Consider the following 144,179-nt stretch of genomic DNA (forward strand, 5'->3'; position numbering starts at 1 on the left):
AAATATGGTAGCGACCACATGGGACTGAATATATCCAGGGCATTTTAGGGGAAGATCGTACCAGTGCATGACCTTGACAGAAACCTATAATTTATCAAGTAGAAAGCCAAATTTTGATTTCAGCAATGCTAGAGAAATGGAGGATTGTGCAAACTTGATCTAAGTTAATATGTCCTCATACGTTTATACAAACCTAGACTGTGTTACTTTTGCAGCGCATGTTGTCCTCGTACATTTATGCAAACTTGAGCTGTCTTACAATACAATGTCCTCATAAATGTGCGCAAACTTTATCTGTGTTAATATGTCCTCATAGGTTTATACAAACAAAGACTGTGTTTCATTTGCAACGTATGTTGTCCTCATAGATTTATGCAAACTTGAGCTGTGTTACCTACTTTTTTTACCCACTTTTTTCAGTTAACACGTGCAAGCCTATGGGAGTGTGTAAAAATGGTATTATACACAGCCCCAATTGTGGCAGCCCCCCCCCCCCCTCTTTCAAAACGTTCCGCGGCTCCTGCTTAACTTCTTAGAAAAGTGAATATACGTTGCAAGAAACACAAATCAAGTTTGCAGCAACTCATGGGGACTTTGCAAATCTGCAGCCTGTAACATAGAGAGATACAATTAATTTTGCAATAAATCGTATCTCGATATGGTACATAATTTGCCATAGACTTGCGATTAATATTTATCGTAAGTTTAATTGCATGTTTTATAAACCCCTGGACTGTGCTACTTTTGCATGGCATTTTCTTCGTACATTTACACAAATACCATGTCCTCATAAGTTTGCGCAAACTTGGTCTGTGTGAAATACCTGTGCAATATCGAGTCTTCCTATCAAATTTGTTTCATATATAATAAATGTCAATGTATAATTCATTTGCAACGCATGTTGTCCTTGTACATTTATGCAAATTTGAGCTGTGTTACATATATTCAATACAATGTCCCCATAATATTGCGCAAACTTGGTATGTGTGAAATACCTGTGTTGGTGCAAACTTGATTTGTGTAACGTCCTCATAAGTTTACAGAAACTTTACCTGTGTTTTATTTGCAACGTATATTGTCCTTGTACATTTATGCAAACTTGAGCTGTGTTACATAGTTTGCAGAATCTTGATCTGTGTGAAATACCGGTGCAATATAAACAGATAAAGTCTCGTATGTGCAATATCAAGTCCTCCTTTCAAATTTGTTTCATATATAATTTATTTGCAATGCATGTTGCCCTCGTACATTTATGCAAATTTGAGCTGTGTTACCTATCGAATACAATGTCCTCATAAGTTTGTGCAAATGTGTGAAATACCTTTGCAATATAAACAGATAAAGTCTCGTATGTTGCTGCAAACTTGATTTGTGTTTCCTATATGTGTTGATATGTCCTCATAAGTTTATACAAAAAAGGACTACAGGTGTTTCATTTGCAACAAACGTTGTCCTCGTTCATTTATGCAAACTTGAGCTGTGTTACCTATTCAATACAATGTCCTCATAAGTTTACGCAAACTTGATAAGTGTGAAATAACTGTGCAATAAGTCCTCGTGTGTTGCTGCAAACCTGATATGTGTACATGTAATGTCCTCATAAGTTTACAGAAACTTTACCTGTGTTAATATGTCCTCATAATTAAGTTTAAACAAAGACTGTGTTGCATTTGCAACGTATGTTGTCCTCGTACATTTGGTCATTTTCAAACGTGTGAGACGCGACATTTTGAGAGACAAAAGGGCCTGTATCATTCCACTTGGAAATGAATAGTGGATCATACCTATCATATTTTGTAAATTGTAGGATGGTCTCATTCTACTACCAGTTTGAGTTGAATTCTGTATTTCTTAGAAAAATTACGACTACCGTACAAAAAGGGGCGTGAGAGACACGACAAATTTTGGACATGGTTTTTGGACTGCTATCAGTGATAATTTTATTCGTGCCCAACTAAACCTCCGACACTTCCATGACTGCTGGTACTTGTGTACTAGTAGTGTACCTTTCTAAAATATATAGTCGTAATAAATCATCTCGTCTCAGTGATAAATGATTCTCCCCTAAATACTGTGAGAGACGCGACATCCAAATCGTGAGAGACGCGACATGTCCACTTTAACTTAAATTTTTGATACTTTTTCATCAATAGGCAACAGTGATAGCACCTCAAATTGAAAGATATTAACCATTTCTTACTATCTGGTCCAAATTTGATTGATGAAATAATGCAAGAGAGGAGAAATATAGAATTTTCTAACATTTTGTGAAGCCCAGTCCCACATGTACAATTTTTTGTGCAGTTTTCATTTCTCCTATAAGGAGAAGGCAGACATCCAAAAATTTTGTGAAAAATGAAAATTCATATTGTATTCACATGGTAAGTGAAAGAAAATTGCCCAAAAATATCATAAGTTTTGAAATACGGCCAATTGACAATTTAAAAAAATGTCCACTTACATGTATGTTTGAAAATGACCATTTATGGAATTTTGAGCTGTGTTACCTATTCAATACAATGTCCTCATAACTTTGCGCAATCTTGATCTGTGTGAAATACCTTTGCAATATAAAGTCCTCATGTGTTGCTGCAAACTTGATTTGTGTTTCCTATATATCAATGCTCGTAAGTTTACAGAAACTTGATCAGGAAAAAAGTGTTCTTCTTGAACGACAATGGGGATGAAACTTTCCGAGTGGACCACCTATGCGTGCTCGTATTGGATATGAAATATGGCAACGACCACATTGGACTGAATATATCCAGGGCATTTTAGGGGAAGATTGTACCAGTGAGCTTGTCGGAAACCTGTCATTTATCCAGTAGAAAGCCAAATTTTGTCTTCAGCAATGCTAGAGAAATTGAGGATATCTTTTCGATAAATATGCTTATTTATGCAAATTAGCCCAATCCATTGTTCATAACGGATGCTAGCACTAGACATGTACCTGATAGATTTTACCACTTTTTAATGCACTTACAGATTACAAACATAGGGTAAGACACCAAATCCAAACAAAAAGACGTACAAATCACAAAGTTATAGCTGAAAGTGTGATCTGGGGGCAAAGTGGCGGCCATTTTGGATTTTGGTTGGACCCCAAGCCAAAAATTTTGTTATTCCATGTTGAGATAGAGTATTAAATGGAATACAAAAAAAGTTGCAAAAACAAAATGACCAAAAAAGAATTTTTCACCCCTGGATAGCCCATACTCCTACTAGTAATCACTTTTCCTGTCTGTTGGTTTTGTTCAACTTGCTCTTGTTTTTCTACTTGTTGATCAATTTCGTTCACACTTCGAACAAATGATCCTCAGGTAATACCAGACATGAAGTGATAAAGATGTTGAGGTCAAAGGTCATCTATTGTTTGGTTGCCCTCCACCGACCAATTCTTTGAAATTAGCCCGACCTGATTATTTATATTTTTTTAAACTTTTCATTCACATAGAAATTCATAAATGGCCATGCGTTTTGAACTCGCCTCCTTTTGTGTTACCATCCCCCAAAATTAAAGCTGACAGTCACGCACCTTTCAGCATAAAAATGCCAATAACTTTAAAAATATTAACTCTTTCCCTGCAAAAGTATACATTTTCTGAAAGGAAATACCCTGAGGATTTCAAAAATGCCATTGAAAATGGGATAGGGTGGAGTTGTAAAATGTTATGATTGAAAATATTTGAAGTGTGATGATTCCAAAAATACATTTCAAAATATATCTAGATCTGCAATTCCTTTACCCTGACTGTTAGTTTCTCATCATATTTGAATTGTTCAGGAAATTCCCTTTCAGATGATATCGAATTGTATGGGGTATCTCTATTCTATAATAGAAATATTAATATGCAAATATACGCAAATTCTCAGCACACAAAATTGTCAATTTGGAGGTTAAATTTACAAAAAAGTGATTACTAACAAAATAAAAATAATAAACATAAGCAAATAAAATCACACTTAATTACCTTTAATTCAAGACAAAAACCATAGGTCTAGCCCCATGTATACCGAAATTATGAACGTTTAAAGCGAAAAACCCTTAAAATGCATTGTCTCCATAGAGTTTGTGTGTGTTAGTATGGTGGAATGTGACATTTTTATCACATAATTCAAGAAAAAGAATACTTATCAATAATAAGTGTATATACATAATGTAGCAGGCATCATTACCTTCAATATGAGACCAAAATCAATTGAATAGCCCCATGTTTGCCAAAGTTATTTACGTTAAACTGTTTCGCATGTCGCTCCCATAGATATACTGTGTACCGCTCCCCCCCCCCCCCCTCCAACCGACTTCGCCATGTGTCATTCTATCTTACGTAGCGTCGTTATTTTACGCGCAAACGAGTTTATATTTGCAGATGTGATAGTTCTGTTAATTAGCTTTAGAATGCTACCAAATTCAAGACTATTACCCTATTTTTTAGGAAAGATATTAACATTTATAGACAATGAAATGTGAAAAAGCGTAAAAAAAACCAACATTTTGGGGTGGTGAGTTCAAAACACATGGCCAAAAATACATATGAAATATGTTTTTCAAAGAGTCATTAAAAATAGTCTATTGGAATTTCTTGGCCCCTCAGTAATTATTTTCCAACAGACAGCAATAGCCATCTGTTTCTGGTGAATAATTTAATTTGGGGGGGATTTCTAGGGTCCTGGCGAGTTAGAGGCCAGAGATTTTGGTCCAATTTTTCATATAAGATGTCAAAACTAAAAATAAATACAAAAAAAAATAAAAAAATGTCCGACCGACCGACACTATTTTTCAAAAATGGCATTCTTGGGCGACCAAACAATTTTTTTTTTCTTGGCCTAAGTGAGTTGAGAACTTCCAGTACTGTTTACTATAGATCTTATTCTTGGTTTGTTCACTCTCTCCAGGATTGATGCATCAGATAGCAATTCTTGCCTCGCTAGGTGGGTCAACGATGATCATGTGCATCCAAATAGCATCATGAAAAAGGTTGCATTTGATAATAACTCCCCACATTTGTGCTTGTTTGCTTTGGTGGACCTTAAAGAAGGTGTGGAACTAACATACGACTATGGAGTAAAGAATTTACCTTGGCGGCAGGTAAATGGAACATGTTCTTGTTTGCTTATATTCTAATGTATGCACTTGGTAAAAGGTGAATCTTAATGGGAAGCTTGCTTATGAAGTAACCTAATGCTATTAGACCTTTGACATTCAAGATAATTATAATGTGATAAAAGAAAGAAGTGTACCTCAATTTTTGTAAATGACTAAATGTTGCTATATAATTAGACCTCACATTGAAAGACAGATCCACATTTCAGAATAAACCCTCAGAAAAAACAAAAACCTTCAGGAAAATTTTCTGTTAATGATGATTTATTAATTGTTTTCAAATTAAAAAGTAATTTGAAGTGCCTTGTTATAGCTAAGAAAATAAAAGAAGGACGAAAAATGTTTGCCAAACATGGTTCTGATACCTTTTATCCTCAAATTGCCCCCCCCCCCCTCAAAAAAAAAATGATGGCAATGGTGAGCGTAATAATCATCTTTACTATGGAGTCGTTACTATGTTTATGATACATACATGTATAATACCATACCTGTAGATGCCTTATTTGCACTAGCGTATTTGGCCAGAACAGAAAAGAAAAGGAACAAAAATGGGGACAAGGTGAAATATAAAAAGGGGGGAAAAAAGAAAAAAAAAGTTTTAAAAATGCAAGAAAATAAATGGAAAGAAAAGGGGTAAACAAAAAAGATGGCAATGATGAAATGTTTCATGTTTTTCTCTCATGTATTGTAGCCCAGTCTGGAAAAGGAAAAGAACATACCATCTTCGGTAAGTATAGAGATCCTCAATTAGTGTGTTGAAATTGCTTAGTATTAAAACATGCATGTCCTCTCTTGAATATGTAAACAATTTCTATGTCAAATATGCAGTGTACATGTATTGTTCTCAAACACTTATGGAAACAAGTTCATTGTTTCATTGCAGTGTAATCTAACAGATTTATGCAAACAAGTGTTACTATCGAATTGTTACAATGTTTATGATACATGTAGATGCCTTATTTCCACTTGCGTATTCGGGCAGAATAGAAAAGAAAAGGAACTAAAATGGGGACAAGTTGAAATATAAAAAAGGAAAAGAAAAGAAAAGTAAAGTTTTAAAAATACAAGAAAATAAATGGAAAGAAAAGGGGTAAACAAAAAAAGATTGCAATGATGAAATGTTTCATGTCTTTCTCTCATGTATTGTAGCCCAGTCTGGAAAAGGAAAAGAACATACCATCTTCGGTAAGTATAGAGATCCTCAATTAGTGTGTTGAAATTGCTTAGTATTAAAACATGCACGTCCTCTCTTGAATATGTAAACAATTTCTTTGTCAAATATGCAGTGTACATGTATTGTTCTCAAACATTTATGAAAACAAGTTCATTGTTGCATTGCAGTGTAATACAGATTTAACAGTTAGCACCCATATATCTCAGAGAATTGCTCATTGAATATAAACCGGAGAGATCATTACGTTCTCGTAAAAGATCAATGTTCACTGTACCTAAAACTGCAACAAAATCATATGGTGAGAGATAATTTTCACATGAAGCATCTATTTTATGGAATAGCCTACCAAACTACTTCACAAATATCACACCATATGACAAATTCAGTAGAAACCTAAAAACTTAATCTCTTTGAAACCCAATAACCTTAGTGATAATCCCAGCTCTTCTGATTTCTTTCACACTTCTATTTCTGTTTAAGCGCATAAGGACTTTCTCATGATTGTGTTATGCGCTATATAAAGATATTTCATTATTATTATTTTTTTATTATGCAAACAAGTGTTACTATCGAATTGTAACAATGTTTATGATACATGTAGATGCCTTATTTGCCTTCTCGTATTCGGGCAGAACAGAAAAGAAAAGGAACGAAAATGCGGACAAATTTAGTGAAATATAAAAAGGGAAAAAGCAAGAAAAGGAAAGTTTTAAAAATACAAGGAAATAAAAAATAAATGGAAAGAAAAGGGGTAAAAAAAAAAAGATTGCAATGATGAAATGTTTCATGTCTTTCTCTCATGTATTGTAGCCCAGTCTGGAAAAGGAAAAGAACATACCATCTTCGGTAAGTATAGAGATCCTCAATTAGTGTGTTGAAATTGCTTAGTATTAAAACATGCATGTCCTCTCTTGAATATGTAAACAATTTCTTTGTCAAATATGCAGTGTACATGTATTGTTCTCAAACATTTATGGAAACAAGTTCATTGTTGCATTGCAGTGTAATACAGATTTAACAGTTAGCACCCATATATCTCAGAGAATTGCTCATTGAATATAAACCGGAGAGATCATTACGTTCTCGTAAAAGATCAATGTTCACTGTACCTAAAACTGCAACAAAATCATATGGTGAGAGATCATTTTCACATGAAGCATCTATTTTATGGAATAGCCTACCAAACTACTTCACAAATATCACACCATATGACAAATTCAGGAGTAACCTAAAAACTTATCTCTTTGAAACCCAATAACCTTAGTGATAATCCCAGCTCTTCTGATTTCTTTCACACTTCTATTTCTGTTTAAGCGCATAGGGACTTTCTCATGATTGTGTTATGCGCTATTTAAAGATATTTCATTATTATTATTTTTTTATTATGCAAACAAGTATCGAATTGTTACAATGTTTATGATACCTGTAGATGCCTTATTTGCCTTCTCGTATTCGGGCAGAACAGAAAAGAAAAGGAACGAAAATGCGGACAAATTTAGTGAAATATAAAAAGGGAAAAAGCAAGAAAAGGAAAGTTTTAAAAATACAAGGAAATAAATAATAAATGGAAAGAAAAGGGGTAAAAAAAAAAAGATTGCAATGATGAAATGTTTCATGTCTTTCTCTCATGTATTGTAGCCCAGTCTGGAAAAGGAAAAGAACATACCATCTTCGGTAAGTATAGAGATCCTCAATTAGTGTGTTGAAATTGCTTAGTATTAAAACATGCATGTCCTCTCTTGAATATGTAAACAATTTCTATGTCAAATATGCAGTGTACATGTATTGTTCTCAAACACTTATGGAAACAAGTTCATTGTTGCATTGCAGTGTAATACAGATTTAACAGTTAGCACCCATATATCTCACAGAATTGCTCATTGAATATAAACCGGAGAGATCATTACGTTCTCGTAAAAGATCAATGTTCACTGTACCTAAAACTGCAACAAAATCATATGGTGAGAGATCATTTTCACATGAAGCATCTATTTTATGGAATAGCCTACCAAACTACTTCACAAATATCACACCATATGACAAATTCAGGAGTAACCTAAAAACTTATCTCTTTGAAACCCAATAACCTTAGTGATAATCCCAGCTCTTCTGATTTCTTTCACACTTCTATTTCTGTTTAAGCGCATAGGGACTTTCTCATGATTGTGTTATGCGCTATATAAAGATATTTCATTATTATTATTTTTTTATTATGCAAACAAGTATCGAATTGTTATAATGTTTATGATACCTGTAGATGCCTTATTTGCCTTCTCGTATTCGGGCAGAACAGAAAAGAAAAGAAACGAAAATGCCGACAAAGTGAAATATAAAAGGGAAAAGGAAAGAAAAAGAAAGTTTTAAAAATACAAGAAAATAAATGGAAAGAAAAGGGGTAAAAAAAAAAAATGACAATGATGAAATGTTTCATGTCTTTCTCTCATGTATTGTAGCCCAGTCTGGAAAAGGAAAAGAACATACCATCTTCGGTAAGTATAGAGATCCTCAATTAGTGTGTTGAAATTGCTTAGTATTAAAACATGCATGTCCTCTCTTGAATATGTGAACAATTTCTATGTCAAATAATTGCAGTGTACATGTAATGTTCTCAAACACTTATGGAAACAAGTTCATTGTTGCATTGCAGTGTAATCTAACAGATTTATGCAAGCAAGTGTTACTACCGAATTGTTACAATGTTTATGATACCTGTAGATGCCTTATTTGCACTTGCGTATTCGGGCAGACCAGAAAAGAAAAGGAACAAAAATGGGGACAAGTTGAAATATAAAAAGGGAAAAGGAAAGAAAAGGAAAGTTTAAAAAAATACAAGAAAATCACGAAAATAAATGGAAAGAAAAGGGGTAATTTAAACAACAAAAGATGGCAATGATGAAATGTTTCATTTCTTTCTCTCATGTATTGTAGCCCAGTCTCGAAAAGGAAAAGACTATACCATCTTCTGTAAGTATAGAGATCCTCAATTACTAGTAGTGTGCTGAAATTGCTTAGTATAAAAACATGCACGTCCTCTCTTGAATATGTAGACAATTTCTATGTCAAATTTGCAGTGTACATGTAATGTTCTCAAACACTTATGGAAACAAGTTCATTGTTGCATTGCAGTGTAATGTAACAGATTTATGCAAACAAGTGTTACTATCGAATTGTTACAATGTTTATGATGCCTGTAGATGCCTTATTTACACTGGCGTATTTGGGCAGAACAGAAAAGAAAGGAACAAAAATGGGGACAAGGTGAAATATAAAAAGGGAAAAAATGAAAAGAAAAGTTTTAAAAATACAAGAAAATAAATGGAAAGAAAAGGAGTTAACAAAAAAAGGCGGCAATGATGAAATGTTTCATGTCTTTCTCTCATGTATTGTAGCCCAGTCTGGAAAAGGAAAAGAACATACCATCTTCGGTAAGTACCCTTCTTGCAAAATTCCAAAAACTACAGAATGCGGCCGCTCGGGTAGTATCCTTCTCCCGTAAGCACGATCATATCACTCCTGTCCTCAAATCACTCCATTGGTTACCTGTTGAACAGCGCATTATCTTCAAGATTCTCCTCCTTATATATCATTGCACACATGGATCTGCTCCTCAGTATAACACTTCTCTGATACACCAGTACATCCCTTCTAGAACCTTACATTCCCAAAATTCCGGTCTCTTGATTATCCCTAAGGTCAAAACTAAGTGGGGGAATATGTTCACGCATGCTGGGCCATCCACATGGAATTCTCTCCCACAAGCCATCAAAGACAGTAGTTCTGCCAAAATATTTAAACAGAATCTAAAAACTTACCTGTTCAACATCGTGTATAATTGATTATTTTTTCTCATTATTTCTTTTGCACTTCTCTCTTCTTTTCTCTGTTTGTGTACCCTACTTCTACGCACTAGCTGATAGCTGATTTGGCGCAATACAAATTGTATATATTATTATTATTAAGTATAGAGATCCTCAATTAGTGTGTTGAAATTGCTTAGTATTAAAACATGCATGTCCTCTCTTGAATATGTAAACAATTTCTATGTCAAATTTGCAGTGTACATGTAATGTTCTCAAACACTTATGGAAACAAGTTCATTGTTGCATTGCAGTGTAATCTAACAGATTTATGCAAACAAGTGTTACTATCAAATTATTACAATGTTTATGATACCTGTAGATGCCTTATTTGCACTTGCGTATTCGGGCAGAATAGAAAAGAAAAGGAACTAAAATGGGGACAAGTTGAAATATAAAAAAGGAAAAGAAAAGAAAAGTAAAGTTTTAAAAATACAAGGAAATAAATGGAAAGAAAAGGGGTAAACAAAAAAAGATTGCAATTATGAAATGTTTCATGTCTTTCTCTCATGTATTGTAGCCCAGTCTGGAAAAGGAAAAGAACATACCATCTTCGGTAAGTATAGAGATCCTCAATTAGTGTGTTGAAATTGCTTAGTATTAAAACACGCACGTCCTCTCTTGAATATGTAAAAAATTTCTATGTCAAATTTGCAGTGTACATGTATTGTTCTCAAACACTTATGGAACAAGTTCATTGTTGCATTGCAGTGTAATCTAACAGATTTAACAGTAAGCACCCATATATCTCACAGAATTGCTCATTGAATATAAACCGGAGAGATCATTACGTTCTCGTAAAAGATTAATGTTCACTGTACCTAAAACTGCAATAAAATCATATGGTGAGAGATCATTTTCACATGAAGCATCTATTTTATGGAATAGCCTACCAAACTACTTCACAAATATCACACCATATGACAAATTCAGGAGTAACCTAAAAACTTATCTCTTTGAAACCCAATAACCTTGGTGATAATCCCAGCTCTTCTGATTTCTTTCACACTTCTATTTCTGTTTAAAAGCGCATAGGGACTTTCTCATGATTGTGTTATGCGCTATATAAAGATATTTCATTATTATTTTTTATTTATTATGCAAACAAGTGTTACTATCGAATTGTAACAATGTTTATGATACATGTAGATGCCTTATTTGCCTTCTCGTATTCGGGCAGAACAGAAAAGAAAAGAAACAAAAATGCCGACAAAGTGAAATATAAAAAGGGAAAAGGAAAGAAAAAGAAAGTTTTAAAAATACAAGAAAATAAATGGAAAGAAAAGGGGTAAAAAAAAAAAAAATGACAATGATGAAATGTTTCATGTCTTTCTCTCATGTATTGTAGCCCAGTCTGGAAAAGGAAAAGAACATACCATCTTCGGTAAGTATAGAGATCCTCAATTAGTGTGTTGAAATTGCTTAGTATTAAAACATGCATGTCCTCTCTTGAATATGTGAACAATTTCTATGTCAAATATGCAGTGTACATGTAATGTTCTCAAACACTTATGGAAACAAGTTCATTGTTGCATTAATTGCAGTGTAATCTAACAGATTTATGCAAGCAAGTGTTACTACCGAATTGTTACAATGTTTATGATACCTGTAGATGCCTTATTTGCACTTGCGTACTCGGGCAGAATAAAAAAGAAAAGGAACTAAAATGGGGACAAGTTGAAATATAAAAAAGGAAAAGAAAAGAAAAGTAAAGTTTTAAAAATACAAGAAAATAAATGGAAAGAAAAGGGGTAAACAAAAAAAGATTGCAATGATGAAATGTTTCATGTCTTTCTCTCATGTATTGTAGCCCAGTCTGGAAAAGGAAAAGACCATACCATCTTTGGTAAGTATAGAGATCCTCAATAAGTGTGTTGAAATTGCTTAGTATTAAAACATGCATGTCCTCTCTTGAATATGTAAACAATTTCTATGTCAAATTTGCATTGTACATGTAATGTTCTCAAACACTTATGGAAACAAGTTCATTGTTGCATTGCAGTGTAATCTAACAGATTTATGCAAACAAGTGTTACTATCAAATTATTACAATGTTTATGATACCTGTAGATGCCTTATTTGCACTTGCGTATTCGGGCAGAAAAGAAAAGAAAAGGAACTAAAATGGGGACAAGTTGAAAAATAAAAGGGGAAAAGAAAAGAAAAGTAAAGTTTTAAAAATACAAGAAAATAAATGGAAAGAAAAGGGGTAAACAAAAAAAGATTGCAATGATGAAATGTTTCATGTCTTTCTCTCATGTATTGTAGCCCAGTCTGGAAAAGGAAAAGAACATACCATCTTCGGTAAGTATAGAGATCCTCAATTAGTGTATTGAAATTGCTTAGTATTAAAACACGCACGTCCTCTCTTGAATATGTAAACAATTTCTATGTCAAATTTGCAGTGTACATGTATTGTTCTCAAACACTTATGGAAACAAGTTCATTGTTGCATTGCAGTGTAATACAGATTTAACAGTAAGCACCCATATATCTCACAGAATTGCTCATTGAATATAAACCGGAGAGATCATTACGTTCTCGTAAAAGATCAATGTTCACTGTACCTAAAACTGCAATAAAATCATATGGTGAGAGATCATTTTCACATGAAGCATCTATTTTATGGAATAGCCTACCAAACTACTTCACAAATATCACACCATATGACAAATTCAGGAGTAACCTAAAAACTTATCTCTTTGAAACCCAATAACCTTGGTGATAATCCCAGCTCTTCTGATTTCTTTCACACTTCTATTTCTGTTTAAGCGCATAGGGACTTTCTCATGATTGTGTTATGCGCTATATAAAGATATTTCATTATTATTATTTTTTTATTATGCAAACAAGTGTTACTATCGAATTGATACAATGTTTATGATACCTGTAGATGCCTTATTTGCCTTCTCGTATTCGGGCAGAACAGAAAAGAAAAGAAACGAAAATGCTGACAAAGTGAAATATAAAAAGGGAAAAGGAAAGAAAAAGAAAGTTTTAAAAATACAAGAAAATAAATGGAAAGAAAAGGGGTAAACAAAAAAAAAATGACAATGATAAAATGTTTCATGTCTTTCTCTCATGTATTGTAGCCCAGTCTGGAAAAGGAAAAGAACATACCATCTTCGGTAAGTATAGAGATCCTCAATTAGTGTGTTGAAATTGCTTAGTATTAAAACATGCATGTCCTCTCTTGAATATGTGAACAATAATTGCAGTGTACATATAATGTCCTCAAACACTTATGGAAACAAGTTCATTGTTGCATTGCAGTGTAATCTAACAGATTTATGCAAACAAGTGTTACTATCGAATTGTTACAATGTTTATGTGTAGATGCCTTATTTGCTTTCTCGTATTCGGGCAGAACAGAAAAGAAAAGAAACGAAAATGCCGACAAAGTGAAATATAAAAAGGGAAAAGGAAAGAAAAAGAAAGTTTTAAAAATACAAGAAAATAAATGGAAAGAAAAGGGGTAAACAAAAAAAAAATGACAATGATAAAATGTTTCATGTCTTTCTATCATGTATTGTAGCCCAGTCTGGAAAAGGAAAAGAACATACCATCTTCGGTAAGTATAGAGATCCTCAATTAGTGTGTTAAAATTGCTTAGTATTAAAACATGCATGTCCTCTCTTGAATATGTGAACAATTTCTATGTCAAATATGCAGTGTACATGTAATGTTCTCAAACACTTATGGAAACAAGTCCATTGTTGCATTGCAGTGTAATCTAACAGATTCATGCAAACAAGTGTTACTATCGAATTGTTACAATGTTTATGTGTAGATGCCTTATTTGCTTTCTCGTATTCGGGCAGAACAGAAAAGAAAAGAAACGAAAATGCCGACAAAGTGAAATATAAAAAGGGAAAAGGAAAGAAAAAGAAAGTTTTAAAAATACAAGAAAATAAATGGAAAGAAAAGGGGTAAACAAACAAAAAAAATGACAATGATAAAATGTTTCATGTCTTTCTATCATGTATTGTAGCCCAGTCTGGAAAAGGAAAAGAACATACCATCTTCGGTAAGTATAGAGATCCTCAATTAGTGTGTTGAAATTGCTTAGTATTATAACATGCATGTCCTCTCTTGAATATGTAAACAATTTCTATGTCAAATTTGCAGTGTACATGTAATGTTCTCAAACACTTATGGAAACAAGTTCATTGTTGCATTGCAGTGTAATCTAACAGATTTATGCAAACAAGTGTTACTATCAAATTATTACAATGTTTATGATACCTGTAGATGCCTTATTTGCACTTGCGTATTCGGGCAGAATAGAAAAGAAAAGGAACTAAAATGGGGACAAGTTGAAATATAAAAAAGGAAAAGAAAAGAAAAGTAAAGTTTTAAAAATACAAGGAAATAAATGGAAAGAAAAGGGGTAAACAAAAAAAGATTGCAATTATGAAATGTTTCATGTCTTTCTCTCATGTATTGTAGCCCAGTCTGGAAAAGGAAAAGAACATACCATCTTCGGTAAGTATAGAGATCCTCAATTAGTGTGTTGAAATTGCTTAGTATTAAAACACGCACGTCCTCTCTTGAATATGTAAAAAATTTCTATGTCAAATTTGCAGTGTACATGTATTGTTCTCAAACACTTATGGAACAAGTTCATTGTTGCATTGCAGTGTAATCTAACAGATTTAACAGTAAGCACCCATATATCTCACAGAATTGCTCATTGAATATAAACCGGAGAGATCATTACGTTCTCGTAAAAGATTAATGTTCACTGTACCTAAAACTGCAATAAAATCATATGGTGAGAGATCATTTTCACATGAAGCATCTATTTTATGGAATAGCCTACCAAACTACTTCACAAATATCACACCATATGACAAATTCAGGAGTAACCTAAAAACTTATCTCTTTGAAACCCAATAACCTTGGTGATAATCCCAGCTCTTCTGATTTCTTTCACACTTCTATTTCTGTTTAAAAGCGCATAGGGACTTTCTCATGATTGTGTTATGCGCTATATAAAGATATTTCATTATTATTTTTTATTTATTATGCAAACAAGTGTTACTATCGAATTGTAACAATGTTTATGATACATGTAGATGCCTTATTTGCCTTCTCGTATTCGGGCAGAACAGAAAAGAAAAGAAACAAAAATGCCGACAAAGTGAAATATAAAAAGGGAAAAGGAAAGAAAAAGAAAGTTTTAAAAATACAAGAAAATAAATGGAAAGAAAAGGGGTAAAAAAAAAAAAAATGACAATGATGAAATGTTTCATGTCTTTCTCTCATGTATTGTAGCCCAGTCTGGAAAAGGAAAAGAACATACCATCTTCGGTAAGTATAGAGATCCTCAATTAGTGTGTTGAAATTGCTTAGTATTAAAACATGCATGTCCTCTCTTGAATATGTGAACAATTTCTATGTCAAATATGCAGTGTACATGTAATGTTCTCAAACACTTATGGAAACAAGTTCATTGTTGCATTAATTGCAGTGTAATCTAACAGATTTATGCAAGCAAGTGTTACTACCGAATTGTTACAATGTTTATGATACCTGTAGATGCCTTATTTGCACTTGCGTACTCGGGCAGAATAAAAAAGAAAAGGAACTAAAATGGGGACAAGTTGAAATATAAAAAAGGAAAAGAAAAGAAAAGTAAAGTTTTAAAAATACAAGAAAATAAATGGAAAGAAAAGGGGTAAACAAAAAAAGATTGCAATGATGAAATGTTTCATGTCTTTCTCTCATGTATTGTAGCCCAGTCTGGAAAAGGAAAAGAACATACCATCTTCGGTAAGTATAGAGATCCTCAATTAGTGTATTGAAATTGCTTAGTATTAAAACACGCACGTCCTCTCTTGAATATGTAAACAATTTCTATGTCAAATTTGCAGTGTACATGTATTGTTCTCAAACACTTATGGAAACAAGTTCATTGTTGCATTGCAGTGTAATACAGATTTAACAGTAAGCACCCATATATCTCACAGAATTGCTCATTGAATATAAACCGGAGAGATCATTACGTTCTCGTAAAAGATCAATGTTCACTGTACCTAAAACTGCAATAAAATCATATGGTGAGAGATCATTTTCACATGAAGCATCTATTTTATGGAATAGCCTACCAAACTACTTCACAAATATCACACCATATGACAAATTCAGGAGTAACCTAAAAACTTATCTCTTTGAAACCCAATAACCTTGGTGATAATCCCAGCTCTTCTGATTTCTTTCACACTTCTATTTCTGTTTAAGCGCATAGGGACTTTCTCATGATTGTGTTATGCGCTATATAAAGATATTTCATTATTATTATTTTTTTATTATGCAAACAAGTGTTACTATCGAATTGATACAATGTTTATGATACCTGTAGATGCCTTATTTGCCTTCTCGTATTCGGGCAGAACAGAAAAGAAAAGAAACGAAAATGCTGACAAAGTGAAATATAAAAAGGGAAAAGGAAAGAAAAAGAAAGTTTTAAAAATACAAGAAAATAAATGGAAAGAAAAGGGGTAAACAAAAAAAAAATGACAATGATAAAATGTTTCATGTCTTTCTCTCATGTATTGTAGCCCAGTCTGGAAAAGGAAAAGAACATACCATCTTCGGTAAGTATAGAGATCCTCAATTAGTGTGTTGAAATTGCTTAGTATTAAAACATGCATGTCCTCTCTTGAATATGTGAACAATAATTGCAGTGTACATATAATGTCCTCAAACACTTATGGAAACAAGTTCATTGTTGCATTGCAGTGTAATCTAACAGATTTATGCAAACAAGTGTTACTATCGAATTGTTACAATGTTTATGTGTAGATGCCTTATTTGCTTTCTCGTATTCGGGCAGAACAGAAAAGAAAAGAAACGAAAATGCCGACAAAGTGAAATATAAAAAGGGAAAAGGAAAGAAAAAGAAAGTTTTAAAAATACAAGAAAATAAATGGAAAGAAAAGGGGTAAACAAAAAAAAAATGACAATGATAAAATGTTTCATGTCTTTCTATCATGTATTGTAGCCCAGTCTGGAAAAGGAAAAGAACATACCATCTTCGGTAAGTATAGAGATCCTCAATTAGTGTGTTAAAATTGCTTAGTATTAAAACATGCATGTCCTCTCTTGAATATGTGAACAATTTCTATGTCAAATATGCAGTGTACATGTAATGTTCTCAAACACTTATGGAAACAAGTCCATTGTTGCATTGCAGTGTAATCTAACAGATTCATGCAAACAAGTGTTACTATCGAATTGTTACAATGTTTATGTGTAGATGCCTTATTTGCTTTCTCGTATTCGGGCAGAACAGAAAAGAAAAGAAACGAAAATGCCGACAAAGTGAAATATAAAAAGGGAAAAGGAAAGAAAAAGAAAGTTTTAAAAATACAAGAAAATAAATGGAAAGAAAAGGGGTAAACAAACAAAAAAAATGACAATGATAAAATGTTTCATGTCTTTCTATCATGTATTGTAGCCCAGTCTGGAAAAGGAAAAGAACATACCATCTTCGGTAAGTATAGAGATCCTCAATTAGTGTGTTGAAATTGCTTAGTATTATAACATGCATGTCCTCTCTTGAATATGTAAACAATTTCTATGTCAAATTTGCAGTGTACATGTAATGTTCTCAAACACTTATGGAAACAAGTTCATTGTTGCATTGCAGTGTAATCTAACAGATTTATGCAAACAAGTGTTACTATCAAATTATTACAATGTTTATGATACCTGTAGATGCCTTATTTGCACTTGCGTATTCGGGCAGAATAGAAAAGAAAAGGAACTAAAATGGGGACAAGTTGAAATATAAAAAAGGAAAAGAAAAGAAAAGTAAAGTTTTAAAAATACAAGAAAATAAATGGAAAGAAAAGGGGTAAACAAAAAAAGATTGCAATGATGAAATGTTTCATGTCTTTCTCTCATGTATTGTAGCCCAGTCTGGAAAAGGAAAAGAACATACCATCTTCGGTAAGTATAGAGATCCTCAATTAGTGTGTTGAAATTGCTTAGTATTAAAACATGCATGTCCTCTCTTGAATATGTGAACAATTTCTATGTCAAATATGCAGTGTACATGTATTGTTCTCAAACACTTATGGAAACAAGTTTATTGTTGCATTGCAGTGTAATACAGATTTAACAGTAAGCACCCATATATCTCACAGAATTGCTCATTGAATATAAACCGGAGAGATCATTACGTTCTCGTAAAAGATCAATGTTCACTGTACCTAAAACTGCAACAAAATCATATGGTGAGAGATCATTTTCACATGAAGCATCTATTTTATGGAATAGCCTACCAAACTACTTCACAAATATCACACCATATGACAAATTCAGGAGTAACCTAAAAACTTATCTCTTTGAAACCCAATAACCTTGGTGATAATCCCAGCTCTTCTGATTTCTTTCACACTTCTATTTCTGTTTAAGCGCATAGGGACTTTCTCATGATTGTGTTATGCGCTATATAAAGATATTTCATTATTATTATTTTTTTATTATGCAAACAAGGTTTACTATCGAATTGTTACAATGTTTATGATACCTGTAGATGCCTTATGGCACTGGTTTTTTTTAACTTATACCAAATGTGTCCACAAATGGGTCCAAAATGAAATTATGTTTACTCACTTCAAACTTGTATTTTCATGATCAGGACTAATCATATTTTTGAGAAATGCAAATTCTGGACCTTAATCTATCTCCTTATTTATTCACCAGATATGAATACTTTGAGTTTTTACAATTTTATTGTGAACTATAGCATATCTAATAACTGTGATATAAAACTCATTTGCTATTAACTACACCTTTAAATATGTTGGGTCTTTAAGAATATGTTTCAGAGATTATTCATGCAAATGGTTGAGTTTCTATCTTGAAAAATACAGATTTTGTATCCCTTGAAAGTGAAAAATAGCTCTAAATTAGGGTTTTGACAATAACAAGTTTTTATTTCAATAGGTAAAATGCTTTTTTCTTAGGTCAAACTTATTTTATTATAACAACTGATGATATAAGGTAAATACATGCCAAAAAATTGGGAACCAGTGCATTGCCTAATAATTTTCATATGGCACACCACTGATGTTTTGGACGTTACACACTGTTAACATTATAACTTTATTCAAGTTAATTGCTTTTCTTTAGGTATTATTGACCTCAATTACATTAATTGTTTGCAAAAAAATACTTCTGTAACATTTATGGAAAAAAATTGTGCAGTTTTAATTAGTTTAGCACATACATGTATACCAAGTTTGTCTTCATCGACCACTCAATTTATGTAAGGTATATTATTCATCTCAAGAACGTGTACCGGTAGTTAAAAATGCTTATGTGATCTAACAGAGTGAAATATAAAGCTAATAGCAATTGTAGTCATCAAAACTCCTTAGAAAATTCACATAGAAACATACTCTTTATTGCATGTTATGAACAACAGTGTGAAATGTATACTATGGTTTGTTTCGGATGTTACACGATGTTAACATTTCAATGAGATCATCAATTTCTACAAACTCTACAATATAGATGTTTAATCATCTTGCTAATGTTCTTTGCCTTCAACTATATAGTGTGTCATTCAATAATATCACTAACACATTCATGTATGTAAGAAAAACATTGACAAATCTTTAAAAAAATAAAACTATAAAAAAGTACCCCCAGTCATGTAAGTACGGTAATAAGAAATAAGTGAATCCTAATGTATGTACATCTCGAGAATGAGACATTTTTTATGTATTTTAAAATTGTGTGTGTTTTAGGTTATAATACTACTGTAGTAACAATCATCCTTTCCCACTATTTGTATTAGGAGGCTGTTTTAAACGACAATATGTTTTAATGCTCTTAAATAAGTATTTATTTATTTATTTAATTGATGACCGATTGATGAATGGATGGATAGATTTGTTGGTCGGTTGGTTGGTTGATAGATCTTAACTCTTGCTGTGCCTATATTACAGGTGACAAACAATATACAGTGTAGGCTAAACATGTACCGTATTTGCCGGCGATAAGGCCGCAGCGCCGCACCCCAACTTTGACATTTCGTAGAGGAAAAAAAACAAAAACGGACAGCCCATTTATATTTCACACTAGTGTAGGGTTGCGGTTCTAACAGATAATTCCTACCACTCTTAACACAGAGGCAGCCCAGCAGACATGTTGTAGGATTGATAACTACTAGCTAACTGACCAGGTTTTAATGTGTAAAAGCATTACAGCATTCTATGTAGCATTCCACATACATTCCATGCAAAGTATAATAAATCAATAAATATTCATATAGTCCCATACAAGTATAAATCAACATCACAAAGTATTCTTGAATATTCAAACATAAACAAAGGGTATACATTGAATATTCATAGATATGTAAATTATATTATATAAGCTTGACTGCATCAGGTGAACATTGAAACCAATGAGAGAGAGATATAGACAGATGAAAGGATGGTGGATGAAAAGGGTGAATGTGAATGAGGGATGACCTGTTAATATGAAAGGATGAATCATAGATATGAAGGGGAGTTTCAGAAGTTCAAAATAAATCCCTACACTAGCTTACATATTTTGTATGTATGCATACATTTGAGGAGGATACTACATGTATATGTTTAGGATCATTAAATAAGGTATTACTGGTAATGCCCTTTTCTTTTATACATGTATGAACTTTCTACACAGATTAGTTACGTGTACTGAGTGCCCTTTTTAAAAGGTATTTTCAAATGAAAATTCATATTTCCGATAGATTTTTAGAAAACATGTTAATTTGCTTGATTCTATCAACTTTATATACCTGTATCATACCCATGTCATGTACATGTACACTGGGTATTGCTTAAGTGGGTGATTTTGAGCTTTTGTAACCTACCAAATAGTTTAGATTGACCATACAATCTTTGGTTATATGACATAATTTGGAACAACCTCTGTAAAAATGAAAACGTGATGATTTGCAAACACACAGCAATGTAAATAGCGAGAGGAGAGGTTGAAAAATTGAAATTTGCTATTCTCACATCTATCTTTGCCCCTCATTTGAACTAGTTAAAGTATGAAAATGTCTGTTAACAGTTTAATGTAACATCCGAAACGTGCTAACAGCATAACAGAAAGTGCTGTTAAAATGGTTGAATAATTTTTATGAGTCACTTTTATTGAGATTTTTTCTGATAAATTACAATTAAGGATATACTAAAGCAGCCAGGAATGCCTTGCACCACAAATTGTGGCTTCAATATTTATGTTTAATAAGTCAATTTTGCAGAAAATTTAGATATTTTACGGAAAATTTGATTTTTTGCATCATATTTCTTCATATTTTTATATTTAGATCTAAATGAAATTATCAAAATAGTGTTTTTAACAGGAGTGTGCATTGTGAAATCGTAACTTGCACATATGATCGAAAATTAGTTGAAATTTGCAAACTATGTGTTAACAATCAAATAGTGTAACGTCCGAAACACCCTTCTTGAGTTTACACAAAATTATTGGACTTGAAAGACCTGATTTGTGTTTTGACTTGTGTTAAGACTTATAATAACTTATTTCATAATGATTTATTTACTCCAGATACCCTCAAATATGGATTATCATCATTTATTTGGTATTTTTTGTTTTGGACGTTACATTCGTTACGGACGTTACAACAGTTAACGGAAAATTGGTTTTAACTATAAAATAGTATTGTAATGATGTATTGCAAATTTCTTTTTTTTTGGTGGGTAGCCGCCATGAAATGTTTAAAAAATGTTACGAAAGATAGGTCCTGCAGTTCATATATTTTCTACTACTTCAATTGGAAAGTTGTTTCGGACGTTACAAAATTGTTTACGGAAAATGAGACAACTTTTTCAAATTTTGAATATATTTATAATATAAGCGCTACTACAATTACATTATATTTTCTTTTAATTTAATGACTTGGAGTAACTAATAAGCTTATTCAAACCATAAACAATCTCATTAAATGATTGTTCTAGTGGGTTAAATGAGGGCCTACATTGTTTACGGAAAATGTAACGTCCGAAACACCATTTTCAATTGCACTGTTCTATCAAAATACAGGAGTTAATTCAGATTACTGTTAACTTTCTTTAAGATCCACCCATGCTCATTAATCATCAATAGAAAAAAAACATATTGCTTGTGGGTATATATTTTTTTCGGCTTCAACCAAAAAGGTATGTCAATTTTGTTACAAAATTCCGTAAACAATTGGCTGTTCAGGGATACCTCATGCACATAAAGCAACGCTGACATTTTTTCGCTAAGCTATGGGAGGTAAACCTAGGTCCATGCTACAAGAAAAAGTTGTAACTGATTTCGAATTCTTTATCTTTGTAAAGTTTCAGGCTGTCAAAGGGTCATTAAGCTATTTGGTCATAGTTAAAAAAAACCAGTGCCTTATTTGCCTTCTCGTATTCGGGCAGAACAGAAAAGAAAAGAAACGAAAATGCCGACAAAGTGAAATATAAAAAGGGAAAAGGAAAGAAAAAGAAAGTTTTAAAAATACAAGAAAATAAATGGAAAGAAAAGGGGTAAAAAAAAAAAAAAATGACAATGATGAAATGTTTCATGTCTTTCTCTCATGTATTGTAGCCCAGTCTGGAAAAGGAAAAGAACATACCATCTTCGGTAAGTATAGAGATCCTCAATTAGTGTGTTGAAATTGCTTAGTATTAAAACATGCATGTCCTCTCTTGAATATGTGAACAATTTCTATGTCAAATAATTGCAGTGTACATGTAATGTTCTCAAACACTTATGGAAACAAGTCCATTGTTGCATTGCAGTGTAATCTAACAGATTTATGCAAACAAGTGTTACTATCAAATTGTTACAATGTTTATGATACCTGTAGATGCCTTATTTCCACTTGCGTATTCGGGCAGAATAGAAAAGAAAAGGAACTAAAATGGGGACAAGTTGAAATATAAAAAGGGAAAAGAAAAGAAAAGATAAGTTTTAAAAATACAAGAAAATAAATGGAAAGAAAAGGGGTAAACAAAAAAAGATTGCAATGATGAAATGTTTCATGTCTTTCTCTCATGTATTGTAGCCCAGTCTTGAAAAGGAAAAGAACATACCATCTTCGGTAAGTATAGAGATCCTCAATTAGTGTGTTGAAATTGCTTAGTATTAAAACATGCACGTCCTCTCTTGAATATGTAAACAATTTCTATGTCAAATATGCAGTGTACATGTATTGTTCTCAAACACTTATGGAAACAAGTTCATTGTTGCATTGCAGTGTAATACAGATTTAACAGTTAGCACCCATATATCTCACAGAATTGCTCATTGAATATAAACCGGAGAGATCATTACGTTCTCGTAAAAGATCAATGTTCACTGTACCTAAAACTGCAACAAAATCATATGGTGAGAGATCATTTTCACATGAAGCATCTATTTTATGGAATAGCCTACCAAACTTCTTCACAAATATCACACCATATGACAAATTCAGGAGTAACTTAAAAACTTATCTCTTTGAAACCCAATAACCTTGGTGATAATCCCAGCTCTTTTGATTTCTTTCACACTTCTATTTCTGTTTAAGCGCATAGGGACTTTCTCATGATTGTGTTATGCGCTATATAAAGATATTTCATTATTATTATTTTTTTATTATGCAAACAAGTGTTACTACCAAATTGTTACAATGTTTATGATACCTGTAGATGCCTTATTTGCCTTCTCGTATTCGGGCAGAACAGAAAAGAAAAGAAACGAAAATGCCGACAAAGTGAAATATAAAAAGGGAAAAGGAAAGAAAAAGAAAGTTTTAAAAATACAAGAAAATAAATGGAAAGAAAAGGGGTAAACAAAAAAAAAATGACAATGATGAAATGTTTCATGTCTTTCTCTCATGTATTGTAGCCCAGTCTGGAAAAGGAAAAGAACATACCATCTTCGGTAAGTATAGAGATCCTCAATTAGTGTGTTGAAATTGCTTAGTATTATAACATGCATGTCCTCTCTTGAATATGTAAACAATTTCTATGTCAAATTTGCAGTGTACATGTAATGTCCTCAAACACTTATGGAAACAAGTTCATTGTTGCATTGCAGTGTAATCTAACAGATTCATGCAAACAAGTGTTACTATCGAATTGTTACAATGTTTATAATACCATAGATGCCTTATATGCACTTGCGTATCTATTTTAATAAACATGTGAAAATTTAATTTCCTCATTTTTTATTAAAACTGATTTTTTTCCCTGCTATTGGATTTCATCAATTATCAGCTTGATCGCTGCATTTGTATTTACTTTGTGTTTCATTTGTTTCCATAGGAAGAAAGAGATGATGAAGACGTTGATGATACAGACGCTGACCCAACATGGAAGAAGAGTGAAGACAGTGAAGATAGCAATGATGATTGTGAATCTGATGTCATTCCATATCGCGTACTGCATACATCCAGAGCAGATCGTCTATATGAGTCCAGTATTGGTCAACTTGATTCAGAAAACAACGCTGGAAATCAAGAAAAGGATATAACAGACAAAGCTGAGGATACATGTATAAAGGTTCTAACAGCAAACAACGAACTTCGGAGGAAGTGGGACAAACGGCATTTTTGTGTATTTTGCGAGAAGGACACTCCAAAATTTGCTCGTCACATCCAGTCACATCATTCAAACGAAGTTGATGTTAAAAGAATCATGGCATTTCCAAAGAAGTCTAAGAATCGACGTGACTTACTTGAACTTTTGAGAAATAAAGGCAATCATGCTCATAATCTTCAAGTATTAAGAGAAGGGAAGGGTTTGCTGATTCCATTTAAACGGCCAACGTATGAAACACCAGTGAAGGACTACCTGCCTTGCACTCAGTGTTACGCATGGTATGTAAGGAGTGACTTGTGGAAGCATCGAAAGAAATGTGTCGGAAGTGCTCAGTCTGGATCTGGAAGTTTTCAGTCACAATGTTCGATGTTGCTGCCTATGCCAAAAGAAGTACCTGTAAGACTTCGAGATGAAGTCTTCAGCCGAATGACTCATGATGATGTTAGTTTGGCAGTGAGGCATGATGATTTAATCATAAAGCTCGGTGGACATCTTCTATCCAAGTTCCAGGACTCAAACAACCATTATAACTATGTTGGTCAAAAACTAAGGGAAATGGGCCGTCTGCTCCTTCAAATGAGATCTATCAGACCATCCATCAACTGCCTGTCTGATACCATTGACCCAAAGGTGTTTGATGATGTGGTCCGAGCTGTCAACAAAATAGCAGGCTTGGATGAGAGCTCAGGCAAGTATAAGACACCTTCTCTAGCCTTAAAAGTTGGACACTCACTCAAAAAGTGTTCCAGGTTTCTTATGGCTGAAGCACTGAAGAATGGGGACACAGGGCAGAAAGAAAGGGCTGAACAGTTTGGTGAATTGTGCTCTCTTGAATGGGCAGAAAAAGTTTCAACAGGTGCTCTCAAGACTCTCTACACAGCAAAGAGGAACAGACCAACAATAATTCCTTTGTCTTCTGACATACAAAGCGTGCACAACACCATCCAGCACCAGATGCAGGAGTCAATGACACACATCACAGCAGGTTCTGTAAGCAGTGATGATTTCTCCAGGTTAGGCCAAGCCATGCTTGCTCAGACTGTCCTGTTCAATAGGAAACGCAGTGGAGAGGTTGAAAGGATGACAGTAGAAAACTACAAAAAACGTACTGGAGATCTCAACAAAGACGTTCTACAGGGCCTCAACAAGCTTGAAAAGGAGCTTTGCAAGAAACTGACCAGAGTTGAAATACCTGGAAAGAGAGGGAGAACAGTCCCTGTGCTTCTGACGCAGGAAATGAAAGAAGCACTTGATGTTTTAGCAGAGGAAAGCATTAGGCAAGATGCTGGAGTCCTAGAGTCCAATATGTACCTGTTTGCACGCCCAGGTTGTACCACACCTTATAGGGGTTGTGATGCTGTGAGAAAGTTTGCTCGGATGTCTAAAGCAGAACATCCAGAAAACATCACATCCACTCAGCTAAGGAAACATGTCGCAACCATGTCCCAGATATTATGTCTGAAGGACAATGAACTAGATGTACTTGCCACCTTTATGGGCCACAACATTAAAGTTCACCGAGAGTATTATAGATTACCAGAGAACACACTTCAGGTAGCTAAGATCGCAAAAATACTGCTGCTAATGGAAAAGGGACAGATGAACAAGTGCTCTGGAATGTCCTTGGACAGTATCAATGTCGACCTAAATGGTAAGAACAAGTACATGTACATGTATTATTAAACATCTTTTTTTCCAAAACACTTTTCCATTCTGCTATGAACCCTTTCCCCTCATACAAACTTTGGAAAATTGAGTTTACGGATACATAGCAAATATATCAGAAACATATTTCCATATTGTGTCACATCACAGAAAAAAGTGTTCTTTCTGTTTAAGATGACACCTATTTTTCCATAGCTTATTCCATGGCTTAACCCTTTTCCAACTGGCCCCCCCCCCCTCGACAAATTTCATCGCAACCGCTCTGCCATGCGAATTTTTTTCACCGCGTGACTCGCTGATTTTTTACTATCAAGTCTTGTGCAACTTTTAAGACCATTTTCGCGAAAATCGGGCATATGGTTACGCCGCCGCCCACCTTTAGTGCATGCATGTCAGACCGAAAATGGCTAAAAAACGTGATTTTGTGTACAAAGTCTATGTAAAATGTGTTTTCAGTAAGAAATCATAAATATATGAATACCTTCTCTTTTATGGGCTGAAATGAATTATTTTAGCATAAATATGCTTCCAAAATGTTTTGCAACACATTCCATCTAAAAAACAATAAAAAACAAAAGGTCGAAAAAACAAAGAAATAGGTAAGAAATTCATAAAACAGTATAAAACATAGGAAATTGATTCTCATTGCAATTTTGTTTACAAGTAGAATTGTAAGGAATCATATAAAGAATATTTACACAAAAATCAGCTTTCTAGGAGCTTTATTTAGTGAAATAGAGCAAAAAGTTTGATTTTATGTATAAATTTGCATTTGTCTGCATGTCAGGATGAACTGATTAGATTTGTGGTTCAGTTGGTCAAAGGTCACAGGGCCAAGAAAAACTTTTAAAATATCATCCAAAATAGCTTGTTACCACGATAACTTCAGAACAATTGAACAGCTTTCTACCTGGCTCAAGTATGTATAAGCATAGGAAGATGATTACATTTTGGTTTCAGGATTTCAAAGGTCAATGGTCACAGGGCCCCAAAAACTTATAAAAATCACCCAAATATTTCTGATCGCGTTGTATAAGGGGTAATATCTTTCTGATCACGTGATGGCATAGGCATAAATTTTGACCGTGCGCGGTCGAGTATTCATCTAGTTTCAGATCTGCTTACCTTTCAGAGGGAGTTATTTGTGAAAACACATGTGTCAGGTGTTATATTTAACCCTAAACAGACTTGGGGCACTTTATCCCCCCCCCCCAGTTTTCTTAGAGACCAAAAATAGCCCAGTCTTTTTTTAGGATTAACCCTAATCCCCCCCCCCCCTCGACATTTTTCGTGAGAAGTCTGAAACGCGAAAAGCTCGCGCCATGATTGTTTGTGACTTTTTTGTTTCAAGTCTCGCGCAACTTTTGAAACCAAATTTGCGACAACCAGGTATGCGGTACCGACGCTACGCGCATTTGAAAAAAATTCGTCAAGCCAAATATGATTCAAAAACGTGATTTATGCAAATTGTGTTTTCAGTCAATATTCATAAATCCTGGTCTATTTTTCATATAACTGGATGAAATGGATTAAAAATGTACTTTTTATCATAGTATGACCCTAATAATGTCACCGACAATTTCTATAAAAAAAACAATAGAAATAATAAAGTTGAAAAAACAAAGAAATACATAAGAAATTCAAAAAACAATAAAATACATAATAATTTTGTTAGAAATCTTTTCATGATAATCTGTCTGTAACATTAGTAGGAGTATCTAGACCAAAAATCAGCACATTTGGAGCTTCAGTAGGTGATTTATTTCTGCTTATTAGAATTCACACATAATTAATGCTTAATTAGCATCATGCAATCTAGGAGTTAACATCACAGGCTATGTGCATGCCTAATTTCCGCGCGATCACGCGATCAACGGCCGAGATCAGAAGGGGGGCCAAATAAGCTACACCCCCCCCCTCCCCCCATTGACTGAAGCGATCAAAATATCCCAATGGGATCAGGGTTAAATATGCTGGAATTATTCTTTCTAGGAACCTGCGTGTTCCTAGAATTATGGTCATGAAGCCCTATGTAGTAAGAAAAAAAAAATAAAGTCCTGGCCATTCGATGAGGAAATAGAAAGATGGGGGTATCTAGAAACCCAGATTTTATCCTCCAAGTAGATGGACCTTTTTGAAGTCAACTGTTTATGTTCAAACCGGCCAGGCACCCAAGCCTCTCGCCTCTCTTTTCACTGCAGAAGCTTGTGAAGAAGATAACAACCCTGATGGAGATATTCAAGAAGATGACACCCCTGATGTAGATAGTCAAGAAGTGGACACCCCTGATGGAGATAGTCAAGAAGTGGACACCCCTGAAGAAGGGCACACCCCAGATGGGGATATTCAAGAAGGTGACAAGTCATAAAGACATGAGTTTCTTTCATGTATCTAATTGTATACCATCCTATACATGTATAACCTCTTTCATTGCATCTGGCATCAATTTTTAAACAACTGTAACCTCATAATGTTCCCATTATAAGAAGTTTGGATTTACCTAAAAAATACATCTATTAGTATTTTGTTTTCATTTTTTAGTCATTGCATGTGAATCTATTTCTATACTAACAACCAAAATCTTCATGTTTATTTTCACGTCCCATTTTTATTAGAATAATAAAGTTACATGCATGTGCTTGTGAAGGTGTTGAATAGTTTGGTCTTAACCAAAATTGTAGTTTCTAGCCCTGGATAAAAGTCAGAAAATGCCTGACATCTTATGAGGAAAGCTTGCTTTGTTGGGAGTTATAGAGAAATTAGCTGAATAGTAAGGATGGACAGGTGAAGATATGCTTTAGTGCAACATTGTTATTTTGATCATATGATCTCTGATGACTTTTACTTTATATATGTGTGTGTGCAGGTAAATCCTTAATTTTCTGTTAACATAATTCAAAGAAATAGAAGGATAAACAATTATACAGTTTATACTGAGATATTTCATGGTATGCCGTTATATGAGTTTTTAGTTAAAAGTCTTAATATGCTTCTTTTGCTGCCAAGTTTTTGAAAATCAAAAGGGGATCATGGAGACACAATTCATCGTCCAATTTTTTCAAAGCACTTTTTGGCTGATTAAAAAATTCTGCTAATTATATATCTAAAGCCATTCTCTATATATTTTCTCTTTCTAAATTCATCAACTACATTTACCCCTATGGAGTGATTTAGTTGCCTATTAGATTGTACTTTGTCTCGTAATTATTTTTTTTCAGAGCCCCCAGTTAAGAGAGATCGAACTAAGAGCCATAGAATTGCAAAGAGATCAAGAGGTAACCAGTTCCTGAATCTCCTATTTCAACTTTGAAAAAGTTAAAAGCAGAGAAAATGTATTAGAAACTTGATAATGTGCATAATTTGCAATACTACAATGAAGTGCATGGACAAATAGTCCACTTAGTTTCTGGGAGAGGATACACGATTTCTAATTGGCTATTGAAAGGAGTGCAAAAAAATAAAATAATACAATTGAGACAGAAAAGAAGAATGAAAGAGAAGTTATAAATTGGACAATGGAATGTCCACATTTATATACAAAGTCGTTACATATTTCTGTGCCAGAATTTGTTGCACGATGTCTTTATGCCTTTATGGAAACAAGTTCCGTGTTACATTTCCGTGTGATGTCCTCAGACATTTATGCATATTAGTTTTATGTCTCATGCAATATTAGTCCAAACAAGAACTTTTTTGCACTGCAATTGTCCTCACACATTTATGGAAACAAGTTATGTTACATTCACAGATTAATGTCCTCACAAAGCTGTTCAATCAAGCCCTATACTGCATTAAAAACACAATTTATTTCTCTCTGAATAGCAGAACGAGACATAGTGTGCCATTTTTATGTAAATTCAATGAAAATTATAGGGATATTGAAAGGGATATTTAAAAATGATCTGATATTCCCATGTCACAAAGAATGCTGCAATGCATTGCATGATGCAAGCCAGACTGCTAGGTGCGTTCTGCTTTTGCTAGTTTATATTATGTGATTTTTTTTTTATTTTAACACCACCGCCAAACAAAAGTTGTATAGGTCGGCCACTTGGTCCGTTGGTCCATCTGTTTCAAATTTTGCTGATCAAAGCACTTCTTGTTTTTATGCCTCCGCCACCGAAGGTGGTGCCGGAGGCATCATGTTTTCGGGTTGTCCGTCCGTACGTCCGTACGTCCGTCCGTCCGTCCCGTTTGACCGTTATCACAATATCTCAAGAACCATTTAAGATTTAAACTTAAGACTCGGGAATAGTATTTATCACCATAGGAAGACGATCTGATTAGATTTTGGAGTACGTAGGTCAAAGGTCACAGGTCACAGAGGTCAACTTATGAAATGCCTTGTATTGAGTTTGTTAGCGCGATATCTCAAGAACCATTTGAGATTTAAACTTCAAACTTAAGGATAGTATGTATCACCATAGGAAGACGATCTGATTAGATTTTGGAGCACGTATGTCAAAGGTCAAGGGTCACAGAGGTCAACTTATGAAATTCCATACATTGAGATTGTTATCATGATATCTCAAGAACCACTGGAGATTTAAACTTCAAACTTAGTGATAGTGTGTATCACTATAGGAAAACAATCTGATTACATTTTGCGTCACGAGGTCAAAGGTCAAAGGTCACAGGGCTCATTATGTATGCAAAAACAGCTTGTGATCGCGTTATCTGAAGAACCGATTGATGGATTCCTGCCAAACTTTGGTCATGTATGTATCTTGCAAAGCCAATGAACTGATTAGATTTTGGGGTCACGAGGTCAAAGGTCACAGCGCACATTGTGTATGCAAAAACAGCTCGTGATCGCCTTATCTCAAGAACCGATTGATGGATTCCTGCCAAACTTAGGTCATGTATGTTACTTGCAGAGCTGATGAACTGATTAGATTTTGGGGTCATGAGGTAAAGGTCAAGGTCATGCGGCTCATTATGTTTGCAAAAATAGCTTGTGATCGTATTATCATTAGAACAGATTGATGGATTCCTGCCAAACTTAGATCATTTATGTATCTTGCAGAGCCAATGAATGGTTCATAAGATCAAAGGTCATGGGCTCATTATGTATGCAAAAATAGCTTGTGGACGCATTCTCATTAGAACTGACAGATGGATTACTATTTAACTCAGGAAATCTTGCAGAGCCAATGAACTGAGTAGATTTTAGGGTCATGAGGTCAAAGATCAAAGGGTCATATATGTATATGAGAAATTGCTTGTAATCACGATATTCTGAGAACATGTTAATGGATTACAATTGAACTTGAATTTGAAAAATTTCTTCCGTTTCGGTTTGTAAAATTGCTCTATGACGGAGGCATCATTTTCGACTGCGCGCAGTCGAATTCCATCTAGTTTAGAGATGCTTTTAATATTTCACACACATATAGGTCATGTGAATGTAAAACGCCCTGTTTTCATGTGCCAGAAATTATGATGCCATGGTTACAGCACATGGCAATAAATCAAGTAGAAATATTGCAGATCAAATTACTTCCTCATATTGAGCAATGGTCAGGAGATTCAGTACACACATGGAGGATGGGGTATTATAATCATCTTTACTTTGGTATATTTTTATGCCTCCGCCCACCGAAGGTGGTGCCGGAGGCATTATGTTTTCGGGTTGTCCGTCCCTCCCGTTTTCGTTCTCGCGATAACTTTAGAACCAATAAAGGTATCAACTTGAAACTTTTGTCATGTATGCTTATGGGAGGGACAATGATCTGATTAGATTTTGGAGTCATGAGGTCAAAGGTCACAGAGGTCATTGAATACATGAACATGCACTTGTCTTGTGATAACTCAAGAACGATTCCACATATCAACTGTAAACCTTGGTCATGTATGCAGATGGGAAGCCCAATGATCCATGCAAATTTTTAGGGTCATGAGGTCAAAGGTCAAAGGTCATATAAGTCATGAAATACATAAAAATGGATTTTTCTAGGGATAACTTAAGAGCAGTTTGACATATCAGCTTGAAACCTTGGTCGTGTGTGCAAATGAAAAGCACACTGATCCAAGCAAATTTTGGAGTCATAAGGTCAAAGGTCACAGCGGTCATTTTATACATGAAAATAGTCTGTTCTCGCTAAACTTATAATACGTTTAACGTATGAACTTGAAACATTGGTCATGTATTCATATAGGAGGGATAATGATCTGATAAGATTTATGGATCTATTAGGTAAAAGGTCACAGGGGTCATTGAATACAGGAAAACAGACCATGGTTTAGCTTATCAACTTGAAACCTTGGTCCTTTATGCAGATGGGAAGTACAATTATCCATAGGCCATGAGGTCAAAGGTCACATAGGTCATTTTATACACGGAAATGGCCTTTTCTCGCAATAGCTCATAATTTGTTTGACAAATAACTTTTATCATGCGAGGATATGGGAAGGACAAGGGTCTGATTAGATTTTAGATTTATGAGGCCATCGGTCACATATGTCATTGAAAACATGAATGTTCAATTCATGTTCTCGCTATTATTAGTATGCAGTATAAAGGAAGTCATGTGTTAATCTTATTCAGTTAAATATTTATTTCTGATTGCGTGATATAAATGGGAAAGATAATTCTGATCACGTGATGGCGGAGGCATAAATTCCGACTGCGTGCGGTCGAGGATTCATCTAGTTAATCCAGAAAATAATGTTGTTCTCTCTCTCTCTCTCTCTCTCTCTCTCCAGAGCTCTCAGATGAGAGGGATGGACCTCCTGGGTCTATGGAGCCAAAAAGTAGCCATCCTGTTGCAAAAAGGTCAAAAGGTAATAATAGCATGTAGTTCAAACTTTGCTTGTAGTCCTATTTAAACCCTAATTTAGCCGGGTTTTGGGGTCTTCTTTTGCCAGAGGTTGATTTAACTCCCCCCCCCCCCCCCTCCCATCTTCAGATCTTGGCTACTGGTTGCACGATCACTGCAAAAATCTGCATGCAAGTAGAATATAATGTAACTACGCAATCTAAGAGTTAACATCACAAGCTATGTGCATGCCGAATTTCGGCGCGATTGCGCGATCAACGGCCGAGATCAGAAGGGGGGACCCAATAACCCCCCCCCCCCCCAATGGACTGAAGTGATCGAAATATCCCAATGGGATTAGGGTTAATTGCATGTACATGTTGGATATGTGACAATGTACTTTAGAAGGAATTGTGAAAATTTCTTGATTTAGATGACTTTTTTGCATCACATGAAGTTGTCCTTAGGTTATCAAATATGCACATGCTTTCTTTTCACTCTCCTATAAAATCTCTTTTCATTTACAGCGGAACGCATTACCTGGACAGCAGCACAACACCATGCTGTAGACACATTTTTCAAAAGAAATTACAGGACATTCCAAATTCCAGGGAAAGAAGAATGTGAGGAATGTAGAAATAAGTATCCTGAACTTGCAACACTACCCTGGACTAAGATTAAATACAGGGTTTATAACATTATTAAACAAAACAAACTAAAATCCCATTGAATCCATCTTACCTCAATGAAGAAAAGTGTACACACACACATGTATGTATATAAATATGATTTATTGCACTCCATGCAAATCATGAGGTTTGATTCAATCACAAGCAAAAACAAATAAATGAATAAAATGATAATAATTCAATTGTATACTATGCAAACATTCAAATAATTTCTATAAATGTCAGATAATACAAAGCAAAAAGGTTTGTAATTAATATGGATCACCTTGATAAAAATTATAGCTGCAAGAATGGTAATTTGTATAACTGCTGTTGAATTGTCAAACCATGAACAAACTTTCTACACACAATCGGAAATTGCACTTGAGAAGAAAACAAACGATACAATAAATTCATTGCTGAAATAAAACAAACATAAACATTCCTTTATAAGAAATATGGATGTGATTGACATTCAATCTGCATCTTACAGCATGGACTGCAATGTATTATAACAAAGAGAATATGCGTGTGTGTCAGCATTTCTTTTATAAGCAAAGTGTATAAAGGTGGAAAGTGTGCACATGTGCAGAATACTCCATCCACATTTTATAGCTGTACTGTGCATTACTTGAAATTAATATTTTTTCCTGACCTATTTGATTTCTATCCCAAGTTATGTGTAAGAGATCAAAATAAATATTCCATATTTCCACGATATTCCAGGAGGAAATCTCCCTTTGAAAAGGGTTTATTTGTCACAGGTCCATGTCCTAAAACATATGGAAACGTTGTCTCATCCGCTCAATCTAACTTGCGTGCATAGAACAAATAAGCATTTTTCCATGAAAAAGTGAAGTTTTCTAAAATGTGCGTTTCTTTCCAGCATTGGGGCGCCCGGAAGTCACTCGGGTAACATTTCATAAAGTATAATATAAAAAGACCATATGCAAATTTTCTGTACTTTTGTCGGAAAAAATACATTTATCCAGCACAATGTCGTCTCTTTTTGCGTTGGAGAAGAGCAAATAGCGAGTTTTAATCACACTTTGGCCGCTCTCGTAAGCTCTCACTCGTTTCACTGTGGTCAAGCGACTTTGGGGCAAACGGTTAATGAAAATACTAATCGTTAGCTTTCTTCTGGTATTAAACTTGTTTTGATTGATTGTATAATTTTGTCGGAATAAAGGAAACAAAAAGGCTTGACCAATAACTTATCAGCGTCTGAATTGACCTTTTGACCTTGAATTCCCTGATGCAAGCGCATAAATGACGTCATCTTCGCTAAATCGGTGTCTTTTATCGTAAAATGCTACACTTTCACAATGTTTATACATCTTTTTTTAATTATTAGTAAGATATAACATATTTTGTCTGATACCACTGAAGTTGGGGTATTTATTTAATGAGTTATTTTAAAATAAGAGCCATTTTACTGTTTTAATTTACGTTCCGACATTCTGTTAAATGGGTTCGTGTTGTTAAGAATTCACTGCTTTCTGCTCCACCAAACGTCCACATACGGAGTCGTTTATCAACTAAATGATTCAAATTTATGGATGCTTCCTTCCCAGGTGTTTGTGTTGTCGAAGCATTTCATTCACCTGCTATCATTCTTTGTACTCCAATTGCCAGAACGCAAATTACATTTTGGTTTTATAGTTTCATCAGAGTCGTTTATCATAGAAATTATTCAAATTTATGAATGCTTCCTCCCCAGGTGTTTGTGGTGTTTATGTATTTCATTCACCTGTTATTCTTAATTGTACTCCAATTGTTAGAATACAAAATGCATTTTGGTTTTATAGTTTCATGCAATAAGTAAGTTAATAAAAGAGTATGCTTTTACACATTAAAAACAATGTGTGTGCCTATTGTACAATGTAATGTGTCCCCTCATTTTGTAATAGTTAATTTACCCATTCACATAATGGAACTACCTGCCCGATGAAGCCAGTGGCCGGTGACCCCTGAGCACTCAACACCGTGTGGGAGTCAGTTTGTGTTCAACTTCTTTTATGAGACAAATACAAGCAAACGTTTCCATATGTGGAGAAGGAAAATATTTTGTTAAAGTTAAAAAAAAAAGTTAAAAAAAAAAAAAAAACTTATGGCAAAGTACCATGTAATCATGGTCATACGAAGCAAATGTATGTGGGGGGGGGGGGGGGGGGTTACCTCCAGAAAATGCTTAAAATTGACGTTTCTTTTTATTACTGAATGTCTGCACAATCGACCACAAGTGTGGACCAAATCTTTCATTATCACATTAACAAATGCAGAAACATGCTGCTAATTTAAGGATTTTTGACAATCTTAGTGATTATATTCATTTTGAAAATTCTGTGTTTAATGATCGATAAATGATCACAATGATCAGACTTTGTGTAGATTATCATTTAAGAAAAATGAAGAGGTGATTTCTGAGATTTTGTACATGTAAGAGAAAAGTTATTTATGCATTATGAATGACTAACTGCATGTATGTCAAGTTCCTGTTGTCAGTGTTGAGTTTTATTAAAAACAAATCTTTGAAAATGATCTACATGTGTACTTGAAGTGTTTAAATTTGCTTGTATCTGAATGATGTAAAGTGGAACCCTTGTTGAGATAAACTCCTCATGATCGCTAAAAGAGATAAATACCTGTGCAAAATAAACAGATAAAGTTTATATGTCCTCATAAGTTTATACAAACAAAGACTGTGTTTCATTTGCAACACATGTTGTCCTCGTACATTTATGCAAACTTGAGCTGTGTTACCTATTCAATACAATGTCCTCATAAGTTTACGCAATCTTGATCTGTGTGAAATACCTGTGCAAAATAAACAGATAAAGTTTATATGTCCTCATAAGTTTATACAAACAAAGACTGTGTTTCATTTGCAACACATGTTGTCCTCGTACATTTATGCAAACTTGAGCTGTGTTACCTATTCAATACAATGTCCTCATAAGATTGCGCAAACTTGGTATGTGTGAAATACCTGTGCAATAAGACCTCGTGTGTTGCTGCAAACTTGATTTGTGTGATGTCCTCATAAGTTTACAGAAACTTTATCTGTGTTGATATGTCCTCATAAGTTTATACAAACAAAGACTGTGTTACATTTGTAACGCATGTTGTCCTCGTACATTTATGTAAACTTGAGCTGTGTTACCTATTCAATACAATGTCCTCGTAAGTTTACGCAATCTTGATAAGTGTGCGTGGTTGACCTCTGTCGAATGCTGAAATATGACATTTTAACATTAGAGAAAGCCACCTCAGACGTATACCAAAACAAGAATCATGTCCTCTGATGTATAGGTCTATGATAAATTTTTAAACTTAAAAAAACGCATTCAATTTTGTGAGCGTCCTTAAAAGCACTCTCTTTTTTAAGGAGTCTTTTCACCATTATGTCCATTAGAGCTAGATAACACCTGTCCTCAAAAGAAGGTAGTTTACCATGGTCCTCGGACATAATAGGCGTGTATGTATGTGTGAGTGTGTGTGTGTGTGTGTGTGTGTTTGGGTGACATCATTACCATAAACATTATTGACTCGGACAATACGTCGTAATGGTGCAAGGTCATTCATTTTTAACACAAAAACATCACAGTATCATGTTGGTTCATTAGTTTCATATCAACAGTCAAGCCAAAACGGAAGAAGGAAGGAAATCAAAGCGGGCATAATTTGATCTTAAAAATAGAAACACATATGAAACTTGTTATATGCATCAGGAAGCATAAAGTATAAGTGCCAGGACTGCTATTCAGAAAGAAGTACAAACTTTTAAAGATAAATCATGCCCTAACCCCAAACTATTCTAGACTAAAAGAAAAGCAGAAACACAAGAGAAGCAGACTGGTGAAAGTTTTGAAGGAAATTGGACAAAAAGTTAGAAAGTTATGAATTTTTGAAAGTTTTAATCACTGAAAGGTATGGGCACTATATAACGAAGCGCCGATCAACTTTCCCTCATCTTCCAACACACATAATGGCAACAATTTTGTTTTGTTTAAGATTAAAGACTCGGGAGTGTTTTTTTCTATTTAGAGGACATTCGTAATATGCTTTCCACAATAATCTAGATTAGTGTCCCAAGCGAAAGCGCCTAAGAGAAAAACAGAAATTTGTTGCATTTTTGTACTCGACAAATGGGAGACTTATCCTTAACCCCAGAGCCAGATTGTAGCCTGACCAAATTATTAAAGTTGGGGTACCTTTTGTTTTCTTAAATTGTTGTTTATTGTGTTTTTTGTTGCTTTGTTTGTTTGCATTGGGCTTTTTTGTGGTTATGTTGTTGTATGTGTGTTTGTGTCCGTGTGGGTGTGTGTGTGTGCGTCTCTGTGTGGTTTGTTTCGATGTTTGTGTGTGTGTGTGTTTGTGTGTGTGCGCCTCTCTCTTTCTCTCTCTCTCTCTCTCTCTCTCTTATACTTTTCTTTGTTTTCAATAGTTTTTGTATTGATTCCAAACAATACAAATCAATCTTAGAAATAAAATACAGTTGTTTTTCCTTGACATGAATTCAAAACATTTTCATTACATAGATTGTACGATTGATGAAAACAAAAATGAAATCCGCTGTAACATGAAACAAATAACCCCATCCAACCAAACACACTACTACCCCCCCCCCCCCCTCCACCATGCGACACACACACCATCCGACCACACTTCCACCACACACTGTTCCTAGCCTCCTCAGAATATCCCAAATTGGGGCGACAGACAAAGAGAAACAATCTACTTTTTAAAAAAATTAAAATCATTTAAACGAGGCTACGATAGCCACAACAGCCCAGTGTTGATGAAAATTTCACTTGTTCCCACTTATACACACAAAGACTGAAGGAACACACACCCACATACGCACCCATACGCACACACACATGCACATGTATACTTGTTATTTTCATTTTCTTACTGGTCTTTTGACTTTGATTGAGCAGACGTGACACAAGAAAATCATCATTTCACATTTCTCTTTGATTATTTTTTCGATTTATTCATCTTTGATTACACAACGAAACATTTTCCAACTTCTAAAATCAGAGTTCATCTGATTACATATCAATATCCTTTCAGCAATGCTGTTTTGATTTAGTTGGTGAAGAGGAGGAGGTTGGGTGAGAGCCATCCCCTGCTGGTCACCTTACCGCTGGTGGCGGAGCTGAGGATAGAGCTGTAGACGGAAGATGGGGACATGCTTGGGCTGGCGGCAAGGATAAGAGCAGCGACTCCTGAGATGCAGAGAAATAAAAGATTATACAAAGATATAAACATCACAGTTACAAATACTTCATCAAAACTTCGGGTACAGTGACCAGTAATGAAAAATTTGAAAGGAATTATCACATATAACATTTACGTGTTTTTTCACAATAATGTGAAAGATTATGTTTTGAATAATACGTGATGGTACAAATTTCGGCTACTAATTGATATATTTAGTAAATTATTATATCTATCCGGACCGGATAGATTTCGCGCACGTGTCCCGAAGTCTCACATACACCTCTCTGTGTACAATGCTTGTAACTTTACCAAGACTGGGCCAAATTTCTTATCATGTTGATGATTCCAGAACCTTGCAGTAAATACCAATACTTCTTATGCTAGATGATCAACTTTTTCTGATCGATTCCACAACGTTTCTTTCACAATGCAATCGCATGACCAGAACTGGTCTTTACCTTTAAGTCAATTTTTTTAATATTTAGACCTCCAAGTTGTATATAGTAACAGTTTTTAACAGGGTTAAAGGTATCAGCAAGGAATCATCATCCAAGACGACATACCTGAGACGTGTGGGCAGGCCATGGAGGTACCGCTGATGGTGCTGGTAGCACTGTCAGATCCCTTCCAGGCAGAGGTGATGTCAACTCCGGGTCCGAAGATGTTGAGGCAGGAGCCATAGTTGGAGAAGTAGGCACGGGCATCGGTGTCATCGGTGGCACCAACGGTCAGGGCCTAAATTATATTTAAAAATATGAATGAAACACATACAGTAATACCGTTCAAATTCATACTTTCAAACCATTGATACACACACTATCGGAATACTCTCTGATTTTTTCTTCCAAGCACTGTATCATTGTGATAAAGGTACTTGATTTAGAGTCGACTCAAAGCCCCATTACAACCTAAAATGTAACAAATTTGCAACACGATTGCGAGAGTTTTGGAGAGTTAATTGAAGGGAAACTCAATACCCTGTTGTATTGCCTTGGAAATTTATGTTCGGATCACATAATAACAATAATAATATTTTTCCCCTAGCAAGGAAGCCTCATCAGCATCAATGCTGTTCTCCCTTAGGACCCGGCAAATATTTTTAACTAGCAGATACTCATTTACACCTGGGCCGAGAGTGGCAGAATATGTTATTATTTGCCTTGCCAATGGACGTAGCATCGTTAGTTGGGATTCGAATCCTCAACCCTTGGATTGAGAGTCAAGTGAATGAACCACTCCACCACTCCACTGAATTAAGTCATTGCAGTGTTCGAACAATTAAATACGTGACGCAAAAACCTATTGAAAGGGACTCATATTTATATTTCGAAGGTCTCTGAGATCGTATGCAACAGAATATTGGCTTCATCTTGTATGTTACTTTACGTTTCTGTACTTCATTCAGTGCCTTATTGAACGTAACATACAGAACATGCTTCCACTGCAGAAATGGATATCAGTGATGATACTTACATATCCAGACCTGGCTGGGGAGGTTCCGCAAGCATCCTCATCACTGTTACCAGCGGCGACAGAGACGGTGAAGCCAGCATCGTACATGCGCCTGACGGCAGCATCGGTAGTGCTGGAGGCACCACCTCCGAGAGACATGGAGACAACTGCTGGACGACGACCGTTGGAGACAATCCAGTCCATTCCTGCACAAAAAAAAGCAATCGAGTAAACCTAGAAATATTACAACAGATTCAACAGTTCTTTCAGTGGCCTTGGTGTTACAATTTTATGGAGACGACCCTTTAACTTTTGATTCCAGTACGATCTCAGGGAGCACAAACCGTCCTTGGAAGTGAACGTATCAGGACGATTTGCGAATATCTACAGTACATTGTGTGCTTGCTAGGATAGGACAATTTGTTTGTATCTGTTACATATTCTGATTAAAACGAAAGATCTGGAGCTTTGTGAAGACAGTGTTGCTACATGTTACTACATCATTGTTTTTAACCTAGGTAGTGTTAGATTTCGATTAGGTACAGGGTTTCCTTCAATGGTCCTTGCCTAAATTTGACCAGACTTAAGCATTTAATCCCCGCAAAATCTGCATGTTTTTTAATTTGTCACATGATCCGTTTATAATGAACCTCTAAAAAAATTCAAAGTAAAATAGATACCGTCGATGATCCCAGAGTTGGATCCGGATCCAAGACATCCAAGAACACGGATTCCGAAGATGTTGGCGTTCTTGGCGACTCCGTAGTTGGTTCCAGCGACGGTTCCAGCGCAATGGGTACCGTGACCGTTGCAGTCAACTCCCTGTAAGATGGGAAAAGAAAACATGTGGCCGATAGTACTCTTTTCGCTAGACACATTTATAGGATTTGTGGAACGTCGTTAGATGTGTTTCAGGATATATCAACATTCAGACTTTCGTTGTCATAGCTTAAACTATTGTTCCCAAATTTGTAATTTTACAATCTAAATATGCAGGCCTTGCCTCGGCCACTTATGATAAGCAAATGATCTGTATGATTTTATTTAATCGGGTTTTTTTCGCACTTTGTCAACTTCTTAAGCTGTTGTTTAGACAATTTGAATACATGAGAACAATTTTAAAGAGGGGCTTGTACAAATTGCACCCCGCTGCTCCTTTTCGGCATATTCGCATAGCATCTGCATCTGACCGGTAAATTGCATTGATAGGTAGTGCTGCATGGATAAAATTTGGATCCATTCGTTCATTCAAATGATATTTGTTTTGAATTAATATATCAACTTACGTTGTTGTTTCCGACGGCATCATATGCGGCGACAGCACGATTTCCGAAGTCGTTGTGGGTGGGCCATACACCGGTGTCGACCACGTACACGTTCACACCAGCACCAGAGTCTGCAAGTAAGCGGAGATGATTTTGTGAGAATATTTTGTATCAATGTTGTCTGAACATTTTATATTATGGGAAGATTGCCTTTTCATTTTCGGAGATACGAACCTCCGGAAAAATGAATTTTCGTAATGATGAACCTTTGGAAAAACGACCGTGACCGATTACAAGAGCTGATTTCTTTTCAAACTCATTTTGTTAAAGATAACTGTAGCGATCATCATAGTGTTTCCAGCCATGTGTGAGTGTACTGAACGGATTTTACACGCCCTCTAACATCTAAAATGAGTAACTAGACATAGAACACGAGAGCATAAACTTGTTTTAATAAGTTAAAATCATCCAATTTTAAAATCTTACTCATTGGGTTGTAGGAGTTATCAAGAGGAAGGTTCCTCTGGTCAATACGGTCAAGACCCCATGAGGCGACGGCCTGAGTGCGGACAACACCATCCTCCTCAACGTGTACGACTCCATCGAACCTGCGGAGCTGTAAAAGTCATAGAAATAGGTTGATAAATTTTCACGAATTATCCCATCGAAAAGAAGAAAATCTTTTTTTGTTTAACCCATAGCCTGCCATGAGGCTGCATGCACGCTACCTATTGAGTGCCATGTGCGTGCAAGGGCGCATTCGTAGTAGCAACTATTGTTCATGCTCATTGGGCTATGCTGTGTGTTTCGCACTCGCCATTCATAGAACCATCGCGTTAATCAGATTATCTCCAAAACAACCTGGCACAGTGGGGATTACAGCAAAATGTCTGTTGGCATACCACTATGATAATGATAATAACAGTTGTGTTTTTATTAAGTATCACAAAATAAATTCATTGACATGCATGAAAAGAAAGGGGTTAAACCCTCTCCCACAAATTTAAATTTGTTCATCCCCGCTAGGGAATGCTCAAGCGCCTACGAGGTATTTACTATTACTTTGGATTTGTCCGAGCGGACGGAAAGTGCTGAAAGTATTCAAGGAATTATTTCTCCTAAGGTACACGTTTACTGCATCTGGGTTGAGAGTCGCAAATGTTTATTGTTTGTAACTTACGAACTCGACGGCATCTTCGCTGAGCTCGAGAGAGAGGGTCTTCATGTTCCTGAAGGTCTTGAGGACCTTGGCGAGCCTGAAGCGACGAGCAGAGAAAGCATCCTTGAGACGGCTACCGAAGTCATTCACGTCGAGACTATCCTGATGTCAGAAAAGTAAAAGAGGGGAGGGTGATATTGACACGGTGTTATGAATATGCATAGATCTATGAGCCATGTTTTGAATATTCATGACTTCTGGTTGAGCAAAGGAGAAAGCAAAGATGAGACCAAGCATGACGAACTTTGCCTTATTTCTCTCAATATTTCACTGTTTCAGTGATCATTTTGATGGTCTTAGGTGGGAGGTGGGATTTATTTTGTCAGGTTTGCATATTAGAAAGTATACGGCTCTAAAAATATCATTCATATTTAGAAGCCTGAAGAAAAACAAATTATAATGTATGATGGACTGTATATATGAAAAGGACTAGTGCCAACGGTTGACTACGGGATGACTCGAAACGAAATTTACTCGAAGTATACGAAGTAAATAATAGATCAACTTGAATTGCTTAACTGCAACAGTTTTAGTTTTTGTCAACTGACGAACATCAGGAGAGATAGAACTAGAACCCCAAATTTAACAGTAAAGAATTGTAACGATAACATGTGATTCATAGAGACACAGCAACAACACAAAATTAAGAGAGAAATACATGTAATAATAGAAGGGCGAGAGAGGAATACAAAAGAAAAGAGAGAAGAGTTTTAACTTACGTCGATCATAACAAGGTACTTTCCCTTGATGGTTTCCTTGGCACGCTGGAGAGGAGCGATGCCATAGGCAACAGCCAACAGGGCGGTAAACACGATCAATCCACGCATTTTCTGAAATAAAAAAAAAATATCTTTCTTATAATTTGTGTAATAACTTGTTGTAAAAAAGACATGGTATTTGAATATGATTCTTGGTAAATCAACCTAACCCTTTTTAGCACCTTTTCGACATGCTGGTTTTGGTAGAGCTATGGAATCACACTCGAATACTCAAAGTTTACATGGTTATACCATATCTTCTTTACGGTTTAAACTGTATAAAATGAGATCTAAATATATAAATATAGTATAGGCCTGTATATTACAATGAATAATAAGTTGCGCTGCATGAGAATCGTGTTATAAAGTCTTTGATACACTGAATATTGTTTTATTTTCCTAGAAGAAACATTTGAACATATTAAAACTGTATAGCCAAAGAGGAATAGGCCTACAAACGTAATTGTTTGAGTACTTGCCAACCAAGGGAGGAACATCTTCCTTCAACAATAATTATTTGTAAGTGTTAAAATGGTATTACAACTCGACTGCACCAAATTAACGCCATACAAAATAATGTTGAGGAGTAAGAAACGAGTATATACTCACGGTTGTGGTGTCTTCTTTGTTGAACACAAACTGGAACAGATGCTGAAACCGTTCGAACCTACCCCTTTTATAGTTTCTACAGACGTACAGAACTTCTGCACGTGTCTTATCATTCTGGTCACATACGTCATAACCGCTGGGATTAATTCAATGGGTTCTCTTTTGTTTTAAGAAGCTCATATTTGCACAACGTATTTTCGATATATTTTCGGACGCCTTAATCCATCACAGTTGGTCATTTTCCTACAGGGCTTACGGATAAAGTGTACATAAAAGTATAATTCTTTTTTTTCTTTTCCGTATTCATTGTTCAATTCCAATGTATAAACTAATTTTATGAGATCAGAAGTAAAGTCCTGTTCTGTAGTAACATCTGTTCGAGTTGATGGGGAAAAACGAATAGGTCATACAGGCAGCATATTTTTGGGTTGCCGTATCCAATGTAAGATCGTTGACTTTATAAGATTATGTTTAAATTGTTCAAATTTGTTAACAAAACATATCATGCTACTAAATTACATACGTAAAATGATCGACCGACCTCCGTTCCTTAGTATATATACAATCACATTTTGATTATGTTTTAAGCTTTCATAGTTGTAAATTTTGACTTTGGGATGAAAATTATATGATGTATATAATTATATTTCTGCAAGAATCAATGTTACAAGAAGATATACTTTGATCATTCATAAAATCACGTTCAGGTAGTTAAAATGCAAGATAAATGTAAAAATGTTAGTATTAAAATGATTGCTTTATTTTCAAAGGCAGGAATAATGTTGAATTCTACCTGAGATGCATATCAAGTTTAGTTGAAATGTAAGCCTACATTGAAATAACAACCACATTTATATGACCGTGGAACAGAAACAGAGATAAGTGATATAGAAATGACAAAGAGAAGAGGTTGGGAAGGTGTATGGAAGTAGACAAAACTGCGGTTGGAGAAGAAGAAATGAGTTATTTGAAAGAGGCGTGCATGTAGAAAAGCATTACCAAGGTTGCAATTAACCAATTGTATATGGGAACCAGAAGGCCCATGTGTAAAGCATATGGTGATGAGAGAATTCAGTATCGAACGGGTTAAATCCAAATATTCATCAATGGATCAATTTCAGTTTGGATTATGTGAATTATATTCTAATTTGTGTAACAATACTGTGTTTCTTATTATCAAAAATGAATTTTCGTAGTAAAACGTAACCTGTTATTGTACATGTGTGAAGTTGGAGTAATTCGCTATATACATGTGGTAAGCCTCGTTTTATTGTTCCTTTTTCCGAGATAATGTTTTAACGACCGCTAATTGTCGAATAGTTTTCTGCTTCTCTTTCTCTGTAGATTTGTAGTGAGTAAATTCACATAATGTACAAAAGTAATAGAATTCGACAATTTAAATAAACTGTACATGCTCCCCTCTCCCTCGTTCGATCTCTCTGTTTCTCTCTCTCTCTCTCTCTCTCTCTCTCTCTCGCTCTGTCTGTCTGACTCTCATTCACTGTCTCTCACTAGTTGATATATGCTAGAAATTAATGAAGACCCAATTTTATTATTCTTAAACTGACATTTGAATGAAAAGTGTATTTTAAAAAATATATATATATAATTTTTTTTCTTTTTCAAATAATTTGTATGTGAATCGTCCATTTATTAATTGTGTAAGACACCACTTGCATCAGCATAGTGACCCAAACTGAAGCCACTTGCGGCGATGTATGTGTTGTCTGTTGTCAGTCTTGTATCGGCCTCGTGTGTAAGACTAAGGTATGTTTGTGTCATGACCACTACCTTTATTTCCTCATACTCACCTTACCCTAACCCCTAAACATTTTCCACCCCTTGTCGCCATCTGACGACATTCCCGACTTTATCGTGTTTAATTACACTGATAAGAAATATATCTGATTATATCCTTGACGTATGTGCAAATACGACCGTCCTTTAGAGCTCAAACCATCTTCCCATAATTCCCATCACTCCCTCAGGAGTCGCAGCTCTCATCCCAGCCACCAATCGGTGACCAACAAGGGCTGGTTATTATCCCATCTTCAACAACTTCTTGGCTGACAAGTTTTTATCATTCGCATTTTTTTTATCAATGTTTTACAAAGAGAATTCAACGTATTGTTTGTAATGTTTGAGATAGTGATTAATTACAAATAACACTGAACGTCTTCAAAACAGAATATATGCCGGATAGTTCAATATAATGTTTGTTGATAAACTACAAATCATTGTGTCTGTGTAATGCTTTATTCAAGTTTTAAGGAGAGAAAATTGAGAGAGGGGGAAGAATGAAGGGAAAAGAAGAAAAAAGATTAAAGGAAGACAGAGTCGAAAGGGACACAGAGAAAGGGGGTCGGAACGAGAGGGAGAGAGGGAGAGAGAGAGGGGGGGCAGGGACAGAAGAGGAAGGGAAGGGAAGGGAAGGGAGGGTAGAGAGGGGAAGGGAGATAACGGAGGGAGAGAGTGAGAGGTAGAGATAAATGGAGTTAGGCAAGGGGAAAGAAGGAACAATATGAAGAGAATGAAAAAGAGCGAGAGCGTGGTAGACAGACATCTGTAAATATCTGTAAATAGACAGAGAGAGGGGAGAGAGAATCCAGAGAGGGTGAGGGAGAAGGAGTAAGAAAGGAAGAGACAGGCGAGGGAGAGGGGGAAGGGAGAGTGACGTAAGAAGTAAACGGGAGAGGAAAGGGACAACTGTAAACTGGGTAAAATCAAACTCTTTTGATTTATTAATTTTGTCATATTCCATCCAAATTTCTTTGAAAGACCTTTTCCAGATGGTATTTTACAATCATATCAATAATTATGTCAACATTATATGAGCTAAGAGCTAATCATCACAAACTATGTCCGTTCATTGTCCACTTAATAACAATCTTAGTTGGTTGGTTTGTTAGTTTTACCTGTATGCTAACAAAACATGTGTACGCTTGTAAGTAAGCAACCAGGGGACCGACGGTTTTAAGTCCTCTCCGAAGGACTTGGTAATGCGGATTAATGCCTTACCAAAGGGCACTAGCGCATCGACTTGGTTTCGAACCCGGGACCTCCCGGTTACGAGACCATGCACTGCTCTACCACTGACCCATCGCGCCATCACTTTATTATCTTGAAATAAATAAAAGCAGAAATAAAAGCAATGAGGAATAGCTGAATAACAAGGTCCAGACATGTAGAGTAAATCAAACTTAAGAACGATCCAGATCCAACGTGCTTCAAGTGACGATCCCCGTTTTGTAGGACGTGTTCTACCCAAAATGCAACGCGTTCTCTTGGATACTGGGGCTTGGACTTGAAGGCGTGCGACGCTTTGAGGGCGTTTTTCTGATAACTGAAAGAGAGAGAGAGAGAGAGAGAGAGAGAGAGAGAGAGAGAGAATGGGGGAGTGAGAGATGAATGGACAGAGAGAGAGAGAGAGAGAGAGAGAGGGGGACAATGAGAGAGAGAGAGAGGGGGTATTAAATAATGAAGATTGTTTGTATTGCGCTGTGTTATATCTGTATATGTTATCTTTATAAACATGTAGAATATTATAGAACATATGAATCATAATAGATTACATTTACTAAACGATATATCAGACAAAATGTAGATTAATGCAAATATTGTACCGACAGAGCATAGCTAAAGATACTGTGAGAAATGTATTAAACATAATGTAGGTTTATACAGAAAAAGGCAACAAGAGAAAGTCGTAAAAACATATTTTCATGGGAGGTGCGTCGGACAAAGTTTGCAGAAAACTACCGACAAAAGTTGATTTAATCATTAATGTTTCAATGTTCAACAAGGCCAAACAGAGAAAATGGATAGGCCTGTATATTTGAATGAGATGGGGGGGAGGGGGATGTCAAATACGTCACCCCATTCTAGTGATGGGTATTAAATCACTGTGTCGCATTATTCCCTTACTTTAATGATTACCTTTGACATCGCATATTCTCCATCAGCTGTGAATGTCGATATCTATGCAAATTTTCGTGACTTAGGCGTAGTTTCCATTGATACTCTTTATGTATTTATTTTTTAAATTTGCCTTGAAGTCGATACGAAGAAGTTGTTAATGATGACAGCTTTGCGGAATAAACGGGTAATTACACCCTCCCCCCCCCCCCCCCCCCCCCCCCCCCCGTGAGTGCAAGTGTGTCACGTTACCTTTCCTCGTGCGTCAGCTTCAAGACTGCATCGTACACGTCATCAGCTGTGAATGAGTGAATGTCAAGCACGATACCCATGCCGATTTTCTGGACTTTGGCGCAATTTTCATGATGGTCAGATGACATCAAGGGAAGGCAAAGCATCGGAATACCATGGTAAATCGCCTCCATAATACCACAACGCCCTCCCGTGGTGATAAAAGCAACAGTTCTGTTGAGACCTCGAAATAAATTTACCAGATTTAAGATTTTTACTTCCTGAAATTCCTGCAAATGCACTGTTACCCCTAAAGATAGAACACATGTTTCTTACCTCTTTTCATGATATGATTGTTAAAATATGATTTAATCTTATTAGACAAAGTTTGACATTTTCTAAAAACTTAATTACTCAAACTTTATTGATCAATAAAGTCCATAGAAGTAATACATTTCATCCATGAATAATAAATTGTATTATCATAATCATTTCATGAAGAGAGGTTATCGGAAAAATGTAACAGTGTTTACACTTTACAGGCTTAGCTTAGCTTGAAGGCCATTTCGGTGTAGTTAGTGAGTGTGAAAGCGTGAACACTGGCCTATCTTTACTCTAGTGACCATACTTAGTTGTTCTCTGACCCTTTTTCTCACCTAAATTATGAAAAGCTATTCTAATTATACTCAAGAATAAATGTACAAGAAACAATTACTCCCGGTTTACACCAGGCGTCATTTGCTGAAGTTAGACTGCATCAGGAACTGGCTCAATGTTTGACAACTGGCACCATGACCCACGTATTAGGAAAATATAGTAGGGACTTTTTCATTAAAGGTAATACAAAGTGTTGGTACGGCATGAATTTGGTTCCAATGAACATATTGGACGCATATGCGATCCTACAATGTTCAGTGATCGTTGTCGCGGTTAAAATCGAGTCTTAAGTGATGAAATTGTATACAATAAGGTGTTTAAATTGTTTAGCTTCCTCTCAAGGTCAAGATATTAATTAAGCTTTGAAATAATGTTTCTTGACTAAAATCGACCGATTTGCTATTTAATTCCCGTTTGGAAATTATATTTCACAACTGCATATTCTGAGATGTTCATGGTCGCAGCTAACATTGGATGGCCGTATAGCTATTTGAAATTTATCAAAATTTACCGGAAGCACCGGTTAATTTTCATATTCAATTTTTCTCAAAAGCAGAAGTGTTTTAAAGGCTAATTTTCTAGTGCTTATAATACATCATCAGGGGCATCCAAATATATCAACTTTTTAAAGAATCGCTATCCAGCCATTTTCAAAATTTCCCAAAACTCTGCTTTACCTTTAACAAAACAAGACGAAATAGACATATTTTAGAATGAGAAATACCAGTCGCAAAATGAGAATAAAAGTAAAACAATTAAGAAAGAAAACAGTTAACAGAAAGAAATAGAGTAAAGCGTATGAATATGATTTTTAAAATCAGTCTTACCAAGAAGATCATTCATATCGTTGCTTTTCATCCAGCCGGTATAATGGATATTATCGGTTGGTGATGGCTGCAAGCTCGGTCTGTCATTCCGCCAGAGTGTCTGGAAGGGCAGTCTGGACAGCCCTGCAACCAAGGTCTCCTCGGTGGTTCCCTTCAGCTGACGGGCAATGGTGCTGATGGAAACAATGATGTGCCCTTTCGAACTACAATGAGCTATAGTCTGACGAAGTCCCTGATTATCCGTAATTACAGGCAGAGAAAATAGACTTCATTATCATGACCATTTTATATTGGGGAGGGGTGAGGCAGACAAAAACGAAAGGGCCGATGGTTTACCAATAGTAGGCTCGTATCTTCCTATAGAAAGTTCAACGCATCTTTAAAATGTCCTAATATCCTTTATCATTCTAAGTTAGTAGGGGTAGCATTTTTTTCCCTTCTATGGTTTCATAGTTAATCTAAATAGAAAAGTAGAGGGGAAAAGGAACATGCCCGAACTTTTCGTTTCTGTTTTCGAGCTCAAATATTGCTCTGTTTGTGAACACGAAATTGGAAATATTATCGTGTAAAATATTGTGTCCCTAAGTACGAGCAAATCCAGAAACAATCAAAGTATGCTGTAATTTGATTAGCTTTCTCAGATCAATTAACAAATTGTAAAGCGGTTTATCATTCAATGAAAATTCCCCCCCCCCCCAAAAAAAAAAATATATATATATATATATATATATAATAATAATAATAATAATAATAGTAATATATTTTTTTACATACATATACATATATTATTTTTTATCGCACTTACTTCATCAACAATAGGACGAGGTGGGTGGGATGTGAGATCACCTAGCATGACGAAGTTTGGTGGCAGAGTTAACGGGTAATCAAGGACCGGGTCAGCGTTCAGAAACCATAGAGACGCATTGGTGTATGAAGACGTGAATTCGGAGACACTTCCTAACGTAGAGATGCCATATTTACTTGCAATTTCGCTGTAGTACCCCCATAACCTGCGATAAAATAGATGGAGACTCATCATTTCCGCGGTAAACTGGAGTCTCCCAAGGATAGACGTTTGGTCCATATCCATCTTCTGGGGAAACAGAGCATGGGGTAGACTACTTGGAGAAACGACGAGAAAATTCGCGGTCGGAATCCCGCCAAGAAGGTGGGACAGAATCATATGACAAGGACCAAACGACTCACTGATGATGATGTCAAAGTTTAGATTCCTGAGGTGCGCCATGGTGGTTTGGTTTGCCAGAAGTGCCTCACAGAGGATCCTCTGAGGCGTCAGGAGACCTAGTAGTTGCTGCGTGCCAACGACCCTGCTTGCACTCATAGACGAGATCTTGCCCTTCAAGGAACGGCACTCGTCGATCACGCCCTCAGATAGGACGTCCACCCTCGAGAAACCTCTGAGCTCGTGGTCATCCTCTACACCATCATGCTCGTCTGGTTGGAGTATGGTGACAAGACTCACGTGATAGCCTTCTGACCTCAGCACGTGACCGAGTCTTAGGCCAAGTTTGAATAGACTTGTCTTTACACCGCATCCCTGAAACATCAGCAATATGCGTCCTCGGCCGCCATTTTCTCGTTTTGAAGGTAAAACACTTACGCGTTGATCATGCGCATTAGATGCTGGGAAAGACAAGACAAGTTTCAAGGCAAGCAATACAACGAATGTCCATCGGAAATGCATTATTGGATAGTTAAAACTCCACATTCATGAACGGATTATCCTTCAGTAGAAACTTTGACATACATTACCCGACAGCGAGATGAATATACCATGCACATATGCATGCAGTATACCAACCGAAAGCCTTCATCACGCACAATTTGACTCGCATCAAATTATTCTTGAAGGTCTACGTGTATGCGTCACTTGGTACCAGCAAGAATATCATTGGAAACATTAGAGCACTTAAGAGTCACATTACCAGCAGAATTCCTTCACCTCACTGCTTGAACTTCCTGTGTTTTATTAAGTTGTTTTTCTTCTTTTTTTCAGGCGTGTATCATTCAGTTATGAATAATTACGCCTTTAAAGACCGTCAATACTACTGGACCAGAAGGGATTAGACCACACAGCGAGGTCACTGACAGGTGGCTATCTCATTAACTCAGCTCTCAACGAACATAAGAAAAAAGAGGATCATGGGGGACCAACAGGCACTGATTGGGGAAGTTTTCTATATAGAGGGAGCATGTAGCTACAAGTAGGACGGTGGGGCTGTTGTTGTTGTTGTTGTTGTTGTTTTAGTCTTAAGGGCGTGTGTCATTTAATTATGAATATTTACGCCGGGGGAGGGAGAGAGGCTTTAAAGTATTACTTTCGCCTCTTTTCAGACTTTAAACACATTATTTCAATATTTCCACGTTTGTCTTCATTCAATTTTGGTTGCCAGGTCTACCACTGTAATTATATTGTTGAGAATTACTAGAAACAAAGAAATACAAATTAGAAGAATAATTATGATTATTGTATTCTTTTGTGATACATCTATGGTAATGTCTTTGAAAATGTAATGTTTTGTTGGTTAATATTTTAAAAGTCTTGTCTTTCACCTGTCTTAATCATTTGCGTCCATTGATAATGATTTATTATCACTATGTTTATCATCAATATTGTTGCCATTTTTATTATAGGTAGTAGTAGTAGTAGTAGTAGTAGTGGTGTTTTCTTTGCCCATTCCACCCCCTTTAAAGGTACTATGTCCCTTTTGCAGCCAACCTCAAATTCTGTAGAACTTTGCAGGAATTATGAATATGTCATGTATGTCCTATCTGTGAAAATTTAAACGTCAGCAGTGTCCTCATATTCAAATTATGCAAGGAAACCCGTTTACTTGCTAGACTTCACTGTCAGACACTATTGAGTGACTGACTGGCTTTTTTTCTTCTTTGGTAATAACATACATGAAAAGAGTTGTAAAGGGTACATGAGCATTTGTCTACATCAATAACCCACTTCTTGTGATGGCCAAGATTAAACTGATTGAATCTTTGCGCAGCATAAAACGTATGACCATTCTGTACAATTGTCTGAAAATCAAGACTATTACTTTTGGGCTCTATAGCCCTAAAGTCGATTTGACAACTAATAGTCATTATTTTCCCACTTGAAGACATTTTGAAGCCCCACCTTTTTTAGGGAAGTTCTAAAGTAGTATTATCTTTCAAATGCAGTTGGAATTTAACTTTTTCATTTTTTTGGCCTGCAAATGGGACATAGTACCTTTAATCATCCTTATCTATCTTTTGAAGCACTGTATTACACAGTTTACACTTGCTCGTTTTTGTAGAGCCGACATGAATACCAACATCCCTTTTATCAGAGGGAAGAGGCTTAACATTTCAGAATGTGATATCATTTGAGAGAGAATGAAAGACGAACAAAATAAACAGGGCATTCGCTTCTGAGCCATATTCTTTCATCAAATTTTATTTGATCTTCTATACTGTGCAGAAAATAAACAATTGTTCATATATTAATTTATACATACGTGTGAGTTTTTTGTTCATGATTCTCAAAATATAATAAATCCAGAGAATAACAATTACATAAATGTAGATAATTAAATGTCATACATATACACACAAACTTAAAAAGAAACAGTTATCTGTCATTTGCAAGACTAACAGTACATTTTGTTCATTCACAAAAAAATTATTATCCACACACATTTTACATAAGATAACAATTCACTTTAGTTGAAATAAAAAATATTTCTATAGACATGAATAATCAATACTATATTTCGTGTTAAAGAAATATTACAAATATTAACAAAATGAAGATTGCATTAAATAAATTTAGATAAGATCTTAGAATGGGTCAGACTATAGGCAGCATATAAACTACACATGATATTATTTGAACAGAATTCAAAAGATGTTTTATATGAACCTTCAATGAGTATTAAGCCTTGCAATTACTCTTCAAAAAAAAATGTTAAAGCTCGTTTTTATGTATAAACTGGTATCATGGATCCCATTGGTAATTGGTCCCACTCTATCATAATCTAGGAATGCATTTTTATGTGGGTTCACTGAGAATCAGACAATATAAATGGCAAATACGCGGAACTTCAAGCAAAGTATAACCAACATAATCGCAAAGACTTTCTAGAAATCATAACACAAGGTCACTTTCATACCCTTCAAAAAAGGAAATGATCCCCTTAATCGCATTGTAACATTGATAAAGCAACGCATTTTCTCAGAAAAACTGAGCAACCCGTATTTGGTGAAATGTAGAATAAAAAGTTGTCGAATATTACGAGGATGAAAGATATATTTATTACTTAGCAGGTACGTATAGAAAACGTGTTTTTCAGTGGCAGTCATTTCAATCTTTATTTCTTTGGGAAAAAAATGTGAGTGTCACCTTGTACCAATTGAGTCAAACATATGTAACGTTATGATTGTTTCTTTTTTGTTCAGACTTTATCCAATAAAATAGCCTTTGGAGGGCTAAATATTATTTACTTTTTTATCAATACCCTATAGTATACCCATGGAAAACATGTTCGAATTACATAATACGTCATTCTAAGATTTGTCACTTTCAGAAGGTAGTGTGAAAAGGCTACTGAAGTTCCCTTAGATTGCTTTTTAGAAATTCTTTTCCGCTGTGCTTATGCATCCTCTGCAGGCACGTAGCCACGGGGGCACGGGGGGCACATGCCCCCCAAAAATTTCCAAGATCGGTTGAACTTTTTTTAGACCCCTTTTTTGACCTCGATTGATTACATGTGCCCCCCCCCCCCCCCCCACCCCCAAACATCAAACTCTGGCTACGTGCCTGATCCTCTGACAAAAATTAATTGAAAAAAGAGAAAAAAAATTACCTGTGATCTTTAACCACCAAGTGAAGAAAGAACCGGAAAAAACAACCTAGAGGTCTTAAGACTAGTTAAGAAGTGGTATGTTAGTGGTATGTTAAACCACCCCAACCCTAAAAAATAAGCAAAATGAAAGTCTCATGTTAAAATGAATGGCAAGTGAGGAAACCCCTCCTCCCAAGACCTTCCTCCCCCCCCCCCCCCCCCTCCTCCCCCTATATAAAAATCTAGTGGCACACAACTAAGGCCTGTACATATACTTTGAGATCGATGAATGTTGATATTAGCCAGATTTGTGACAGTACTGCACTTATGTCATTCATATTTGCCAGTATTTTCCTTTTGGGTTTTTTTTTAAAGGCAGTTTACTGAATGAAATCTGAATTAGGCTTTACAGACCTTGACAAGAGATCAACATCCATCCATCCATCCAAAAGATATTTGATATAGCACCTTTTCCTTGCAGTTACAAAGCGCTGCACACACATTTCGACTTGTTTGTTCAACAAGACACACATAGATGTACATTGCTACTTAAAAAAAAAACATTCATACACAATCAAATGTCTTTATTATTAAAGTGAAAATTTAAATACACATATACAAAAAAAAACTTGTCCAGTCATTGTTCATAAGGCTCAAGAAATTAGTCTCAACTTAAAGAAAAATTTGAAGGAAATACAAAGTTTTGGAAAATTTTACAATTTCATCACTTTAGACTAGATCATTGAATATTGTAAAATTGCATATGCTTCCAGTTTGTTCATTTGAACCAAATTCATGACCACCGTACCAAAACTTTGTATTACCTTTGAATGACGTAATTTTCAATGGCAGGAATTGGAAATAGATTTCATTCATAATACCATATACATATAATTAGAAAAACAGTATATTTGTAATACATGTAGTATTAGAAAAAAAATTGCACTCTTTATGTATTTAACGAGTAGTTCATAAATAAACTGGCAAAATTTAATGCACTTTTCAGATTTGATTGTTCTTAGAAACACGACACGATTTGAGTACTTTTAAGATTTGATCACTTTGAAAAAATTGCAGCTTCTTTTCCTTATATGATTACTTAAAGATAGATAGATAGATAGATAAGTGGATTTTATTGGAATCTTTGTGTCAGGCAGTTAAAAACTTAAATGAACATAAACTACCATTAAAAAATATTCAAAGAACATTTACATCATATTATGAGATACCAATAGGCCACTTCCGCAATGCACACCAAAGGATAGATCATCATATGCATCTTGAAATTAAAAATCTATTTTCTCTATGCATTACAAAAGATTCATGTACCATTGTCTCACAATTTAAGTGCATTTTTAAAAGGACCATTCAAATATTTGTAAATGAGTATGAATATTTTCATCAATTGGCAATTCTTATCCTACTGGGGCACATTGCCTGTTAATCATGAAATACTATACAAATTGTATTTTGTTCTTAAAAACCTTTGTTCATTGCATTTTGAGTTGATCGTTTTATTCAGTGTACAATGCCCATTATAAACAGAAATATCTAACATCTGGAAATTCAACAATTCAAAAGAGCACAAAAATGTCCAGATAAAAAACAAGATAATTATGGGCAAGAGTTTTCCAATACTAAATGAGCACATCTCGACCTCAAATTTAGCACAATGAAAAATATAGCACTGTTTAATCTCTCGCACACATTTTGAATGAGGAAAACATCACCTAAAATACAAAAATAACCTACATATCTACATACAGAACAGGTCTTCAATCATAAAACTATGTTAAAATAACTTTTACAAATACACTTTACCAAAACTATTTGATCAGTTTCGTAAGTTCATATACAATGATAATTGCCATTGGACTATAATAAAGGCACTAAAGATGTCTAGGATTTGTCCACACATTCTATATGTGTTGAACGTTTTTCAAAACATTTTATATGGTAGAGGAAAAAATGTTACTGACAATTTTCGATTGATATTGCATTTTGATAGCATCAGGCATTCTCAGGCAGTATTTTCAGACAGCATGAAGTGATAAATTAGATCTCTACATGAATATAGACCCTTAGGCCTACTGCATGTATCTTTTCATCGTGATAACCCTTAAATGTTGCCTTGCAGTATGTCGATTGTCAAAAATGGTGCATTTTCACTGATATTAATGTACTATTATGAATTTATGTATCCATGTTTTCTTTTATGATTATAAAAGAATCTGCTATCCAGGTACCTGGCCGTGAATGATTTCTTATCAATAAACCATTTTAACATAAAGAAATTTTAAAAAGTGATACAGAAAAGTGAACTACAGGTTATCATACAAACAGATGAATAGGAAACAAAATTGAAAATGTATTCTTGACATCATAATAATCCAAGGAATGTTTCATAGCATATTAATCTATAAGATGACGAAATAAAAAGAATCTGTATTGATCCTGGAAAAACTTTGAACCCTTTCCAAATTTGTTTTCTTCTTTTTATGTAGATTATTCCTATATATTCATCCTCCTGTTTTAAAATGTACCAATCACCCCAAAATACTTTTGTGTTTGACAAGAATGTCTGAAATCAACCTCAAAATAATTCAATGGAAGTATGGGCTAATGGATAGGGAGTATGAAAAAAATAAAGAATAACATAAAACGGTGCACACAATACGCAAGTTGTGCAAGTCTTATCCTAAGCGCTTACAGGTGCATCAAGTAGTCTTACCAACCTGTCACTTATTTAGTAACTGAGAGTGTATTTAACCTTCCAACATCTATTTATAGAAGAAATAAATGATTGAATATGGCGATATCGAACCCGTAACATTCAAAACTTTTTATTTTGGGGTGATTGGCACACTTTAAAATACTTGAAATTGTAAAAGGCAAAAGACTATCGCATGATCTCTTGATACAAAACACCATTGTGTTATGCTGCCCTCTGGAGTATCTTTATGTTGATTCAGTGTGCATATATGACCTATTCACCTATTTTGGCACTGTTCAGTTGTTCCTCATGGTTTAACGATAATTATATTCAAAGGTAAGTACCTGTATTATGGTTGAAACATAATTTTCTTTGTTGCAGAATATAGCGCCTAATGAAATTTCTCCCCCCCCCCCCCATAACAATACTACCTAAATCTAGTTACTAGTTAATCCAGTTATCTAGCTAGTTAGGATTTCAGAGATGTGTATCTTAAAGACCCTATCCAATGAAATTACAACGTGATATGAATGGAAAACTCCCGGCCCCCCCACTTAGAGGTCGAAATGACCGCATGCGTGTTGCCAAAATGTCCGGTAAAGGGGTACTTTTCGTGCGACAAAGTCCGGCCCGAGAATTGTAAAAAAAGGGGTGTATTTGACTTTTCACCCGGAGATTTATTTAAAAAGGGGGTGTTTTTCTTTTTTTCTATCATCTCTTTGGACTCCTGAAAAAATTATTCCGAATTTAGGGGGGTACATTGAGCATTTTTCCTGATTTAGGGGGGTCTCCAAAGCAGGAAAAGCCCGCGAAAAGCCCGCGAAAAGCCCGCGAAAAGCCCGCGAAAAGCCCGCGAAAGGGGGGTTCGGAAATGTTGGCAGTCCTCAGATAGGGGGTGCTTTCAAAAAGAGGGTACGAGCATATGCGTACCCTAAATAACACTGAGTGGGGGGGCCGTAGAATACAAATATAAAGGAATAAAAAGTAATTATCCTTTCATTATTGCACAAAGCAAATTAAAACCTCATTTTCTGCACCCCTTCAAATTAGATGGTCAAAAGGGGTCAAATTTGCTGAAGTTACAGTGATGACATAACATGTGGACCCGACCAGTTCATCTTTATAGCCGAGGCGATGAGCTGTGCTTTATTAATGCAAAGTCATTGTGAATATGAATACTCCAGATAAGATGATGTCATCAAGTCGATAGCAAGTTTTTAGGTCGACAACTTCCGATTTTCAAAGCTTTAGATTTTGAGTTTTCAGAGAGCTGATTCTTCTCTGACAGACACTAAAATGGCATATAATTGATATTATTGTAATCTATGGTTTATAAGCTTTCCGTTGATAAATTATTCATCCATTTTATTTTTCAGTACAGAGCAGTCAAATGAAGTGTTAAATGTACAGTGAAATCTCCTTCAGTGACTACCTGTATAGATAGATTGTGAAGTTTTGGTAGAAGAGTATTTCTCATTGCAATGAGTAAAAAAGGAACCTGTACATAAAGACCACCTGCCTACTCAATTCTTCTCTTCCTTGAGTCTTTATATCTCTGGTCATTTGGGCATTGATCATTCAATCACTGTGTCATAGTCATTCCATTTCTGGCACGGCATCATCCTTAGGCAAGGCATTTCGTCTACAATGCTTCTCTCAACCCAGAAGTGCTAGTTGGTATTGAACATGATGCAAACATGATTGACTAGCATTTGCCCACCTGTACAAGGCCACAGGGTGGAATGCTCTCTTGTGGAGAGGAGATGGTGCACATTATGAACAGAATATTGAGTTGTAAGACTTTTAGCACTTTAACATGTAGTAATGTAAATATTACTTACTATATTGTTCTCATTTTATGGCAAGTACAGATTACTCGAGGAATGGTTGAAGCTCATACATAATTCGACATTAATCCACAGGAATGGGCGCAAGAATACCCCAGTTGAATCCAACAGGAAACGCACACCACTTGAAAATCTAACCACCTTTAACGAATTAAAGCTGCCAATGTTTTACTCCTATACAAAAATTGGATAAGAGTCAGTGTGTGATTGGCAAACAGCGGACTTCTGTGTTCTCTTGACAACCAATCAGAGGCTTGCTCTTGCCCTTCCTTATTCATCATCTAGAGAGAGAACAAAAATAAAAACAGGATAAATGTAAATTTTGACTCATTTTTAAACTATTGCAACACAAAGATTTTCTTCCAGACGTAATGGCCTAAATCAACTCAAAACCCAAACAATAATATTTTCTTCATTAGCAACTGAACTTCTATCTTTGATATCATTTACAATACTACTACTTTCATCATCATCATCAATTTTATCATCATTGTTGTTGTTATTATTATTATTATTATTATTATAATGCCTCCACCTATCGAAGGTGATGCTGGAGGCATTCAGTTTTGGGATTGTCCTTCCGTCAGTCCGTCCCACTTTCATGTTATCGCAAGAACCACTTGGGACCATCAAGCTTGAAGTTCATATCTCAAGAACCACTTGGATATGAACATCAAACTTGATTTTAGTATATAGTCACATTTGTCTTTTTATCATTATTCATTATTATTACTATTATTTTTTTTTTTTTTTATTATTATCATTATCATTATCATCAGGATCCTTACTATTATTAAAATTACTATTATCATTATTATAATTATTATTAGTATTACTATCATTGTGATTGTTATTATCATGTAATCATTGTAATTATTAATACTCTTAACAATTATAACACTGTATTATATCATCATCATCATCATCTTTATCACCAGCATTCATAGCAAATTTTATTTAATTTAATGTCATTTCTTTATTGTGTCCTTCATAGGGTAATTGTTTATATTTACATGAACAATCTTGCTTCAACATATGAACATAGGAACAACATATAATTGACAATCATAGGGCCCTGTTTTAGTACACATTTAATATAATATACATGATCATTATGAATATACTTTTTAACACTCTTTCGTTTTCAAATCATACCACTGATTATCATAGTTATACCTCTTGTCAAGTTCTTGTACTTCCCTTAGGTGATTAGAACTTTGCTTCTTTTTCCTCTTTTTCTTAGATTTATCTGCAAAAAAGGAAAATTACACAACAAAAATAAGTATCCAATGTTACAATGTCGCATAATCATTACACAAACATGTATGTGATGGTGGATAACTTTATGCCAATTTGTGTTGTTGTGTTGTTGCAACAGAGTAAAGTACCCTAAAACAAGACATTTCTTATACAGTAACGCAGGCATCTTGATCTCATATTCGAAAGGATCAATCTGGATATACACATAACTATATTAAATAGGAAAAGAATGAGAGAAAAAAATCAATTGCAGCAAATTATTAATTATAAACGTCCTGAAGTCTCTACAACTATTTATTACATCCTCCAAAAATGAATATGGATGATGATTCTTTTCAAATGTCATTGTATTTGTCCTAATATCATTATCTATACATATCTTTCCAAGTACCAATAAAGACCCAAATCTTTATAATCTGATATGACAATGGATAGTTTACAACTAAATTATTCATACCCCTTGTAAATTCAATTTTGTTTTTCATGTTTTCTTAACCAAATAATGAAAGATGGATTGGTTGAATGAGGGTCTCTGTGGAATACTTGACAACTTGATAAGGGTATGAATAATTTACTTGTTAACTGTATGTTAGCTTCCCTCAATTAATGTCATTATTTCTACACAGCCTTAACTCTAATGTTATAAGAATAATGAATCTCACCAACTATATTATGTCGTATTGGCTCTAGGACATCTGGTCGCTGCCTTATCTGGTCTTTTCCCTCTCTCCAATGATTTCTGGACAGGAAAAAAAAGGAAGACATTTATTAGAATAACAAGAATGATCAGAATAATAATGTAACAATGATGTGCTAACATTAGTGTTTATAAAAAGTATCAATTGCTTAACATACCAAAGTTGCTGCTTTACATGACCTAAAAATTTGTATCATAAGTACAGGGTCTACACTAAATCTTATGTATCAATATTCAGTAGCTTACAGGTACTGTTTATGATAGTTTACTTCAATAATTAAAGTTTGAAATAAGTAAAAATCTCAGTTTCGAATTTGTAGTTAATGGGACTGACAAGGAGTCAATCTGGGGTTGTGGGGCCGAAGTTGAGAAACACTGCTCTATGGTGATATAAACATTGTACATCAACATGTACATGTACTATTTGCAAAGTACCATTATAAAATATGTATAAAATGATTTTCAGTAACTCTAGGTTAAATCATCAGCCGGCTGGCAGAAGGGCGTTAGCGTGCGAGTGACTCGAAAACTACTTTTCGAATTATTCACATTTAAAAATTTGTTTTATATTTAAACTGCTTTCCATCCTGGAAATCGGTTTAAAACTTAAAAGACTTATAGAAATGTACTAGTAGAATACGGCCACAATTTTTTTTCAGAAATAAGTCAGTTTTATAAAAATTTGTGGTGATTTAGTGCTAACGCCCTTCTGCTACCCAGGTGACGAAATGTGCCACATACAACAAAAAGTATATATCCCTTTATTTAAAAATGAAATGAAAAATCTCTTTTTGTACACATAACCGACGGGTACTTTTGGGTATATCACTACTATAAATCAATGGTAATATCACAAGATTTTATATTCATGGATGAAACAAATGATTAAAAGACAAACGTTGTGTGAGACACATTGCATACAACCGCCTTCTTGACAATTCATGATATTCATATGAAGAATGGACATATGGAGGGCATTCAAGAGACATCAGGGAGGTGTTTCACACAGATCCTAAGTTGAACTTATCTCTAAGTTGGACTTCACAACTATGGAAAGCCGTAAGCATCTTTGAAAGTACTTTGTAAAAGTTATTTTAAAAGGCATAAAATGTTGATTAAAATCATTCATATTTGCTATCATCAAGTAGAGTTCATGTTCTTGATGTGGAATTTATGAAAAGTCTAAAATACTTGAATTTTTGCTTTTGAATGCATTTTATTTTAAGGCTACAAATGGCTCTCCATACTTTTTAAGTCCAACTTAGAGTTAAGTTCGACTTAGGATCTTTGTGAAACACCCCCCTGGTGACGGAGGCTAACAGAAATGATGACAGACTAGACTTACTCCCATGATTCCCAGGTAAGAGAAGATGACCTTTGCTGGATGAACCCTGCTGGGGGTGGTACTGACAGCTCACCCGGCGAGTCTAGTTGGGAACAAAGTAATAAACAATCAATGGAGTCGTCAGTAGGTGTTTTGATATCTTATGCATGTGTATGATTATTGAGGCGAGTCTGGTACTGTGAAACCTGCTCCAATATTCCACCTATATAGATAGACCACCTGTATATAAAGACAATTTTTTTGTCTTTACACATTCTCTGCTAAAGTGTTCAAAAAGTGACTTTGTGTCGCTGGCAGTCCTGATCTGTTCACAGCCTTGCTTTAGTAAATCAACTTATTCTCAGTCATGTGATAAAAGTGTATGGGGTCAGAGCAGGTGCAAAAAACCTTATTTAACTTATTCAACTTATTTGACTTTTTTTCTATTGAATTCTTTATTTGCGACCAATGTTAAGCACTCTCTTACAAGGACCACATTTGAGATTGTATGACAGCTACATAACCATGATTTATTTCCTTATTTTATAGGCCAAAAAACTCAACACTGTCAAATGAAATTTCTTATGAGACGTAATTTAGCATTGCATTTCAAACACAGTGTGGCTTCATGATTGATTGATGATTGCGAACTAAGAAAAATTTGTGACGTAATACAAGACGACAAAATCGTGCACACTGTTATTCACACAACAATGACATTTGAATGCGAAGGACAGTGAAGACCCTTGATAATTTTATCGATGGCTTCATCTTCTTAGTATGGCTTCATGCCTTTAAGTGGAAATGTATTAACTTTCCCTCTGATTATCCAAGCTTATCTAAGTCCGATGACTATTCTACATGGTGGTCAATGTGGTCGATCATTGTAAACAAATTATTTAGTGGCATCAATATTGCCAGATACGTTACCATACTTGCCATTTCTATAAAATATTTGTAACCGTGTTGCATGTAACATTTCAATTAAATATCATTCTTGATTATGATGAATGTTTGCACACTTTCAAAAAAAACTAACACACTATTTTCAAGTTAGTGGTCAAAATACGATGATTTAAATGAAGAAATTTGTATCTTTTAATGTAAAATAAATGTGATTCACCACTAGTGAAATAATAATATTGAAGTAAAAAATTATCAGTATTACTTCATAAAAGTGGTTTTCGCAGGAAGTGTTGCAAAGTTCTATATAAATGCACCATCATACGTCTTTTTAATATATGTTGACAATAAAGTGATCTCTGACTACTTTTTTTCCCCAAAAAAAAGGTTTTGATACAAATCACCCATTAATTGATTTTATTCCCATAAGTAGAAGTTTGTTAATCTAAAATATTTTTATGATTGGTCAATATTATTCTGTCATTTGTGCTACCTGAATTGTACACTTTGGCAGAGAATAGCCCTTGACTGGTCTTTATATACCAGGGTACAGGTTTTGATAATCCCTAAGTAGCATTTCCCTGATACTGATAATCACTGCTGATACTAGCTAAAATAACTCATCACCCCTCCCCCTAACAATAACCAACATTGTGCATTTCCAGGACTAAAGAACGATGTCTACTAAAAAAGAAGAAGAAAAAAATAAGAAAAAAGGAGGGTTCCGTACACTAAAAATTGATTTGGCATGAGTCTTCTGACAGGTAGTTTGTCCATGGTGGATCATTTCTTAGATTGGTAAACTGGTAGGGGGGGTACTGATCCATAAAAATAAAATGGTTTATCTGATCCACATGCTTGATAATAATCTAGATCTGTACCTCATATGTCTTTAACAACAGACATATTAAAGTATCTATTTATTGGGCTACCCAATCAGATTGATTGAAGGGGGTCTACCCTGTAAGGACTGGTCTCCCATCAGTTCAATAGGCAAACATGGCCTAGATGATTTTGGTGATGCAGCATATGCATTCCTGTATATCAACAGTAGGCCGTGAGAAATACCACTTGCACTGGCCCTGGAATCTTGGAGATCTTTGGGGAGTTTCAAAAAGATTCTAAGTCAAACTTGACTCTAAGTTAGACTTAAAAGTTATGGGGAGCCATTTGGAGCCTTAAAATAAAATATATTCAAAAAAAAAAATTGAAGTATTTTAGACTTAATTTTTCATAATTTCCACATCAAGAACATGATATCTCCCATGATAATAGAAAATATATATGATTTAAATCAACATTTTATGCCTTTTAAAATGTCTTTTACAGAATAATTTCAAAGATGCTAATGGCTTTCCATAATTGTTAAGTCCAACTGTTAAATTCAACTTAGGATCTTTGTGAAACATCCCCCAGACCTGTCCAGAGCTCTAGCAAATGAGGTACTACAAAACTTAAAACCCTTACCAAGTCTCCTTGGTTTGGCAGAGATGGGGGCAAGCTTAGGACTGTTTGGTCGTCCCATGAAGCCATAGTGATCCAGACTAGAGCGTGCCCGCCCACTAGCTGGTCTTCCTGTTTTAATCTGCTGATGACTCCCTGTAAAAGGTTAAACAGAGAACGTATTACAGGTTACAATACCTGTATTACAACTTCACATGGTCATCAAAGTAGTTGAAATTGTTGCTAGTTTGGCTAAGAAAAAGTATAACCAAACGCATCCATGAATATTTAAAACTAATTCTCATTAAGAATAACAAACAATTAGAGATGCATTTGTAGAGCAGTATGAATAACTCTAAAATTATAGCTATTGTCATAACTGGAGGAGAGCAGACAGGAAAAAGACCCATTTGGAAAACAGAAAATCAATGCCACTAATAGAGCATCTTGAGAGTTCCTTCAACCGGTAAAATGTTTACAGGCTTTAGACAGATTTTATTTGCTCATTAAAAAAGGCTCTAGAGAGACCGAGAATGACGTATGTTGCTGAGGGTGGCCAAGACCCCCCTCCCCCCCCCCCCCCCCCCCAAGCTTCTTGCCTATCATCTGAATTTGTCCCCAGTCCCACTTCTGACGGAAGAAATAGATGGGCACTCTGCATTTCACATTAACATACTTAGGAAACTACTCAGAATGTAATTCTTATAACATTTGCCATACATCCTGATTACAATACCATCCAGCATGCTTTTAGCAATGTGATGACAACATATCAACTCATCTAGGATGGACATTTTTTTCAAGGACCAATTTGATCATTTTTTTCTACTCTAGGTTTTCAACACTATGCCTAAAAAAAAAAGGTGTTGTATTGCCCTTGGCTACCGACTTGAAGCTTTCAAAAAAGAAAAATATCATCCAAAAAGAGGGAGTAATAAAAATAAAAAGTTTAAAAAAAAAGATTTCTGACCGACCGACTGACCCATGTTTGGGAACCTAAAGGGCAATACAATATCTTTTTTTTTTAGGCCCTATAGTAATACTTTTATTGCTACATTGCTTAAATATAGTTAACTAAATTACCTGAAAGAGATATACATCTACATGGATATATAGTATTTTTAAAAGTAACATTTTTATAGAATATGTGTGATTATGTTGCTTTTTAAAGGATTTTAAAGCCCCACTTCACTACCTGTAGCTACTTGCTCCCTCTATATAGAAAACAATGTCTAAGCGGTGCCTGTTGGTCCCCCATGATCCTCTTTTTCTTATGTTAATTGAGAGCTGAGTTGATGAGGTAGCCACCTGCCAGTGATCACCCTGGGTGGTCTTATCCCTCCTGGCTTTAAAGACTCTTTTCAATTTAAATCCCATGGTGTCAAAAGCCTAATCTTAACACATTGACAATGGACATAGCATCTGCAGGATTTTTGTCTATCCCACTTAAGTATCTGGTCATATATTTTATATGAGAATGAAAATAAAAGTTATTAAACCAAAACGCAAATTGGGGGCTGTTGATATTCAACTTGTCATGATAGTCTTTATCATCTACCTCCTGGAGTCTTCTGCGCCTCCAGGATTTCCTTGGCTTGTTGTTGCAGTACCTCTGCGTTTGGCATCGCCCTAAAGAACGGTTTGACAAGGAGGGAAGATCCAGAGTCCATCAGTCTTCCGGCATTAGAGCTGCTGGAATCTTCTTCTCTTCCATCCTTCCTACCACCTGCAAAGACAAAAGATCGCATCTTCCTTCAGCCACTGTAATTACACCAGGGGAGGCAGACATGTTTGTGCCATGTTAAAGCCCCACTGCACTTCTTATAGCTACTTGCACCCTCTATATAGCAAACAATGCCTAATCGGTGCCTGTTGGTCCCCCATGATCCCCTTTTCAGCTGATTTGATGAGATAACCACCTGTCAGTGACCTTGCAGGGAGGTCTAATCCCCCAGGCCAAACTAGTGCAGACAGGATTTAAAACAAAATGATGTGAAACAAGAAACTCTCCCATGCAGAAAACATTCATGAATTCATGAGTTTTTCAGATTAAAAAAAGTGGCATGCTGTGATGTAGCTAAATGACAATTTACCCAACACTAAATTGTTGCAATGAGTAACAGTTTCTTGCTGTGGAAAAATTGCTGTCCCTGGCAAACACAAAAGTTTTTTGTTACAAAGTTTGTGGTTTTACATTATACACTAAATTGTTTAAAAAAAACTAAATTCACATGGAGTAAACTTATATTGGTGATTGGGAATCTCTCTCTGTGTCAATATCTTTTTTCCCCACCTCTCTCTCTCTCTATCTCTCTATCTCTCTCTCTCTCTCTCCTTTACATAAAATTTCTAAGCAAAGTGATCATGAAGAGCAAAATTCCCCCCCCCCCCCCCTCTTGAAGAAAAGAAAAGAAAAGAAAAAGATGAGTAACATGCATTCCAACAGCATCCAGCACGAAGCAAGCTACACTTGATACAGCCATTATCCATTCAATAACCAGTTCCCTATTTCGATTATATTTTATGTCTCCTTTTTGGTGACATTTTGAGTTGTGTAAAGACAGACTATTTGAACCTATCTGAATACTTTTAATCATTATGTATAATGACATAAAGATTGTTTTCTTTCATTTCCATGTGTTTATAATAGATTTGGATTCTTACAAATAAAATTCAATGACAAAAATTTAAATCAGGGTTCATCTCATAGCCAATTAGTAATAGTTCCTACATGAGCTTTTATATTCAGCAATTAATAGAATGCTGTATCAAGATACATGTAATCCAAGAAGACCATAATTGATGTTCACCATTATTCTTGAAATTACAATTCTGCAACCTTTCTCAAAATATAAACAGAAATAACTGCTTGTGATTTCATGGAGGCTTTCGTTTTTAGACAAATTAGATCTTCTAAATAAATTTGTGTACATGTATGTTCACCTTTCATGAAACTTGAATAAATCATAGCATAAACTATCCCTTGCGGATTTGCTACAGACAAGTATTTGCCTACTGTTCTGTAATAGGCATATACACAAACGAAATGGTACCTGCATGCATTATTGATCTAAGACATCACTCCATCATGCCCCTCGCGCCGACCGCGTCCAATCTATAAAAAAAAATTATACGCGTTTTCTTGGTCATGCATGCTTACAGCATTTATATTTGACTGTGTCCCCAGGCATAATGCACACTGCAATCTTATATTGTTAACAGTACTAGCAGATCAATTTATGACGCTGATGATTGAGCATGGCACTCCAGCTAATGGATAGATCAGCTAACATGGCAGACAGAATTTCCCTCTTAATTATCAGAAACAAACACACAAAATAAATGTTACCTGTTGTTCCATTGGTTACCACGGTAACCTGATTTTGAGGAGAGCTGAGGGAGAGGTTATCCAGTATAAAGTCCGCATGTTTGGGGGATGAAGGGTAGCTAGAACCTATATGTGGTTCCGACACGGAATGTTGGAGTTCACCTTCCATGGGCTGTCTCCTCCGTGGTTTCCTCCTACTCGCTATTTGCGTGTCGTGGTCTGTCCTACGGTGAAGATGCGTCGATGAGTTCTGATCGTCCAAATGACTTTTCCCAACATTGGCTGTAGTTCTTGATTTGTCGGCATTTATATTCTTGTCCTCCGTTGAGAGAACGGGATCGTCCGATAACACATCAAAACCTATCGCACCTTTCGTAGATCCATGCCTTGCAGCATCGTTTTTTGTTCTAAGTATAGATTCTGATCTCTGAACACTGCCCTCGTGTGACAAACCACTGAAGACATCTTCAAAGTTACCATCCTGTTTCTTCTCTGCATTGCTAAATTGCGATTTGGTATTCTTTCTCTTGTCTAACCAGCTGGTGAGAAAGGCAAAACGTTTCTTCTTCACACCGTCCTTGGTCCCTTCCGATTCTGCAGGTTCCTCCATATCCTGGCCCAGACCGCATTCGGTCCCCTCGAGGAGCTTTGTTGCCTCGCTCTTCCCAGCCTGGATGCTGTATTGGTGTGGCGTGCTCCCGTCGAGGTCCACGGGCGAGGGACACACCCCCAGCTCCAGTAGCACCTTGACACAGTTGACATGACCTTTGACCGCTGCCCAGTGCAAGGGTGTCCTGGTTGACCATAGTAACAGAACAAAGATGCAGAGACAAATCAATGTGACTATATAACTAGCAACATGTATGGCAATTACAAAGACTTTTCATGTGAAAATTTTTAATTCTAAAGCAATTTAGAAAATTATAATTCGATTATGAAGAATATTCCTCCATGACAGACAAAGACAGCTAGTCTGACAGGCTTAAATTAAGCCATCTTTCTTCTTATTATCTGCTCAGAGCTATAAGGCATTAAAAAAAGAAATGTTCTATTGCCCTTTTGCGACCAACCCAAAAATCTTGAAATCTTAAGTCAGCTTTAAAAATAAAAATGTTTTATAGCATTCAAAACAGAAATGTCAGCCCAAAGAGGGAGAAAAAAGAAGATGAAAAAGGGGGGGGGGGGGATTCTGACCGAACTGACCAATGATTTGGCACCTAAAGGGCATAACTACATCTTTTTGTTTAGGCCTAAGGGCATTAACTTACACACAGAAACACCCTTATGGATCTCAAAAAATGTAAAGATCGATCTAGCTCATGTACCTTTCATCTGGATCTAAGGCCTCAAAGTCTACACTGGGAATCTGGGCAAACTCCAGCAGGATTTCATGGTGTCCTGCAGCCGCTGCCAGATGAACGCAAGTCTTCCCTGTGGCTTCCGTTGCGTTGATGAGTGGGGCGCCCCCACTGTGACACTTGGCCATGACGGAACTGCACACAAGACTGCCATTCTTTATAAAAAGAGGACAAAAATATATAGCTATATATATATAGTTCAATTCCATTTATTAATTCTTCTCAAGCATAAAAACAATATCATAATATATATAAAAATGACAAATATACATATAGTAAGAGTAAAAACAGAAACTACAAGAAGTTTAATAAAAACTTGTATGGAGTAGTTCCCAGTAAAGGGAAAAATACATGGTATAAACAATAGCAATAACAAATGTATGTTCACTATACAATTGATTTGAGATCCAATCTGATCTGACTTTATAACTCTATCGTTATGTTAGACTTATGTTGGCGTGTTAATTAGCACATACATACATAGATGCTGCTGTGGTCATGAAGAGAATCAGGTTCTCTAACACGTACATGCTGCTGCAACATTTGCTCTGTCGTCATTTTCCTAACCTGATCGACTAAGCAGAGGGCAGGTTCTCAAGGAGGGGGGGGGGGGGAGGGCGGGGGTCGCAATAGAGTCTAATATCTTTCACAAGCCTCCCTCCAAATGTAGACATCATGCCTCGCGTTTTATATTGGTGCCTTTTGAGTAAAATAATTAATCTCTAACAAACAAAATTATCAGAAAGGCAATATCACATTATTTGAAAAACAACATGTTTATTTCTTGTAGGCAGATGACACCTCCCCCCCCCCCCCCCCCTTCCCTCCTGTCTGTGGATCTACCAATGTTATTGAATGTACTGGGAGATTGTGTACTAGAGGATGGTGTAGTTGCTATTTAAAGAGGTAATTGTATTGAATTTTCAGTCATCTTAGAGAATATTGGGGTGTACAAGAGGTGGTTGTTTAGGGAGTTACATGTCATCTCTCTGATGTCATCACACATTGGACGTAGGATTGAGTGACTAGTGACAACATTTGGATTAAATATGAGTTGGTATCCAATAAATTGTCAGCTAAACATGGCTTGAGAGCAGATCGATGGGGTTTTAACACTATCACGGAGAAAATCTACAAATGGAACACTTGATACCTCATGATTGTATCCATGTAGCTTGCAGACACTTTCATTTATATTTCTGTCAACACCAACATGCTCACTCTCCCTTCTCCAATTACACTCTTTCTCAGGTTTCATTAAACTGACTCATGAAATATGCAATGGATATTGGATAACCTGGACTAGCTACGCCCCCAGTAAGCCGTACATAATTCAGATCTTATTCAGAAGTTGATCCTGTGATGTTCAAACTGACGTCAGAAGTGGTGATCAAACGCACCCATCTAATCCCCACGACTACAAGCCCGGGGGATTCTCTTTCTCCACATTCTGCATTTCAATCTAAATTAAATATGGACAGAATTCAATGGATATAACTGGAAAAAAGGGGCATCCTTTTTTACTTCATTTAATTCACCCATTTCATCAAAGATTTGATTGCATGTCTGCAATCCTCCAGGCATGTTTAATGTCACTAAGTTACACCTACAGGTACAACTACATTAAAGATAAACTTGAGTTCTGGTAATGCGATTGCATTGTGAAAGAAAAGGTGTGGAATGGATCAGAAAAGTTGATCATATAGCATGTAAGTAATGGTGTGTAATGCAAGGTTTTGGAGTCTTCAAAATCATCATTAATTTGGCAGAGTCTTGGTAAAGTAACAATCACTTACACAGAAAGATGTATATGGGACAACACACATGGTGTCGGGGCTAGTACTACCCTGATTTCCTTATCTTTCTATGCTCATTACTCAGCCAGTATACATTTTCTTCCAAAATTGTTTGGCACATGACATTTATTTGTAACCTAAGCTTGAACATTCAGTATAAGTTTCGTTAGATTCTGTGAGAATTCATTTTCTTTTTTTACCAGAACTCAAGTTTATCTTTAACTATTGTCTATTCATAGTCAGAAGGCCAGGGCGTTGACTCTGTTCTAGCAAATGAGTTAATGAATGCCCTTCTGGCTCCAAACAGACATAATGACTTTATCCTTTCTTTACCATTACAAAATGCTCACATGTATGAAGAAATTGCCTTTAACATGTAAGAGGACACGTTCATGTAAGTGTATAGATTTCTTTGACAAGGAAACAAAGAGAAAGGTAAAGACGTCATTTTTCAGAAGCATTGTACTAACAAAAAATTATAAGCATTAAGCAAAAATCTTTGACAAGCAATTAAGAATGTTTGTTGTGTGTATACATAATAAAAGACCAGACATGAAAGAGTTTCTTATCTACGCTGAACATGATGTATTAAGCGTGTTATCAAAACCATACGATGCATGTACACTATTCCTTAAGTCAAATATATGCTTGCCTAATATAGGCACCATACTGTAAGGATGCAAGCATGCAGGAGAGAAGAAAGAGATAAATAAAGAGAGAATTTCCACATGGTATATCGTAACCATGACAACAATTACATGGATGGGAGAGTACGTGTGTGGAGGCGTGTATATTGGCAGGATGAGGAAAGCTTTCTACGGAAGGGACAAATTAAATCCTTCAATAGCTGGCACACCATGCATGGCCTGTCTCACAAACAGTTGATATCAATCACAAATATGTACATAAGAGATAGGAGACTGCAAACTTACGATTGATTGGAGGACTCGCGACTGATTCAGATCAATCGCAAGTCTTTATAACCCAAGGCCCAGAAGGCAGGGCTGTCAACTTTGGGGAACTGCTTCGAGGGAGATCGTATGCAATTTTGGGGGGCTCATTAACCGGGGAGGGGGAAGGGGGAGGGGGGGGGGGAGGGGGGGGGTGTTGACTCTGTTGAGTACAACAAAACAAACAAAATTGAAGTGCTAGCTGTCTACCCTCACTGGAGGGGGGGGTTGAAAATTTTTATTTTTATTTGGGTGGGGGGGGGGGGGGTCCCCATCTACAGAACCACTACAAGCCCAAAGCTCTAATGTTTGTTCCTTAATTCCCCCTTCTAGCAAGGATAAATGTATTTACCGTTGCCTACTGAAATATGTAGTATCTTTGACAAAATTAAGACCAGACCTATTGTCACAGGAGCAAATGTCTGGTCACAGATGGGGCATACAGTATATGTGTATACTTTGCAGTCAATCTTTTGTGGACTTTACAGGTCACTTGCAGTCAATTTCATTCACTCTCCATTTGATTTGACTTGTAAACACAAAACAGCTTAAAAACTTCCAAGTACGACAATTCACATCCATCCAAATTCAACATTCGTCCTCTTGGGAAGAAGTACATGGATCTTAAACACTTACTTTAACCGGTGTAGAATTTCCACTTCAGCCACCACTTTGGTGTTAAGTACAGACTCGCAAAGACGCGACATGTTTTTTTCTTCTTTGAAAGCAAGCATGTGTAGATGATGGAGTTGAAGACCTTGAATCTAACAGTCTAACCTTCTATTATGCGCTAATGCTTTCCACTTCAGCCACCACTTGGGTGTTAAGTAAAGACTCACAAAGAAGTCGATGTTTTTTCTTCGGAAGCAAGCACATGGAGATGATGGGAGTCGAAAACCTTGAATCTAACAGTCCAACCTTCTATTATGCGCCTATGCTTTCCACTTCATGGCCGCCAGTTGGGTGTTAAGTACAGACTCACAAAGAAGTTGATGTTTTTTCTTCGGAAGCAAGCACATGGAGATGATGGGAGTCGAAAACCTTGAATCTAACAGTCTAACCTTCTATTATGCGCCTATGCTTTCCACTTCATGGCCACCAGTTGGGAGTTAAGTACAGACTCGTAAAGAAGCGAATGTTGTTGTAATTCTTTCTTTGAAAGCAAGCACATGGAGATGATGGGAGTCGAAAACCTTGAATCTAACAGTCCAACCTTCTATTATGCGCCAATGCTTTCCACTTCAGCTACCACAGACTCATAAAGTACAAGGTAGTTTGTTTTTTTCTCGGAAGCAAGCACATGGATTTGATCAGATTCAGAGCTGCCAACCTTGTGCAACCAAAAAAAGGAACCATGATGGCAACAAAAAAAGGAATTTCGAGCAAAAAGGAATTCGTTAAAATGAAAACTTACAACCACACGCGACACACTTCCAATGCAGAAATTTCCAATACTCATGCTGTTATTTCCATATAAAGACCTATAGTTTATTTACAAGAAGGCTTTTTGCCGAGCCAGCAGCCCGTTGATTGGTTGAGCACCGTATGCGTCGGCCAATAGGCCTGGCGCAGTAGCCGAACCAGCGGCCTGGTGATTGGTCGATCACTGTGTGCGTCGACCAATAGGCATTGTGTGTTATTGTTCCAATTATAGACCGCTCTGCCGGTCCTCCCGTAAAGTATAAAAGACCCTTGCTTACATTAGTTTTTATCACCTGACGAAGTGTTGCATGCAGATAGCGCACGAAACGTCGTGATCTTTTAGATTCCTTATTGACCACATTGCGAGACAAACGAATATCACTAGCGATATTATTTTCGATAGGTTTTTTGTCGTTTTTTGTTGTTGGTATTATAGCTTTTTCATTCTTTTTGAGAATATTTACGGCTTTCACTTGTTTCTTTTCTTTTTTGTTTGTTTAGTATTTGTAAATTTATACTTCTCATAAATCTCTAGTGAAGACTTGAAGTTTTCTATTGAAGTAGTGATCAACATTTTAGGGCATTTGGTTGACATGCAGCATGTGCAAAAGAAAATTGTGCAATTAAAAACCGTATTTTATAAAGAAAAAACATACCGTTAATGCGCCTATACTCCTCATCTCTCTAAAGGCTCATTAACATACGAAACAGGAAGGAGCGGTTACATAAATATTCTGTTCAAAATATAGCTCTACATCACTTTAAAACTAGATGGAATTTTGACTGCGCGCAGTCGAAAATGATGCCTCCGCCATAGAGAAATTTAAACAAGTTTGGAGTTTAAATCTCCAGTGGTTCTTGAGATATCATGATAACAATCTCAATGTATGGAATTTCATAAGTTGACCTCTGTGACCCTTGACCTTTGACCTACGTGCTCCAAAATCTAATCAGATTGTCTTCCTATGGTGATACACACTATCATTAAGTTTGAAGTTTAAATCTCCAGTGGTTCTTGAGATATTATGATATGGTGATACATACTATCATTAAGTTTGAAGTGAAAATTCTCCAGTGGTTCTTGAGATATCGCGATAACGATCTCAATGTATGGAATTTCATAAGTTGACCTCTGTGACCCTTGACTTTTGACCTACGTGCTCCAAAATCTAATCAGATTGTCTTCCTATGGTGATACACACTATCATTAAGTTTGAAGTTTAAATCTCCAGTGGTTCTTGAGATATTATGATAACAATCTCAATGTATGGAATTTCATAAGTTGACCTCTGTGACCCTTGACCTTTGACCTACGTGCTCCAAAATCTAATCAGATCGTCTTCCTATGGTGATACATACTATCCTTAAGTTTGAAGTTTTTACATCTCCAGTGGTTCTTGAGATATCATGATAACAATCTCAATGTATGGAATTTCATAAGTTGACCTCTATGACCCTTGACCTTTGACCTACGTGCTCCAAAATGTAATCAGATTGTCTTCCTATAGTGATACACACTATCACTAAGTTTGAAGTTTAAATCTCCAGTGGTTCTTGAGATATCATGATAACAATCTCAATGTATGGAATTTCATAAGTTGACCTCTGTGACCCTTGACCTTTGACATACGTGCTCCAAAATCTAATCAGATCGTCTTCCTATGGTGATACACACTATCCTTAAGTTTGAAGTTTAAATCTCAAATGGTTCTTGAGATATCGCGCTAACAAACTCAATACAAGGAATTTCATAAGTTGACCTCTTTGACCTACGTACTCCAAAATGTAATCAGATTGTTTTCCTATAGTGATACACACTATCACTAAGTTTGAAGTTTAAATCTCCAGTGGTTCTTGAGATATCATGATAACAATCTCAATGTATGGAATTTCATAAGTTGACCTCTGTGACCCTTGACCTTTGACATACGTGCTCCAAAATCTAATCAGATCGTCTTCCTATGGTGATAAATACTATTCCCGAGTCTTAAGTTTAAATCTTAAATGGTTCTTGAGATATTGTGATAATGGTCAAACGGGACGGACGTACGGACGTACGGACGGACAACCCGAAAACATGATGCCTCCGGCACCACCTTCGGTGGCGGAGGCATAAAAAGAAGCAGTGGTTTTTAAAAGCAACATTTATGAGCGAGTAATAAGCAGGCAACTAATTGAGCTTGCTTGAAAGATATTCACAAGATGACTGCACTTGACAAAACTACACGGCCTTAATCAGCCTTATAAATGTAATAATAATGTTTTACAACCATACAAGGTAATAATGCAACATGGTATACTGATCGAAATGTATGATGCAAAATCTGTAAATGCCAAATGAAGCACGATAATTAACCTTTATATCGACAAAACTGTATGATATCTTTTTTTGATAAACAAATATTATTCATTGAAAATTCTATCACTTTCCTAACCATATTTTTGTTTTGTATTCAACCAATTACAAGAAGGAAATAAATATGTTTCGAATTATAATTTGAATGCAGAAAAGATTTCTTGTGGATCAGAATGCTACACATATTAATGTACACATGCATGAGCAGAAAGAATAAAACACTTTCAATAACGTTTGTGTATTTTGTTGCCAAAGATTATGTGATGAATTGATCAGGAAACTTGAACTCACAATTTGAAACCACAACATGCAGCATTGAAAGCAAAAATGATAAACTGGTTGAATCAAAAGAAAATTATCAGTTCGTGCTAAATCTACTCTAAAGTAGATGTTTGGAAGCATAATATGCAAGCGGTTTTTATTCTCTCTCCCCCCACCTCCATTCTTGTTCTTTCTTGCTCTTCTTAGTTCATTCCTTTTCAGTCTATCATCTTACTCTGCTACCTCCTCTTAAAGTTTAGAGTAGGTCTTTACTTTTAACATACATTTGTATTCAAATTTGTTTGTAAATCTAATTGATGTTTTCCTTCTGTGCACATTCATGTATTCTTATGTTATTTATTGTTATCTTAATTTTGCCAGTGGAGGCCAAATTTCTGGGTTTTTTTAACGTGGACAATCAAATTTGAATCTTGAATCTTAAAACCTGAAGTGAGGAGGATACACATGCTTTCAAATTGAACAGATCGAGCACTAGTTACTCAACAAAAAACCGACATAGCAATAAATTCCATAAATAGACCTGGAATTTTGATTCTATAGGTGAAAAGTGAATAAACTGTAGCAGCATGCAGGCTATTCATGTGCAAAAATCAATTTTCAAGTCCTGGCTAATAGAAGTTTATCTTCTCATTGTGCCATGTATATACTGCTGATGAAATTTTACACAGCCTTGTTAAAGAATTTTTTTCAATATACTAGTCTCGCCTGAAAGAGTTTTGAGATCATAAAAAGTGAACAATTGGGCTGCAGCACTGACTGAGAGCAGTCTTATCCTGAACTGAACTATACTTATAAATGTAGGGTAAGAGAGAAACAGAGCAGCACTGCACGTGGAAAGAAACTGAATTCTGAAAGGTTGATTAAGTTGTCTCTGACTATGTTTAAAATTAGATTAAGAAATGGGTTCTAGAATGTAGGCAATCTAGAATAGTTTTGTTGATGAGGATTTAATTGAACCCATTATAAAACCACAATACCCTACTGACTATAAATAAATGGAGATAAAATACAATGTACATGGATAATGACATGTGGGACTGATTCAAACCTAAATAAGGCATGTCAGCCAAATCATTTATTAATATCAATACTCAAATTGGATAAAATTAAAAAGAAATAGAGAAGAGCGTCAGAGATAGACGAAGATAGACAGAGAGAAAGAGGAGAGGAGGGAAAAGGGAAGAGTTTCACATCTTCCTTAGATATAGTAGAAGTGTCCTCAGGGGCGTTTCACAAAACTTTTCATCAGTGACAATTGACAGTTTTTGTTATAAGCTATTGAAATCCTAGCTTCTGATTGGTTATCAGCAGATTTGTCACTGATTTTTGTCATTTGTTATTGAAAAAATGCTTTGTGAAATGCCCCCCTGGTCGAGTGAATACGACACCGGACTGTGGATCACAAGGCCCGCAGTTCAAGTCCCGCCGCGGCAATAATGTCCTTTAACAAGACAGTGATATACATTTGCTACACTCAACCCAGGTGATGTAAATGGGTACCTGGCAGGAATTAATTCCTTAAAATGCTAGAGCAGCGCAATGGCAGCCACGCTAAAGACATGGTAATAAGAGCAAGAAGTGTCAAGGCTGACAGATATACATGTAAGTTCTATACAAGAACCATTTTATGTCTGCCCCCACCTCCATTCTTGTTCTTTCTTGCTCTTCTTAGTTCATTCCTTTTCAGTCTATCATCTTACTCTGCTACCTCCTCTTAAAGTTTAGAGTAGGTCTTTACTTTTAACATACATTTGTATTCAAATTTGTTTGTAAATCTAATTGATGTTTTCCTTCTGTGCACATTCATGTATTCTTATGTTATTTATTGTTATCTTAATTTTGCCAGTGGAGGCCAAATTTCTGGGTTTTTTTAACGTGGACAATCAAATTTGAATCTTGAATCTTAAAACCTGAAGTGAGGAGGATACACATGCTTTCAAATTGAACAGATCGAGCACTAGTTACTCAACAAAAAACCGACATAGCAATAAATTCCATAAATAGACCTGGAATTTTGATTCTATAGGTGAAAAGTGAATAAACTGTAGCAGCATGCAGGCTATTCATGTGCAAAAATCAATTTTCAAGTCCTGGCTAATAGAAGTTTATCTTCTCATTGTGCCATGTATATACTGCTGATGAAATTTTACACAGCCTTGTTAAAGAATTTTTTTCAATATACTAGTCTCGCCTGAAAGAGTTTTGAGATCATAAAAAGTGAACAATTGGGCTGCAGCACTGACTGAGAGCAGTCTTATCCTGAACTGAACTATACTTATAAATGTAGGGTAAGAGAGAAACAGAGCAGCACTGCACGTGGAAAGAAACTGAATTCTGAAAGGTTGATTAAGTTGTCTCTGACTATGTTTAAAATTAGATTAAGAAATGGGTTCTAGAATGTAGGCAATCTAGAATAGTTTTGTTGATGAGGATTTAATTGAACCCATTATAAAACCACAATACCCTACTGACTATAAATAAATGGAGATAAAATACAATGTACATGGATAATGACATGTGGGACTGATTCAAACCTAAATAAGGCATGTCAGCCAAATCATTTATTAATATCAATACTCAAATTGGATAAAATTAAAAAGAAATAGAGAAGAGCGTCAGAGATAGACGAAGATAGACAGAGAGAAAGAGGAGAGGAGGGAAAAGGGAAGAGTTTCACATCTTCCTTAGATATAGTAGAAGTGTCCTCAGGGGCGTTTCACAAAACTTTTCATCAGTGACAATTGACAGTTTTTGTTATAAGCTATTGAAATCCTAGCTTCTGATTGGTTATCAGCAGATTTGTCACTGATTTTTGTCATTTGTTATTGAAAAAATGCTTTGTGAAATGCCCCCTGGTCGAGTGAATACGACACCGGACTGTGGATCACAAGGCCCGCAGTTCAAGTCCCGCCGCGGCAATAATGTCCTTTAACAAGACAGTGATATACATTTGCTACACTCAACCCAGGTGATGTAAATGGGTACCTGGCAGGAATTAATTCCTTAAAATGCTAGAGCAGCGCAATGGCAGCCACGCTAAAGACATGGTAATAAGAGCAAGAAGTGTCAAGGCTGACAGATATACATGTAAGTTCTATACAAGAACCATTTTATGTCTGCCCCCACCTCCATTCTTGTTCTTTCTTGCTCTTCTTAGTTCATTCCTTTTCAGTCTATCATCTTACTCTGCTACCTCCTCTTAAAGTTTAGAGTAGGTCTTTACTTTTAACATACATTTGTATTCAAATTTGTTTGTAAATCTAATTGATGTTTTCCTTCTGTGCACATTCATGTATTCTTATGTTATTTATTGTTATCTTAATTTTGCCAGTGGAGGCCAAATTTCTGGGTTTTTTTAACGTGGACAATCAAATTTGAATCTTGAATCTTAAAACCTGAAGTGAGGAGGATACACATGCTTTCAAATTGAACAGATCGAGCACTAGTTACTCAACAAAAAACCGACATAGCAATAAATTCCATAAATAGACCTGGAATTTTGATTCTATAGGTGAAAAGTGAATAAACTGTAGCAGCATGCAGGCTATTCATGTGCAAAAATCAATTTTCAAGTCCTGGCTAATAGAAGTTTATCTTCTCATTGTGCCATGTATATACTGCTGATGAAATTTTACACAGCCTTGTTAAAGAATTTTTTTCAATATACTAGTCTCGCCTGAAAGAGTTTTGAGATCATAAAAAGTGAACAATTGGGCTGCAGCACTGACTGAGAGCAGTCTTATCCTGAACTGAACTATACTTATAAATGTAGGGTAAGAGAGAAACAGAGCAGCACTGCACGTGGAAAGAAACTGAATTCTGAAAGGTTGATTAAGTTGTCTCTGACTATGTTTAAAATTAGATTAAGAAATGGGTTCTAGAATGTAGGCAATCTAGAATAGTTTTGTTGATGAGGATTTAATTGAACCCATTATAAAACCACAATACCCTAAATAAATGGAGATAAAATACAATGTACATGGATAATGACATGTGGGACTGATTCAAACCTAAATAAGGCATGTCAGCCAAATCATTTATTAATATCAATACTCAAATTGGATAAAATTAAAAAGAAATAGAGAAGAGCGTCAGAGATAGACGAAGATAGACAGAGAGAAAGAGGAGAGGAGGGAAAAGGGAAGAGTTTCACATCTTCCTTAGATATAGTAGAAGTGTCCTCAGGGGCGTTTCACAAAACTTTTCATCAGTGACAATTGACAGTTTTTGTTATAAGCTATTGAAATCCTAGCTTCTGATTGGTTATCAGCAGATTTGTCACTGATTTTTGTCATTTGTTATTGAAAAAATGCTTTGTGAAATGCCCCCCTGGTCGAGTGAATACGACACCGGACTGTGGATCACAAGGCCCGCAGTTCAAGTCCCGCCGCGGCAATAATGTCCTTTAACAAGACAGTGATATACATTTGCTACACTCAACCCAGGTGATGTAAATGGGTACCTGGCAGGAATTAATTCCTTAAAATGCTAGAGCAGCGCAATGGCAGCCACGCTAAAGACATGGTAATAAGAGCAAGAAGTGTCAAGGCTGACAGATATAAGCTCTATACAAGAACCATTTTGAGTCTGACTGAGAATAATCTTTGAAATATTGCATTTTATGAATTGACTCAAGCTATTTCCATTACAAATGATAACAGATAAGAGTCTTACTGAGAATTATCTTTGAAATATTGCATTTTATGAGTTGATTAAAGCTATTTTCAGTGCAAATGATGACAGAGAAACTACTTAACTGGCTTTTCTATCGGCAAAGTAAAATATATGAAAAAGACCTTAGAGCCAATGGAATAAAGAGACAAAGCCTTTTTTTTCAACATGCAATATGCAATGACATGGTGATATGCAAGAATGCCTTTACTGCCATTGACAATATAATCTTTTTGCAGATAGCAGATGGGTTGCTTGTGGCTTGATTTCATATAAAGTATAGGGTTGGTAGGGAATGGGTTTAAGTTATGTTTAGGGTATCAAGTTAGGTCCAGGGTTGAATTTATAAATGCGGCTAGTGTAGAAAAGCACGACAGAGACATTGTCTGGGTTGTGTTTTGTGAGAGATATAGGGTTAGGGGTTGGGTGAGGGTTGATTGCGCTTTTAGGTCAAGGTCAGGATTAGTTATCATATGCCGTCTACAAGAATACGCTCTTCAGTATCATTCAAGAAGTTATCTGCTGTAAAGGACTTTTATAAACACTCCCTATATCCTAGGACACTCCCCGAATGGAATTTTCTCCCGACCTATGCTAGAAATGTCCCCACCTTTGGAGCTAGCTTTAAAGATAACTTACAAAAGCTCAACATGGGCGAATTAATTGCTAGAGCCCACTTTAGAAATTAAGTACTCTGCTCAGTCGACTGCGCCTGCATGTTACATCTCAGCTGAGGAGTTTATACAATAGCCTACCAGAATCAGAAACAGAACTAGAACCAGAACCAATATTGCAGTAAGAATATTGGGCAGCATTAGAAATTGATAACAGAGCAACTGTCACAACTGCAAAATGACATACCTGACTTGCCCAATGGAGCGGTGTCTTCTCATCGATGTCTGTCTGATAGATGTCACCCCCTCGTAGCATGAGAAGCTGGATGTGCTCCGGTCGGTTATGAAAGGCCGCCCAATGGAGTGCAGTCATGCCCTCATTGTCTGGTTTGTCGATGTCGTTGATGCTCAGTGACTGCAGGAGAGCCGACAGGGTTCTGGATGCAAGAGGAATCAGAAGATAATAATAATAATAATAATAGGCATTTATATGTTATGTTTGTTGTTGTGGTGGTGGTTATTTTACCTGACTGCTAAGAAAGCATAAATACTTTTTAGTAAACAACTGGACGGCCGACGGCTTTAGGTCCTCTCCGAGGGACCTGGTAATGAGGATTAATGCCTTACCAAAGGGCACTAGCGCATCGACTTGGTTTCACCGGATTACGAGACCACTGCTCTACCGACTGAGCTATCACTCTGTCTATCTAGACAATTCTTTTTCGAGGCGCACAAGAAAAATAGAAAGAATAAGAGAGTTTGCATGGCTGTCATTGTGCCAAGTACAGGTACTGTGTTTTTAAAAAAGAGATTTCAGCTTGGATTTAAAGGTCTCTAAGGAAGTTATGATTCTCAAATTAAATGGTAAATTATTCCAAAGATAAGGTGCTGCAGCTGAAAAGGCCCTTTCACCACAGGCTACTCGTGTCTTGGGGATCTTAAGAAGATGCTGGTGTGATGATCTTAGACTACGAGCTGGTGTATAAGGCATAACAAGGTTTTGTAAATAGCTTGGTGCCAATCCATTTACAGCCTTCCATGTGAGGAAAAGGATTTTAAATTCTATGTGCTTGTGGATTGGCAACCAGTGCAGTTTTTGAAAACAGGAGAAATGTGATCATATATAAGTCCCTGATAAAACCCTGGCAGCTGCATTCTGAGCATGTTGAAGTTTGTCAAGATTGTGTGAAGTAATATTGAAAAGAAGAGCATTGCCAATATCTAATCGAAATAAAACAAATGCATGTCACAGACAAGAGTCAGCATGATAATTTCTCATGACTGCAAATAAAGATAGTACAGTTACACCTTTACATAAAGACCGATCAAGGAATAAAGAAAGGTGGTCCTTAGAAGTAAATACCCAAAAACTTATCCAAGCTGTTTAATAGGCCTTTGCTCTTTTTATGCAATTTCAATTACAGTGAAATTTAGCAACTACGTGCATTAATAATAAATATAGAGACCATATTTTCTGTTTCCCTGATTAAGTTGGTAATTCAAACATAACACAGGAACGTGTTGAACCTGTACATAAAGACCTCCTGTCTATAAAGACTTCTGTTTTGTTTCCTAAGAGCAGTCTTTAAATGCAGCTTTGACTGTTCATATATTCATCATTCATCTCACAATGCACTGTACGAAACGTTTTGTCAGGTAAAATCATTCCACCCATTTGTAAAGCTTCAACTCTACATTAGGAATGTGATCAAGGCACAGTGGAAAAGGCAGTAAGAACAAGTGAATACCGGTATACATCAACAAAAGACAACACGAATATTGCGAAAAAATTGTGGCAATGTATTACAAAGGAAGAGTGAATACACATTTAAAACTTAAATTGGTTATTTGGGCAAATTGCCAAAATAAAGAGTCATAAGTAGGATTCTCTCTGACAGCAAATTGGTGGCTTGAGATTTCAACAAAATGAGCTCCAGCTGAGTGAAATTTTCACAAATTAGAATTAATTCCCTGAGGGGCAGGTGGACATAATGCTTCCTGTTATAGCATTTCATAATTCTACATTTCAAATATAAAAGTTTGTTCACCTGTCTCTATCACCCTTCCTTTATTTCCCCAATCTCTATCCTTTTTTTCTTTCTATTGCCTTTTTCTTTTTTCTTCATCAAACTATGAACGAATTCATTAAATACAGGAGAAGTAGGACAACTTCTTCCCCAGGATTTTATTTAGAGATGCTATTTCTTATTAAGCACTCCATTCATCCAGATTTATTATTGTATTTTCCAGTTCTGGTTATTAAGAAACCGACTTTTCCCCAGGTTCCAAGGGTCTTTCTATAAGTCTTTTTAAGTTGAGTGACATTTATGAGAATAACATTTCCTTTTTGTTTCCAAGGTAATACACCGTTTATAATTCATTAAGCTACCACACTCTCGGAGATGCTTTACAAATCAAACATCAGTTCAAATTCATGAATTACATCACTGAAATATCACAAAGGAGGTCAAATGTATAGAAGTCATAGATGTGAGCTCTATATCGATTCATTTTATAAAGAATCTGGATTGCAAAAGACCTGCCTTCTCATTTCATGAATATTTGTTTTCTTAAGAAAAGTTTATCTTGACATCTAAAAAGCTTGCCAGAGGCTCGCCCAACATAGCAGCAACCAATGTATGCAAAGTGGAATTCATATAGGAATTAATGCATTTTACGCAAAAATACACATTCTTACAAACATACATAATGTACCCCTCCTCTTCTTACATCAAACTCTTTCTCTCTTGTTATCCTTTGTTTTCCTGTGAAAAATATTTCAACATTTTTCATAAAACATCGTGATCTACACTCATATGCCTACATGACCTCATCTTTCGTGACTTTTTCTACATATTACTGTTGTTAGAAAAACAGCATTCTTTTGAAACCCCTTCCCTATCTTCAAGTCTTTTTTGCACGTCACTGTCTCCTTTCATATCTATATTCTAGTCAAACTGAGAGCTCCAAGCAATATATCAAGCTTCATGCTGGGTTCTAGCAGCCCTCTTATCTCACATCAATATTTTAGTGTCTTTTCTTTCTCTTTGTATCTCAACGTTGTCACTAGGATACGGCAGTGTTTGAATTGAGCATAAATCTAATTCGAATTGCTTGAAAAGACATGAAAAGACTTGAAAATTGTCAAGTGAATGCAATCAGTAGCACATAAGTGTATTCACTTCACCTGTTTTTTTCTTTGAGACTGTTGATTTGCAAATGCAGACAGATAAAATGCAATTTTAATGTACATGTAAACATTCATATACTAAATGAAGATTTCATTTGTTGTAGAAACTTATTCAACATTTCTTCCTTTGTCATCTTCACATCCTTTACACTAATGATGCATTTTGCGTGATAGCACAAGAAGAGTTTAGCTTTACATATATGTTAAAACAGTGCACGTCACTGTCTTCGTTTCATATCTATATTTTAGTCAAACTGAGAGCTGCAAGCAATATATCTAGCATCATACTGAATCTTTAGCATGATCGATATATACGTGTATGTCAATAAAATCCCATATTATTGATACAGTATTTTGGTATCATTCAAGTTTTGTTAAATGGTGTGTCAAACTATATGGTTTGCAGTGTCTGAACATTGTCTGTTCAGAGGTGAATTAAGTATATATGAGTAAACACCCTTCTGGCTCAAAACTGACAGTATATTGTCAAATTTAAATCATGTATGAAATATGAATTTAATACATCTGAACAATCATGCATCTACAAATATGCCATTTTCTATTTTTAGCATTTAATGCAGATCAGTGAGCACATAATTTAAAACATGCTAAATTCACTTTCATATTTTTAGAGGCATTTCTTATTTTATTTTGTGTGTGAAAAAAGAGAGATCATTATGACCGATCAAAACACAGTAAACCTCTTAAAATCAGCTTACCTAGTTTCATGCAAGGAATGTTTTCTCCCTACAGAGACAAATTTCCTCTGCCAACGAGATGAAAATGTGTGGAAAATACCTGACATGCTTCTACATATTACTGGCTATTTATCTATATTGACTGTTTTGAGCCAGAATGGCATTGAAGTTTGAAATCGAGTACCGGTATAACAGTTAATGCTCTGGTGGCTTCAAACTGACGACATATTCATGCATTTGTCTGTATAAGACTGTGTAGACATATGTATGGATCATCCTTCTAAAAACAGAAAAATCCAACAAAAAAAATCATAATTCCTTTATATTGTTTCTATGTTTATCATTGTTAATATTCTTAATGATAATAATGATTTGTAGCAGCAGCAGAACAGGTAGCAGAAGAAGCAGTAGTACTAGAAGTACTAGAAGTAGTATTAGTAGTAGTAGTAGTAGTAGTAGTAGTAGTAGTCGTAGTAGTAGTAGTAGTAGTAGTCGTAGTAGTACTAGTAGTAGTAGTAGTAGTAGTAGTAGTAGTAGTAGTAGTAGTAGTCGTAGTAGTAGTCGTAGTCGTAGTAGTAGTAGTAGTCGTAGTAGTAGTAGTAGTCGTAGTAGTAGTAGTAGTAGTAGTAGTAGTAGTAGTAGTAGTAGTCGTAGTAGTAGTAGTAGTAGTAGTAGTAGTAGTAGTAGTAGTAGTAGTATTAGTTGTAGTAGTAGTAGTAGTAGTAGTAGTAGTAGTAGTAGTAGTAGTAGTAGTAGCAGCAGCAGCAGCAGCAGCAGCAGCAGCAGTAGTAGTAGTAGTAGTAGTAGTAGTAGTGGTGGTGGTAGTGGTAGTAGTAGTTGAGAAGATATTTTTCCAGAATCTCTACAGCAAAATTGGATTTCCGAATCAGCAGCTAAACATTTGTTCTCCTTTCAATTCCACAACTACTTATTTTTTTGTACACTACATTTCTAGCATCCTGAGCTAATTGCTCTTAGATCCTGCTTTTTGTTTGCCCACTGGGAAAATAACGGTAGTTACTGGAAAAAAAGAAATCCATACATAAAAGAGGCTCTATATATAGTGCGCTGATACCAGAATGCATATGGGAGTAATAAATGTCGTGGAACAGAGGAGCGTGTCATATAGATTTCTTGCGCAGGTGCATACAAAGCTCTCAACACAAGACAAACATTAAGGAATGAACAAACAAAAATGCATGGCTTGAAATCTGTGCACTGGTCTGAACAAACCAGCCAAGGAAATGATCTGATTGATATGTATCCTCTTCGGCGCTGAGAATGGATCGTGCATAAATCTGAAAACTGCTTGATAAAAATAGAGAAAGCTGCCTTTTCGTTTCTTGTATGCAATTGTGTGGTTCCCTACCTTCAGAGGGCTGAAAATCACCTAGAAAGAGTTATTTTGTATACAAAAAAGCCTAATCCATGGTCTGAAAATATCTTGCCAGGGCCTGAATTCAGGCAATTGCCTGAAAATTGGAATCCCTGTAAAAAAATGCCCACAGAAAAATGACTGGATTTATCTACCAGTTGTTTTTTAGGGAGAATTAGTTGACTCAGAGTTTATCTTTCTTTGACATGCCTGGCCAGATATCATCCCTTAAATTGTAATGGCATCCATGATAAAGCCAGAGTGAAACTGGAGCAATAATCAGAGATGCCAGTGAAAGTCACACACATTTCCTGAACTTTATGCAAAGCTTGGCTGGAGGGAGGGGGTAGGGGTAGGGGGCAAAGGGGCCCCGATGGAGGGCCCCTGGTTGGGGTTCAGAGGTCAGCACCACCTAAAGCCACAAGGATTTTGTGCTTCCAGAATATACAAAAACAGTTTCAATGCATGTAAATATGCCTTTTAAAGAACTATAAATTCATTTACTCATACATAGATACATGTTTAACTAACTGCCTTACAGGATCAGAGAAAAAGAGACCTTCTGAAAGACAGAAATTATTCTCTGTTTTTCCAGAACCACTTTAATTTTGAAGAAAAATCTGGAATTCTGGAAATAGGGCACCTATATAATAATGGAGCACCAGGAGTGACCATATGAACAAAACACAACTACTCTAAAAAAAAAAACACTATCCTTATTATCATTGTTCTATCTGGGAGACTACAAATGTGACCCTGGAATTTTGGATTGACCTCTCAAGCAATTTGCTGGAATTAGGTGGAACTGCGGACATTTGATTGCATCGATCGATTCTCAGTGATTACTCAATCTCTGCTCTACTCAATATGACCCAGATTAAAAAATCAATGAATACTCTGTCCGAGCCATACATGTACATGGACATCCATATTGAATGATGAAAGCAAAGTTTAAGCCCTGTTTACATGTGAGACTTTCAGATACCTCAATGAATAGCAGCAACAAAATAAATGTATGAAAATGAATGGCAAAAAGTGAGAGAAAGAGAAAAAGATAGCAATGATTTAGGGGGTTAGAAACATAGCTGCAGATAACAATGGACCCTATGTGTTACTCACTATCTGTGTTTTACAGAAACAGAAATATGAAGTGCACTATGATGATTTCATATTACCTCAATGCAGCATATCAATAATTTTTTTCAAGTGATTTTCATCTTTGTGTCTGAATGACATTTATATAATATTGAGTTTATAGACTGTTTGGTCTTGAGGGAGTTAGCAGGAAAAATTGCCCTTGACGAGGTCAATATGATTTCAGCTTAAATCCTTGTATCTTCTGAAACATAAGCCAGTCTATATTATAATTAATACCTATCCCTTTGTGAATCAGGAAAGGCTACTGTACGGTTACTTTACCCTGCTAAAAGCGCCACATGATAGTGTGCTCAAACTTTTAGGTGATTCAGCTGCTTGGAAGGTTCAGGATATTAAATGGGGAAAATACACGTATTGGGCTCAATATTGACTGCAATTTTTGTACATGAAGTAAAAGGTGAAACCCAGCAGAGTGATAATATCAGGGAATATTGCCGGCTTGGAACCGCCACTTTGTGGACCGGGCAATATGCATTTTAAGTGCATGGTTAAATTACCTTGTATAGGTAATAATTAATATCATTGCGATGATGTTAATATGCATTAAATATCACATTAAGATATCATGTCCCTATATGCTTTCATAGAGCTTTAGTAAATTACTTACACAATTTAACTCCAGCAACTGTTATCAGCCCACAGTGCGATTAAGTGAATAATCCGACCAGGTAGTGACTCACTTCCAGAGCAGTACTGAAGTCCTTTAGCAACATATTAATCTAATTTTGCTGCTCCCCTCCCAGGTGTAGACGGGTACCTGGCAATTATTACTAGGTAATAATTAATTGCAGGGCTGCATGAACAACAGCACTGATCCTGACGATCCTTCCCTGAGTAAACAAAATTATTCATGTTAATATCTATTACCTGGATTCCTTGTCACATGTTGCTGCATGGAGAGGTAGTCTGCCACTCTTGTCCACTATCGTTTGCTTAGCTCCGTGACGTAGCAGGCATACAACACCTTCATACCAGCCCTGTAATACACACAATAGACGGTGGAAGAAAATACACCTATAAATTATTCAAGCATTTAAAGTCACTTAATCCTAGTTGAAAATTAACATACAGAGCCTCAAAAACCCACTGTAGCAAAATATGTGAAATACAGGTATTGTAATTTGTACGTCAGGTGCCTTGTTGCAAATGCATGCATATAATATTTCTAAATCTAACTTGACATTTTCACTTTATACTGTTCTATTTGTGAACAAAGGTTTACTGTTGATTGCTTATCTTGTTTTACTGGCTGTTAGAGATGAGATCATATATTGAGATACATAAATATACATTACAATCTTGATTTCTAAATCTCTAAAATAAGAACACTACTTTACCACTACACTAAATTTATATTCATTGAATTATATTAATGTTATATTTATCAATTTTACAATTTTGTAAGCGCTCAATATTCATGTACAGATTCAGCTTCAAAAAATAAAAACTACACCTGCACAGAATCAGAATCAGATGCACTTGAAGTATGTATCATCTCTGAAGGCCAATAAGAGAAATCTGAATTTCGGGACAAGATAATCTCTTATCTACTGATTTATTCGAAGGGAAAAAACCTCTGCTTATCAACATGAAAGCTAAAAGCAGAAATAATTAATTGATATCCCCCCCCCCCCTCTTCTCCCACACGAATCCCATTTCTGGGTAGCTCTTTCAATTTCCCTCACTTCCATGATAACGGCACACATCATGAACCTGACCGTATGAAAGGTCACAAGCTAGTGATATCGCAACACAAATGAATTAAAAATAACTCCTCCTCCTCCTCATATAAGAAATTGATTGGTAATTGTTTTTCTTTTAGTGCATGGTCTATCTTAAGTGGAAAGGAATAAAAGATGAACACAAATGGCTATCAATTTTCAAAGATGAAAAAGGGGTTTTAAAAAATAATCCCTGATCGACTCCAAAAAATAAAGTCAAGGTCTATTTTTGCTACTCGCACATGACTATGCACACATCACCTATCCTTCTTGTCTTGATTTAAGTGATTTTATTCCTGAGTATTTCTGAAACCTGGTATAATTTCAGAGAAAACCTATGATTTTATTTCAGTTAGAAGTGGTATATCTGATTATCGAATGAGGTCAGGTTTAACCTACTGACTTCTAGATTATAATCTCATTTCCATAGAGCTTATAGCCATGCGATGCCCACAGAAGATGCGTTAATTCTCTCTAACGCCAATACAATGTTAGGCAGTACAGGACCACCTTCCTGCCACACTGCCCAGGTTATCCCATGCGTAGATATGATACTGGGGAAGACGATGAGACAAGGTTTCTTCCAGCTTCCCTATAGAGAATATACAGCTGTATCCCCATATTCCTGATTTTACAAAAACATTGTTCAGCTAGGTTGCATGAACTCCCTACGTATCTCATTTAGCTCTACAAGATGAAACATAACAACAACAAAAATTTAAAAAATAGCCCTATCATATAAAGCAAAGATGATAAAGAGGAGGCATTTTAAAATTGAGGATGGACAATGAAAAACGGACGCCATGGCACAGCATAAGCTCATCGGGCCCATTTGGGCCAGAGGTGCTAAAAATTAAATGATTTAGGTTTACCTCGTAAGCAGCCAAACAGAGTGGAGTTCTCCCCAGAGCGTCTTGGGTGTTGATATTTGCTCCCATCTTCAGTAAAAACTTGAACATGTCCAGCTTCTTGCTCAGAACAGAATGGGACAATGGAGTCATACCTGCTGACATCAACAGAAAATGTAAAAAGATGAAGGTAAAATGCTTTTACTGCGTGATAAACAACCTGGAATGACTCAAGGGCTTCTTTATTATCATGAAATTCATCATCAAAATTCATGTTTACCATAACCGTAAAAATCATTTTATATTATGTAATACTTTCTTACAGCAACACAATTTTTAATTATGTTTATCAATAGTTCATTTTATCATCTAAACTGGTGATTTCATTATGGTTTTTGTTTGCTTATTTGTTTGTTAATTTTTTGTTGTTGTTTTTTTCTTCATTTGTTGGTGCTGTTGTTGGTCTTTAACCTTTGCATACTGAGATCATGAATTGTTACATTGAATGAATGCTGAAAATCAAGAGAGTAACTCAAGAGGTACAATCTAGTTTGTCAATGAGGTTGAGGAGAAAGACAAGTGGTGCTAGAAAACAACCTTGAGGCACCCCTTGTGAAACTGGAAAATGCCTAAGGTGTACCAATTGACCACCTCCTTGTAGGTTTGTAGAACGTGAAGTTTTTCCCACTTAAGGATTTTGTTGTGGATAGAATTCCAGAATGAAGAACGTCTGGGGATTTAATGAAGGTCTTCAAGTAGTATCACTAAATGATGTTATTTCAGTTGGTCAGATGTGTCAAATCCCTTAAAGATAAAGACCAGTTATGGTCATGCGATTGCATTGTGAAAGAAACGTTGTGGAATCGATCAGAAAAGGTTGATCATCTAGCAGTATTGGTGTGCACTGCAAGGTTCTGGAATCATCAAAATAATAAGAAATTTGGCCCAGTCTTTGTAAAGTTACAAGCACTGTACACAGAAAGATGAATATGGGACTACGTGCGCGACACGTGCGTTTATCTCGCACACACCAATGGATAAACTAATTTACCAAATATATCAATTAGTAGGCGGTTTCCCGGCAAAATTGTTATCATTATGTATTAGTCAAAACATATTCTTTCACATGATTGGTAATGAGAGCTTCCATTTCATTTTTTGAAATTGGGGTGCTTCCAATACTAGTCTTTACCTTTGACAAGTAAACCTTCAGAGTGTTGGATGAGTTGGAAAGTTGACAAAGATAGAGTGAACACTTAAAGTATAGTCACCCGAAGAAAATTCATGACAACTTATAATTATGGACAAATTATATATTGCGGAAAGATATATATTCTCTTGAAAAGCACCAATAATTTGCAGAAAAATCATATAGATATAATGGAAAGGCGCAAAATGCTTTGTGGCTAGCTTTGTCTTGCATGTGACGCAACGTCATCTTGAAGCTCTACGGAGGACCACCTAAGGGGGAGTTGTTATATTTGATCAGTAAGGCTTCCCCTTCACAATGATATGAATTTTGCATCAATTCAAAATGCTTTTGATTGTTCGGGTGACTACTTTAAGATTGCTTCAACAGTGTAGCCTCACCCTCTTCTATAAAATCAAAGAACCAGCGAAATAAATACACAGGAGCACCGAGCAACTTACATGTAGCTCTCAAAAGCTCCAAAACAGCTCACTCAAAATGAAAAAGAAATCTGGTACAAATCAATAGAATAATTTAGAAAACGACTAGTATTCTGAAAAGTGATTATGTATGATATGTGCACATAACTTCAATCACTGTAGAACAATGCTTTATAATTACAGCTCATATATATCCAAACAAAATATTTTGGATCATTAACAATTTACACACTTATATCATTACATGAACATTACCACTATATATACTCTTTTATCATTACAATGTTTTTACCTTCATTATAAATTCCTAAACCAAAGCCTCAAATATGAGGTGCACTGTATAAACTTTATGCAAATCATATGAAAGCTGTTTATTTAATAAACATACTTTGATGGGACATTGAGTTTCACATGAGCTGCCTGAATCATCCAGTTACTACAGGTAAACAAAGAGCAAAAATTATCAAAAGTAATATTCTGCGAAACAATAAAAAAGCCCATGGCGACAAGACTGATATTGCAATCAACCGTTGAGCTACACAAGAGCTAAAGGTCAGTCATATATAATGGATGCAATTATGAAAATTGGATCGTCATTAGTGTGCATGTGATGCTAGCATCAGAATAATTGCCTCATACTCCAGCATGTATAAACAATGTACAATGACAAACTCAGGAGGCTAAGGTGGTTTATATTAAAGGGACAATCAACCTTAAAAATTCTGTGTCAAAAAATTCTGTGTGAAAAAATGCAGCCATCTGACAATAATTTTGAGCACACAACTGTTTAATCTATTTAAGACAAAATCATTCATGAATACTTTATTTTAAGGATTGCGCATAAAGTTGTTCTATATCAAAACAATGTACCGTTTGATTCGGCAGTCCAACTACAATGTATAAAGGCAGTATAACTGAGCATACTGAAAAACATGTCACACACTCACAGGTGTGTCTAATAGATTAAAAGCATAATCTTGTTCAAGGCTGACTGAGGTACGTTGCACAAATTGTAAAATCAAATTTGCTGATCCCCATTGATCCTAAAGAATTCATATCTGCTGCTAGTCTGGTTTCCAAGATGGGTGGGACTTTTTCCCTTTCAATAAAAATGATTTTAATAAAGATTATAGTCTAAGACCTAGCTCTTATTACAAGTCTCTCCTAGCATTTTGTACCGGATAAGTTGGTAAGACAAATTCTTATTCTCAAGACTCAATTGACTTATTTTCATTGTAATTTGAGAGGTAATGACCACATCTGCCTGGATATAAGACTAGGTGGTTGAAAGTCTCGACATTGCCAGAACAAGCCTGACAGTGACACAATTAACACACAGGAGGTTGAAAATACATGTACCCAGGGAATACAATTTCTCAATCAGACAGATCATTCAGATTTTCGATTTCATTAATGTGCTTCAATTGTGTTAGTCATATTGTTTTTGTAGTCAATGGGATTGAGGCAATTGTCTCATCGCTATGCAATTGTTATTATTCCCAGGCTTGTCCTCCTCATTCAATGACAATATGAATTCTATAGGGATGAAAAGCAAGCAAATTACATTCACCAAAAATTTGACAATTGACTCAGCCGCTTCCAAATAACCATAACTCCTGTCAATGAAGGATAATATTTTGTAAAGGAAATACTTTCAAATGAATTAAGAGTAGTTCTATGGCTGAAGTAGTGTATGGGCCCACAAAATTATTATTCAAGACATAACAGAGCAATTATTTTTGATAACCAAGAAACATGCTCTAAATCTAAATAGATGTAGATGTAACAAACACGATTGCGCAAGCAATGCCGCAACTTAGATGAGACAGTAGGCATCTATCAACTAATACTATAGTAGCCTGTAACCTTTAATGTTATTAAATATCGCAGTGTTGGAGCTTAGAAGGACTTTGCAGGTTGTCATAACAAATAAAGAGAGAATTTAATATCCTCCGAGGATATTAAATCTTGAGAAAAGATCTGAGTTTATCAAAGAACAGACGCCCCTTCATCCAACATTATTACAGGCATCTAAACTAAGCTCTATGAAATTTAAGCATCCTGACAGTCATATCAGAACTAAGAGTCTCTGTTCGTGGAGTTGAATAATGTGTGGTACTTGTTTAGAGTTATAAGTTGTCTAATTAAGCTTATGTAACACAGGAATTACATGTATATACTCACTTATTTATAATATAAACTTTAAGGTAAACCACAATAGCAAATTATGTCACTGTAATGATGAAATATAAAGAAATCTTGTCTAATGCCCAACAAATACTACAAGTCGGGTATGTCTATGACCGAACTGTAATCCGATTTTGGAAATAAACTTTAATCATTGTGTAATATGCCATAAGATCTGAAAGTTAAAACATGCATACTGTTTACTGTTTAAACATGACAGAGATTCATCGACTAATAAAAAAAAAAGAAGGTGAAAATGGGTTTTATACAACATTTTAGTAGCTTTTTAATCAAATAAGCACATATTTTCCAAGTTACATGCATTTACCAACGACCTAATTCTGCTTCATGCAATAGTGCATGTCTGCATTTAGCAGAACAGCACAGAGCGACCTTCTGCCAGCCACAACATGACATGTTCATGTCAGCTTTTCGAAAAAGTGACCACATTCATATCTACTGTAGATCTATAGAATTGTCTGGGGATGGATTACTGCAACAACTGCTTTAGTTCGTGACAGTTGTTCAACGAAAACAAATACAGTATTAAGTGGCTTGCGTGGTTTATGCTAATAAATTAACTTGTAACCCAAACTCACTTCTCAGACTGGGGTTTAACCACGAAAGAGGTTTTAAACACATCTCTCTCTCTCTCTCTCTCTCTTTCTTTCTCTCCCTTACCTGGCCAACTTCTCATGATTTTAATTACATGTTTCTGAATGTACGTACACTGTATATGCCCTAAAGATACAGATCAAAATAAAATTACCAAATCATTCGCACTTTCATTAAAACATGTACATGTAGGCTATGTCCAATAAAGGAGCTTGAATGCATTTGTACATGTACATCAATTATAACCTGGGCAAATTTGAGAAAAACAATTTCTTGGAAACAAAATGGTACATCTTAAGCCATATGTAACATTATAATCAAATGATGATGGGTGAACAACTGACATCGCTAACTAATGACCAAGCTTCCAATTTCTTGTAGTCAGATTATTAATTGTCACCATTTTTCTTGTTATTAGAAGAAAAAATATATAATTTTACATTGACCTCATAAATGTAAGCTTCCTAATTTTCTGCCATTCAAAGAAAAATGTGCATAAATTAAGGGCTGACGTTCTCCTTATACAAGTACATTCAATCAAATGAACATCATTCTGACGTTTAATCAACCCACAGCGACAATTATTCATATTAGACCTTGGGCCTACAAACGCATGAAGCCCCATCTATTAAAGGGAAAGTCCACCCTGAAATGAAGTTGATTTCAACAAAAGCAGAAATGGAGAGAAACAAATTAGTGAAGGTTTGTGCAATATCCGATTAAAAATAGGAAAGTTATGAATTATGAAGTTGTCATCACTGAGACACAAATTGGCAACTCCGTGACGTATCTTACAAGCTCCTCTGCAATATGCTCTGTACAGAAAATTGCATAAACTTCAATTTTCTTATAGATGACGTAATAAATTTATTTCATACAGGGGTTGTATAAAAAGCTATTTGCAGTAAAAAAAAATAATTATTTACTGCAGGGCCAATGGGAGTAGAGCACGCAAGATATGTCACAGAGCTGCCAATTTGTGTTTGATTGCACCTACAGTACAACAATTAATTACCTTCTAACTCTTAATCGGTTTTTGCTAAAACTTTCACAGACATGTTTCTCTCATGTTTCTGCTCCTATTTAAACCAACTTAATATCAGGGTGGACTTCCCCTTTAACGGTACACGCAATATGCCTCTTTGTCAGCTTCTGTCCATTCTGTTCATTATCACAGCAGCATTTCAACCCACAGTATGAGACTCTGTCATCTTCCCACAATATATCTAATTAGCATCCATTATCAAACCCACTTTCTATTCTAATTAAGTTCTCACAGGGAAAGAGTGCTTGTTAGCAGTATTAGAAACCATCATCCTCCCACTCAAAGAAATACAGATGTGTCTTGTAAGCATGCTTACAAAATTATTTAAATTAAATTTCCTCACTGGAAGGTACAATACATACATGTAAGAAGCATCATTTTTTTCTCATTTTCAATTATACGCACCTAGATAGTTGGTAGGGGAATGTGTCTAGTAATGGCAAACGTTAAAAAATACATTTTTTTCATCTTTTTCTTTGAATGTGAATTAGAACATCAACATCAAAAGGATGACAACAACTACTCTCCAAATACTTGCACTGTTATATAACTAGAAATGGTTTATTTGCATTGCCTTAGCTATGAGATATTAACCAAATGTTTGTGTATACATGTACATATCTCACCACCTGTGTTAAATGTTATATTCAGCAAGTTTGTGTGATTTACTATAATTTCACCATTCTGAAACTTCCTTATGAACAAATAGTTCTCATTTCCCCCATAAACACAATAACAAAGGCTTTAAAACAAAACTTAAGGCAATTTTCAATATCCAAACAATTCTATTCCATACTGAAAAGTTTGACAGACATATTACACATTGAAATCCTAATACAATTTATACAGGTAATTCAATAAGATGTCAAAATTGCCCTATTAAGTTGATTACTGCAAAACTGCCTTTGTGATCATGTTTATGTAATAAACCTTTCAGAAGAGCATTCAGGCAGTTTACTGAAAAGTACATTTCTACCTAAAACCAAACATGGTACTCATTTCAGGTAGAAGAACATGAAAACATGGCCACCACAGAGCACAACGAGCTAGACTCCAGGAGAAAGTACAATTTCAAAGTGCATCAAACCTTTTCCTATCAAACTCCATAATTTCTCTTGGAATTCCCCTGACAATAGCTTCATGCTCGTCAAAGATGGCATACTCGTTTTCTAAATGATAATTCATGTACTAATGTAGTAAACATCTGCTTCATTAGCATTCAAGAACGTATGATTCAGCGTTCATTGTTCAATTAGGAAACCCGCTCAGAAGGCTTAAAGGCTTAAAGCTCATTTCTTCTGTTGAGAGGCAGAAGGATGTTAATTCTGTAAAAGTATATGAGCTAACGCCCTCCTGGCTCAAACTGACAATTTTTTATTGTATGCTGTTGAGGAAATTCAGACAGTTAAATAGTCAATGCAAGTGGACTATTTTTTTCAGGAAATGTTGAAAAATGGTTTCAAATCTTCATCTTTAAAAAAAAATCTATAGTGGATTTTTGATTTTTGTGTTCTCAAAGAACATTTACAAAATACACAAGATGTAAAATGGCTGTATGTCTTTACATGTATGTCTTTAATAGAGCAATTAATTTGGTTAAATTCATAATATGTTTTGGGGAGTACCTTTTCTTTGTAAAGAGCCTTATAGGTTACTTGTTGTTACTATTCATTATCTGCATTTTAAATTTAAAGTACATTTTAAGTTGAATTGTGCTCAAGAGGAGCATTCCCTTATACCCAAAATATAAAATCTTTCATGAAATAAGCACAATTATTGCAAGTTTCCAGGTTTAAAAATGATAGTCCTATTTTATAAGTCAATCTTTTTCTTCAATTTTATTTTTTACTGTTCTTTTCATTTTCGTCTTATCTATTCTTAATGTGAACAAGTATAAATATTCTCACACATGAGTTCCAACCTGAAGTTGCTGCAATTTTCCTGCAACGGCTCTTTTCTTTCAATTCCGTGAGAACAAATCCATGACATTTACCTTCATGGCCACAACTTCCTGCTTGGATCCTTGGAATAAAATATCCTCTAAAGTTGCTTTTTGCCGAGAACAAGAGACGTGACATTTATATTTTCTACAGCTCGGTACACTTGGATATTGGGTAGTAAAATCTATTTTCACCATTGCTTTCAAGGACAAGACGAGTGATTTTTTTGTTCTTTACATGTACGTCTGTAACAGAGCTCTCTCAATATTCTGCAATAATCTCCTTCAACCATTGTTTTGACGTTGTTGATGTTTTGATGATATCAAATATTTAATTTAGCCTTTATTAATATTGCAGCCCCTTGATGGCGGATACGAGAGCTAGATAAAATACCCAATATTATCATTATCATTATCTATGATCGAAACTCACTCTAGCCTTGTGTATCTGACTCTGTGCATACCCTGGCAACTCTCACATAATCTGAGATACGTTTTTGCAGAATGCTACAGTTATGCAAATAACAGCTCCTATTTTCCTACATTTAACTTTTCTATACATTCTTAAGTGCATAGAGAATAGAATACCATGGCAACACTCTACAGCATAATATCATCATGATATCAACTTTACTAGACTCAGCCCTACAAACCTCTTGTTTGATTCTGCATGAAGACATCTGACAGAACATCTTTATATATCACCTTGTAATCTGCTGATACACTGTATTTCCACAATAAAAAGATGGCAACTTACCTTTCTCATCACAGCTCTCTAACACACTTGGGTCCTGATTAAAAGCCTCCATGAGGAGAGGAATGTTGCCCGACGCAGCGGCCTGGTGAGCCAACACAATGTTGTCTTCAGGTTCTCGATTGTCTTCATCATCACAATCTACAAGGGAAAAAAATAGATAAATTGATAGAAAAATCAAGATTATTGATATTAGCCAAACTTGATGCTGACAGGTCCCGCCCCCCCCCCCCCCCCTCTCTTAACCAAGACAAAAAATCAAAAATAAACAATCAATGTCAATAAACATGTAGGCACAGAGAATACAGATTTGTTGAGCCTTTCTTGACACTTTGATTGCTTCATTTATTCGAAATTTGGATAGGCTATGTTTTTTAACAATAATTCAATAAGGTTTGAGTTTTCAGGAAGACTGAAGATTTCATGGGAATATATGATGAAGAAAGAAAGCAGTAAGGTTGGTCTATTAAATGAAGAGAGAATGCTTGAGACAAGATGAAGTGGGGGGAGAGAGTGTCATCATGGCCCCACAGTCAGTAACCCCTCATAAGAGGGAAAATGTTGACTGTAATAAATGATGATGATGATGATGATGATGATGATGATGATGATGATGATGATGATGATGATGATGATGATGATGATGATGATGATGATGATGATGATGATGATGATGATGATGATTAAGAAGAAGAAGAAGAAGATGGGGTCAAGAATCCAATGAATGCCATTTGAAAGTGTATGCAACTGTTTTGTATAGCATGTGACCAGGAATGTGATCAGAAAACCATATAAATGTTTAAATAGTAAGATGGACATATTTATGCATTTTCTCTTGCAACACGTCACAATTTAAATAATACAATTTTGCTTAAGATAATACCTAGTAAATAACAAAAGGCCTTTAATCAAGCAAGGTTGCTTCCACATACACACTAGTAAATTGCAATATTACTCATTGAGTATTACTGCTTTGTATGCTTGCGTGAGCTGTCTACATATACACTTACATGTACTAAAGGCCACAAGTTATATGGTATTTCTTTATCAAAAGAAAGTGCAGGAAACAATAGTATCCTAGCTACAAGCTCTCAGGATTCAGAGTATATTTCATTTATTATTCAAGCAGAAAAGAACGTTTCAGACACAATTACTGTTTTGAAAGAAGATACCGGTAACTGTATTTTTGAATAAGTGGTTGTTTTTTTAGATTTCCACCCATTAGAAAATTAAAACCTGTTTTTAAAAAAATGTATAAATCAAGTTTAAAGAAAAGTGTTATCATGACGATACCTCAATTAATTGCCATCCAACAAATGTTATTTTCAAAAGACAATACATGTACATGTATAGGCATACCCCCCCCCCCCTTTATGTTGTTGTAAGTGATTTGTTATTTTTTGTAGCGTCCTTAATGTATTATGTTACAGGGTCAGCTAATCACAAGGCTTGTTCCTTTCTTGCTGTACCTCTCATACTTAATCCAAATGTATACTTTGTTATTAATTTTTCTTGTGAATTTTAACCTTTGTATCATGTTGATTTATGAATGTTTGCATGTGTTTTCTGGATTTTTATGAGCAAATAAATTGAAATTGAAAAAAATTGAAAAATGTGCAAGCATTGCATAAAACATATCAGATATGACTTCATTCACAACAACTTTGGTTATACTGTAATAACATTAGTCGAGTATGTAACAAAATTATCTACCAGTAATCATTAATAATCTAAGAAGTTTTAAATGAATTTGCCTTGTTTAACAATTTTGTGTCAATTTTTTTTTGTTTAGATCTTGATCAGATAATCATCTCATACATGTTCTAAACATAAAAGGTACCGGTAGTTTAAAAGGTGCTTCTGCAAAAAGTGCAGTATTCAGGAAAAGTGCATTTTGCAAAATAATCGGATCTACTTCCGTACCTGATCTAATCAGACCTACATGTACTTTCCAACCACTATTGAAAGCTATATATTTGATGATTTTTTTTCTTTTTTTCTTTTTTTTTTCTTAATGAAGAGCAATGGCAAAAACCAAGATGAAGGGAAAAGTAGAAGGAAGGAAAGAGAAGCAGGGATAACTCTACAATACCAATCAATAAAATAGAAGTTACAGTGCACCACATGTTTTTTAATAAATCTCTTCGAAACCTATCAGTTTGTTCACTACTCAAATTTCATACCATTTTTAAGCCTGGCTGTGACTCAATGCCGTGACAACCTTCATAAAAATAGACTTGTAATTGCATGTATATATGCACAAGGACCAACCAATGTCTCGATGAGATGTCCTGTCATTTGCCTGCCAGTATCAGAGGCATATACATATACCTCCGAGTTTGCCTTGGGAATGGATCAATTTACCAGTCCACCATATGCACACTCAAATATTGAATTGCAAGCTCGAGGTTGAACTTGATGGGCATATCCAGGCTGTAAATCGTAACTGTTTTTGCAGTTACCTAATGAAAAATAATATGATACATATTTACCATCATTTACTCCTATCAATTTTTCTGTTTACATGTTTCCTTCATGTGAAGATAGTAAGTGATATAAGTTTAACTGTGAGTTCAGTTAAAGAAGAAAAATATATACATTTTATACCTACCTACACGTTAAATATAGGCCTGTTAAGATAGTATTATATTTGAAATAAATGAATGTCAGGTGCTGGCTGGAGATAATTATAATTTTTTGTTATAAATGGAGTCTTGTATAACGCTCATGTCTGGCACATTTCCATTCCTGGCGCTCCAATATAAATACCCCGGCTTTAGCATGGCTGGCATTACAGAATTAATTCTTTAAGCCTATCACCTACTGCCAGTGCATAACTTCTATCTTCTTCACATATATCCATAAAAGATCCTCACTTTACAAAACCAAACAGAAAGATATATATATCCACTTATCCAGCTCAGCAGTGTTCCTGGGTATTTGAACACCAAGAGAGAAGGAATATTTAAACAGTGTAAAGATCTAGGTTCACACAAGACCCCATAAACTTTACGTTTAGCTTATGGTTTTAAACTTTGGGTTATGTTGTATTTGAGGACTGTGTGGACGCACTTGTAGTTACGAAACTCTACGTTTGCTTAAAGTTTTAAAGTTTAAACCACCGGTGATCCAGTAGTTAACATGAAAACTCCAAGCAGAGGGGATTCCTTGCTCAAAGGTATGTGCCGTGCAAATGCAATTAACTTCTACTTTTCCCCAGCCTGTAATTACAATGACTATACCTTGCTCACAGTTTTAACTTTGAACATTTATCGTTTCAGTCCTGTGTGAACCTGCATCATTGTTAGAAGGTTAATGTTTAAGACTTTAAGGCTTCCCAAATGTAGGATTCCATGTGAACATATCTTTGGATGTGCTGGATGGCAAGGATGGTGAGATTCATCTCAGAAATGGTTGACGATAGATGTGATGGAGTGCCGGGAATTAGTTCACTGTCATTCGTGGGCTTAATGTAATCACTCAGGGGTGTTGAAATTCATAAAATCAGAAAGGGAGATGATGCAACGTCTTAGGACAAACAAGAAAATAGAGTTAGACTGATCAGGCTTTGACATGACAAGGGTGGTAAAAACTAAACCCCAGTTTAGACTAGCAAAAGAAATTGTACAACTATGTGAGAACTGGATACAATACGTAATTTGTATTTATTTAGTGTGAACATCAGATAAACGAAAAATCATACAACAAAATGTCATGAAGTGATATAGCCATCGTTGTATAATGAAACATCATATACGGTATTCAAACGTCATGTAGTAAAACATATAATTGCATAACATCCTTTCAAACTAAATCTTGATAAAAAAACTGGGTTCGCTGTTAATGTCAAGCGTTGTATCATACGAAAAGCATATACGGTAAAGTGGGGCCTATTAACGTACATAATACTTGGCAAACTGTTATCAAATCCGACACTAAACATACCTTGATTGACCTCATTAAAATTAGTTCCTTTTTACAATATTTCTTGAAACAATTATCATTTCAAGTGTGTATGCCTATGTTTTAAAAAAATTACTTTTTAAGCAATGTTTCATTAAATGAGATTTGTTATAGTCTGCACAGGCTATACGAAACTGTCAGTATGCTGCCATCCTATGATATCATCCCTGTTTATGTTAAATGAAATACACAATCTTGCCCCACATTTCACTTGATTAAATGTAAACAAGGGACATGTCTCGCTGTCAAAACTGACTGATGAGCTTGGGGCTAACTGCTGTACTCACTGATCACTAGCCTGTTTTGTCGATATATTGTATGATGCAAGGGATTTACCAGTATTCTGGTTAATTTGTGCACAGGGAAACACAACAACTGAGTGAATTACCATCGAAGATAGGTTAAAATGCAAATGGTCCAAAGTTCACATTAGTAAATTACTAAGTGTGTGTAAAAGCACAGGCAAGCAAGCAATACGCGCTGGTTGCTAAGCAACCATCCTATAGGCAATGCCTGGCAGAGAAGAGACTCCAGTACTAAAAGGTAATTGAGTATGTACATGTTACAACAGGGCATAAATGGATACAGTTAGTGAAACAACAAAAGGATAGATATCATGCAAAAAGACATGGCTCTTGTTTGCTGTTATGCTTGTAGTAACTCACCCGTGAATATATGTTTCTTCAATTAGACTGTTAAACCTCAGAATGAGATATTATTCCTCAAGCACTTCAAGGATATTTGTATATATTTATAGAAATATATGCTACAAATTGAGGGCAAGGCAAATCTACTGTACGTAACTGATCACATCCAATATTTCAGCATATTTGATCAGAGGTAACATCAAATAAAATAAACTGGTAGGTTTTTTTTGTCAATCTAACCATAACACAGGTCTATAAATCGTGGTAACTTACAGAACATACCTCAGACTTGACCTGCCCTTGATCATGTATATATAGGCAGATTCCTGTTTTTTAAAAAGCTGTAATTTACAGGAGAAAATAGTTCTGGGCTGTACATCAATTATGCTTCCATGTGGCTAATGGATTTATCTCAAGTGGACCACACCTAAAAGCATCCTTAATTTGAATAATTCATGGTTCAAATCATGAAATCTGTATTCACAAGACAGTTTTCCTAAAACATAGGACTTAAGAAGTTTGGGTTTAAAAGTATACAATACATAAATGTACGTTCACTTGTATTGATTGTATGCCATTGTCATAATTCCTGTGAACTTACTCTCTTAAAAAAAAAGAGTGAATTTTCACTCTATTTTCACTTTCTTGGGAGTGACATCTGTGGTCACTTGTTTAGGTGTGAAAATCGATTGATTTTAGAGTGCTCTCTAAGAAGAAAAGAGTGAATGTTCACTCTATTTTCACTACATTTTCACTCTCCAGAGGAGTGAAGTCTGTGATCACTCATTTTTTTTTAGAGAGTACAATTGATATTTCTTTATCCTCTGTCTAACAGTTGATTCCAAAAAGACAATCCAATTTCATATCCACTTTCCTCAATGAGTAGGTTGTTATTAATTATTTGTTTAATTGTTCATGTACAATCCCCAAGGGTTATTTCAACATGGTCCTATTGTCAGTGGACCTAATTAAGAGTCTATTTTAAGCCATTTTAAAGCCATTTTAAAGCCATTATTGTACTGGAGGGGTTACATAACCGGAAAAATAATTTGATTGGGACTGAATGGCTGTGCTTCCTCTTTCTCTCAAATGAACTTCTAGCACTCTTCTTGTTTTCTTCTTTTTTTCTGTAGTATACCATGAATTACATGTAACAATTCCTCATAGAAATGCTGAAAATTTAAGATATACAATACAACTTCACTGTTTGGAGCCAGAAGGGAATCAACTCCTATCGTTTCATGCACAAACGCCCTTCTGGCTCAAAATTGATGCACTGTTCTTCCTTTAGCTTTATAATTAGGTCCTTGTTTCTATTCCCCCTTTACTCAATCCTCCCTCTCTTTTCTTTGTGCTTAGACTCTCTGAATGGATATATCACATTATTAGTTTGTATAACCTCATGAGGTTTAGAACTAGATAAATTTGCATCATATTCATGATTTTGTAATAATTATTGACATACATGATTGCAAAGACTTTCAAAAATCAGCTTAAAGATTAAACTTTAGTACTGGTAATGCGATTGCATTGCGAAAGAAAAGGTGTGGAAAGGATCAGAAACAGTTGATCATGTACAGTAGCATGTAAGTATTGGTGTGCACTGCAAGGTTCTGGAGTCATCAAAACCATAATAAATTTGACTGAGTCTTGGTAAAGTAACAAGCACTGTACAAAGAAAGCTATATATGGGACAATACACATGGTGTCGGGGCTAGTACTACCTTGATTTCCTTGTCTTTCTATGCTCATTACTCAGCCAGTATACATTTTCTTCCAAATTTGTTGGGCACATGTCATTTATTTGTAATCTTGAACATTCAGTGTAAGTTTTGTTTGATTCTGTGAGAATTAATTTTCTTTCTTTTTACCAGAACTGGAGTTTATCTTTAAGGGCACTACATGTTTGTCGCATTTCGCAGCCAACATCAAATGAAATTGCCTTTTAAAGCCCCACTGTCTAGTTACTTTTTCTTATGTTCATTGAGAGCTGATTTGATGAATAACCACCTGTCAGTGACCATGCAGGTCTAATCACTCCTGGCCAATTAGTGCAGATAGACTTTAAATTCATTTTTGAAAGTCGTTTTGATCCTGTTACATTTACAAGTAAATTCTTGCATTTTTATTAGGGCAGAATTACTTTAGGAGAAATAGGGCCTCCATTGTAATGCCTTGATAAGAGCTGATACACAATGGAAAGGCAATGAATAGAAGGAGTAAGCCTTGCTGGTGGAAGGCTAAATGTAGTCGAGAGAGGAAAGGACAAAAATGGAGAAGAAAAAAACATTGTGAAAGATTCAGCAAGGAGGGGGAAATGGGGATAATAATACATTTTGTCTAGTTCCAGCTAGAAGGGTGTTACAAAGGGCTAACGTCCTTCTGACTCTAAACAGACCATTTCAATTATAAAGCACCTCTTCATAAAATACAAACTAATAATGTGATATATCCATTCAGAGAGTCTTAAGCACAAAGAAAAGAGAGGGAAGATTGAGTAAAGGGGGAATAGAAACAAGGACCTAATTATAAAGCTTAAAGATAAACTTGAGTTCTGGTAAAAAAAGAAAATGAATTCTCACAGAATCTAACGAAACTTACAATGAATGTTCAAGATTACAAATAAATGTCATGTGCCAAACAAATTTGGAAGAAAATGTATACTGGCTGAGTAATGAGCATAGAAAGATAAGGAAATCAAGGTAGTACTAGCCCCGACACCATGCGTGTTGTACCATATGAATCTTTCTGTGTAAGTGATTGTTACTTTACCAAGACTCTGCCAAATTTATGATGATTTTGATGACTCCAGAACCTTGCATTACACACCATTACTTACATGCTATATGATCAACTTTTCTGATCCATTCCACACCTTTTCTTTCACAATGCAATCGCATTACCAGAACTCAAGTTTATCTTTATTCTTTAAGGAAGAACAGTGCATCAATTTGGAGCCAGAAGGGCATTTGTGCATGAAATGATATGAGTTGATTCCCTTCTGGCTCCAAACAGTGAAGTTGTATTTTATATCTTAAATTTTCAGCATTTCTATGAGGAATTGATGTAATTCATGGTATACTACTGAAAAAAGAGGAAAAAACAAGAAGAGTGCTAGAAGTTCATTTGAGAGAAAGAGGAAGCACAGCCATTCATTCCCAATCAAATTATTTTTCCGGTTATGTAACCCCTCCAGTACAATAATGGCTTTAAAATGGCTTAAAATAGACTCTTAATTAGGTCCACTGACAATAGGACCATTATGCTTTCTACTCTGAATTCATTATCACATAGCGGTTAATAAAAGTCTCGATTCTTGACGTATGAAAAAAGCTTCATGCTAATTTGAAGTAGCCACAACATGCATTTACATTCTATAGTCTATTCAAAAGGTATTTTGAAAGTCAAGCATATATATCATTGAGTAAAACAATCGATTTCTGTTTATACTTGTGAGCAAATGAGCAAAAATGCCATTTGCACTTGCATTTACAACATGTATACATGTAGGCCTGCAGTACAATGATTTGTTGTTAGCTGTGGACCAAGGTGATGAAGCTGTTTTGATACTTTTAGACTATTCTGCAGCTTTCGATACTATCAGTCATAATGTTTTTCTTGATCACTTACATAAGAGATATGGTGTATCAGGTACTGCCTTGAATTGGTTTAAAAACATTTTTATTTTATGAATCGTCCTCAATCTATTGTCATCAATGACTCTTTATCCAAACCTCATGTACCACTTGAAGGTGTTCCTCAGGGATCCGTCATTGGCCCTTTATCATTTACTTTGTACACTGCACAAGGGCAATTCCACGGTAACGGAAGGACACTCGGACAAGATTTTTGAACTTCAGGTTCATACTAAAAGAAATGTTTTATTAGTATGTATTAAACTATGGGGAACAAAATGTGTTTCAGTCAAGTGGAAAGCTTCATCAACTTCACAAAGTTTGGATAAACACTAATTAACTGGAAAAACCATGTCCATTTGTATGTCCTTCCGTTACCGAGATAATTAATATGCACATTCTTAAACTACTTAACTATAATGACAATTTTTTGGGGGAGAATTAAAGGCACTTATATAGGTATTATATCTGTACTATTTCACATCTTATACTAATAAAACAGTTCTTTTAGTATGAACCTGAAGTTCAAAAATCTTGTCTGAGTGTCCTTCCGTTACCGTGGAATTGCCCACCACTTGAAGATATTATTGAAGCGCATGGTTTAGGCCAAATGATATATGCAGATGACACCCAAGTTCAAGTTGTTTTGAAACGTGATTCCAACCATTCTGTTATTACCAAACTTGAAAGATGTATAAATGATATCAAAGCTTGGTCCACTGCGAATGATTTTAAGTTAAATGAGGATAAAACTGAGGTTATACATGTAACATCTCGATTCAGAAACTCCTCCCATTTACCATCTGTAGAAATTGCTAATGTTCCGATACAACCTGTTATAAGTGTATGTAACCTTGGTGTCATCTTTGAAAATGAGGATGGATGATTATATAAATAATATTTGTTGCTCAGCTTCATATGCCTCGTACAAGATAGGTCGTATTAGAAATTTTCTTGATAAAAATCTACCGAAAAGCTTATACACGCATTTATTACATGCCGTCTTGATCAATGCAATAGCCTTCTTTATGGCCTTCCGGACTCGCACATTGCAAAGCTCCAGACAATCCAAAACTCTGCTGCCAGGCTTGTAACACGCACACCTTCTTGTGAACACATCACTCCAGTACTTTGCAAATTGCATTGGTTGCCGGTGACGTACCGCATTATGTACAAAATCTTAGTTTTAACTTATAAATGCATTCATGAATTGGCACCAATTTATCTGCAAGAACTAATCCAGGAATACAAACCCTCACGCAATTTACGGTCATCTTCACAATTAAACCTCATGTCTACTTCTGTGTCAACTCTTTCTTATGGTAATCGCTCTTTTTGCAAAGCTTCTGCTGAACTTTGTAACAGACTACCTTTAAATGTCAAAAACTGTTAACCTATTCAAAACTAGTCTTAAGACACATTTATTCAAAATTGCTTTTGCTGATTAATTAACTCTGTTCACTTTAAAGTATATGTATTGTAATTTGAAGGTTTATTTTCACTTTTTTGTTTCGTTTAATATGTAATTGTTTATCAGTCTATTTTGTTTGTTATAGCGCTTAGAGACTTTGGTGGTAAGCGCTTTATAAGTAACAGTTTTATTATTTATTATTATTATTATTATTAAATGAGCGGAAAATGTAATGATTACATTTAACCATTACAAATGGGGTGTCATTGTTAAGCGACATAAGCAGGCTTTTCAATAATACCTAATTCAAGTATGACTACATGAAAGCTTGCCCAACATAGCAACACATAATACATCCCATAGCTTTAATAAAGAATGTTAAAACTTTCACAAAGAGAAAATAGTGTTTCATGGCCTGGCACGATGATTCATACGTATTCTAAATTTCTAACCAACATTAACGTAAAACGTATAAGGCGCTTTATCATTTTTTTCAAGGCTGGTTAAAAATTAATGAATATTTTTGGGACCCACAAACATTAGAAATTATGGTAATATTCATGGATTTTCCAGCCATCTCTGAACCGATTTTGATCAAACAAAGATGATTTTGTCATTTAAATTCTATGCTCTTTCCAATTGGACATTCAGTTTTTCATTATCTCACAAAAAAATTGTTTTGCATAGCGCCCTCTATACCAAAACCTAACTATCCCTTTAGCTGGATACTTGCACTTTGTAGGATGCAAACGTTGCTGTGGTTGGATTAGCATGTGCACACCCTTAAACAGGCGACTAGCTGGAATGCTCCCCTGGGAGTGGAGAATGTGCACTATAATGTGCACTATAATGTGCAGAATAAGAATTTCATACTGTAAGCGCTTTGATTGGTTAATGGTAAGCCAATATAAGAAACCACTATTATTTATTACTTTGCATTTTGTGGAAATCCATTTTCTATTGTATGCTTGGGGGGGGGGGGGGGAAGGCCAAGAAAATAGCAAAATCTGAATAAAGAAATTACATTTCACTACATCTTTCCTGAGGCGATATTATAGTATTAATGACTGCTTTGAGAGAAATAGTTGTTATTATACGCTCAAGGGAAGGTTAGAATTGTGCTATTACCCGAGGCGTGCCGAGGGGAATAGCCCAATTGTAACCTTCCCGAGAGCGTATAAAAACAACTATTTCTCGAATATTAAAGCAGTCATTAATACTTTTATATGCCAAAAAAAATAGACTAAAAAATAAAAAATAAAAAATACTTTTTTTTTTTTGTCGAAGGTGAGAGTCGAACTCTTACGTACAATGAGTGATGAATCTTACACCAATGCCTTACACCACTCGTCCATCGCGCGCTGTTCACGTGCTTGGCAGTTTTGTACTATATATACATTAAAATGGATTGAAACCGGCTTCGGCGTGATGAATGCTTCGCAAAAGCTCCATTAAACGGACCCTTCTTTTACTTTTGCAATGCATATTGGCACGAACTTAGATCAAGATCTATCGGCAGATGTTGTTTTTTTGTTTTTGGAAGTTTATTTTCGTCTTCATGTCAACAATGCAAGATGAAATTGTCGGTAAGATCGATCGAGATTCAATTGTATTGAAATTACCGACCAATCCTTCGCACACATACGGTATCCTCGATCGCTCAAACCATTTTTTAACATGTAAACCTATGGGGTAACCATGGAGGCTGACCTATTTTTTTAATAACCATGGTTATTAAAAATAGTGAAATGTTTTATGCATGGTTACCGAGAATTTTACAGGAACAGTTGAAGTTTATGAATGCAATTTCGACCAATCAGAGGGCTGGATTACTTAAGTGAGGTATATAAATATGGTTGTACGGTTAATAAGGCTTTTATCTAGGCCATCCACTACCTGTGATGTCATAAAAGTGGAGTAAAGTCCTACACCAATTATTCTAATTGTCATTCCATATAATTGCCCGCATTCAACAAGTGACCTTAAAGTTTTACCACAAATTTGAGTGTGTACATGTATAACTGACTTCATTCATTATGCAGGCTCGCAAATTAACTTTCATCAGGTTTTAGTTTTTATCAGGTAGGTCTATTGCAGTTATACATTTGTTGTAAATGATTGATAGCCCTGGTTTTTTAACAGATTTGTATTCATTTAGCTTGGGGAAGATGATTTTGTGTACAGATTACCAATTACATCTCTTAAATTTCTCCTCTCCCTCTATAGCCCCCCCCCCCCCCCCCTCTCTCTCTCTCTCTCTCTCTCTATCCCCCTCCCTCTCTATCTCTTTCTCCCTCTCGCACTCACTCTCTTTCTCTATACCTTTTTTTTATTCTCCCTTTTACTGGTATTTCTTTAAGTGACAGCGCATAGCTACACCCCTCGAGATACAAGGATTTGAAATCCCCCTTGTTCGGTGCATGGAACTTTGGAATTAATTCAAATTCAAAACTTCTTTCCTCCAAAACTGTCACGACATCTGTAACAACATAACTTTGGTAAAATATACATGGCCATGTATGTGGGTACATATTCAATTTCAACATTGTTATGTTTGAGCTAACATTGCAAATTGTCTACGAATATAATTGCCTAGTAACAAGAAGCTTGATTTCCCACCTTAGTGAACATACTAATACAAGAAGGCCAACATGTCGAATTGGATTACAGATTTAGACCCACTTAGTTTGATCAAAATAAATTTGGGGCGCTTGTTCAAATTTTGAGCTGTAGGCGAGTGGGTTTTTGATACAGATGATAGTTAATTTAGATGATGACTGTGTGTACTGCACAAGACCATTCTATCAACTTCTATGTCATCTCTATATAAACATACAGAAAGCCAAAGCAAAGATAATCACTATGCTATGCTCCACACAGTTTTATGACAACCAGCTCACATCGGCCTTCAACAAGGAAAAATTGAATAAATCAGGTTAGATTTAATTCCACTGCACTTACCATCATCGCCCATATCGAGGAGATCTGAGCGAGCGAAGTCCATCCCTAAGCTAAAGCTGACGTCTAATTGCCTCTAACAATAGACATGTAGATCTTTGCATGGATGCAATTCGTTGCAATGAAATCAAGTAGTATCGTCTGCAGTCTGCTGGTTTTCGCCCGCATCATTCCCGCCTATGTACGTATACCTATTGTTCCCGAGAGTAGCTCATGCCTTGACTGTGTGCAATCAAATTTACAGAGGAGCAGAGTAGAATGCGAAGTGCATTGGCTGTCTTGCTCGCTTTGGAGAAATATGCTTCACTGGAGGTAGAAGTCGATACCAATGGATGCGCATGTTTAGATATTTCCATCCATGAGTGTCGCCATCGTACAAATCACGAATTTAAGTCTGATAGCAGGATCGTCTGAACAAGCAGCAACATACATCAACCGCATCTCGCGTTTTGCGTTGTTATGTACCAACTCTTCCTCTCCGGAGCTCCGTGTGCGAATGTGGTGCGAAGTTCGACGCGAAGTTCGGCAATGGATTTACCTGTACATGCTCTGCAATGGACTGCGCTGCATACCAATAACGTTCAATACCACTTACCAGGAGCGAAGGGTGGGTTATTAGGAGAAGGGGGAGGGGTTGATACCCTGGCGTTATCCCTCTACACTTGGGGGGGGGGGGCTACGACCAGCTTCCCTCCCTCCTCCTCATCCGACGACGACGACGACGGCGACGACACCGACTCCCCCCCCCCCCCCCTCCTCCACCACGAACTAGCTTGAGACAAATTGAGATGTAAACAAATAAAATATAAGATGTTATTTTTATTATATAATACTGTGATCCTTTTTGTTTGCACTTGATCATTGTAAAATCATCGAAATTAGGCTATGCCACAATGATATTTGGTTTTATCAATAAATCATTACATCTGTCTGTCTCTATGTATGTATCTATCTATCTAACAAGTTAAAGGTATTACAAAGTTTTGGGAAATTTTGAAAAATGGGTGGATAGTGATTCTTTACAATTTTGATATATTTGGATGCCCCTGTGGATGTATTAAAAGCACTAGAAATGTTAACCCCTAAAAAACTTCTGCTTTCGAGAAAAATTGAATATAAAGATTTACCGGTGCTCCCGGTAAATTTTGATGAATTTCAAATAGCTCCTACGGCCGTACTATGCCGGTAGCTGCGACCATGACAATCTCAGAATATGTAGTTGTGGTATATAATTGGCGAACGGGAATAGCTAATCGGACGAAATTAGTCAAGAAACATTGTTTTATAGCTTAATTAATATCTTGACCTTGAGAGGGAGCTATACAACGTAAATTGATTATTATTTATAATTGCATAACTTAAGACTCGATTTCGACCGCGACGAAAATAACTGAATACTGTAGGATCGCATATGCTTCCAATATGTTCTTTTAAACCAAATTCATGACCCCAAACCAAAACTTTGTATTACCTTTAAGAGGGAAATTGTGGAACAACCAATGGGGATACAAAATATATGAATTTTCAGCTGTCAATCAATGACAAATTTACTCATTTTACCCTTAAATTAAGCCGAAAATTCATATACTTTGTAGTATCTCTAATGGATGTTTCATTATTTCTTCTTCACTTGCCTATTTTTCGTCAACTGTCGTAGTATGTATATATCAAGCTATTCCCCATGCGCTCCCACACTCTTTCTCGCTTCTCCAGAGAGAAAATAGCAATCATTAGGCTTTAATATTACGATCCCAAGGACTTATGAAAAATCAACATGAGGCAACTTTAGTAACCTTGTTCATTACCTATTCAAATCTGCGAAAATAAACGCGAACACGATTATTTGTACCGATTTATAACTTAATCATCATGATCATGATTGCCGTAGGCCGGAAAGCTTTAGTTTTTATTACTTTTACCAAATATTTTATTGACGAGGAGCATAATCGGACCACTATAGATGAATGGATTGTTTATCACGAATCCATCTAAGATGTTAAAAAAATTGTTTAGATTAGGTATATCGACTTTGATATATGAACATAACTGAGTGAACATATAACTTTGTAGCACGTTTGAAAGAAAAATATTTTGTTTAAACGCCTACAGGTATAAGAAAGACAGAACACGTTACCCATTGTACTCGATCCGTCCCTATTCCGTAAGCCAGCATAGTGAGGATATCGGGGAGGGGGGCACCGGGGGCAAGTGAAACGGGAGACAGAGAAGAACAAAAATCATCGGGTGATGGCCTCTATTTTTCGTTTGTTTGCTTGCCCCCCCCCCCCTCCCCAACTCAGTGTTATTTAGGGTATGCATGTTACCACCTTTTGAACCCCCCCCCCCCCCCCCCCTAAGTCCGGTGTGTAAAGTCAATACGGGCCGGATTTTTATGTACGAGGAGCCGGACTTTGGTCCGTGAAAAGTACCCCTTTACTGGACATTTGGGGCACACGCATGGCATCCCTCCGATGATCACAATGGATACATCCGCTCTGTTCGTCCATCATAGTACGTAAATATATTGGATGATGGTGGAAATATGAAGAGAGACAGTTTTTTTAAAAGGCGCATTGGTTTCTACTAAACGCAGACATCAGTTTTTTCTTTAAATTACCGTGCGAGCATCTCGATCTGAAAACTGCAGATGTGAATATAACATAGCGGGCGCCAGTCATTTTGCAGAGATAATGACGAAGTGAGAAAAAAATGATTATTTAGATAGCAATAATTGGTACGGTAAATCAAATACATGTAGTATAAAGAATATGTGTGAAACATATAGTTTGTTTTGGTGCGATGTTTGGTGCGATCAGATTCCCCTTCCTTTTCATAATTAGTACACACCTTGCCTGATCATGCAGTCGATAAATGCATGACAAATGGTGATCATAATAGTCAAGAATAAAAACAAGCAACAAAAATTAAAGGGAATGAAATTTTAGTGTGAAAACAATGAGACTTTCATTATGTGGAAAATCCGGAGTAGGTCTGATTATTATCACTGCTCATAGATAACCGATGATAAAAAATTAAAATTCGGTGATTCTAATAGCAGAAATTCGAATGATTAGTGATGTGCCTATAGCTTATGCGAAGTCAAAAGCATGGCTATTTTAAGCTTACTTTTCAAGTATTCGATTCAAATCTCTATTTCAACCTTTATGAAACAATTTACAATGACAATATACAATATAGTTATTCAATTCGTTGCTTGATTTTAAATTAGTGGAAAGCTATGAAATTGACTCTTATGAAAATTGAATTCAACTGAATGCAATGTGCCTGTGACTAAGATTTTAGTGAGGGGGTGCAGACATTATGAGGTGGTTCCCTTTGAGGGCACAGCGAGGGGAGAGTCTGCCCCCCCCCCCCTTCCCCTTCAAGGGTAGGGGAACTTTTGGCAATTTTGTGTCTGAAAATCAAGATTTAGGTACAATTTTTAACCCCAAAGTAACACTAGTAAATGTGTCCTACCTCTGTTGTTTGCACTGTTGCATAATTATATCAGGCTGAGCTTCTCTATTTTTCGGATCTCTTGTCGCTAGCGGTGGGAGGGGGGGGGGGGGCACGCACCATCTCATCCCCACCCCTCCCCCTCATAGTTACGGGCCAGGTATAATTTATTCTTCTTCTTTTTTATCTTCAACCGGATGAGGGCGCTTCCGTCGGCTTGAATCAGAGAGATTCGATCATATACACAGTTTCACCTCCAAACAAAGGAGGACATATTTTGTCCTTACGCTCAGGAATGTACGTACCATAATTAGCTTTTATCGTGCTAATAATTAAAAGAATATGATATAATCATGATAGTATGGTAACTAATAATTATTAAATCAAGAGACCATTTTCAAATTATTACATTCACATGTTAAGAATAATTGTTTTCCATTAGTCAGATTACAAACTGCATACATTATTCATTTTGCAAGGGGGACAAACATTATGGCTATTGAATGCATGATTAACATACATTAGATGCAGGAGGGCTACAGAATTTAAGCATAGTAGCTTGACGTGCCCGCATCCTTCAACTTAGATACAACAATAAAAAAATTAAACTAAGCAGAAGAGTGACTTGCAGAGAAGAAAAAGAAAGGGGAGAGAAGGATCGTTGGTTTCCTTTTAATGCAATAAAAACTAATACATCCGCTGATCATGATTGCATGCAGGTTCATGCATATTGGGTAAACGATGCTAGGTTGTGGATGATTACACATTATTGGTTGAGCGTAAAGTCACTGTACACACGAACATTGATAGTAGAATGACACAATAGTAGTTATTTTTGTCACAATGATGCTGTGATCTTTGTTGTTTACAATTTGATCATGGCAAAAACATCGCAATTTGTTTTGATCAATAAATCTATCTAGACAAGTTAGTGAAGAAGAATTTAATGAAACAACCGTTAGGTATATATAGGAATTTATAGATTTACAAACTTAAAGGGCAAGTCCACTTCAAAAATAACTTATTTTCAATAAAAGCAGAAAAATCAGACAAACCAATCAAAAAAAGTTTGAGCAAAATGGGATAACTAATGAAAAAGTTATGAATTTTTGAAAAAGTATGTAAAACTATGGAACAATGAGAATCACAACACAATTTGCCAAGATGGTTATCAGTTTGTGACGTCATGTCCTCACAACTTATCAATTGCTTTATATAGTTTAATCCCATTAATTTCCCTTTATATACCCCAAAACTTGATTTCCCCACGCCTTTGCCCATGTTAATGATTTGTATCGTATTGCGTGCATGACATTTCCCAATTTTGTTAATGAATTGTGCAGAATTGATACTATTTTCTGAATATTGTATTTCATAATTCATATGGCTCCGTTTAGTCTCATTTCACAACGCCCCCTATCGTCAGAGCATGATCAGAGCCAGCAGCCTAACATGTTAGCCTATGGACGTTTTTTTTTTAAATCGTTAAAAAAAAAAATCATTTTTTGTTTAAACGAAAAGCACATCCACCCCGACGTACGTTATCACTGGCTCTTTCATTGGAGCCCTCACGTCTCATTGACTTTTGAAAGTTCACCCACCGTAATTTTTCAAAATAGGTTGCAAGCTCGTCATTGCCTATAATACACATGTAAAACAAGTCTAACTTTGGACTAAGTTTCCCAAGCGATTTGAAGATTATGGGTCGAGCACACGAAACATAAAGAGCATGAATTATCATATATCATTTCTGCCTATTTCATTATGTCCATTTCATCCAAACCCCCACCGTAATTTTTCAATTTAGTAAAAGCAAACATTTAGCCGAGGTAAGCAAAAACATGAATATTCATGAACGGTCAGACAATACAGCCTTTTAGTACGTAACGTATAATGAATAGGATTGGGCGATGATCCGTACAGGAGGTAGAGGTCAGTGGTTTGTGCTGGCAATGTTCACGCGAGCGAAAATGAGACAATCGGAGCAATATGATTGATTTTTCTATAAATAGTTTATCAAAATACATTTTTTTCATGATTTAACGGGACAAAAATTACTCTTTATTTGTGCATCCACACAAAAACATATTACTAACAATCTAACTTGGATGCTGGTGTGAAGAAATTAGACTTTTAGGGTGAAAATAGGAAATATCTATTATCAATATAAAGAAAATAATTAGTAGATAGTTAGGACCATACGTCACAGATTCATGAGTGAGTTGCCAATTTGTGTAGTGATTTTCAAAGTTTTTCATGTCATTAAAAATTCATAACTTTCTTATTAGTTATCTGATTTTGCTCAAACTTTTTTTGATTGGTTTGTCTGATTTTTCTGGTTCTATTTGAAGTAAGTTATTTTTGGAGTGGACTTGGGCTTTAAGCCTTTGTCAATTAACGACAAATTCGTTTGTCATTAATTGACAAAGGATTAAAGCCGAAAATAATTAATTTTATTTCTCTAATGGTTGTTTCATTATTTATTCTTCACTTGCCTATTTTTCGTCAATCGCCACTGCAGGACTATATTAATTATCATCTATCTACTTTTTCCCCATGCACTCCCACACTCTTTCTCCAGAGAGAAAAATAGCAGTCATTAGGCTTTAATCATTTTTAATATTACGATCCAAAGGACTTATGAAAAATCAACATGAGGCAACTTTAATAACCCTGTTCATTACCTATAGAAATCCGCGAAAATAAACCCGAACACAATTATTTGTACCGATTTATAACTTAATCATCATGATCATGTTTGCCGTAGGCCGAAAAGCTATAGTTTGTATTACTTTTACCAACTAAAATATTTTATTGAAAAGGAGCATAATCACACCAGATGAATGGATTATTTATCACGAATTAATCTAAGGTGTGAACAAGATGGTTTAAATCATGTATATCGACTTTGATATCAAAATGACCACACGGTTACTTTTACGTTGAATATATAACTTTGTAGCACGTTTGAAAGAAAAATATTTAAAAAAACGCCTACAGGTATAATCAAGACAGAAAAAGTTACCCATTGCTATATATCATATATAAATAATATAGAATATATTATAATCATGATAGTATGATAACTAATATTACATCAATAGACCATTTTCAAATTATTACATTCACCTGTTAAAGGTAAAGACCAGTTATGGTCATGCGATTGCATTGTGAAAGAAACGTTGTGGAATCGATCACAAAAGGTTGATCATCTAGCATCTAGCATCTGCAAGGTTCTGGAATCATCAAAATGATAAGAAATTTGGCCCATTCTTCGTAAAGTTACAAGCACTATACACAGAAAGATGTATATGGGACTACCCTATATCTCTCACAGACCATGAGAGAAACAAATTTACCAAATATATGAATTAGTAGGCGGTTTCCCGGCAAATTTTTTATCATCATGTATTAGTCAAAACATATTCTTTCACATGATTGGTAATGAGAGCTTCCATTTCATTTTTTGAAATTGGGGCGTTTCCAATACTGGTCTTTACCTTTATGAATAATTGTTTTCCTTTAGCAGATTGCAACTTGCATACATTATCATTTTGCAAGTAAGGACAAACATTATGGCTTGTCCTACCTAAGAAATAATTTAGGCACTTCAAGACTTGTGCATCACGCTTGAACACATTACGAAAATGGTCTATACTAATGCCATGCAGATCACCATTTTAAACCTGAATTGAGAAGTACAGTTGTAGAGCTGGGAGATGATCAAACTCGGAACTTCTCGTACGGGCTCGTACAGAGTCAAAGGCCTGAATTCACAAAGGAGGTTTGTCGACAAACCAAGGTTTATGTGTGTCATAATTATGACGCGTTTCGATGCGTTTTTACAAACCTTGGCCTTTAAAAACGCGTCATATGACGCACATAAACCTATAGGTTGGTCGACAAACTTTCTTTGTGAATTCGGGCCAAAATGGTCAAGAGCCCTCACCAATAAGCCAGTTCACAGATACAATCTGCGCATGGGCAGATAAAGGTCATTTGTACCAAAATGGTAAAACCCACAGAGATGAATACTGGATGTGCGCTCATGAAAGTTATGTAACATTATTCATTTATGCACCAACGGTACATTCTATGATACAAAATAAAATATTCTATGAAATATTCTTTTCAAGAGGTCAAACAAAAGGTATTCATGAAGCACATCTAGGACTTTGGCAGTTATTATTCTAAGATGCTCAAAGTGGAACTATGTGTAAAAGATCTGTGGATATTTGGGGTCATTTGTACCATGTGCTATCTGTAAACTCCCTTATATTCGATCTGTTCACAACACATGTAAATTTGTGCTTTATTATAATTCCATTGCATATACAAAGACAACAGGAATATGTATGGGGATACCTGCACTAATGTTATCCTACCCTTATAATTCATAATATAATACGGTCCGTTAAACACTGATAATGGCCGAATGCCTCGCATTAATACCGGTACGCAATTATTATGTAGTTTAGCGTAACTTAGTGAACTTCAGACTCTCGACAGACGTCGGTGAACTTGTATAGCTTGTCCTGAAACGATGCCCTAGTTGAATAAACGCGATATTTTTTCTTTCTCCTCCTATATCACCTTTTCTCTCTGTTTCGTCTGCACAGTTCAAACAATTTTTTATTCAGGACCTTTATTCAACATGAGAATAAACAGAAATATATGCTGACAGGATTACAGAAAACAAAAAGCTTTTCCGCAAGGACAAATAAATTTAACATGGAGCGCACATCAGGATGTCGAAAATGGCTGATATTAGCGGGCGGGTTTTTCGTTTTCTTCCTCCAGTATGGGATGATCAAATCCCTTGGCCTACTCATCAATGACATCATCGCGGACTTGGACGTCAGTACAGCTTTTGTTGGATTCTGTATAAGCATGGTATCTGGCGTGTCACTTATCCTTTGTAAGTATTATGTCGGTTGAGAACGTGTTAACAACTCTCGTATATCCCAGCTGCTATGGAGGTGGTTGTATTTGTATTTTTATAAATCACCCGACATGTAGTTGACCTAAACCTTGTACGATGGCCATCTGTTAGCTTACCAGTTTCTGGTGATACATTAGTTGACATATTTGTGATTTTCATTGAATTTCACCTTTAAAGTAAAATTCCACGTCATGGCTGGTCTACAAATCAACATTAGGGCGTAAATCTAGAGCAAAACGGAACGTTTCTTCTAATAAATCTTAGCAGTATACATCTGTCTCCGGAAATTTTCATATCAATGTGACGATTATAAATCTCTCTAACTTTATTTATTTCCTTGTTAATGTCACAAGTTGTTTGTTGTTACTATTATTATTCTTGTTTTTTAGCCGTCATCACAATTCCCCTGTTACGTCGATGCCCGGCCCGTCTCTTGATCATGGTAGGAGGCGCTGTGAATGGTCTCTCCATCGTTCTAGCATCTATATGCCCCAACGGAGCCCTCTTTGGTTTCATGCTTTTTCTCTCAGGTAACATGACTTTCAAGAAGAGCCATTACATTGATCAGGAGAGTTTGGCCGATACGGTTCGAATTGGGAACAATATGGTGAATACCGCTTTGTTGGGCAAGCACAAAAGAAAAAGAATATGCATGTACATTTATAAGCCATGTTGTAACCAGTTGAAGCAAAGTTTGCCAAACGCTCCTCTGCTTTCAAGAACTATACGATGCAATCAACAGCAGCCGCAACATCGTAACATGCACATTATATATTCATTGCGGAGGGGGAGGGGAGGGGGTAGAGGGGGCACCTCCGCAGAATACAACCTGGTATACCTTAAGTTAAAAATTGCCCCTAATTATGCCTACCCCGACCATAATTATAGACGACAAAGCCAGAGATTTATAGACATTATGAGATGCGTTTTCTTTTTCCTTCCTTTATTTCGGGCGGGGGGGGGGGGGAGTAGGGGTTCCTTCCAATGCAAAATCAAATCTGGTATATTAAAATTGATGGGTTTGGAAGAAAAATAATTAAATTTAATAGTACCAAATGGTATCTTCCCCTGCAATAATTGTTTTACCCAAACGTAAAAAGAAATTGTTCTTGGGACCTTATTTTGAAATGTGAGTGATTTGAATTTTTCTTCTTTTTTTGTGTACTCATCATGGGTAGTCACTGTATTTTCGGGGTGGTGAAAGTGGTTCCTAATAAAGGTTTAAACGGGGGGTCCACCCTGATTCCATTGGATTCAAACTAGTAGAACAATGGGAGAAACGATCAGCAAAAGTTTGAGCAAATCTGATGAAAGATTAGAAAGTTGCAATTGATCAAACACGAATTGTCAACTCTGTGACGTAGTTTGCGATCGACTGATAAGTACGAAAATAAATAAATTGTACATTTCTATTTTCTCAGAAGGAAATTTTCAATCATATACATGTATATTGTAGTCCCTGCATACAAAAGCTATTCCTTCATCAATAACTACGAAAATCAAAAGTATGAATTTTCTTGATCAATTTTCTTGTACAGAGCAAATGGAAGAGGTCCTCAAAAGATATTTAAGAGTAATCAAATTGTGTTCAATTGAGTACAACTTCTAAAATGTATAACTTTCTTATTTTCAATTGTGGTTAGATATGCTCTGTTTTGTTCCATATTCAGTACTATTATTCAATATTATTCAATATAAATCTTCTTGATGAAAATTAAAATTTGTTCTGCAATGAATTTCTGGACTCATTGTCCTCGCAATCCTATATACCTCTCATAAATAAGCCTTCTCGAACAAAGACAACAGCCTCGCTCATAGATAACTTATTTACAAATATGTGTGTTCAAGCTATTTCTGGTATCATCATCTCTGGCCAGGGGGTCACTCTCATACACAAATGCTACCCACCCGTGTCCATCAACATCTGAAATGGACCCCAATGGCCTATCGCACTTTTTCTGAAATTCCCCTTTTTTAAAAACGCTGAAACCTGTGATCCTGAAAAAGTACCCTTTTTTTGTTTTTTGTGCGATCAGTGCTTGAAAAACACCCCTTTTTAAGGAAAACGTCGACGCCGTCGTATAGCTGAAAAAAGAGACCCTTTCGCCGCTTTTTCTGGACGCGGGTGCGTAGCCATTCATGTTGGGAGTGGCCCCTCTGGGCATCTCTGTACGTGACCATTTTCCAATTTATTCTAACTTATCAATCTTGCAATTATCTAGAACACCGAATGCTTTTAATCCAGGTTGTCGTAAGTTAACCGGTAGAAATAATGATAAATTTAAACAAAGCTTAAGTTTAGTTGACTTAGTTGAGGTTTTAAATTCTCGCGATGTAAATAAAGAATTTGAACTTTTTCTTGAAACCTTTACTCGGTATTACAAATTCAAGTCCAAGCCGACAGAGTCAAACGAAAACAAATATAAGACTGATAAAAGTGAAAACGAACTTATAATCGAATTATGGAAATGCAAGCATCACTTAAAACAAACAGAACTTTGTTATTCCTGGGTCATTTTTCCTGATATATGTACTGCGTTATTGTACATTCTTTTTTGGATATCATCTCAAAACCAGGCTTGGGCAACGCATTGTACACACCCATCATCATGGTCCTACCAAGCATCTACTTTAAGCATCGTTTCGGTCTGATCATGTCTATTATGCTTCTTGGGGCTTCGGCTGGCATCATGATCCTACCAGTCATCACCGAATGGCTTGTGATGATCTACAACTGGAGGTGGGCTTTGGCTATTCTAGGAGCTCTGAACCTCAATACCATAGTCGTGGGGGCAATGATACAGAGTAGCCCTCAGAATGTTGGCAGGAGGCGCGGAGGCAGCTCGGAAAATTGTCCTCTCCTCATTCGACAACAGCCAGATGAACCCCACGGGTCCTCATCAACTAGTCAAGAAATTACGATGGATGAACTGAGCGAAGGTATCCATACTGATCACGGCCGTGAGAGGAATTCGCGCTTCGGTAACAAATGTGATCATTTTTTACCTTTATGGCGAAGACGTTTGATATCACGGTCTTTACAACAGACAGTCGCTTCATTGCCGTAGCTATCTCTCAATTCTTCTGTGCAATTTCATACTGCTGTTGGATCGTCTTTTTAATACCCAACGCAGAGTCCAAGGGTCTGGATGCAGAGACTGCATCCTTACTGGCACTTGCCAATGGTGGCAGCAACGCCCTTGGTCGGATAGGTGCTGGGATCGTCTCCTGGCGATGCTCTCCAGACCCTTTCATCTTCTTTTCGTTCTTATCCCTGATGACAGCCGCTGCGTCGCTGGGCAATGTCTTTGCGTCTAATTTCTGGCAGTTGTCCATCGCAGCGGGACTTGCCGGATTCAGTGGAGGATTCAAGGTGGTCTTCGCCAACTTCCTCTGTAAAGAAGCAACCACTGATAATCTTTTCCCTGCTGGCTTGACCTGGACTATGTCAATTTTCGGACTTGGTGAAATTTTGGGAGAATGTGTCACGGGTAAGTTGACATTAAAAGATCATTTTTCAAACAGTAGTGTTTTTTTAGTCAATAAAAATACAGATATTATTTTTTTATCCAGAACAGAATGTTATACAAAATAGTGGTAATTACTAACTAACACACACATAGATAGGATATTGCGCAAACTAGTTTTTAGATACATGGATGACATCATGGAAAGCCGCTACGCATCTGATTTAAGAATAAACTTTAAATTTCAGTCTTGAAATCCAAGATAAGATTAGGTCATCATTCAGATTTTTAAAAGATTTTCTTCAATACATCATACCATATTGGAAATGTCCATCCTGCAGAGTGGCTACAGTGGATATTGCCACAAAATTAACATACAGATGAAGTACAATGAAAAGTTATGACAGATATCTTTTACCTGTCTCTAACATATGTTGAAGTCTATTTGATCTTTTTATTTTTCAAATTAAACAGACCCCCTGTCTCTAGCTCTTTATTGCTTCTCTCTCTCTCTCTCTCTCTCTCTCTCTTTCTCTCACCCACTTACTCACTCACACACACCACACTCTCTCTTTCTATTTCCAGTTAAGAACTTAATTATTCATACCCTTACCAAGTTGTGTACTATTTCAAGCACACAGTACATGTATGTGAAAAACCGATTTGTCCCAATTTCTGTTGCTAAAGAATGTGACACATCAAAACTTGCATCTAATTATATATATAAAAAAGGCCCTAATTCAACCAGCCCACCTTTCATTCCGGTCTTACGAGAAACACACATCAACATCAAACTTAAATTGGGTATGAATAATTTAGTTGTTAACTGTATATCTACTTCTCTCTCTCGAGGGGTCAGTGACACAAAGACGTAACTCCATTTTGAGAAAAAAAAAGGTTTATATGTCACTGAGCACTTGGGCCTTAAGGAGTTTAGTCTTTGTGTGTCCTGGAAAGCCCACATTTTTCTGAACATTTTGATATCAAATACTCATTTTGGGAAAATATGGAGTTACCGGTACGTCTTTGTGTCACTGAACCCTCGACAGGTTTTTTTTTTCTTTCATTCCTGTCACACACAGGTGCTCTGTACGACCACACATCCTCGTATGCTCCAGGATTCATATTCCTCTGCGTGGCTGATGTTCTCTCAGCCCTTATCATCATTCTTCCATTCGTCATCAGGTTGTGCCGATACGGGCAGACATGGAGTTCAGGGACCCGTTTCACAAAGCCTTTTTCCAATGACAAATGACAAGGGTCGGTGACAAATCTGCTGATAACCAATCAGAAGCAAGGACGGTAGTAGCTTAAAACAAAAACTGTCATTTGTCACTGATGACAAGTTTTGTGAAACGCCCCCTTGGTCTCTACAGCCTGCCAATCTTTGCCAACTTGCCGTCCCTAGAAGGAGGCACATCACCTGTGAGCTCTTGGCTCCAAGGACTACTTGACTTCATAGGTCTCAACATTTTGGAGACTTCTCTTGTCTTAGTGGTTGTCAGGAATGTCTCTTATAAGCATTTTTATACATATATTTTCTAATAATATTAAAGAGCACTTGTAACTTATTTTTTATTCTCAAGGTGTCGATAAAATACAAGCCATGCTTTTTTAATAGACTCCTTTACTATGTTTTACCACTGTGCCAATCTTAAATGATTTATTTGAATAATTATATAATCATTTGTAAATGTTTGGTTTATATTATGTCAGGCGCGGATCCAGGGGGGGGGCCGAGCGGGCCTTGGCCCCCCCCCCCCCCCCGCAAAAAAAAAAAAAAAAAAAAAAAAAAAGAGAGAAGAAAGGAAAAGAAGGGAGAAAGGGAAAAAGGAGAAAAAGGGAAAGAAAGAAAGGAAGAAGAAAAGAAAAGGGGGAAGAAGGAGATCGGGGGGCCGAAAGGGCCTTGCCTCCCAGGCTGTTAACCCCCCCCCCCCCCCCCACCCCCAATCAAAAAAAAATAAGAGAAGGAAGGAAAGGGAAAGAAAAAGGAAAAGGGGAGATACTGGTGTACTGATAGAGGGGGGGGGGGGGGCTTGGGGGAAATCAAATTCAAACGTGGTTTATTTCTAATTCCACAACGGTAGATTACAAATAATGCTGACATGACATAATTTCCAAATTTTTCCTCACTTTTTAATAAATTATACGTTTGTATGTGTTTGTTGAAAAATGACATATTCCTAAATTTACAACCAGCAAAAATATGATTCTTGAGATTCCTACACGTCAGGGCCCGAGGTACGGCGGGATCGAGAGCCTCGAGCTCTCCCCCCCCCCCCCCCCCCCCCCCCCCCACCTTTCTTGAAAAAGTATATTAAAGAGAAATAAAATAGAATGAGAGCAAGAAAGTAAGAATAGTTAACTGCCAGTGTTAACAAAATAATCTGACCGTGATTAAATGCCTAAACCCCCTAAGCTTCCGGGGCTTTGCCCCCTGGATTCCATCTAGGGCCCTACGGCGGGCCCTTAGATGATCATCTGACGGTAATTTAATGCCTAAAACCCCTGATTTTTTGGGGCTCCGCCCCCTGGACCCCACGCCAAATAGTGACTTGCCAGTGTCACAAAATAATAAGGTATACACAAAAATATGCTCATCTGACCTTTAATTAAACGCCTAAAACCCCTGAGCTTCCGGGGCCGGCTCCGCCGCCTCGGCCCCACCAGGGGCCCTAAGGTAGGCCCCTGAATGCTTATCTGACCGTAATTTATTGCCTTAAACCCCTGAGCTTGCGGGGTCGGACAGGGTATCAAGATTGTGTTTATCTGACCGCAGGCGCGTAGCCGGGGGGGGGGCGGTCCCCCCAATCGGAAGAGGACGAAGGAAGAAAAAGGAGCAGACAAAGAACGTCTTTGAAATTCAGACAAGGATTAAGAGTATAGAGAATGGTACAACGCATCGTTTTCTTTCTCTAATAATAAAACGTCAAAGCCTCGCGCAGGAGGGGAGGGGGGGGACTGAATTCAGACGAGGATTCAGAGGCAAGAACGGTAATACGGTAATACTTTAATGATTTAATAAGATGTAAAAGCTTCTGCGCTTCGCGCGGGATGGGAGGGGGCTGATTTTAGACAAGGATTAAGAGTCGAGAACTGTACAACGAATCGTTTTCTTCCTCTAATGATTTAATTAAACGTAGAAGCTTCCGCGCTTCGCGCAGGAGGGAAGGGGGGGCTAATTTCAGACAAGGATTAAGAGTCGAGAACTGTACAACGAATCGTTTTCTTTCTCTAATGATTTAATGAAACGTAAAAGCTTCCGCGCTTCGCGCAGGAGGGGAGGGGGGGGGCTGATTTTAGACAAGGATTAAGAGTCGAGAACTGTACAACGAATCGTCTTCTTTCTTTAATAGTTTAATAAAAACGTCAAAGCTTCCGCGCTTCGCGCAGGAGGGGGAGGGAGGAACTGAATTTAGACAAGGATTAAGAAGTCGAGAACTTTACAACGAATCGCTTTCTTTCTCTAATGGTTTAATGAAACGTAAAAGCTTCCGCGCTTCGCGCAGGAGGGGGGGGGGAACTGAAATCAGACGAGGATAAAGGGTCGAGAACGGTACAACGAATCGTCTTCTTTCTTTAATAGTTTAATAAAATGTCAAAGCATCCGCGCTTCGTGCAGGAGGGGGAGGGGGGACTGAATTTACACAAGGATTAAGAGTCGGAAACTTTAGAACGAATCGTTTTCTTTCTCTAATGATTTAATGGAACGTAAAAGCTTCCGCGCTTCGCGCGGGAGGGGGGGAACTGAAATCAGACGAGGATAAAGGGTCGAGAACGGTACAACGAATCGTCTTCTTTCTTTAATAGTTTAATAAAACGTCAAAGCTTCAGCGCTTCGCGCAGGAGGGGGAGGGAGGGACTGAATTTAGACAAGGATTAAGAGTCGAGAACTCTACAACGAATCGTCTTCTTTCTCTAATAATTTAATAAATCGTAAAATTTTCCGCGCTTCGCGCGGGAGGGGAAAAAACTAAATCCAGACGAGAATTGTTTTCGAGAACGGTACAACGAATCGTTTTCTTTCTCTAATAATGTAATGAAACGTCAAAGCCTGGGAGGGGGAAACTCGCCCCCCCCCCCTTGCACCGACCCCACCCCCCCCCCCGCATTACGTTACTGTTGGTCACCATAACGTACCAATATTTGGCTCGCATAATTTCAAATTTGGGCCCCCCCCCCCCTAAGAAATCCTGGATCCGCGCCTGTATTATGTTATTGGATTTATATATTGCTTATTCATTTGATTATGTTATATCATGTGGAAAATAAAGAAAAACCTTGAAACCTTATACTGATGAAAAAGGCTTCCACCAGGTTCTGCGCTCACTTGCAACCCATACCCCCAAAACAGCAAGTACTTCAGATGCCACCGAGCCGTGCCAAAACACAACACCAAGAAACTAGAACCTGAGCCAGAACGGACAATCTCAGACATTTAGCACTGACTGGAAGAAAATCTAACTATGTAGCATTGATGATGAGATCCTTGATGAATAATATACAATTGCATTTAAAGCCCAGTCATGAAAGCGTAAATAATGTCCTTTCTGATGAAAGATTAACTACGAAAGGTGTGCCGCAAGGTTCTTTGCTGGGGCCCCTGTCCATTATTTTTTATAAATGACATCAATTCTGCTTTCAACACCTGCAAGGTCCATCTTTATGCAGATGATACGGTCATTTATTATTCACTTAAAAATCCAAAAGTGGTGGAAAATGTTTTAAATAAAGAAATTAATAGCCTTGATGCGTGGATGAATAAAACAACTTAATGATCAATTACGACAAAACTGTATACATGTTACTAGGAACACATAACATGCTTAAAAAACAACCGCTTTTAAATATCAAAATCAAAGAACAATAGTTGTCCCAAGTAAAGAGCTTTAAATATCTCGGTGTACATGTGGATGAAAAAATTAAAATGGAATGTTCACATAAACAGACGTGTAACAAACTAAGTAAAATGGTTAGTTATTTATGTAGACTAAGACAATTTGTGAATATGTCTGAATTGAAATTAATCTATAATTCCATCATATTACCTCACTTTTATTACGGGGATGTACTATGGCTAAGTTATTTATTACTCCTAACTTACAAAACATTACATAACATGACCCCTGAATATTTGAAAGACATGTTTGAGTTTAAACCCTCTCCATACTCCCTCCGTAATGCACATAACCTCTCTTTACCTAAGCCAAGAACTAATTATTGTAAAAGAACTTTTGTGTACAGAGCTTCTTTTCAATATAATAAATTATCCCCTGATTTGCGTCAACTACCCACTTTTGCCACCTTTAAGACTAACCTAAACAGACTATAATCACCTTGTTGTTGTACCTCTTTATGTATGTTTATATGATGTTTGTTTTGTTTGTTTGCTTGTTTTTTTTGTGTGTTTTTTTTCCTTTAAGTATTTGTATTATGTTTTCGACTGATACTTTGTTGTAATTATTTATTTTGTTAATTTGTAATATTATGTATATTTTGTATATTGTAAACTGGCCCATGGAAGACCAGCAGCAACAATTATAGTTGCAGCTGAATATGGGCTACCAGCCGTATACGGTCCATTTTTCTCTGTATGATTATTTTATATGTATTTGTATCTGATTTTTATTATACGGAAATAAAACAACAACAACAACTATCAGATAAAAACTGATGAATCGGCTGTTGGACAGCTTATTCTCAGTCAGGTTGCTGTATGGATTTCATTTTATTAGCCCTAGGAATTTGAAGGAGATATGTGATTACTTCCCTCTCTAAAGCAAAAAAGTACATTTGCGGGTACTCAAATCTCTATGTTTCTCATCTGAACTCTGACAGGGTCGTACAATGGAGTTTGCAAGAACTTGACATCCTAGCAGCTGATGCGGAATCTATCAAGCCCATATCGAGAAGCCAGTGACACAAAGACGTAACTCCATTTCGGCCCTTTTGAGAAAAAGTGGTTTATGTGTCACTGAGCCAGGGCTCAAGTTAAATTTTTGTCCACGGGGGCTCTTCCAAAAAAAAGAGCCCCCGTGAGCCTTCTCACGCGGGCTCCTTTAGCGCTGACGGGGGCTCTTATTTTAATACAAATTTCCATTGGATTGGTACCCATGAAAATCCTAAATTCCTTGGTATTTTATCATTATCACTTATCACTTTATCATTATCACTAAGTCGGCATTTTCCCTCTTAGAAATGTACTTGTTACATAGCTGTATACTTTTATCCCCATGATTAGTGGCGGATCCAGGGGGGCCCGGGGGCCGCCCCCGCCCCCCCCCCCCCCCCTGGGAAAAAAAAAAGGGGGAAGGGGAAAGTTGTTGTTTTTTTGAACAAAAAGTGTTCCTTTTCCACTTGTATCACAGAGAAACAACAGTTTAAGTTAAGTCTAACGTTAACGTTAATTTGTTATTAAAATTTAGAGTACAGCCCTTGGCCTTAGGCCTAATTTAGGTCGTAACTGTTACTCTTTGAAAATCTAAAGTAATTATAGACGGTTTTCATGGTTAGACTAAGTAATTGAGAAAAAAAAGAGTTTACCTGTCACTGAGACCAGGTCAATCAATCTTCTAGATCCATTATTAGGGTCTAACGTTGGTAGATATAAGATAGATGCAGGCGCGGATCCAGCAGGGGTGAGCGGACCTTGCGCCCCCCCCCCCACCCCCCCCCCCCCCTCCGCAAAATAGAGAGAGAGAGAGAGAAGGAAAAGAGGGAAAGGGGAAGAGGAGAGAAAGGGAAAGAGGAAGAAGAAAAGAAAAGGGGGAAGAAGGAGATCGGGGGGCGAAAGGGCCTTGCCTCCCAGGCTGTTGCCCCCCCCCCCCCCCCAATAAAACAAAATAAGAGAGAAGGAAGGAAGGAAATTGAAAGAAAAAAGGAAAAGAGGAGATAAAGGGCAGGAAAATTGAGGAAGTAAAGAAAAGAAGGGGGATACCAGTTGCAATCAGGAGCTAAAAGTGACCAAAAAGAGGAAGAAGAAAAAAAAGGGTGAAAAGAATTTCGATTTCTGTGAGACGATGATATACTTTCTCGTAGCTTGATGTGACGAAGTGTCTCTATCCAGATATCTGTTGATAATATTATAGAATATAGAAGCCTGAAATGACCTTCTGCTCGTAACCGACAAGTCACCGCATTAAAATTAAATTGCAAATAGTGTTCAACAACACGATGGTGGATGAAACTTTCTAATATTCGAAGATATATGACCCTCAGAGCATATCGTTTCATTATTTTTTATTCAATCAATCAAAGTCAAAGAATTGATTTATCATCGCTCTTCAGTTTATCATTTCACCTTTTAATGTACTTTCATTCTTATGCATCACGAAAGAACGCTGAATTGGATTCTTCAGTGTTTGTTTTGATTAATTTCCTCCCCTTTCCTTCTCCCTGTTTAATCCTGATCAAATTTTCAATTTTTCTTAAAGGTATTACAAAGTTTTGGTAAATTTGGAAAAATGGGTGGGTAATGATTCTTTACAATTTTGATATATTTGGATGCCCCTGTGGATGTATTAAAAGCACAAGAAATGTTAGCCCCTAAAAACTTCTGCTTTTGAGAAAAATCGAATATAAAGATTTACCGGTGCTCCCGGTAAATTTTGATAAATTTCAAATAGCTCCTACGGCCGTACAATGATAGCTGCGACCATGAAAATCTCAGAATATGTAGTGTGCTCCCGGTAAATTTTGATAAATTTCAAATAGCTCCTACGGCCGTACAATGATAGCTGCGACCATGAAAATCTCAGAATATGTAGTTTTGCTATATAATTTCCGAACGGGAATAGCTAATCGGTCGATTTGAGTCAAGATACATTGTTTTATAGCTTAATTAATATCTTGACCTTGAGAGGGAGCTATACAACATAAAGTGTTTATTATTTACAATTTCATAAATTTAGAGTCGATTTCGACCTCGACAACGATCACTGAATATTGTAGGATCGCATATGCTTCCAATATGTTCATTTGAACCAAATTCATCATCCCAGACCAAAACTTTGTATTACCTTTAATCAAGGCAAAATATTATTTTTATATTTTCTTTATGCAAGACAGGGAGAGAGGGAGAGAGAGAGAGAGAGAGAGAGAGAATATGTTAAGTGAGAATTATCGGGTACAACTATGAATTGCATCCTTTTCAATATTATTAAATTCGCTGAAAATATTCAGAATATGAATATGATAAATCCACATAATACACCAACGCTGTTCAACGCATCCAACGCTCCAACCATGGGCCATATGCCAATGCACCATATTTATCAAATATAAAAAAAAAATGAAATGAAATTAGAAGAAAAATCAAATTTACAATGCACTGACAGGCATCAGTTAAAATCATGAATTCTCTGTGACTAGCTTAGCACTAGTTTCTGAGGGACCAGTCACTAAAGAGGAGATAAAGGGAAGGAACATTGAGGAAGAAGTAAAGAAAAAAGGGGGATATCAGTTGCAATTCCCCCCCCCCCCCTGGGAAAAAAGAAGGGGGAAAAAAAGGGGAAATATTTTTTTTTGGTGAAAAAAAAGTGTTCCTTTCCCACTTGTATCACAGATAAACAACAGTTTAAGTTAAGTCTAACATTAACGTTAATTTGTTATTAAAATGTAGAGTACAGCCCTTGGCCTTAGGCCTAATATAGGTCGTAACTGTTACTGTTTGAAAATCTAAAGTAAAATTAGACGGTTTTCATAGTTAGACCAAGTAATTGAGAAAAAAAAGTTTACCCGTCACTGAGACCAGGTCAATCAATCTTCTAGATCCATTATTAGGGTCTAACGTTAGTAGATATAAGGTAGATGTAGGCACGGATCCAGCGGGGGTGAGCGGACCTTGCCCCCCCCCCCCCCCTTCCGCAAAAGAGAGAGAGAGAGAGAGAGAAGGAAAAGAGGGAAAGAGGAGAGAAAGGGAAAGAAAGAAGAAGAAGAAGAAGAAAAGAACAAGGGGAAGAAGGAGATCGGGGGGGGGCGAAAGGACCTTGCCTCCCAGGCTGTTGCCTCCCCCAATAAAACAAAATAAGAGAGAAGGAAGGAAGGAAATGGAAAGAAAAAAGGAAAAGAGGAGATAAAGGGAAGGAAAATTGAGGAAGAAGTAAAGAAAAGAAGGGGGATATCAGTTGCAATTTTTCCGCCAACAAGTTGCAGACGGGGGTGGGGCAAAAGGCCTTTGACTCCCCCCGCCCCTGCTAAAAAAAAAGAGAGAGAAGGAAGGAAAAGGAAAAAAGGAGAGCTAAAAGGGACCAAAAAAGAGGAAGAAGAAAAAACAAGGTGAAATCCTGGATCTTTGCCTGCCCGTGATGACATTTTCTCCATTTCTTTCCATTCTGCACATATTGTCCTCCTCATTATTCGGAGCAACCTTATTTACATTTTTCTTTACTTTTAGTCTTTACCATATCCTTCCAAAACACAAGGGCGGGTCTAGCTTTTTGCTAAGGGTGGGGGGGGGGGGGGTAACCCAAATACGATGTGGAGCATCGTCCACGAGCCACATAGCGGCGAGGAGATTTTTGTTGTTGCTATTTTGAACCCTCGTAAGTGATGTTTTCCTGGCATCTACTAACATGCAGAGCATTGTCCACGAACGGCGAGGCGATTTTTTTTTTTGGTGCTATTTTGAACCCCCGTTAGTGATGTTTTCCTGGCATCTACTCACATCTACTACTACTGTGTAACGGGGGTTCAAGTCATTGCGAAATTTTTGGCCCGATTTCAAAATTTTAACCCCCCCCCCCCTTGAAAAAATCCTGCATACGCCACTGTGTGTAGGTTTGGACACGTGATAGCATTTTTCTATGCACATCACATTTTCACTTGGCAGCCCAAGGGGGATCGGGGGGTTAAACCCCCTAAACCGCCTAGATCCGCCCCTGCAACATCTTTGCTGATCTTCTTCTCAATATTGATTTATTGGTCGAGTTACATTATTTGCTGGTCTTTTAGAGCAACCAGATTTCAGAGGATTCACACTTTTCACAACGAAAAACTTCTCCATGTTTCAGTCCTTGCGCGATTGTCTCCAGCTCCAGCAGATATTGGGCGTCAGCATGCACACCAGTACTACCGGCGCAATATAGCCACTGCTGACGGCCGCATTAGCTACACTGCGAATTCAATTGTTTGTATCGGTAATACTCATAGAGATGGGAGAGAAAGCGCCATCTAAGTTCCATTTCATTAGGTTTAGGTTTGAAAATTGATACTCAATTTTGTGTTAAAGTTATATAAGAAAAGATAATCTTTATTTCATAATTCCACAGGGGCGATTTTTCATTTTGCAATCGCCCCCATGGACAACCTGACGGGGGCGATTATGGAGCTCACGGGGGCGAATCGCCCATCGCCCCCGTGTATTTTGAGGGCTGCACTGAGCACTTGGGTCTTAAGGAGTTAAGTCTATGTTTCACTAGCCATAGACTTTAATGGGGTGTTGAGTGGAGTTAAGTCTTTGTGTTTCCTGGAAAACCCACATTTTTCTGAACATTTTGATATCGAATACTCATTTTGGCAAAATATGGAGTTACGTCTTTGTGTCACTGAACCCTCGATATATACCACAGCAATCAATAACACCAAGTTTAGCGTCGGTTTGTAAAAAAACTTGGCCTAATACAAACATATGAAACATCTATCGATGCATACAAACCTAGCTTAAAAATTGTGTCACCATGAATGTCAACATGAAATAAAACTAAGCTGAAAACTATATATTTAAGATTGTTTGATTTTACTGTCCTTTATTTTTACCAAAGACACAGATAATGATAATTGGGGATGTAAGAATATCAAAGTTTATAAATCACAAGCCCCCCGAAACTGCTTCATATCCGTCTCGCTTCTCTGGATTTCTCTGCAGGTTCCTTCTTCTCTCTGGTCAATGAGTCTGTACCAAGGTTTCCCTCTATATGTGTACGGACTGCTTCATAGCCATCTTGCTTCTCTAGGTTTCTTGGCAAGTTCTTTCTTATGACTGATCAACCTGAGTCTACCACTTGGTCTCTCTTGGGATGTTCTTCTTTCATCTCCCTGTCCAAATAGTCTGTACCAAGGCTTTCCTCTATACAAGGTGCTTCATATCCATCTTGCTTCTCTGAATTTCTTGCCAGCTTCATTTTCCTTCTGTTGATCAGTCGGTACCGCTTAGATTTCTTTCTACACCTATCACTTCATATCCCTCCTGCTGCTCTACATTACTATCTGCTTGTTCTCTCCATACAGATTATTTCATGTCTGTCTCACGGGCCTGGGTGTCTTGACAATTCCTTCTGTCCGATCAACTAGCTGATATTAAAAAATGGCTTTCTCTCTATATCTCTTGAGTCTCTACCAAACACTTCATATCCGTCTTGCTTCTCGCGGTTTCTTGGCAGCCTCTTTCTTCTTCTGCTTAGGATCCTCCTTCTCCTTAGGCTTGGCTGATCGGGCAAAGCTCTGAGAGATTGAAATGGTCAAGGAAAATGCAACATGGGATAACAAAGATATATGTGGAGACGCCATGCCTCAGCGGTAGAGCAGTGGTCTTGTAACGTGCATCAATCCTCATTATCAAATCACTTAGGGAGTACTTACCGCCATTAGTCCCCTTGTTGCTTACTTTCAAGCATACACATGCTTTATTAACAGTAAGGTAAAAACAAAGCATCAAACCATCAAAGAGAAAGACAAGGACGAAGACAACATTAGTAAAGCAAAGACCGGGAAAATGATAGAGGGCATTAGAGTATAAGAGAGGAATAGAGAAGAAAAGAGAGATGGAAGGAAATTTAAACAACTTGATCGAAACTTACCATCAATAACGTATAACAATACTTGACATAAGCTAGTGATATCATAGAAATTGATTGGCAGTGGGAAATTTGTTACATATTTGGAAAACATGTTACTGAATACTGATAACAGGTTTTCTGAAACAGGGCTCTTGGGAGAAGGAAGAGTACTAAGGATTGAAATGAGGAACAGAAAAAGAGCCATTAAATGGAAGAAAGATGGAGAAATATAGAGGGACAAAGAGAATATTAGAGACAGCCAAAGAGAGAAGAAAAACTGCTTAAACCATGAAAACAGGTGAGACTGAAGAAAGGAGGTAAATGGAGGAAAATGGGAAAGTAATTTGACATATTTTTCATCACCATGAATGATGAAATAAAATGATATCAATATAACACGAAAGTCTGAGTGAGACTGGATTGAAAAGGATACAACCACAATAGGTTTATCGTGGACCAGCAGACCGTTGGTGTCTCGGAGAGCACGCTGGGCGGCTAGCTCGCTGGGGAGACCAACAAACGCTTGACCTTTCATACGACCTTGCTTCATCAGCTGTATGTTGAACCTGGGAGGACGCAACAGACCACAAATGATAATAATGATAACAATAATTTATTTATTTATTTATTAAAACATCTTTATACAGGATAATATGTTCAGGTATACTGTTTTTCAACATGGTCCTGTCCAATAATGATGATAATGATGATAATGATGATAATGGTGGTGGTGGTGGTGATGGTGGTGGTGGTGGTGGTGGTGATGATGATGATGTTGATGATGATGATGATGATGATGATGATGATGATGATGATGATGATGATGATGATGATGATGATGATAATGATGATGATGATGATGATAACTGTTTTGTAAAGAAGTTTCAGCATTCACACAGTAAATACAGATTGTGTGCTTGATCTTGCAATACTGTACATGTAGTAATAATTACTGCTCCTTATCAAGCGCTTTATCAGTTACAACGTAACCAACCAAAGCCCTTACAGTATTATCAACCAGGTCACTGGATTTTATTACAATTCTGCACAAAATCTCCCTGTACCACATACTCTATGGATTGGATTGGAAATAAATGGAAATTAGGCAAATGGCAAAATTTGAATTTCTGTCATCGACATATGATGCTCCACCCCAAGTGACTACTGATTGTCATGACGCTCTGCTGGTACATTATGATTGGCCCAAAATAAAACTTTTTGGATTATGCATATGATTAGTGTCAATAAGTTGTCACAAATTCCAAACACACACACATGCATGTACATGTAATTTGCTACATAAGTTGCTGGTACTTACATATCTTTGTCTAATGGTGAAGTCCAGTCAACATATCTCCCAAATATAAACTTCAAATCCTGCAGGGGAAAAAAAGATAACAATATAATGTGAACTTCTTAAAATAGTGACTTTCACTGATCAATCCATTTATGTCAATACTAATCATATAAATGATCATTAAAAGTACATTAGATGGCATTCTTTGTAACATACACATAGATTTTCATATCTATGAATCGGTCCATCTTATTATTTTACTATTTTTTAATCTTTGCGGGAATGAAATATGATAAATAAATAAGATCCCATGAATTCCTAAAAGAAATGGGATGACTAAATCTATATTTTGTTACAGGCATGCAAGTTTAAAATACAGGTGCACATTTAAGATGAGCACAAACTTTTTGTTCGCTAAGTCTTGAGAATACAAGAAATGTAAAGAGTTCGAGTCTCGCCGCAGCACTAATGTCCTTTGACAAGACGTTATTCTACATTTGCCACTCTCCACCCAGGTGTTAAATTGATTGCCTGGTAGGATGCAAATGTTAATGTGGTTACTGGTTAGATGAGCAAGTGGCGCTTGTAAAATGACACCTGGCTGGAATGCTCCCCAGGGAGTGGAGAATTTGCATACATTGTGTGCTGGTAAGCCTGAATCCGATGACCGGGGTAATAATATATCTGTAACGTGCTATATACAAGCTGAATATTATTATTATTATCATTAAAGAAAATATCTGAACTACATGTACCTTTTCTTCTATTTGCTTGGCTAAGTTCTTGACGTACAGTCTGGTTGTTGGTTCGCCCGGTGTGTAGTTCTTGAAGACAGATATGTGCTTTATTTCTAGAGTGGAATATGAAGATATGAGACTCACAAACCAACAAAAAAACATCATTCTGGAAAAAGAAACGGTACTCGCAAAGGGTCGTCACATTTCAACAGAATAAAGATTTTTTTGATGCTTTCTCTCAATTCAAATGTTAAATATAAAACTGGAATAGTATAGGTTGTACAAGAGTATGAAATTTCTCAAATGTAGTATTCGATATCATTTAAAGTTTCTCTACTGTTTAAAGGGATCCAGTAACTTTGTCTCAGATTCTGAAACAAAATCCTGGAGTTGGCTCATGCTGCAATGATAATTATAAACCTTTAGGTCAGTCAAGAACGCCATGACTTTCACAAGCCAATTACCTGTTTGGTTATCAAGATATTTATGATTGAAAATCGAAACCAACTTTTGTGTTTGCCAAACGGTTTTCGTAACACTACAGTCTATTGTGGAAAACGAGTATGGTAAAACTGGTCACTCAAAGATTTTTACTTTTTTGAGGCACTTCTTGATCATTTTTAAGTGCAATTTTTTTTTAGGGCTTCAATATTATACCATATTACAGTCACCGATAATACGTAGGGCCGTGCATCTCAGATTTAACATTATTAAATGATGCCTTTAAAGTATGCCATAAATTAAGTATAAGTTGTTGGAAATATATTGAAAGGTATACTTTTAGTAAAGCTAGTATTTATTAAATTAAAACACAAAAATTTACCAGTACCCAACTTTCTATAGTTGTGTGATTAAGAAGTTGGAAGAAAATAGAGATCAACATTCAAACACCACACATGGAGCGCAAGTTGGACTTTAGTTCAATATGTGTTCGTGCACATACGGTTGCATCGAGTAGCACACTCGCAATCACCTTCACCTTCAGTCAAAGAGAGCTCAAATTTGCCAATTCTCCTCAGAGAAGAAATATTAAAAGCTCATATTTTGAATATCTTACACCAGCATGAAACTCAAAACATTCAAAGAATTAGTATTTTGGGGGTCTTGGTCCCCTTAACTTCTTGGGCATGTACATATTTCCAACTTTGAATTTGATTTCTACAACATGGACCTACCCTCTTTGGACAGCCTCTTCTTCAGTTGCTCCCTGGTGATGAATTCAGCTGATTCAGGTCCCTCCTCCTCCTGCTCTTCCTCTTCCTCCTCCTCATCTTCTTGGTCCTCCTCCCCAGCATCTGATGGCTTGAGGGGGGGTTGGAAAGTTCCAAAGCCTCCTATCTCTTCTGTGACAGGGGCGTTTGTAGGAGCGGGCGTGTCCTCAACTGTGCTTATTTGTCCTGAAATAAAGAATTAAAAAGAGTGAATTAACATTGATTTTCCAGGGATTTCTTACAAATCACAAAAAAAGAAAAGAAAAATTGTGTTTCGCTGAAGACATTCATGTGCTTTCCCTGCAAACGCAAATATAATATGACACCCTATTTTTTACTGACTTAGGGTGTGAAGGGTAAAACAAATACATACCTGTATATACAACAGGCCTCATCAGGAATGGCCAAGGATTAAGTTCATTGGCTGGAGAAGGGTGACTATAACAAGTGAAGCATGTCAATTACCAACTCAAAAAAGCCTGATATTCAAATCGGCCATAAAAAGTAATCTAGAGACCAAGTGGAGATATTCACAGTCCTTTTATAACCTCTTCATTTGGTCAATCTTGTCATGTTGACCTTTGACATTTGACCTACCTTGTTGGATCTGTCTCTCCACAGCACTGGTGATACTTTCTGCAAGCCTGATCTCTGGTTTCTTGGGCACCTGGGTTGGGTCAAACACCTCCTTCCGGGTGACCCCACCGACCGCTGGGGTCGTGTCGGTCAAGGGGATGGACCTGGCTGCAGCAGCCGTTGCAATCATGTCCTGAAGGCGAGGGCGCTTCCGTTGAGCCGCTGGCTTTTTTTTGGACGGTCGTTTGACAGCTGCGTGACCAAGCTGAAGATGACGCTTCTTGGATCTGCAAACATGGGGATATTAAGAATGGATGTTAACCTCCATTTCCAACATGTATTTTTTTGTTAAAATTTGTTTTAAATGCTTATAATTGATTTGTAATGTTTTGTTGGAAACATGGAGAAATTGAAATTGAAATATCCACTAAGCTCAGGGTTTTAAGAAAGTTATAAAAAAACATTTGCTCCTGCAACATTTAATCCAGGCTTTACTTCACCAAAGAAAATAGAGTTACGGTTGCAGATGGGTTTCAAGGTCTGTTTAGGGGTGAAGTTAGGAATTCAATTAGTGTAATGAATTGACCACAGAGTTATTGTCACCTTCACATTATCGAACCACAACAAATATACATACTGTGCATGTATGGCAAGGAAAGTCCCAAAGGGGGTGGTGATGGTGTTTACACATTGTTGGCTCTTGGCAGACTCAATATGAATTCAACAAAAGTAGTTCCGATAACAGTTTGTAGGCATCTTGAGCACATGACCACAAATAAGTGGGTTGCAGAAGGCCTTTGTTGCATGCAGTTGCCATTTCCCCACCCCGACTCACCATTCATTAACATCTAAAATGAATTTCTTTTTTTGAAGGGGTGGGTTATATCTTAGTATGTTTGTTAGGTTTTTCTTTTCTTTTGAGGCCGTAATACTGCCGAGTGTCTAAACAAGGCTTAAGAGAGGCTTCTGAAATATGATATGATTACATACAGTTCTCTACTCTCTTCATCACTCTCCATCTCTGATCCCTCACTGGAGCTAGACACTTCCATTTCAGCAGGGGCATTATCCTCAGGCTCCGGAGGGACAACTATCTGATCATCTTCCTATAAAGAAAACAAAGCAATATAAATTTAGACTCTTAGAGCAATATGGGATGAGGGAAGGGGGTGGGGGGTTAGGGGGGACAACCAGCCAATGCGCGCCCTTTTTGTAACCCTGGTGGCTTAATTTACGAACACAAGAGGACCCCCCCCCCCCCACCCACTTTTAGATATTAAACCCTACAGGCAACAGCAACAGATATTTTTTTTCTAAAACATTTATGAAATATATTTCAAATATAAGGGCATTGTAATACAAATCTTAATCTTAATGTTAGTTTTGTACTAAGATACTCTTCCATATAGTAATAGAAAAAAAACTCTTTTCTATTTTTGAAGGCTAAAACTAAATTGTTGCTACTGCTGCAACATGTGCTTGGCTTTAGCATGGCTGTTGTTAGGGCTATCTAGCATTTCAAGGAATTAATTACTTCCAGGTACCCATTTACCTCGTCTGGTTCAAGTGTGGCAAATGTTGATTAATGTCTTGCCAAAAGACTTAGTACCGCAGCGGGACTCGAACTGCAGACCTTATGATCCACGGTCTGGTGACATATCCACTCGACCAGGACACCACATGATGTTTGGTCCACATTGATATAAGATTTTAGTATAGGTTTAAGGTTAAATATGATGTTTGGTTAAAGTCACAAATTCAGGTAGTGTAGAATACTGATCATGGAGCAATCATCATCAGAGCATACGCCATAAAACAAACAAAGAACATCTTATTTTTAAATAAAGGAAAACAAATTACCAAAGGAGGAGCTGGAGTGAGAGGACCAAACGGTGCGGGTAGACTCATCTTATTCATCAGATGAAGCGTTTGAACGTAGAACTTGGGCACCGAGGCTAAGGCGTTGACGATGTTACTCAGAATACTGACAGTCGGTGGTGGGTAGTGGTACTTTAGCCTTGGGTTTATAGGATGGGAGAGCCTGTACAGAAAGATTTATTTTTTTAAAGAGAGATAAGTTTGAGAACAAGTAAAATGACATAACTCACACTCTCCAATAGGGTGTAGAGAGTCTACAAACTGAAGATCAAGGGTTTATATGATGGGACAGCTTGTACAGAAAAAAAAGAAAAAAATTAAGAGAGATAAGTTTGAGAACAAGAAAGATACAATAATTCACACTCACTACTAGAAAAGAATACACTCAGGGTGTAGAGAATCTACAAACTGAAGATCATAGGTTCACATCTAGCCCAGGCACATGCCTGATGCCTTAAGTGTATGTAGCCATGCCCCTCTCCTTTTCCAAAGGAACAGGCTAGGAATTTTGTAAAGCACTATGTCCCTTGCACAAATTAAATAGAGATTCTTTGGGTAGGACAGCCATGGCCCATGCCTGTTATGAACCCAATGCATTCCTTGCAAAGAGTAGAGTCCCATGATGAATAGAGATTAACTTTGCTTCTTCCTTCCCAAGTACAGGGGGTACTAGTACTACTAAATAATTAATGACCAAAATCACCAAATACTTTTATCAGAAAAAAGAGAGTGACATGTATCACATTGAAAACAAATATTTGCTATATGGTATGATTTAGACTTCCCATTCTTCCTCTCCTTTTCTCTTCATTAAATTAATTTAATTTAGACAAAACAAATTAATAACATAAATAAATATGAGGAATCAAAATTTGGAGTGGGAATGAGAAAAAAAATCCATACCCAAAGTCTGGAGCCATGCCAATCGTCTTCATTATTCTCTTAGTCTGCATGTCTTCCACGCTGATGGATTCAGACCTCCCATCCTTTTTCTCCGTCTCCTCTCCGTTGCTGATGATACTTGGTTGGTATCTGTAAGTAATCATTACAAGATATTTGCACATAAATGACAAAAAATAATACTGGGTCAAACACTTAGCTGTGATTTAGTACAATTGACTGACATGTTCAGGGAATAGGGAATGTTGGACCAAATTTGCAGACAAGCCAGGCGAAACTCTTCTAGCAACTAAAAGATTTTCTTTAAGTTCATTCCTTACTGCACCCATAATTATATATGTTTAAGTTTTAAACAAGTAACACCGGTATTCCTTTCTGCAATCTTTCAAGTGTTTTATTGATTTTATTTCAAGACCTAATGGTAGAGCAATTACGAACACACTCTGAAGAAAGCTGACAACATTTCACATAGGGAAGTTGAGTACACTCTCAGCTGACAACTGGTTTAATCCACAAAATAGCTGATAAACATCTTTCTTATTGTACTTACTTGTCAGAAATACTTGGAGTTCCTATGGCAATCTGTCTCCTTGTTTTCGCAAACTGCACAGTCAAGGTATGTCCCAATACATTCATCTGATGCAGACGACCCAAAGCCTGCGTATAAAAACAAAGAAATAACTCAATGAGTGCAAGATAAACAAAAGCTTTAGTATGTCTTTATTTAAAGCTATTTAAAAAACTATCATGGGGTTAAAGGGACTTGGTAACATCGTGCAGATGAGAGAAAATGGTGCGTAAGGCAGTGACTTCAATGCTCGATTTACAATTAAAGATAATCTGAAGGTTTGAGTGAAAACAGACCATTATTAATGATAAAAAATGGGGAAAACTGAGTTGATCGATTCCTTAATTCCCCCAACTGTATTATTACAATCTAATTAAATTTTAGGTGAATGTAAGGCCATTAAAAAAATATACATGTTTAGCGTCCCCGCCCGCCTCCTTTTTGGGGGCCGCCTCCTATTTTTTTTTTGAATTTTTTTTTTAAGAAAAAAGAAGAAAAACACTGCTAAAATGGATCTATTTCTGATTTTAAAAAATTAAAAAAATGTTATAGGCCATCTTGAAAAATAGCCTGAGTGTCAGGGAAAATGTACCGAGCAGCCATTTTGAGCGGCCATTTTGAAGGAAAAAAAAAAAAAAAAAAAAAGGGCCTCCTCCTTCCTATTTTTCAAAAAAGCAGGACGCTAAACATGTTTTTTTTTATTTGGCCTAAATCGTCACAAAGCAATAATTTATCCAACATTATCCTGAATGTGTGATGAAGGGTAGTTCATACCGCGACGTCACACTATCGCATGTGTTTTATCGCCGTCATTTCAAGTTTGTAAGTGGATTCTGGAAAGGGTATCAAAATTGCATTAAATTTATTCATTACACTAGTGAGGGCTAAAAATATACGTTACTCATATTCTTAAGGTTCTCAGCAGTCTGTAGAGGTATAATTTACCTACTTTTCAAACTTCAATGAACCTTCTCCTTAATAATCTTATGAAAATTATTAAATTTTCATCCTCTTTGAACTGAACCTTATTTCATGGAACAAGAAAGACTTGTATCCTGTGTAATAAATGTTAACAGCCCATACTCTTCTCTTCTTGTCTTATGACAATATCTTGACACAAAAACCCATGCTCAATGAAAATTCCATTCATACATAGCCTACCTGTGATGCAGCATTGTGATTCTCAAAATTGGCAAATGCAGTGTGTTTCTGAAAAGAAAAAGAAAATAGCAGAGAATTGCTGAAGATCATTTCAAGAAGGTCCACAAGGCATGTCATTTTTTAAGCTGATTAAAGTAAAATTCAACATTGAGAGATAACTACTCTAAAGAAAAGCAGAAAATCAGAGAAGCATACTCACACTGTGGAAGTTTGAATGGAAACAGACAAAATTTATCAAAAAAACAAGGGAAACGCATTTATGCAATTCGATATGATGAAAAATTTAGGTTAGGACATTATTTATAGGAAGGGTGGCCCATTAGCAGGCCGCCCAAAATGAAATCCTCTTAATGTAATCAGCATTTTGCAGTGGGGTGGTTATTGACTAAGAATCATCAGAAGAATTATTTACTGTTATTTTTACAAAGATTGATACCTTTAAATATGAAATGGTCGAGTAGACTATGAACAAATAACAAAAATTGATTTATTAATTTTCATAAAAAGTTGTGAAAACATAGCCCAGGGGGCCGTTTCATGAAACCAACTCCATGACAGTCATATCTTTGTCGGCGACCTACGGAGATGTCATGAAGTGGATAAACCGTTTCACAAAGCCATGACAGACATGATATCGATATATCGCGATACTAGCAGC

General features: G+C 36.2%; 7 protein-coding genes and 1 long non-coding RNA gene across 13 annotated transcripts in view; 4 read left to right on the forward strand and 4 right to left on the reverse strand.

The window, feature by feature from the left end:
* LOC115924105 (histone-lysine N-methyltransferase PR-Set7-like) overlaps positions 1 to 10,558 on the forward strand; it is a 17,155-nt gene extending 6,597 nt beyond the window's left edge. Inside the window, exons 4-8 of the mRNA XM_030985870.1 lie at positions 4,897 to 5,089; positions 5,796 to 5,831; positions 9,207 to 9,242; positions 9,668 to 9,707; positions 10,238 to 10,558. Coding sequence (XP_030841730.1) covers positions 4,897 to 5,089; positions 5,796 to 5,831; positions 9,207 to 9,242; positions 9,668 to 9,707; positions 10,238 to 10,257 — 325 coding nt within the window. The 3' untranslated portion in view covers positions 10,258 to 10,558. The remainder of the gene's footprint in view (positions 1 to 4,896; positions 5,090 to 5,795; positions 5,832 to 9,206; positions 9,243 to 9,667; positions 9,708 to 10,237) is intronic.
* A 1,383-nt stretch (positions 10,559 to 11,941) lies between these two features.
* LOC115924288 lies at positions 11,942 to 13,109 on the forward strand. Its single transcript, XR_004064266.1, has 2 exons — positions 11,942 to 11,981; positions 12,404 to 13,109. It is a non-coding gene; the product is annotated as an uncharacterized LOC115924288 (long non-coding RNA).
* An 11,704-nt stretch (positions 13,110 to 24,813) lies between these two features.
* LOC115918159 lies at positions 24,814 to 34,685 on the forward strand. Of its 2 annotated transcripts, XM_030985871.1 has the most exons (5): positions 24,814 to 26,377; positions 28,593 to 28,745; positions 29,610 to 29,666; positions 33,097 to 33,174; positions 33,677 to 34,685. In XM_030985871.1, the coding sequence occupies exons 1-5, from the start codon at positions 24,823 to 24,825 to the stop codon at positions 33,877 to 33,879; spliced, it is 2,046 nt and encodes a 681-aa protein (XP_030841731.1). In that variant the 5' UTR covers positions 24,814 to 24,822; the 3' UTR covers positions 33,880 to 34,685. The 2 variants fall into 2 exon arrangements, with proteins under 2 accessions (XP_030841731.1, XP_030841732.1); XM_030985872.1 differs by lacking the exon at positions 29,610 to 29,666.
* A 4,219-nt stretch (positions 34,686 to 38,904) lies between these two features.
* LOC582225 (aqualysin-1) lies at positions 38,905 to 44,488 on the reverse strand. The gene is made up of 9 exons (XM_782185.4): positions 44,350 to 44,488; positions 43,702 to 43,812; positions 42,944 to 43,084; positions 42,250 to 42,379; positions 41,785 to 41,894; positions 41,179 to 41,320; positions 40,520 to 40,704; positions 39,610 to 39,781; positions 38,905 to 39,051 (listed from the first exon to the last, which is right to left on the reverse strand). Exons 2-9 carry the CDS (start codon positions 43,807 to 43,809, stop codon positions 38,912 to 38,914), a joined length of 1,128 nt encoding a protein of 375 aa, XP_787278.3. The 5' UTR covers positions 43,810 to 43,812; positions 44,350 to 44,488; the 3' UTR covers positions 38,905 to 38,911.
* A 2,570-nt stretch (positions 44,489 to 47,058) lies between these two features.
* Positions 47,059 to 51,801, reverse strand: LOC582181 (2-hydroxyacylsphingosine 1-beta-galactosyltransferase). The gene is made up of 4 exons (XM_782143.4): positions 50,785 to 51,801; positions 49,980 to 50,211; positions 48,517 to 48,739; positions 47,059 to 47,692 (listed from the first exon to the last, which is right to left on the reverse strand). The coding sequence occupies exons 1-4, from the start codon at positions 51,706 to 51,708 to the stop codon at positions 47,458 to 47,460; spliced, it is 1,614 nt and encodes a 537-aa protein (XP_787236.3). The 5' UTR covers positions 51,709 to 51,801; the 3' UTR covers positions 47,059 to 47,457.
* Positions 51,802 to 58,856: 7,055 nt separating this feature from the next.
* LOC582142 (ankyrin repeat domain-containing protein 55) lies at positions 58,857 to 112,097 on the reverse strand. Of its 3 annotated transcripts, none has more exons than XM_782109.5 (13): positions 111,558 to 112,097; positions 98,944 to 99,081; positions 90,796 to 90,926; positions 89,070 to 89,179; positions 82,029 to 82,218; positions 69,658 to 69,845; positions 68,354 to 69,126; positions 66,563 to 66,730; positions 65,029 to 65,160; positions 62,680 to 62,761; positions 61,300 to 61,376; positions 60,554 to 60,626; positions 58,857 to 59,658 (listed from the first exon to the last, which is right to left on the reverse strand). In XM_782109.5, the coding sequence occupies exons 1-13, from the start codon at positions 111,598 to 111,600 to the stop codon at positions 59,655 to 59,657; spliced, it is 2,109 nt and encodes a 702-aa protein (XP_787202.4). In that variant the 5' UTR covers positions 111,601 to 112,097; the 3' UTR covers positions 58,857 to 59,654. The 3 variants fall into 3 exon arrangements, with proteins under 3 accessions (XP_787202.4, XP_011682341.2, XP_030841734.1); XM_011684039.2 differs by having other exon boundaries at positions 90,796 to 90,929; XM_030985874.1 differs by lacking the exons at positions 58,857 to 59,658; positions 60,554 to 60,626 and having other exon boundaries at positions 66,615 to 66,730; positions 90,796 to 90,929.
* Positions 112,098 to 119,504: 7,407 nt separating this feature from the next.
* On the forward strand, positions 119,505 to 125,126 carry LOC583124. 3 transcript variants are annotated; one of them, XM_030985875.1, is made up of 5 exons: positions 119,505 to 119,928; positions 120,342 to 120,482; positions 122,530 to 123,443; positions 124,502 to 124,619; positions 125,006 to 125,126. In XM_030985875.1, the coding sequence occupies exons 3-5, from the start codon at positions 122,963 to 122,965 to the stop codon at positions 125,013 to 125,015; spliced, it is 609 nt and encodes a 202-aa protein (XP_030841735.1). In that variant the 5' UTR covers positions 119,505 to 119,928; positions 120,342 to 120,482; positions 122,530 to 122,962; the 3' UTR covers positions 125,016 to 125,126. The 3 variants fall into 3 exon arrangements, 2 of the variants coding, with proteins under 2 accessions (XP_030841735.1, XP_788143.5); XM_783050.5 differs by having other exon boundaries at positions 124,502 to 125,126; XR_004064184.1 differs by lacking the exon at positions 120,342 to 120,482 and having other exon boundaries at positions 124,502 to 125,126.
* A 9,011-nt stretch (positions 125,127 to 134,137) lies between these two features.
* Positions 134,138 to 144,179, reverse strand: part of LOC577891 (RNA-binding region-containing protein 3) — an 11,608-nt gene continuing 1,566 nt past the window's right edge. Inside the window, exons 2-12 of the mRNA XM_778095.5 lie at positions 143,522 to 143,569; positions 142,343 to 142,449; positions 141,796 to 141,924; positions 140,875 to 141,055; positions 140,005 to 140,120; positions 139,036 to 139,301; positions 138,403 to 138,624; positions 137,246 to 137,340; positions 136,512 to 136,570; positions 135,627 to 135,759; positions 134,138 to 134,858 (exon numbers count right to left, since the gene is read on the reverse strand). Coding sequence (XP_783188.4) covers positions 134,763 to 134,858; positions 135,627 to 135,759; positions 136,512 to 136,570; positions 137,246 to 137,340; positions 138,403 to 138,624; positions 139,036 to 139,301; positions 140,005 to 140,120; positions 140,875 to 141,055; positions 141,796 to 141,924; positions 142,343 to 142,449; positions 143,522 to 143,569 — 1,452 coding nt within the window. The 3' untranslated portion in view covers positions 134,138 to 134,762. The remainder of the gene's footprint in view (positions 134,859 to 135,626; positions 135,760 to 136,511; positions 136,571 to 137,245; positions 137,341 to 138,402; positions 138,625 to 139,035; positions 139,302 to 140,004; positions 140,121 to 140,874; positions 141,056 to 141,795; positions 141,925 to 142,342; positions 142,450 to 143,521; positions 143,570 to 144,179) is intronic.

This window comes from Strongylocentrotus purpuratus, unplaced genomic scaffold (assembly GCF_000002235.5).
Source record: "Strongylocentrotus purpuratus isolate Spur 01 unplaced genomic scaffold, Spur_5.0 spur5_scaffold_15, whole genome shotgun sequence".
Classification (NCBI taxonomy): domain Eukaryota; kingdom Metazoa; phylum Echinodermata; class Echinoidea; order Camarodonta; family Strongylocentrotidae; genus Strongylocentrotus; species Strongylocentrotus purpuratus.

Coding starts and splice junctions, on each gene's coding strand:
- LOC115918159 (XM_030985871.1), top strand. CDS start 24,823: ATGGCATTTCCAAAGAAGTCTAAGAATCGACGTGACTTACTTGAACTT. Junction 28,746..29,609: donor AGATGGGGATATTCAAGAAG/GTGACAAGTCAT, acceptor ATTTTTTTTCAG/AGCCCCCAGTTAAGAGAGAT. Junction 33,175..33,676: donor TGTTGCAAAAAGGTCAAAAG/GTAATAATAGCA, acceptor TTTCATTTACAG/CGGAACGCATTACCTGGACA.
- LOC582225 (XM_782185.4), bottom strand. CDS start 43,809: ATGCGTGGATTGATCGTGTTTACCGCCCTGTTGGCTGTTGCCTATGGC. Junction 43,085..43,701: donor AGTACCTTGTTATGATCGAC/GTAAGTTAAAAC, acceptor TTCTGACATCAG/GATAGTCTCGACGTGAATGA. Junction 39,782..40,519: donor CCCCAGCCAGGTCTGGATAT/GTAAGTATCATC, acceptor AATATAATTTAG/GCCCTGACCGTTGGTGCCAC.
- LOC582181 (XM_782143.4), bottom strand. CDS start 51,708: ATGTGGAGTTTTAACTATCCAATAATGCATTTCCGATGGACATTCGTT. Junction 50,212..50,784: donor CTCGTCCTATTGTTGATGAA/GTAAGTGCGATA, acceptor ACGGATAATCAG/GGACTTCGTCAGACTATAGC. Junction 47,693..48,516: donor AAGCTGACGCACGAGGAAAG/GTAACGTGACAC, acceptor TCTCTCTTTCAG/TTATCAGAAAAACGCCCTCA.
- LOC582142 (XM_011684039.2), bottom strand. CDS start 111,600: ATGGACTTCGCTCGCTCAGATCTCCTCGATATGGGCGATGATG. Junction 89,180..90,795: donor TCTGTTTGGCTGCTTACGAG/GTAAACCTAAAT, acceptor TGTGTATTACAG/GGCTGGTATGAAGGTGTTGT. Junction 69,127..69,657: donor GCCTTAGATCCAGATGAAAG/GTACATGAGCTA, acceptor ATGGTCAACCAG/GACACCCTTGCACTGGGCAG.
- LOC583124 (XM_783050.5), top strand. CDS start 122,963: ATGGCGAAGACGTTTGATATCACGGTCTTTACAACAGACAGTCGCTTC. Junction 123,444..124,501: donor TTTGGGAGAATGTGTCACGG/GTAAGTTGACAT, acceptor TGTCACACACAG/GTGCTCTGTACGACCACACA.